General features: G+C 44.0%; 1 protein-coding gene across 2 annotated transcripts; it reads left to right on the top strand.

Annotated features, from left to right (window-relative positions):
• The first annotated feature begins 45,668 nt into the window (after positions 1–45,668).
• BLM (BLM RecQ like helicase) lies at positions 45,669–108,736 on the top strand. Of its 2 annotated transcripts, XM_068991387.1 has the most exons (21): positions 45,669–45,766; positions 46,986–47,686; positions 49,688–49,847; positions 52,348–52,466; positions 55,853–55,985; positions 56,907–57,610; positions 59,536–59,727; positions 61,161–61,279; positions 62,211–62,324; positions 65,128–65,226; positions 65,443–65,591; positions 74,063–74,169; positions 75,677–75,837; positions 84,495–84,690; positions 88,059–88,249; positions 92,502–92,649; positions 98,641–98,840; positions 99,300–99,492; positions 102,179–102,301; positions 104,286–104,487; positions 108,440–108,736. In XM_068991387.1, exons 1-21 carry the CDS (start codon positions 45,669–45,671, stop codon positions 108,615–108,617), a joined length of 4,287 nt encoding a protein of 1,428 aa, XP_068847488.1. In that variant the 3' UTR covers positions 108,618–108,736. The 2 variants fall into 2 exon arrangements, with proteins under 2 accessions (XP_068847488.1, XP_068847489.1); XM_068991388.1 differs by lacking the exons at positions 98,641–98,840; positions 99,300–99,492.
• The last annotated feature ends 35,443 nt before the right edge of the window (positions 108,737–144,179 follow it).

Raw genomic sequence — 144,179 nt, 5'->3', positions numbered from 1 at the left:
TATGCTCTTAATTCATTACATTCTGCAAAGCCAAAGACTTCTTTTCAGCAGCGTTTCAGTGACATTTTTTGTTGGTAAACTTTGATGTGTATCCCAAGCTTCTGTGGCAACATGGTTTATCAGGGGTGGTTGCTTTCTTAAGTTGGGTTCCTAAAAGCACATGTTGAAACAGGAGGGAGGTACAAATGATTTATTAAGGAAGTGTTGCCGTCCAAAATCTTGGCTTTCTCTGCCCACCGAAGCTGGATGAAAAATACGGAGACAGAGTTTAGAGGAAATAGAAAGGTGGCTTTTATTCTCAGCTGGCGGAGAGGGGAACGCGGTAGGCCCATGCCTGAAGAACTGTGCCCCCCGCCATGAGAGGTTTAGGGGCTTACATAAGGCAAGGGCTCGCAGTCAGGAGAAACAAAGGTGATAGGATCTTGATTTCTTCCTCTTGCATTGTTTCAGCGACAGTCATAAACTGGTGTCAGTTTACTCAATTACAGCAACCCGGGAACTGAGTCTGGCAGTTCAGGGGCCCTGCCACCTTCCTTCTGATATGCAATTACACAGGGAAGGGTGTTGTAAGGATAAACACCAGAGAGGGGGTGTATTTAGCAAAGAGTCAAGGGAAAAGAGATGTGAAGTGTGGCTCCTGCAGAGTTAGGAGGCAGAAAAGCAAACTTAGTTACAGACATGCAGAGTTAGAAGCGGTTAAAGTAAAAAAAAAAAAAAAAAAAAAAAAAAACTAGGAATGTTCAGGCCTGCTCACTGTTCTCTTATATTCTTTATTCTCAGGAAAGGGAAAGAGAAAAACTCATTCCTCTTTTTCCCTTTTCACTGCAACAGAAGTGCTCCAGGGAAAACAGGAAAGGAATGGGGGAAAAGAGGTATAGAAAGAGAAGAAGCCAGGAAGAGTATGATGTTGGCCAAGCCCCAGCTTCAGCCTGATCCAGGGGGCAGTTCTGAAGGGTAAATTATACCTCACGTAGTTCATCCTTCTTAAACAAGACATCTGTACGTTCATACTCCTGAACCAACCAGTAGCATGGACCCAGTAGGGAGAAGAACACAAACTCTCAGGGAATTCCTGTTCTGTTTGTATGATGGTGTTCAAAGTAGCCCCCATAGCCCAAGGGAGATCCTCTGAATGAAGTCGCAGTTATAAGCCATTAGAAACCCAAGGCACAGAAGCTGGAGGATGACAAAATAGAAAGGGTGAAAGGAATTGATATTATGGTTTATAATAAGAAATATATATTTGATCTTTGACCCTGTTCCTGGCGTAGGACTCCGAAAATCCTTGGGAGTTCCTATGTGATAAAGACATCAGAAAGGTGTCCTTTCAAGTTGTGTTAATGAAGTGACTTGGGAAGCTGTTGGGTCATCTAAGGATGAGCTGGTTGCCAGGGGAACAAACTATGTGATTAGAGGTTTTGAACTTTGAGTTCCACCCCCCTGACCTCCAGAGAGGGGAGAGAGGCTGGAGATTGAGTTCAATCACCAATGGTCAATGATTTAATCAATCATGCCCAGGTAATGAAGGTTCCATAAAAACCCCCAAAGGACAGGATTTGGAGAGTTTCTGGGCTGATGAACATGTGGAAATTCAGGGACAGGTGCTCAGAGAGGGCATGCAAGCTCTGCACCCTGCCCACACACTTTGCTGTGTGTATCTCTTCTATCTGACTGTTTCTGAGTTATATCCTTTTATAAAATACTGGTAATCTACCAAATAAAATATTTCTCTGGGTTCTAAGCTGCTCTGGCAAATTAATGAAATCCACGAAGGGGGTCATATAAACCTCTGATCTTGAGTGATTGGTTGGAAACCCAGATGAAAACCTGGAATTATGATTGGCATCTGGGGTGGGAGAGAGTCTTGTAAGATTTAGGCTTAAACTGTGGTTATCTATTTTTAGGTAGGTAGTATCAGAATTGAGTTGAATTGTAGGACACACAGTTGATGTGGAAGAATTGCTTGATATATGGGGGGAGAAAACACACATCAGAATTAGAATCAGAGAGACCCAAGGGTATGTAGGTGAAGCAACAACAGCATTTGCTACAATAGGACAGTTATGAACGAAAGGCCCTTACAAAATTTCCAAAAAAAAGCTTTGCACAACTTCAGTAGAAAGTCAGTTAATACATGATTTATTTTCAGTGTGTGCCTCTGGGAGCATAGTGGGAAGTTTCATGGGCCAACCCATTAATATATCAAGATGAGAAAGTCTTGCCTCTTTGATAACCACTCATGTTATACTCCCAAGAACTAAGAGCAAGATCTAGGCCATCTGACTCAGGTTTCTGTGTATATATTGGCCAACATAGTTTTTAAGATACTATTTTGTCATTTTACCCCCTTGATGAATCTACAGTGAGAGCTGACAGTTAAATTCTTGCTGTTTCTCAAAGACTTCCAGTTTGACCAATGAAGTGTGTGTTCCATTATATTAAATAATAGTAGTATTTAAAATCTGAGTGTGGTAACTTTTCACAGCTCTTTGATAATGGAAGTATATTATATTTTGCACTTGGTGATATCTCATGAATATGTATTTATGTGATCAGCATTTGTTCATCTGGATGAAACCAAACAGAATGATTCTGTAGTGGATTGTCCCCTCCAATTATATCCTTAAAAGTGGCTGACATGAAAGTACTACCACTCACGAAACATGTTGGAACACACTGATAACGTTTATCAGACTTCCTTTACCATACCCCACCGCTTAATTCACGTGAGCCATCCCCACCGATCTTGCCACTAAAGTGAAGATTCTTGGGCGCCATCAAGTGGCCATCTGGGGAATGAAGGTGAGCTGGTTGAAGACCATTTGGCCTCCACAGATGTCCCTGTAAACTTGGAGCCTGGTTGCAGAGCAGAGCAGCATTCAAGAAAGTTAAAGCTTCAGAGGAGCCAGCTGAAAAGTGAAGGAAATAAAGTCATGGCCCAAGAAGAAAGAAAATGGTTGCAGTAGCCATGGCATTTTGACTTGGAGCACCTCATAAGACTTCTTTAGAAGACAGTTAGAAGGCACGGAAAGTCATTAATCTAAAGACACTTGGAGACTTTTCTTCACTTTGTTGCTTTCCAGTTGGCCACAAATATGAGCAAAGTCAGCTGGAACAAATAAAAACATTGGCAGATTTATATGAAGGGTGTGTGATTTGAGGAAAGCAGTCAGTTCATCACCTGTGCAGACGTCACACATCTAAGGGGAACATCGATAGGGGAATGAGCACTGAAACCAATGAATAGATCCATCTGTGTAAAAGTCGACAGTACGATGTCCTTCCATCTTTCTCCTCTGCCCTCCTCAGCCCAGATCACCGTCACAAGAAGGTGGCTGCAGTTCCAAAAGAAAATGACTCTTTGGGGTCTATAAGGGGAAATGAAGAAACTTTTCTCAGAAGTTTCCCCAGGAGATTCCTCCCCATATCTCACTGGCAGAACTGTATCCATATTGGCTCAATCCCCGTTCGGGGGAATGGTACGCAATTAATCAAGATTTGCCGCTGGACTAGGAATAGTGGTAGTTTCTAGGGGAGGAGGGATGTGTATAGAGATATCTGCAAGAAATCAAGATTTTGTTAACAATAAAGAGGGGAGAAGGGTTGTATAAAGGCAAACAGGTATGTTTTCAAAAACAGTAAGACAAATACGAGGTTTTGAATATGTTGGAGTTGGAAGTGATATTGCTGGATTTAGTTGCTGGGACAATGTGTAAGGGCAAAATGACCAGCCAAGATGAGTGAAATGTAATACTAACATACTTGGACAGTAGATAGGAATTGTATTTTGGTTTTCAGAAGGAGTGCTGTACCTGAAGAGGAGCAGACCTCTCCCCATTTAGAGGTAGTCATGGACAGATGTGAGAGTTGGCTCATAAAGAGGTGGAACACCAAAGAATTGATGCTTTCAAACTGTGGTGCTGGAGAAGACTCTTGAGAGTCCCTTGGACTGCAAGGAGATCAAACCAGTCAATCTTAAAGGAAATCAATCCTGAATATTCATTGGAAGGACTGATGCTGAAGCTGAAGCTCCAGTACTTTGGCCAACTGATGGAAGGAGTTGACTCATTGGAAAAGATCCTGATGCTGGGAAAGTTTGAAGGCAAAAGAAGAGGGTGGTAAAGAATGAGACGGTTAGATAGCAACCCCAACTCAATGGACATGAATTTGAGCAAACTCCAGGAGATAGTGGAGGGTTGAGGAAACTGGTGGGGTACTGTCCCTGGGGTCACAAAGGGTCTGACATGACTTAGTGACTGAACAATGAACAGCAACAAAGACAAAAACAGGTGACTGCAATGAGACCTATGTCCTAGTCAGTGTCTATGGTTCTGGACAGAACTCAGGCTAGAGGCACATCTGGTGCCACCGACTGTACAGAGGATTATAACAGCAATGGGAAATTGTCTCCATTAGTCTTTGTACAACAAATGCAAATATTGCTTTTTAATGGCAGAAAAGAGTGAATTGCTTACTATAGAATCAAGGGTACCTAATGCATAGGCTGAAAGGACTTGTTTAAGGGAAGAAAATCCATTTAGATGTTAAGACCTAGGTAATTATTTAATGTGGTTAGCTTGAGTTATACGCAGTAGAGGTTTTATATTTGAAGTATAATTTAATATTTACTGTCAGCAAAAGCCAGACATGTCCAAGAAGGTATGCATTTGTGAGACTGTGGTGAGCCCGGGTCCCTTGAGGATGGCTACTTCCCTAGAAGGAAATGAACGTCTCTCTTTTTTTACTGATTTGTCATGTCCAATTAATGGGCTTGGGACAGGCATAATTGTAATTTATTTTAGAGTCTTTGTGGCCCTTGACAGCACAAGACGAAAGAGAATAAGAAATCTCATTTGGGCCTTTTAGTGAGGAGGAGGCCAACAGAAGGCTGTTAACATATTGGATGAGAACAGTTTCCAGGAAACGTTACATTATTTAAATCACTTTTAAGAACTAATACAGGAGTTTCAGGCTGAAACTGCAGATCAAACATTCACGTCTAGATTCATTCCCTCTAAAACTCCTGCTAAAATCATAGCAATTTTTTAAAACTACAATATATCCACAAAGATGAGAGAACGTCTTTGGAGAACTGCTGTCTTCTCTAAGACAGAAGTAACAACATTTTGGAACTTAGGCAGCAGAAGAGGAATGGTGACTTTTAGCAGATCCAGGAAAAGACAGGTCCTGGACTAGTAGTGGGCAAAAGTGAAAACCAACCCAGTTAATACGGAATTCTGAAAAGGCACAACCACTGAGAGAACCAGGTATCTCTGGAATTGGGAGTAAAGAAGTGTATAAGTTAATGAGGATTGGGCAAAAGCAGTTTGAAAGATCCCTAGATGCCCCTACCCCACTGCATACATTTGGGCTGGATTCCCCATTACTTCACTCCTTATGACCATATTTTCTTTTAATTCCTTGAACACATTTTGTTTTAGGTTTTTGAACGTATTTATAATGATTTCCTTAAAGTCTTTGCTAAATTCACCATCTGGGCCAGCTTGTGGTCAGTTTCTATTGACTCTTTTTTGTTGTTTTTTACTATGGTTCACATTTCCTTGTTTTTGTTTTTGACATATGTAGAAATTTTAGACGATTTAGTGGACACTGTGGACATTTTAGAGGCTCTAGATTCTGTTATCTGCTTGACTTCTAGTATCTATTTTACCCTTAACTTAGTAGCAGTCTCTCTCTGGAAAGCCTCAGGTCGTCTTCTCCTATACATGTGCATTCTGGGAGCCAAGTATTCACAGGGGACCCCTGCACACACATAGACTTTTGCCTCCCCCACTCCATAGCAACATCTTTGTCAGGGCCATGACCTGTAGACTGTAGCTGTTTCAACAACCCTGAGCTCTGATCTCTGTCTCTTCAACTCAGCAAGGCACTCCTACTTTGCTAGGACTTCAGCTTGCTGTGCTATGGTTGAAAACTGTTTTCCAGCAGAGAACAAAAATGATTTGGGGGCACATCTAATGAGTTTCCCTTCTCTCAAGGATCAGTGGCAGGTACTGGCTGTTGTCCAAGGCAAATGAGAATGGTTGCCCATATTTTTTTGTCCAGTATTATGGTTGTTTATGGGAGGGAGGCTAATCTGGTACCAAAGATTATAGCATAGCTGGAACCCTTCCTTACCTGATATACTTTAAAAAATGAATTTCTTTATTTGGCTGCACTGGGTCTTCGTTGTGGCAAGCAACTTTACCTGTGACGTGTGGACACTTAGCTGTGGCATGTGGGATCTAGTTGCTCAACCAGGGATCAAATCCAAGCCCCCTGCATTGGGAACACGGGTTCTTAGTCACCATACCACCAGGAAAGTCCCTTACTTGATACATTTTTATTTCTTTCTTTTATCATCCTTCCCCTCCACTTCATCAATTTAAGCCAGTTCTGTGTTTATTGGCTCAGAGGAAAGATAAAGTGATAATGAAAGTAGAAAACACTAGTCCACAAATATAGTTCAAAAAAACTAAGCCTATTGAGAAGGTAGGGTTCTCTAAGGAGATCAGACAAAAGCCCCTTAAGCCTTAAGCAGGGAGAAAGAGAAATGAGAGATTGATTTCTAATAGCAATGATGAACTGCGTTCAAGAAAACAAAGTCCTGGGCTTCCCTGACAGCTCAGTGGTAAAGAATCTGCCTGCCAATGCAGGAGACACGGGTTCAATCCCTGGTCCGGGAAGATCCCACATGCCGTACAGCAGCTAACCCCGTGTGCCACAACTACTGAGCCTGTGCTCTAGAGCCCTCGTGCCACAACAACTGAAGCCGGTGTGCCCAAAGTCCGTGCTGTGCGACAAGAGAAGCCTGAGCACTACACCGAGAGTAGACCCCTCTCGCTGCACCAGGAGAAAGCCCAAGAGCAGCAACGAGCACCCAGCACAGCCAAAAAGGGAGATAAGCAAAAGGTTTGCAAAAATAGTCGAGAGCACCATCGTATCTCTTTATGGAGAGCTTTACATCCCTGATCTCATTTAAGCTCCCTTCATTTAATGAAAGTCCTTTACCTCATACTCCCTCTGATGCTTCTTCTGACATACAGATGTACCTGCTTGAGGAAAAAGTGCTAATAAAAGTGTACATTTACATTTATTATGCTAAGGGCTTTATGTCACTTAATCTTCATGCTAAAGCTATGAGATATATACTATTACCTTCATTTTGCAAATATGAAAACTGTATTTCAGAGTTAGACAATGAATGTGATTTTTAGACTCACATCCACTAGAAGCTTTACTTTATATTACTTGCAATCTGTGGAGGAAAACTAGGTCCAAGAGTCTAGTAGGAATGTCTGTGATAGGATTCACAAAGTGAGTTTACTTACAATTTAAGTAAACAAATTCCCTTGTATCTGCTACAACAAACATTCAAAGATGAACTGAATAATTTTCTTGGCTAAATATTGTATGCTGGGAAGACATCAAACAAAAACTTTGTAGTTAGCATTGTTCTTTCTCTTCCTTTATCTTTCTGTACTTTAGTTTGGATATTTTCAATTGGCCTGTCTTCAGGTTTACTAATCTCTTGCCTCTGCTGCGTCTGGTCTGTTGCTCAGCACATCTGAATGCTTCCTTTCAGATATTGTTAATCCTAGAGTGTTCATTTGGTTTTTAGATATTTACATATTCTCTGTTGAAAGTTCATAGCTTGCCACCATTTGTTCTTTGATCCTCTTATTTTCTTTAACATATTTCAATGGTTATTTCATTGTTAAAATTTATTTTATTGAAGTATAGTTGCTTTACAATGTGTTAATTTCTGCCATATGGCAAAATGATTCAGTTTTATGTATATACATTCTTTTTCACATTCTCTTCCATCATGGTTTATCACAGGACATTGAATATACTTCCCTGTGCTATGCAGTAGGACCTTGCTGTTTATTCATTGTATAAATAATCATTTGCATCTGCTAATCCCAAACTCCCAATCCCTCTCTCTCCTATCCTCCTCTACCCCTTGACAACCACACATCTGTTCTCTATGTCTGTGAGTCTGTTTCTATTTCATAAAAGTTTATTTGTGTCATATTTGAGGTACAACAAAGGTCTGTCTAGTCAAAGCTATGGTTTTTCCAGTGGTCATGTATGGATGTGAGTGTTGGACTGTGAAGAAAGCTGAGCACCGAAGAATTGATGCTTTTGAACTGTGGTGTTGGAGAAGACTCTTGAGAGTCCCTTGGACTGCAAGGAGATCCAACCAGTCCATTCTAAAGGAGATCAGCCCTGGGTGTTCATTGCAAGGACTGATGCTGAAGCTGAAACTCCAAAACTTTGGCCACCTCATGTGAAGAGTTGACTCATTGGAAAAGATTCTGATGCTGGGAGGGATTGGGGGCAGGAGGAGAAGGGGACGACAGAGGATGAGATGGCTGGATGGCATCACTGTCTCAATGGACAAGAGTTTGGGTGAACTCCTGGAGATGGTGATGGACAGGGAGGCCTGGTGTGCTGCGATTCATGGGGTCGCAAAGAGTCGGACAAGACTGACCGACTGAACTCAACTGAAGTGAAACATAGGTGATATTATATGGCATTTTCCTTTCTTTCTGACTTCACTCAGTATGATAACTTCCTAGTCTATCCACGTTGTGGCAAATTGCATCATTTCATTCTTCTTTATGGTTGAGCAGTGTTCCAGTGTATATAGAGGCCACATCCTTGTTCATCTGTCAAAGTGTTTGGTTGCCTCCATGTCCTAGCTATTCTACATAGTGCTGTCATGAACATTGGGCTGCATATATGTTTTTGAATTATATTAATAGTTTTTTTCTGAATATGTGCCTAAGACTGTGATTGCAGGATCATGTGACAACTCTATTTTCAGTTTTGGGAGGAGCCTCTGTATTTTCTGTAGTGAAAATATGGCTGCACCAGTTTATATTCCCTTAAATGGTTATTTTAAAATCCTTGATATCCAGATCAGATATGGGTCTACGTCTATTGCCTCATTTTTCCTCTTGATTGTCAGTCACATTGTCCAGTTGTATTAGTTTCCCACTACTAGTTAATAAATTACTACAAATTTAGAAGTCTAAGATAACAGTGATTTATTATCTTATAGTTCTGGGGGTCAGAAATCCAAAATCAGTCTCACTGGGCTAGAGTCAAGGTGTCAGCAGAGTGGGTCCCCTCTGGAAACTGTAGGGAAGAATCCCTTTCTTTGTCTTTTTCAACTCTGATGGCCACCTGCATCCTTAGGCTTGTGGCCCCTTGTCCACATAACTCCAAACTCTCATATCCATCCTTTCACCTACTACTGACTCTGACCTTGTGATTTTTTATTGGGCGCACTTGGATAAGCCAGGATACTGTCTCCATCTCAAGATCCTGAGTCACATCAACAGAGTCCCTACAGGTTCTAAGAATTAGGACAGACACATCTTTGGGAGGATATTGCTCAGTCTACCATACTGGCTTTTTCTATGACTTGTAGTTTTTTTATCATATGCCAAATATTGTATATGAACGAATCACAGACACTGAAGTTAACCATATTCCCCACTAGTGTGCGTGTGTGTGCTCAGTTGTGTCGGACCCTTTGTGACCCCATGGACAGAGGAGCCTGGCAGGGGTTCTTCAGGCAAGAATACTGGAGTGGGTTGCCATTTCCTACGCCAGGGGATCTTTCCAACCCAGGGGTCAAACCCACGTCTTTTGTATCTCCTGCATTGGCAGGCAGATTCTTTACCAACTGGGCCAGCTGAGAAGCCCATTTTCCCCTGGAGGGTTGACTTCTCCTCTGCTAGACAATATATCTTAAAGGAATGGAGGCCTCAGTGAAATCAGGAACTGAGCTGAGTTGGGGTGAGCTGCAGCTTTCGTTGGATTCAGTCCACCTCTGATTTTAGTTATCTTGAGTGTGAGATCTAGCTTGTGTTTTTGCAGGCTCTTCTTCCCAGTGAGACTCCACCCTCCAATTACCAAACGACTGCGGACCTTATGCTACCTTTCCAGCCCAGGCCCCCAGCCAGGCCCTACCCCAGCCCCACCATCATCACCCCTAGTCTACCCTGTCACTCAGCAAATGTCCCGTAGGAAAAAGAGCCTCGCATCTAGATTCTAGTCTATAATAGGAGCCTGAGTGGCCTAATCGTTCAGTGTAAACCAAACCCAACCTTCAGCACAGCAGTGACTCAGGGAAAAAATGACCAACAATCTCAGCTCATCTAGAACGAGATCTTCCTTCTCTGCTCCTACTGCTCTCTGAAGTCTTTTCTGACTTTTTTTTTTTTTTTAATGTATTTTGGCTGTGCTGGGTCTTTGCTGCTGCTTGGGCTTTCCTCTAGTTGCGAGGAGCTGGGGCTATTTGCTAGTTGCAGTGCATGACTTCTCACTGCAGTGGTTTGTCTTGGTGTGGAGCCCAGGCTCTAGGGCGTGTGGGCTTCAGTAGTTGCCACATGTGAGCTCAACAGTTTCTGCACTTGGGCTCTAGAGCACAGGGTCAGTAGCTGTGGTTCACAGGCTCAGTTACTCTGAGGCATGTGGGATCTCCCCGATCGAACCTGTGTCTCCTGCACTGGCAGGTGGATTCTTTATACTGAGTCACCAGAGAAACCTTCTGATGTCTTTTGAATTGTGACTTTTGTAATTTATCCTTTTTTTTTTCTTTGCATTTGTTGCCACACAAATGAAGACCTACTGATACTGACTACATCCTACACAGAAGCAGAAGTTCTTTATGGATAACATTGAATATTCTGGGAAGAACTTTGTAGTTACCACTGGGTATCTCAGAAAGCTTCTTGCATCTCCTTAGCAAACATAACAAAAGACAGACTATGCATAGCTTTAAATTTAATTAAGATCTTTTCCCATCTACTTGGTCTCTTGACTGTGTTCTGTTTACTTTGCTCCCAAGTGGTTAGAACTGTAAATATACTTATCTTACATACTTTGAAATTTTAATGTATTTGATATAATAGGATTTGTTCTTACTAAGGCTTTTACAATACAATTGCAACCTATAGTTTTTATTTTAAATTATGTAATTAATACTATTAAAAGGTAACAATCCCAAATGTACAAGTGTAAAAAGATATGAAAGGTTATATAGTGAAGTTATGGAAGCTGCTATTTTATGCCTAACATGTGTAGCTGAGGCCACACATGGCCCCTAGCACTGGCTGCTTGTAAAATGCCCCTAGGTGGAGAGGGGTTGCTGTTTTCTTAGACTCTGCATTTGTCTGTTTAATGTCTACTAATCACAAGGCCAAACGAACAGCCAAAGTTGTCTAGCTCTCCTCTGGGATCTAAATCAAGGCCAGGTACCAGACATTTAGGGACAGCTCCAAAGCCGTAAAGTTCAAAAGAATTCTTTAAACTAGCTGATCCTAAACTATTGGGCTGGAAGTTTCTTAGAACTTCTTTGCTAACCCAATATTTTCCCTGATACACCTGCCCTTTCCTGGAGAAACCCTGGTAAAGGCTTTGACCGGGGCATCCCCTTGTTCCTTTCTGACTCCTGACCAGACCTGGTGCTTCCCCATATGGCCCCATGGGATGTTTCTTGGGAAACATAAGTAATAAATGCTTCTTCGAATGGCATGACTTCTTTCCATGCCATCACTCAGTCACTTCCAAAAATTAAAATTCTGCAGTTATAGTCGAGACAAGAACTGCCATTGCCGAACACCAGCCTTGTGCATATATGTGTGTCTGTGTGTGTGTTAAAGCACATGTGATATAAACTTTACTACTCTGACCATTTCTAAATATACAGTTCCGTGGCATCAACTGCATCTGCATTGTTCTGCACCCACCACTACTGTGCAGCTGAAGAACTTATCATCACCCCAAACAGAAACACTGCCTATTAAACTAACTCCTTACAACACCCCCTTACCCCCAAATTCTAGTAACCATTATTCTACTTTCTCTCTCTGAATTCTAAGTACTACATATAAGTGGAAATCATAGAATATTTGTCCTTTTGTGACTGACATTTCACTTAGCATAATGGTTTTGAAGTTCATTCATCAGTTCAGTTCAGTCGCTCAGTCGTGTCCGACTCTTTGCGACCCCATGGACTGCAGCATGCTAGGCTTCCCTGTCCATCACCAACTCCCGGAGCTTATTTAAACTCATGTCCATCAAGTCAATGATGCCATCCAACCATCTCATCTTCTGTCATCCCCTTCTCTGCCTGCATTCAATCTTTCCCAGCATCAGGGTCTTTTCCAATCAGTCACTTCTTCACATCAGGTGGCCAAAGTATTGGAACTTCAGCTTTTAGCATCAGTATTTTCAATAAATATTCAGGACTGATTTCCTTTAGGATTGACTGATTCAATCTCCTTTCAGTCCAAGAGACTCCCAAGAGTCTTCTCCAACGCCATAATTCAAAAGCATCAATTTTTTCGTGCTCAGCTTTCTTTATAGTCCAACTCTCACATCCATAGATGACTACTGGAAAAACCATAGCTTTGACTAGATGGACCTTTGCTGGCAAAGTAATGTCTCTGCTTTTTAATATGCTGTCTAGGTTGGTCATAACTTTTCTTCCAAGGAGCAGGCATTTTTAAATTTCATGGCTACAATCACCATCTGCAGTGATTTTGGAGCCCCCCCCAAAATAAAATCTGTCACTGTTCCCATTGTTTCCTCTTCTATTTGCCATGAAGTGATGGGACCAGATGCCATGATCTTAATTTTCTTAATGCTGAGTTTTAAGCCAACTTTTTTCACTCTCCTCTTTCACTTTCATTAAGAGGCTCTTTAGTTCTTCTTTGCTTTCTGCCATAGGGTGGTGTCAGCTGCATATCTGAGGTTATTGATATTTCTCCTGGCAATCTGGATTCCAGCTTGTGCTTCTTCCAGCCCAGCATTTCTCAAGATGTACTCTGCATGTAAGTTAAATAAGCAGGGTGACAATATACAGCCTTAACATACTCCTTTTCCTATTTGGAACCAGTCTGTTGTTCCATGTCCAGTTCTGTTGCTTCTTGACCTGCATACAGATTTCTCAGGAGGCAGGTCAGGTGGTCTGATATTTCCATCTCTTGAAGAATTTTCCACAGTTTGTTATGATCCACACAGTCAAAGGCTTTGGCATAGTCAATAAAGCAGCAGTAGATGTTTTTCTGGAATTCTCTGGCTTTTTCAATGATCCAACGGATACTGGCAATTTGATCTCTGGTTTCTCTGCCTTTTCTAAATCCAGCTTGACCATCTGGAAGTTCATGGTTCACATACTGTTGAAGCCTGGCTTGGAGATTTTGAGCATTACTTTGCTAGCATGTGAGATGAGTGCAATTGTGCAGTAGTTTGAGCATTCTTTGGCATTGCCTTTCTTTGGGATTGGAATGAAAACAAATTTTTTCCAGTCCTGTGGCCACTGCTGAGTTTTCCAAATTTGCTGGCATATTGAGTGAAGCACTTTCATAGCATCATCTTTTATGATTTGAAATAGCTCCACTGGCATTCCATCATCTCCACTAGCTTTGTTCATAGTGATGCTTCCTGAAGCCCACTTGACTTCACATTCCAGGATGTCTGGCTCTGGATGAATGAGCACACCATCGTGGTTATCTGGGTCATGAAGATCTTTATTGTATAGTTCTTCTGTGTATTCTTCCCACCTCTTCTCAATATCTTCTGCTTCTGTTAGGTCCATTCCATTTCTGTCCTTTATTGTGTCCATCTTTGCGTGAAATGTTCCCTTGTTATCTCTAATTTTCTTGAAGAGAACTTTAGTCTTTCCCATTCTATTGTTTTCCTCTATTTCTTTGCATTGATCACTAAGGAAGGATTTCTTATCTCTCCTTGCTATTCTTTGGAACTCTGCATTCAAATGGGTATATCTTTCCTTTTCTGTGAGAGTTGGACTACAAACAAAGCTGAGTGCTGAAGAATTGATGCTTTTGAACTGTGGTGTTGGAGAAGACTCTTGAGAGTCCCTTGGACTGCAAGGAGATACAACCAGTCCATTCTGAAGGAGATCAGTCCTGGGTGTTCATTGGAAGGACTGATGCTAAAGCTGAAACTCCAGTACTTTGGCCACCTCATGCAAAGAACTGACTCATTGGAAAAGACTCTGATGCTGGGAGGGATTGGGGGCAGGAGGAGAAGGGGACGACAGAGGATGAGATGGCTGAATGGCATCACCTACTCGATGGACGTGAGTTTGGGTGAACTCTGGGAGTTGGTGATGGACAGGGAGGCCTGAAGTGCTGCCATTCATGGGGTTGCAAAGAGTTGGACACGACTGAGTGGCTGAACTGAACTGAACTGAACTGAACTGCATTTTGGACTCCTGTTGAGTATGATGGCTACTCCATTTCTTCTAAGGGATTCTTGCCGACAGTAGTAGATATAAGGGTCATCTGAGTTAAATTCACCCGTTCCAGTGGAAGTCAAGAGATACCTGGAGTAACAGGCAAATTTGGCCTCAGAGTACAAAACGAAGCAGGTCAAAGGCTAACAGAGTTTTGTCAGGAGAATGCACTAGTCCTAGCAAACATCTTCACCCATCTTGCCTTTTGAGATGGCAGAGTAGAAGGACATGCGCTCATCTCCTGGGAGAACACCAAAATTACAACTCACTGCTGAACAACCATCAACAGGAGAATGTTGGATCACACCAAAAGAGATACCCCATGTCCAAGGGCAGAGGAGAAGCCCAAGTAAGACAGTAGGAGGGGCAAAATTGCATTTAGAATCAAACCCCATACCCACCAGAGATGATTGGAGGGCTCTAACAAACCTGGTGAGCACCAGGACACAGAGACCCCACAGAAACTGAGCCAGAACTGTGTTTGAGTGTCTCCTGTGGAGGTACGGGTCAGCAGTGGACTGCTACAGAGGCAGGGGCTCTGGGTGCAGTAGACCTGGGTATGGCATAAGCCCTCTTGGAGGAGGTTGCCGTTAACCCCACCATAGAGCTCCCAGAACTTACACAGGACTGGGGAAACAGACTCTTGGAGGGCACAAACAAAAGCTTGTGCACACCAAGACCCAGGAGAAGGGAGCAGTGCCCCCACAAGAGACTAACCCAGACTTGCCTGTGAGTGTTCAGGAGTCTCCAGCGGAGGCATGGGTTGGCGGTGGCCTGCTGTGGGGTCGAGGGCACTGAGTGTGGCATTGCATGGACCTTTTGAAGGAGGTTGCCATTATCTTCATTGCCTCCACCATAGTTTGGCCTCAAGTCAAACAACAGGGAGGGAACACAGCTCCATCCATCAACAGCAAATTGGATTAAAGATTTACTGAGCATGGCCCCACCCATCAGAACAAGACCTAGTTTCCCTCTCAGTCAGTCTCTACCATCAGGAAGCTTCCATAAGCCTCTTATCCTTATCCATCTGAGGGCAGACAGAATGAAAACCACAATCACAGAAAACTAACCAACCTAATCACATGAAACACAGCCTTGTCTAACTCAATGAAATTATGAGCCATGCTGTGTAGGGCTACCCAAGACAAACGGGTCATGGTGGAGAGTTCTGACAAAATGTGGTCCACTGGAGGAGGGAATGGCAAACCACTTCAGTATTCTTGCTTTGAGAACTCCATTAACAGTATGAAAAGTTCATTCATGTTGTGGCATATATCAGAAATTCATTCCTTCTTAAGATCGAATAATATTCCTTTGCATGTACAGACCACATTTGTTTATCCATTCATCTGCCAATGGACACTTGGGTTCTTTCCACATTTTGACTATTGTGAATAATGCTGCTATGAGCTTTGGTGTACAAGTATCATTCTCTACATAAGAGCCAGAAAGAATTTTCTAAAATGTAAATTTATTCAGTCCCTTCCTTCATAAAAACCTTCTATGGTAATGGTGAATTAAACCACGAGATACCATAGAATAACTACAGATAGCTAAAATGAAAAAGATTGACAATTCCCAGTGTTTGCAAGGATGCAGAAAGTAAGAAACTCATATGGTGTTGGTGGGAGTGTAAAATGGTACAATCACTTTGAAAACAAGTCCGTTTTCACCAAAGTTACTCCATGACTCAGAAATTCCATTCCTAGATACTTACCAAGAAAAATTAATGCATTTATTCACAAAAAATTTATACAAAGGCATCCATAGCAGCTTTATAATAGGCAAAGGGAAAAAATTAAAACGCCCATCAGCAGATGAATGGATAAACAAACTGTACTGTGTTCATACAACTGCAGACTGTTGTTAAAGAATAATTTTAAAAATCTAGTTTAATCAAGGCTCTCACATAGATATAAAATGAATGTATCAAAGGTTTTATTAATATTTAAGTCATTAATTATTGAGACCCAGGAAGATATTAATAAAGTTGAAAGAAAAGTTCAAAGTACTGCAGGCAGGCACATAATAAATAAGGAATAATGAAATGTTTTACAAATAGATGCAAAACCTGGCAGAACTGATCAAACCCACAGTGCAGTAATAAAATACATTGCACTGAACACAATTTGCATTTCTGTACACAGTATTAGATCTTTAAAAACTCCAAGTTATTTCCACGACAAAGAAAGGTATGGAACACTCATCAAGTCAGATATCCCCAAAGGGTGTGCTAGCAGCACCATGGTTTCACTGGATACTCAATTTCTAAACCATTTCAGAGCTCATGTTTTTAGACCATTTCAAAATTTTCCCGTTTTCCTCTACAGAAATAAAAGAGAATGAACTACTGGTACACAGACAGGTGAAGCTTGAAGGTACTGTGCTCAGAAAAAAAGGCAGAAATTCACTCCACAATGGAAGTGCCACAAGAGAATCTTTGGGGTGCTGGAAATGGTATATGACTTGAGTGGTGGAGATACATTTATTTACATATATGTATACATAGCTCTCTCTCTCTCTCTCTCTATATATATATATATATATATGTATATATGTATATATAATCATTGATTTTACTTAAGAGTAGTGCACAAACGTCTCCCTATCTCACTTGCTATTTGTTTTCAGCGTGAAGTCCAAACTGAGGTGTGTCATCTGTTTCCTGTAATGTGTAATTTCTATTTTCCCCTTTTCTGATAGTTTCTTAAAGCCACCTTACATAGCTTTCCATCTCCCGGCCTTTGCCTACAGATCATACATGCTATTTATCACTCAGCTATCAGCACACCTTTTGAAACCCTCACCTAGCCTGACAAATCTGTCCTCCCAGGTACCTCTGTAACATAGGTCAGCATTGTTACCGCTTGTGTTGTCGTCATAAAGTGTACAAGTGTCTGCCTCCTCGAAAGATGTCTAAATGAATGTATGCTCCTTAAGGACACTCTCCAGGGTCTGGCACGATGCCTGGCACTGGACAAGAGCGTAAAGTTGAAAGACAGTGAAGAAAAAGGCGAAAGGAGAATTCAGGCAGTGTGTGGTTTAGGCGATTTCAGCTGAGCGTCAACCTTTATTGAATTCTGAGAGACGATCCTACTCGTGGAACCCTTTGAATTTAAAAGTTACCGCTTTATTCTTTTGGTAAATTATTCACTCTTTGTTCTTTATCCCTATCCTGCTTCCTGTTTGATCATTTTGGTATTAAAAGTCTGCTTGGCTGACTCTGCTTTTGCTTTTTTCCTAGAGTAATTCAACAGCGATGTGTTCTGATTGTCCCATTCGGCTTTGTTTCTGAACATTTAAAAAACAGATTTAGATAGCTAATGGGAAGCTGCTGTATAGCATAGTCAGCTCAACTCTGTTCTCTGTGATGACCTAGAGGGGTGCCATGGGGGTGGTGATGAAGGAGGGAGATCAAGACAGAGGGGATATTATGTATACATACAGCTGATTCACTTTTGTTGTACAGCAAAAACACAACATTGTAAAGCAATTATACTCTAATTTTAGAAAATGGGAAAAAAAAAACCTAGCAGACTTTACTCACAAAATAGGACTGAAACAGATTTTTCAGTTTTTTTAAAGGAGAAATAAATTCATTTCTTTAGCAAGTAAAGAAAATCTGGCATCAGAGGGCCCACAGTCCCCTGATGGAAAAAATCACTTGGAACCTCAGCACGGGTTTTCACTCAGCTACTGCACATGTCCCTGCATGCATCTGAGTTTGACACCCTTTTGTCCATCAGTGACAATTTCCAGTTGCTCACTTAGAACATACTGTGTGGGGTAGAGGCCAGAGTTACCAAGCAGGTGGAGAGGACAGGAGTCAAAGTCTCAGAGACAGAACCAAAAACACCGGAGAGCAGAGCCTTGGCGGGGCCTATGGGAACTCAAAAATCTCAGGCTCCCCTTAAACGCAGGGGTTTTCAATTCAGCCACAGTCGGGTTCCAGGAGCCTTTCTCATTGACGGCCTTTTGCAACACACTCTGTAACTCACTAAAAAAGGACTCTGCCAAGGCCGGAAGCCCGGGGGATTAACTGTAGTCATCTGACCTCGAATTCCGGGCTTTGATTGGGCTTTGCGAATACGTGCCCCTCTCGGCCCTGTACGCGCATCCCGCCCCAGCAGCCCATGGGGCGGGGGACAAGTGCCACCGAGGGACAGTATTGGTCGGCTTCTTCGGGACGCAGCCAATCGGAATCTGTCGGCTTCCGGCGCGAAATGAGCTGGCGCGCGGTCCCCGGGCTGTGGCAGCGACGCGGGTAGTTTAGATCCTGGTTCCGCCCGCTTCCAGAGGGTAGGAGAGGTGAGTTCCCGCACACGCCGACTTACGGGTTGTCCGCCTGGCCCAGCTCCGTTCCTGGCTATCCGGCCCAGGGATGGAGAGGGAGGCCTCTCCGGTTCCTCCCGTTGTCTCCCTCGGTTCAGCTAGGCCAGAGTCCGGAGTCCTCCAGTCCCGCGAGCGGCTTGAGAGGAGATTCTGATTCGGATACAGAGACCCGGGGGCGGGGGCTAACTTTACCCAGCTGTCCCAGGGCGTCGGGGGGCAGAGCCGGCCTAGCAGCCACTATGTTCTTGTTCGTGTGCTCCAGTGCCTGCCCTGATGCCTGGCACAGAACAGTCACTGCCTAGATTCCTGGCACTACCTCATTTCTCTACCGAGGGAAAACCAAATCACTGTACTTTTCTAAATGGCCTTCCACAAGCATGAGCCAGGCAGTGGTGTTTTGAGTGTCTGTACCACGTGCCCGGCACCTCTTTATCTTAACTGTAGCTTACCCCCAGCAAAGGGAGATGGTTAAGGGCACAGACTGTATCAGGTTTCCTGAGTTCAGATGCTGGCCTCTGCACATACTAGGTCTGTGACTCTCCAACTCTTAAAGTACCTCAGTTTCCTTCTTATATGAAGAAGATAACCTATTTTACATCTTGGAGGTTCTGTTAGTATTGAACCGACTTAATGCTGTATATGACAGTAAATGCTTCACAGAGTACTTACTACTTAGTAAGGATTCTTTTATCACCACCCAGAGAACTAGATAGGATTGTTCTCACTTTAGCCATTGAGACTAGAGCACAAACAAATGTCTTTGTGAAAGGGCATTTGGTGATTAAATGCTAGAGATAGGATTTGAATTAAATTGAACTACCAGACCCCAAAACACCTTGTACAACCGGGAGGGTCCTCCTGTACCCCTTAGTTGCCCTTAGGTTACTTGCGACTTTGGACGTCTAGTGGCCTGAAATGGAGCAGGTACCTGACAGCTTGGGCTTCCCTGGTGGTAAAGAATCTTCCTGCCAATGCAGGAGACATGGGTTTGATCCTGAGGTTGGGATGCCCTGGAGAAGGAAATGGCAACCCACTCCAGTATTCTTGGTTGGGAAATCCCATGGATGGAGGGACTTAGCTTGGTGGGCTACAGTCCATGGGTTTGCAAAAGAGTCAGCCCCAAGTTGTGGAGCAAAACAACAGCCTGACAGCTCCTGGTGCCACCAACGTGGATAAATAGCACTCCTGTGCCCCTGTCAAGAGTAAGGAGCAATTTATGTAACTGATTCGCTTTCTCATACAGCAGAAACAAACTCAACATTGTAAAGTAATTAGACTTCAATTAAAAAAAAAAAGTTAAGGGACATAGTGAGAGAGACTAGGTGAGAAAGCTGAAATTGGAGAAGGAAGAGGCAGAGTATTCTGTGTGAAATAATAAATAGAATTAAATTGAAACAACATTTAGTTAGCCAGGCTGCTGTCAAAAAGTAACTTATAGTCTAGTAGGAGGAGAGGAAATTTCTGAATCTTGAATCATTTTCAGCGTCAGTCCCCATGATAACCACCTTATGCATAATATTTCTCATCCTCCCAGCAACCGGGAGCTATTGCCTTCATTTTACTGATGAGGAAACCCAGGATTTAAAAATTGGAAAAAGACTGTAGTATTAGATGTGCAGTAAAAGAACAGTGTGCAGGGAAATTATACACATCCACTTTAGGATAGTCACAGTCTCTGGAGAGGAAGATAGGGGAAGTGAGTAGGATTTTAAATATATCTGAATCGTTTTATGCCTTTAAAAGAGAAATAGGATAGAGTTTGGACTCTCCTGGTGGCTCTGTGGTAAAGAATTCACCTGCCAATATAGGAAATGCAGGTTTGATCCCTGGTTCTGGAATATTCCCTTGGAGATACCCACTCCAGTATTTCCTGGGAAATCTCATGGACAGAGGAGCTTGGCGGGCTACAGTCCACGGCTTCTAAACAACAACAGGACAGAACTTAAATTCTTAAATTTGGTTGGTGGGTACATGGGAATTGTTCTATTTTCTGTAAATTAAAAAAAATTTTAAGGAAATATATAAAATTAAATATAAACACTATATTAAATATAGTTAAATAAAGTAGTACTAGTTGGAGGAGGAAATGGCAACCCACTCCAATACTCTTGCCTGGAAAATCCCATGGATGGAGGAGCCTGGTAGGCTACAGTCCATGGGGTTGAAAAGAGTTGGACACGACTGAGCAACTTCACTTTCACTTTCCTGCAAGGAAAAAGTGCAGTCTTAACCACTGGACCAGCAGGGAATAGTCCTGTTTGTCTTTCTCTGCAAGCAATAATTTATTATTTTTCTTGCATATGTTAGTAATGCCCTAATTTACTTCTAAGGTTAGGAGAGAGACCTTTGATGTAGATAGTGGGTATTTTGGAGAAGGCAATGGCAACCCACTCCAGTATGCTTGCCTGGAGAATCCCAGGGATGGAGGAGCCTGGTGGGCTGCCGTCTATGGGATCACACAGAGTCAAACACGCGACTTAGTAGTAGCACTAGTTAACTATATATATATATATTTTTTCTTCTTGATGCCTATCGTGATTTATTTATTTTGATTATTATTTTCTTGGATGTTCAATAGTATAAATAGGCTACATCTTGATATCTACTATTCTGAAATAATTATTCTTGATATTTTATGATATATGTATCATTTTGTTTGTTTTTTTTCTTTTTTTTAATTTGTTTTTTATTATTATTTTATTTTATTTTATTTTACTTTACAATACTGTATTGGTTTTGCCATACATTGACATGAATCCACCACGGGTGTACATGCATTCCCAAACATGAACCCCCCTCCCACCTCCCTCCCCATAACATCTCTCTGGGTCATCACCGTGCACCAGCCCCAAGCATGCTATATCCTGAGTCAGACATAGACTGGCAATTCAATTCTTACATGATAGTATACACGTTACAATGCCATTCTCCCAAATCATCCCACCCTCTCCCTCTCCCTCTGAGTCCAAAAGTCCGTTATACACATCTGTGTCTTTTTTGCTGTCTTGCATACAGGGTCGTCATTGCCATCTTTCTAAATTCCATATATATGTGTTAGTATACTGTATTGGTGTTTTTCTTTCTGGCTTACTTCACTCTGTATAATCGGCTCCAGTTTCATCCATCTCATCAGAACTGATTCAAATGTATTCTTTTTAACGGCTGAGTAATACTCCATTGTGTATATGTTCCACAGCTTTCTTATTCATTCATCTGCTGATGGACATCTAGGTTGTTTCCATGTCCTTCTGCTGATGGACATCTAGGCTATTATAAACAGTGCTGCGATGAACATTGGGGTACATGTGTCTCTTTCAATTCTGGTTTCCTCGGTGTGTATGCCCAGCAGTGGGATTGCTGGATCATAAGGTAGTTCTATTTGCAATTTTTTAAGGATTCTCCACACTGTTCTCCAAAGTGGCTGTACTAGTTTGCATTCCCACCAACAGTGTAGGAGGGTTCCCTAACTATATATTTTAATATGTAGTATTTTTCTTTGAAGCAGAGTTGATTTACAGTATTCTATTTGTTTCAGGTATACAGCATAGCATTTCAGTATTTTTGCAGATTCAGTTCAGTTCAGTCGCGTCCGACTCTTTGCGACCCCATGAATCGCAGCACACCAGGCCTCCCTGTCCATCACCAACTCCCGGAGTTCACTCAGACTCGTGTCCATCGAGTCAGTGATGCCATCCAGCCATCTCATCCTCTGTCATCCCCTTCTCCTGCCCCCAATCCCTCCCAGCATCAGAGTCTTTTCCAATGAGTCAACTCTTCGTATGAGGTGGCCAAAGTACTGGAGTTTCAGCTTTAGCATCATTCCTTCCAAAGAAATCCCAGGGCTGATCTCCTTCAGAATGGACTGGTTGGATCTCCTTGCAGTCCAAGGGACTCTCAAGAGTCTTCTCCAACACCACAGTTCAAAAGCATCAGTTCTTAAATGTTATTGCCGGATAATGGTTGAAGTCCACCCATATTGCTGCACATGGTGGAATTTCATTTTTTTTATGGCTGAGTATTATTTATTTCTGTGTGTGTGTGTGTGTGTGTGTGTGTATCACATCTTTATTCATTCATCTGCTGATGCTTTACTTTGATGTTCTGGCTGTTGTAAATAGTGCTGCTATAAACATTGGGATGCGTGTATCTTTTTGAATTAGTATTTTCATTTTCTCTAGATACATGCCCAGAAGTGGAATTGCTGGATCATATGGTAGTTCAGTTTTTGAGAAACCTCCATATTGCTTTGCTTGATGGCTGCACCATTCCCATCAATAATATACAAGGGTTCTCTTTTCTCCACTTTCTCGCCTATATTTATTGTCTGTAGGCTTTTTGATGACAGCCATTCTGACTGATATCTTGAGTCAGATATCACTGATATTGTGAGGTGTTATCTCATTGTTTTGACTTGCATTTTCTCTCATAATTAGCAGTATTGAGCATCTTTTCATGTACTTGTTAGCCATCTGTATGTCTTTGAAAAATGTCTGTTTAAGTCTTCTGCCCATTTTTTGATTGGGTTTTTTGTTTACTCAGCACCACTTGTTGAGACTCTTCTCCATTATATATTGTTGCCTTTTTATTATAAATTAATTGATCACAGGTGTGTGGGTTTATTTCTGGGCCCTCTATCCTGGTGCGTTGATCTGTGTGTCTGTTCTTATGCCAGTACTGTGCTGTTTTTATTTCTGTGGCTTTGTAGTATAGTCGGAAGTCTGGGAGAGCAATACCTTCAGCTTTGTTCTTTTTTCTCACAACTGCTTTGGCAGTTTGGGGTCTTTTATGATTCTGTATGAGTTTTAGAATTATTTGTTCTAATTCTGTGAAAAATTTCATGGGATTGCATTACAGCTGAATGTTACTTGGGTTGTATTTTGTATTTATTCCGTTTGAGGGAAGAAAGGATAGAAAAAGAGGTCCATGGATAACTGCTGAGTATTTTGAGGAGCAGAATGCCAAAGCCATTGTGGGTCTCCGTTGCCTCTAGCTTGGTACGTGAGGCCCTTGAACAGTCTCCTCTAACCCTTGTTGGTCCACACCAGTCTTGGCACGGACAGTGCACTGACTACTCTTCACAGCTTCCACCCTGTCTGAGAGGTTCCAGTTGTCCTTCAAGATCCAATTCAGTATTCTTTGGAAAGCTGCTCCATGATTTTCCTGAATTTTACCTTCATCTGGGAAGTCATAAGACTTTTAAGAAAAGACTTTATTGCAGGGCTTATGCCATTCCATTATAATTATTTATTGGCATGTCTATTTCCTACTTGTCTAGAAGCTCATTGAGGGTAATTATGTCTTGCCTATCTCTGTCCTCTAGTGCCTCCTACAATCCCTGGCACAGAGTGAAAATACAAGTTGAAATCAGCTAGTGGAAGTTCTTGGCATTATGACATAGGGACTTTGTTCTTAAAAAATAGCAAGGAACTATTGAGTTTACTTTATCTAAAAAGTCCTATATCTTAATGAACCATGTTCTCAATATCAAGAAGAAACTTTGCAGTCATAATCCGTCTTTCACTCACTTCAGCTGTTTTTATTTTCTCATGAAATTTAAATTTTAAAATTTCTAAATAACCTTAGTGTATTCATAATTTATTCCACGTAGCTTCTCAGTCTTTGTGGTTGTCATTTATCTTGTAAATTATCACCGTATTCCATTCTTCTTGTTTTAATAGGTGTGAAATGTTGCCTCATGGTATTAATTATTAGAAAAGTTGATCAGGGCTCCTCCCTATAGCTGCTGCATCGGTATCGGTGGGAGCCCCAGCTCGAGCTTGGTAATAAAAATTCTCTTGCTTTTGCATCAAAAAAAAAGAAAAGTTGAACATTTTTCCATAAGATTATTTTGTATGTGTATATTTTGTTTAACTGTATTTATACTCCCTGATCATTTGTTCTTTGGAGCTTTGTGTGTTTTTAATATTAATACTTTATTTGTTATTTGTTGCTGTTTTTTCAAAAAACAATTTGTGTGTGAAAGTAGATACATTTTTTAAGTACACTGTGTGTGTATATATACATATAAAGAATATAGAGTTTAACTTTTTATTAAAATTATGTAAATGTAAAGAATAATTATAAAACTGTAATTACATGAAGAAATGTAATATTTTCCCTCATCATAATGTCCTCCCTACACTGGAGATAACTATTTCCCTGTTTTTTATAATAATAATTTTATTAACTTACCCATGTATGCACCTATAAGTAATGTAGTTAATTCAGTTTTGCCTGGTTTTGAACTCAGTAAATGGCTTGATGGTTTATGTTTCTACTTTGTCTTTCTTCTTTGATTCAATGTTATGTTTGTGAGATTCTTCCATATTGTAGATACAGGTTTTCCTTTTCTTCTTTAATTTTTTGGCCATGCCATGTGGCATGGGTGATATTAGTTCCCCCAGGGATAACTAATAGGAACCTTTCTTTGGAAGGAATGATGCTGAAGCTGAAACTCCAATACTTTGGCCACCTCATGTGAAGAGTTGACTCATTGGAAAAGACTCTGATGCTGGGAGGGATTGAGGGCAGGAGGAGAAGGGGACGACAGAAGATGAGATGGCTGGATGGCATCACTGACTCGATGGACATGAGTCTGAGTGAACTCTGGGAGCTGGTGATGGACAGGGAGGCCTGGCGTGCTGCGATTCATGGGGTCACAAAGAGTCGGACACGACTGAGCGACTGAACTGAACCCCAAAATGTCAGCGTCTCAGAATGAAAGCAAGTGTTAGTGCCCCACATAGGCAAAAGGACCTTATTGGCTTAAGGGATCGCACCTGTGTCCTCTGCATTGAAAACATCGAGTCTTTATCATTGGCCCACCAGGGAAGGCGCAGATAGAGGTTTTCTAATTTTTTAAATAATTTAATGATTTATAATAAAAGCTTATTTTGTTGCCATAGAATATTCTGTTGTCTGATTGTGCCTCAGTTTACCCACCCTGCTTTCGATGGCATTTGGGCTGGTTTCCGATTTTGGCTGTTAATGTTGCTCTGAATGTTCTTGTATATACTCCCTGCTGCACACGGTCTTTAGTTTGTGTATGACTAAAAGTAGAAGCACTGGGTCTAAGGGTATGTATAGGTTTTACTTTTCGATCTGAAGCCAAATGGTCTTCAAAAGTGGTTGCACTCCTACCAGTGTGTTAAGACTTTTCATTGCCCCACATCCTTTCTAATATTTGATACTGTGATTTTGTTTTTGCCTGTCAGGTAGGTGTATGTATTTTCTTAAGGTTTTGGTTCCCTGGATTATTAATGAAGCTGAGCACCTTGTATTTATGGACTGTGTCCTCGTTTTTAAAGTGACTCTTCAAGTATTCTGTCTTTTCTGTGGAGTTGTCTTTTTCTTGTTTTATAGGAGTTATTTTTACATTCCACATAGTTGTTTTTGTTATACATATTGCTGATATCTTCTCATCTGTGGCTCTTAAAAGTGGATTTAATATAATTTTAGTCAATTATTTTTAAACATTTTTATTATGAAAAATTTTTTGAATTTTTATTTTATATTGGAGTATAGTTGATTAACAGTGTTGTGATAGTTTTAGTTGTTCAGTGAAGTGATTCAGTTATACGTAGACATGTATCTATTCTTTCTCAAATTCTTTCCCCATTTAGGTTGTTACATAACATTGAGCAGAGTTCCCTGTGTTATACAGTTTGTCCTTGATGGTTATGCATTTTAAATATAGCAGTGTATACACTCCCAAACTCTTAAGTTCCTCTCCTCCACCCTACTGTGAAATAATATATATTTCATGGGAAAAAGTGCAGAAAACATCCATATAAACTGTGTTGTTGTTTAGTCGCTAAGGCGTGTCCAGCTCTTTTTTTGTGACCCCACGGACTGTAGCCCACCAGGCACTATCTATGGGATTTCCCAGGCAAAAATACTGGAGTAGGTTGCCATTTCCTTCTCTAGGGGATCTTAACAACCCAGGGATAGAACTTGCATCTCGTGCCATTAGCACCCGTGTTCTTTACTGCTGAGCCACCAGGGAAGCCCATAAGCTTTGTAGGAATGAGTTAACATAGTAGGCCTGAGAATTATCCTTAGAAAGACCTGCACACAAGACTGGCCCTTGACTGGTGTCTAGGAACTCAGCTTTTGGAACCTTTTTTAAGCTAATAAAGTCCTTTTGCCTATGTGGGGCACTAACACTTGCTTTCATTCTCAGAAGCTGACATTTTGGGGTTAAAGGGTTCCTATGTGACCAGCCCGAGATAAAGACCCTAACCATTGCATCTCTGGTGAGTTCCCTAGGACAGAAGCATTGCGCACGTGTAGCTACGCTTTCCTTGAGAGAGAGCATGCTGTCTAGGAGGGAGAGTGTATGTAAAGCCAGTATGGATTCCTACAGACTGGCGTGTTTTTCCCCTTGCTGATCTGATGGTGTGTCTTTACCGCCTGTTGTAATGAAACTTAGCTGTGTGTTGGGACTGTATGCCTGGGGGTCCTTCTTCACTGAACATGAGGGAGCAGCCTCTGGGGACTCCACCGACAGCATGTTAATGATATGTATCAAAGGAAACACCTCTATACCCATGTCCCAAGTTAGAACATTGCTAGCACCTTCAAAAGCCTCCTCTCTGCCCGTCTCATCCTCATCCCCAAAGAGAACAGTCATCCTAACTTGTGTGCTACTCAGGACCTTGCTTGTGCTTGCGTTCAGTCGTGTCCAACTCTTTGCAACTCCCTCCACTGTAGCCCACCAGGCTCCTCTGTCCGTGGGGTTTCCCAGAAAAGAGGACTGGAGTGAGCTGCCATTTCCTCCTCCAGGGGATCTTCCCAACCCAGGGATCTAACCTGAGTCTCCTGCATCGCAGGTGGATTCTTGACCACTGCGCCACCTGGGAAGCCCAACCAGGATGTTATTTTTCTTTATTTTCAGGTGTCAGGTCCTGAAAGTGCAAGTCGCTCAGTCATGTCTGACTCTGCAATCCTATGGACTGTAGCCTGCCAGGCTCCTCTGTCCATGGAATTCTCCAGGCCAGAATGCTGGAGTGGGTTGGCATTCCCTTCTCCAGGAGATCTTCTCATCCCAGGGATCAAACTCAGGTCTCACATATCGCAGGCAGATTCTTTACTGTCTGAGCCACCAAGCAAGTTATTTTAAACTAGTTGGCACACAGAATATTCTTAATTAAAATGACAGTTCAGTTTTTCTTATCTTTATCTTTTTTGTTAGTGCTTTTTATATCTTGTTTGATAAATCTCTTGGTGGGTGATTATAAAATTATTCTGTATTCTTTCCCAGAAACTTTATTGTTTTGCCCTTTACATTTAGAGCTGCAGTTCACTTGAAAATGATTTATGTGTGTGGAGTGAAGTAGTGTTTAAATTTCATTTCTTCTCATGTAGATCCAGTGCCCCGGCCCCATTTACTGAAAGATTCCTTCCCTAGTGTTCTGCAGTGCCACTTTTGTCTTAAATTAACTTTCTGTATATTGCCTTGCTTGTGGATTCTTTAGTCTCTTTAGACCAAAGAGAGACTAATCTATTTGCCTATCCTTGCATCAGTATCTCACTGTTTTTAAAGTAGGTTTTTAGTAAGTCCTCATATGTCTGCTGGCGCTAGTCTTCTGACCCTGTAGGTCTTCCAGAGTGTCTTGGCTATTTTTGGAATTTTGCATCACCATATAAACTATACATTCATCTGTTAGATTCCTTCAAGGGGAAAAAATAGAACTTTGATTAGAGTTTCATGAAGTTGTATATCAGTTTGGGGAGAGTGGGCATCTTGATAGTGTTGTTGTCTTCCAGTCATGACTATGATTCAAATATTTGTTTACTCCTTGTGGGCTTCCCGGCTAGCTCAAATGGTAAAGAATCTGCCTACAGTGCAGGAGACCTGGGTTCGACCCCTGGGTCAGGAAGAGTCCCTGGTGAAGGGCATGGCAACTCACTCCAGTATTCTTGCCTGGAGAATTTTATGGGTTCTCAAAGAGTCCTTTGATTACTCCTTAATTTCTCTTAATAATTATTTATAATTTTCTGAACAGAATCATAGACATAGTTTGGTAGATTTATTTTTTGGACTTAAAAATTTTTATGCCATTGTAAATGGTAAGCTTTCTGAAATTTTGTTTATTGGTGATATATAAAAATAGAATCAATTTTTGTGTGCTGACCTCACATCCAACAGTCTGCTTAAACTCACTGCATTTGTTTTCTGCTGTAATGAATAACCACAAATTCAGTGGCTTGAAACAACACAGATTTATTATCTTACAGTCTGTAGTCCCAGAGTTGAATGGGTCTCTTTGGGTATTGGTGTTCCCTGTGTTCCTTTCTGGAACCTCTAGGGAAGAATCTGTTTCCTTCCCCTTTACGTCTTCTTGAGGCTTTCCCCCTCTGTTAATCTGAAGATCTTCTAGTTGTTCTGTATACACAGTTGTGGCGCTTGTGAATGTTAATGCTCTTGCTCCTTTCCAGTCCTCCTGTACTGCTTATTTACTATTCTTGCTGTTCTGCTTTGGCTTCAACTTCCAGTGCACATCATACGGAAGTAGTGAGAGTGGGCATCCCTGTAGTGTTCTGATCTAAAAGGAAAAGCTTTCTAAATTTCATCCCCCTGGATGGAGGCTTGTTTATTTTTTAATTGTATATCCCCTCTGTAGGGTTAGGGAAGTTCCCTTTTATTCCTTCTTTGATAAGATCTCATTGTGAATGGATATTTATTTGATTTTACCATATGCTTATTCTGCAGCTCTTGAGAAGAATCATAAGATTCTTCTGCTTTAATAATTTGATTTTTTGATGTTGCCAACCATGCATTCCTGAAACAGTGTGACTTGGTCATAGTATATTTTATACATGACTGGATTTGGTTTGCTAACATATTGTTTGGGATTTTTTGCAGCTACATTCATGCATGAGAATTGACTTGTAATTTTTCTTGTTAACTGCCCTTGCAGAATTCTGTACCAAAATTATGCTAGTTTCATAGAGTTCGGAGGTTCAGTCTTTCTGTACTTTTGAATCATTCATAAAATTTGGAATTTTAAATAAAGTATTTAAAAATTAGAGTATTTTATTGTCATAAATGCTCAGAAGAATTCACCAGCTCTTGGGTGTTGATAGTATCTTTATGGGTAGATTTTTAATCACAGATATTTCTTTAAAATAACTGTAAGGCTGTAGGCTTTCTGTCTTTTTGAGTGAGTTTCGGTAACTATGTTTGTAAAGAAATTTGTCCCTTTCATCTAAATTTTAAATTTCTCTGGCTCAAAGTTGTTCATAACAACCTATTATTATATTTTAATGTCTATATTATATGTGATTGAGTTTCTTCTTTTAGTCCTGATAGTGAGTTATGCATGCCTTTTCTCTTGTTTTTGATAAGTCTTTTTACAGAACAAACCTTGTTTACTGGCTCTATTATTTGTTCATTATTTTGGCTCTTTATAATTTTCTTCTATGTTCATTAGACTTATTTTGTTTTTCACTTGTGAAAATGAAAAACATATGAGATAGAATAGTTAAGGCTCTGCATTTCCCTGTAATTGCATCTTTAGTTGCATAGCACAAGTTTTTTATATGTAAACTTTCATTATTGTTCAGTTCAAACATATATACTAATGCCTACTCTGTTATCTTATTTGATGCATGCTTTTTTAATAAGTATATTCCTTTATTTCCAAACATAAGGATTTCCTGGATCTCTTTCCTCCTTTCTCTTTCTCTTTGTTTTACTTTGAAAAATTAAAGTAATTTTTATGGGAAAATTGTAGGATTAGTCCAGTAATAATGTACCTACTCAAGTGTGCATTTTACATTCATAAAAATAGTTCATGTTATCAACCTTAAAAATAAAATAGCTATTTTACTGGCAAAATGAACTTATTCAGGAATGGCAGAGGAATTGCAATTTAGGACATGCAAACTATAGCAAACTGCAGGTAAGCCTAGAAAACATAGGAGAACAACCTTACTTTATATGGAAAAAGAAGTTGGAAAGGGATGCCCTGAACCCAAGACCATTGGAGGAAAGCAAGAGGTCAGAGGGGCTGAGTTGCAGATCTCATTGACTGTCCTGTTGCTTAACAAGGAGAAAATCGGGTGATAAAGTAAGCTTCCTGCCCAGGAACGTAAAGCAAGCTGTGAAGGAAGGTACATGTGAGGAGAGCAACCCTTTCAAGACTTTGCAACTCTGTTTTCAGTGAAATTTCTTCCTTTTTTAATTTTTGCAATGTTTGGTCACAAAGAAAACATTAGTATTTCCCCAAACTGTTCTTATTCATCTGGAAGATTAAAACCTTTCTGTTAATGTACTGTTGGATACAAGGGAAATACAAATGGAAATAAAGGATTCTTGAAAATTAATGAAAACAACAAATCAGATTCTGTAAGACACATATAATGAAGTGATGAAGGGGGAATTTATAGTTTTAAAGCCGTTATAAATAAAGGAAAGAAAATAGACGAACTAAATTGCAAGCTTGGAAAGTTAGAAAAAGGACAATAAAGTAAACCAAATGAAAGCACAAGAGGCAAAAATATAATAAAGACAGAGGCAGAAATTAATGAGATAGAGAACTGCAAAACACAATTAATCAATCAAAATCTTGTATTTTGAAAAATTTAGCAAACTAGTAAACTACCGCCTAACTTAAGAGAATAGGCGGGGGGATTGGGCTTCCCTCGTGGTCCAGTGGTTAAGAATCTGCCTGCCAATGCAGGAGACACGGGTTTGATCCCTAGTCTGCGAAGATCCTACATGCCACAGAGCAACTAATCAGTGCGCCACAGCTACCTAGCCCACGCCCTGAACTACTACTGCATGCCTGGAGCCCATGCTCCACAAGAGAAGCCGCTGCAGTGAGAAGCCCACGCGCCGCAAGGAAGACAGCCTCTGTTCACCCCACCTGGAGAAAGCCCACCTGCTGCAACAAAGACCCAGTGCAGCCAAAATAAATAAATCAAGATTAAAAAATTAAAGAAAATAGGGGGAAATCACAAATACAGAATGACCAATGGGGAAAAACTCACTGATAGAAAAGAAATTTTTTAAATTATGAGATTAATTTGCATACCTCTAAACATATTCCATTATTTATTTGAAATGAGTTCAGTTCAGTTCAGTTGCTCTGTCGTGTCCAACTCTTTGCAACCCCATGGACTGCAGCACACCAGGCCTCCCTGTCCATCACCAACTCCCGGAGTTTACTCAAACTCACGTCCATTGAGTCAGTGATGCCATCCAACCATCTCGTTCTCTGTCATCCCCTTATTCTCCCGCCTTCAGTATTTCCCAGCATCAAGGTCTCTTCTGATGAGTCAGCTCTGCACATCAGTTGGCCAAAGTATTGGAGTTTCAACTTCAACATCAGTCCTTCCAATGAACACTCAGGACTGATCTCCTTTAGGATGGACTGGTTGGATCTCCTTGCAGTCCAAGAGACTCTTAAGAGTCTTCTCCAACACCACAATTCAAAAGCATCAATTCTTCGGCGCTCAGCTTTCTTTATAGTCCAGCTCTCACATCCATACATGACCACTGGAAAAACCATGGCTTTGACTAGATGGACCTTTGTGGCAAAGTAACGTCTCTGCTTTTTAATATGCTGTCTACGTTGGTCATAACTTTTTTTCCAAGCAGTAAACATCTTTTAATTTCATAGCTTCAGTCACCATCTGAAATGGGTAGAGAAATAGATTCTGACAAAATGGATCCTCATAAAGATTACAAGTTAAATAGCTCAATTTCCATAGGATAAAGTTTTGAAAGAACCACTTATTGAAAACAAAAAGCATTAGGTCCAAATGGTTTCATCGGGAAAATTCTGCTAAACTTCAAAAGTCTAGGTAACCACAGTGCTAATAAATTGTTTCAGACCAATGAAGGGAAACTTCAAAAAAATCTTGTTAGGTGCTTCGTATTACAGTCATTCAGTCATCTGTCTCTTGTGTTCGTGCTCAGTTGTGTCCGACAGTTTGCAACCCCTTGCAGGCCCAAGGACTGTAGGCTGCCAGGCTTCTCTGTCCATGGGATTTCCCAGGACAGAATACTGCCATTTCCTCCTCCAGGGGATCTTCCCCACCCAGGGATCGAATCCTCGTCTCCTGCATTGCAGGCAGGTTCTTTTATCACTGAGCCAGCAGGGAAGCCCCAAGTAATCTGTCTCTATTGTTATTATTATTATTACTTTTCACTCAGTCGTGTCTGACTCTTTGTGACCCCATGACTGTAGCCTACCAGGCTCCTCACTCCATGGGATTCTCCAGGTAAGAGTACTGGAGTGGGTTGCCATTTTCCTTCTCCAGGGGATCTTCCCAACCCAGGGATCGAACCCGGGTCTCCCGTATTCCAGCCAGACGCTTTAACCTCTGAGCCACCAGGGAAGCCCTGTCTCTAGTTGTTATCAAACAGCTAGAGTGAAGTAAAATTCAGTCTTCTAGATGCTCCTTGAGTTTGCCTTTTTTGAAGCTGTTTTGTTGACCTATAATAAACTGCACGTATTTGAGTTATGATTTGATCAGCTTTGATATATATATCATCAGCACAGTTGGGTTCGAGAACATACTCATCTCTGCCAAAAGTCTCTGCATGCCCCTGTGCCATGCCTTACTCCTGCTCCCTTTCCCCCAGTTCAGAATCTATAATATATATAATCCATATATGAAACAATTTGAGCATCAGCATAAATAATGACAGTATAGATTACAACCCACTGAATAAATGAAGAATCTTTACCGATAGAAAACAAATAGGGGAGACAGGAAAGTTCTTGATAGTAGAATGCCAGCTACTAAATGGTAATGCCAACTGCTAAAGAATGGGATTAGAAAAACCTTCATTATATAATCATATTATTTCTTCAGGTATGAATCATCAATGGACATGAAGACAGTTTTTTTTTTCCTAGATATCCTTTTATTGCTGATTTCTGGCTTAATTACAATTGGTTGGAAGCATGTCATTATTATGTTAGTCCTTTGAGATTTTTTGAGCCTTGCCTTGTGACCCCGTACAGGGTTGGCTTTTGTAAATGTCTGTTCTTGAAAAGTGTACACTGTGTAGTTGTCGAGTTTGTGTTATTCAAATTTCTGGATTGTTACTGATTGTTTAGTTACTTGTTCTGTCATTTATAAAGAGCTAATTTTAAGTCTATAATTGCAGGCTTTTTTCTGTTTCTTCTTGTCATGCTATCAGTTTTGCTGCATGTATCTTTGCAGTTATTTTATGAGCCATACCAATTTAAAGTAGTGAGTCTTCCTGCTGAATTGAATTCTTTATCATTATATTCTTTATGTCTACTGAAGCTTTATGTCTTAAAATCTGTTTTCTTTGATATGAATATAGCCATCAGCTTTTTTGGGTCAGTTTTTGTATATTTTTTCCATCTTCTTACTTTCAACCTTTCTGTACACCTAATTTTTTACATGTGACTCTAATAGTCTGCAAATATTAGGTACCATTTAAAGAATTCAGATTGTAATCTTTTAGTCAAGACAGTCTATTTACATTTACTATAATTTATAAATTTTTGGATTTAAATCTACTACCTTATTTTTTCTTTGTATTATTTTTTTCCTCTTTTATGTGGATTTCTTACAGGTAAATTTTTTTGTTTGTTTTTAATCACTTTCCCCTTCTAGATTTTAAGTTACATACTCTGCTTTTGTTCTTTGGTAGTTACCCTAGAAAGTGCAAATGCATATTTATATAACTTATTATGATAAGTTTTAAGCTTATCAACGCTTATTATACTCCTCGCAGACAATACAAGGGCCTTGGAACACATTCACTGTCTTTGCCTCTCTCATTTATGGGTCATCTGTTGTTGGGTGTTTTAACTATTTTTTTTTAACCCCGCTGGACATTGTTATTTTGTACAGTCAAGGATTGCATAGCTTTAACCGAATGTTCGCCACTTTCTTTGTCCTTCAGTCTAGCTGTCATCCATCCAGGCTCACTTTTCTGCTACATGAAAGTACATCCTTCAGAATTTCATCTAATGAGAGTCTGCTGGTGGTAAACTCTTGGTTTTTGATTATCTGAAAATATCTTTATTTTGCCTTGATTATTTTTTAAAGTTTTTTTTTTTAATGTGGGCCATTTTTTTAAAAAGTCTTTTTTGAATTTGTTACAATATTGTTTCTGTTGTCTGTGTTCTAGTTTTTTGACCACAAGGCACGTGGGATCTCAGCTTCTTGATGGGGGAGCAAACCCGTACCCCCTACATTGGAAGGCGAAGTTTTACCCACTGGACCACCAGGGAAGTCCCCTGGCTTGACTTTTTAAATAACAACTTTGTCAAATGTAACTCCCATACCATAAAGTTCTCCCATTTTAAGTGCAGAATTCAGAGGCTTTTAGTATATTCAGCTGTGCAGCAGTTGTCACACTGAATCTTAGAACAGCTTTGTCAGCCCAAAGAAAAACACCACACCCCTAGCCATCAAACCACAGTCTCACCAGCACCCCTGCCCCAGTCAGTCACTAATTACTCTACAGGCTTGCTTATTTTCAACATGTCATAGAAATGGGGTCATACCATCTGTTGTTCCTTGCGACTGGCTTCTTTCTCTTAGCATAGTATTTCAAGGCTCATCATCATTGTAGCGTTTATCAGCACTACATTCCTTTGTATGACCAAGTAATATTCCATTATACGGTTACCCACATTTCCTTTATCCATTCATTCATCAGTTGATGGGCATTTGGGTTGTTTCTAGTTTGGGGCTATTATAAATAATGCCCCAATAATCATTCAGATACAAGTATTTGTTTGAATACCTGTTTTCAGCTTTTTTTGAGTGTATGTCTAGCAGTGGAGTTGCTGGATCATACGATAACTCAGTGTTTAACTTTTTGAGGAACTGCCAGACTGTTTTCTAAAGTAGCTGCACCATTTTACATTCCTGCCAGCAGTGGATAAGGGTTTCACTTCACATCCTCACCAAAACTCTGTTTCTTTAATTACAAAAAGTGAAAGTGAAGTTGCTCAGTTGTGCTCCTCTGTCTATGGGATTTTCCAGGCAAGAGTACTGGAGTGGGTTGCCAAATGGAGTGGGTTCCATTTCCTTCTTTCATTATAGCCAGTTTGAAAAATAACAGCCTAATTGTGATGTAATTTACGAGTCAGTCTCAATTTTTGAAGGATATTTTTGCTGGGAAAAGAGTCCTAGCTTACTTTCAGCAGATTGAAAGATATTAATCCACTGTGATTGTCATTTTTTAAAATGGAAGTATAGATTTATAATGTGTTCTATTCCACTATCTTATGATTTCCAATTTTACTGAAGAGAAATCTATCCAAAACTCTATCCAAGCATGGTATGATTAGGGGAAGTCCCTGGCAGTCCAGTGGTCAGGGCTCTACACTTTGAATGCCAGGGCCCAGGTTCAGTCCCTGGCTGCAGAACTAAGACCCCACAAGCTGCTTGGTATAGCCAAAAAAGAAAAGGGGGAAAACACCCCACATATGCAATTGACATATTTTGGTATGGATTTATTTTTATCTGTCTTGCTCAGAATATGTTTCCTTTCTTGAATCTGAAGATTTGTGTCATTCATTCTGGGAATGTTCCAGCTGTTATGTTTTCAAATATTCTGCCCCAGTTTCTCCTCTTTCTGGAGCTAGATTTATGTTAGACTTTCTTACTCTTACCTTCCGTGCGTTCTCATATTTTCCATCTCTTTTCTTTATCATTCTGTGTATGCATCTATTAAGTCAGAAACTATGAAGGATCTTAAATTTTACCCTGTTTTTCAGCTCACAAGTTAGCCAGACACATACAGAGATGCTTACACATGTACTGATGACACAGGACACCTGGGTAAGGGATACAGATGGTTTATTATAGCAATACCTTGCATCCATTCCCTACACCCTAATTCCCACAAGGTGATGTGATAAGAGCTACATGATACCTGTGCATACAGTTGCATGCATTCCAGGAAAGGAACCCCAAAATTCAGAGACTATGAGCACTTGAGGGTTTCTGGCTTATCTTCCAGAGAGATTACTTTTTTACCTTGAGATGTAGGTAAATCTCCCCTGGCTGAGAGAGGAAGGGACCTTGAAGTTTATTATCCTGAATGGAGGGAAACATCTCCAGGGAGAGAAAAGAAAGGGCTTTATCTTTGCTACTGTGAGATGTCTCTGGGGAGTGTGTGACCCCAGACTGCTCTAGAGGAATACAGCCACCAAGGCCATTTGCTGCTTAACATGTCCTTTGCTCAGAAGGCTTGGACCATGCAGGAGTGTGAGAAATCCGTGGAGACAGATCCTGGACATTTTCTTCTGATTTTCCCCCCAGGTTACTAATTTCCTCTTCAGCTCTGTGTTGTCTGCTGAAACAATGTACTGGTTCAAAATTGGGAAAGAAGTACATCAAGGCTGTATATTGTCACCTTGCTTATTTAGCTTATATACAGAGTGCATTATGTGAAGTGCTGGCTAGATGACTCACAAGCTAGAATCAAGATTGCTGGGAGAAATATCACAGATATCTAGATATGTAGATATATGTACATATATATGTATATATATATGTAGATATATATTTGTGAGAAATATCACAAATATCTAGATATGTAGATGATACCACTCTAATGACAGAAAGCAAAGAGGAACTAAAGAGCCTCTTAATGAGGGTGAAAAGGAAAGTGAAAAAGCTGGCTTGAAATATCTATACTTCTGAATTGTGGTGCTGGAGAAGATTCTTGAGAGTCCCTTGGAATGCAATGAGATCAAACCAGTCAATCCTAAAGGAAATCAACCCTGAATATTCATTGGAAAGACTGATGCTGAAGCTCCAATACTTTGGCCACCTGATGCTAAGAGCTGACTCATTGCAGAAGACCCTGATGCTGGGAAGGATAGAAAGCAAAAGAAGGGTGTAGCAGAGGATGAAATAGTTAGATAGCATCACTGACTCAGTGGACATGAATTTGAGCAAATGCTAGGAGATAGTGGAGGACAGAGGAGCCTGGTGTACTGTAGTCCATGGGGTTGCAGAGTCGGACACGACTGAGCAACTGAACAGTTTACTGTTCTACAAAGTCTATCTGTTGAATTCTGAATTTTGGTTATTGTAGCTTTCATTCCTAAAAGTTCTGTTGACAAGGTCAATCTAAAGGTTGTGTTTACTGCAGATATGTTCAAGCTTGTCTTTTATTTTTGAAAATGGAAGTTTAATAGCTTTATACTGCTATGTCTGATTCTGTTTATTTCTGTTACAGTTAATTCTCATTCCTGGTGCCTTGTTTCCATTTTGTGCTTGACTATTTCTGTTTGCTACACATTGTTTCGTGGTAACTATTTAAAGCATAAGGTAAAGGGCTTGTCCTCCAGAGACATTTCTGCATTTGTTTCTGCCAGGTGCCTTGGGGTTAGGATTGCTTTAATCTAAATTCATGACTTGAATTTTTTTTTAAACATGTGATTGATTAAAACTGGGTTGAAAAGATTTTCTTGGGCTTGTGGTTTCAGGGTCTTTCCCACTCAGCACCTCACTAATTGGTAACTTTATTTGTAGATACCTGGGGATAGAGGTGGGGTTTAATTTTAGTTTACCTTTGCCCAAATGATAGAGCCCTTTGGGGTGACGGTTTTATGGGGAAACAGTTCCCACCATGGTTTTGCCTTGACTTTGATTCTCTCCATCTTTTCCCTCCAAGGCTAGCAAAACTGATGTTCAAATTCTCAGAATTAGATAGCTGTCCTCAGGACAAAAACAACTGTCAGTATTCTCCTTACCTCTCTGGGTTCTCACTTTTGACTTGATCATTTTATCTTCTTGTCAGAGATTTACTGTATATAATCATTTCTTCTTTTTTTTAACTTTATAAAAAATTATATTTTATACTGAAGCATAGTTGAATAACAGTGTTATGTTAGTTTCACCAGTACCTCAAAGTGATTCAGTTATACATACTTACACATGTATCCTTTTTCAGATTCTTTTCCCTTTTAGGTTATTACAGAGTATTGAGCAGAGTTCCCTGTGCTATACAGTAGACCCTTGTTGGTTATCAGTTTTAAATAAAGCTGTGTGTCCGTGTCAATCCCGAACTCACAGTCTATTCCCCCCACACTGTATTTAATAATTTCTTATTTTATCCAGCACTAATCTAGTAGGATCAATTGTCAATAAGCCTTTTCTGTAAGGGGCCAAATAGTAACTATTTTAGGCTTTGCAGGCTAGACATTCCCTGTTATAACTTCCCAACCATGCAGTATGTGAATAAACAGGCATTGTTGTGTTTCAATAAAATTTTATTTAAGAAACATAGGCTGCAGGCTGGTTTTGGCCTGTAAGTCATAGTTTTTTCAACTCCTGATCTAGAATATATTGTGTGCTCATTATGTTAATAACATTTGTTAAATATTGCTTACTTTCCTTATTTTGTTATTTCAAAGTTTAAATTAGTTACACTTAATATGATTATAATATTTCTAGTGCTAGTTCCCATCCCAGTGTTATTTTGCATTCTTGCCTCATGCTTTTGTCAAATGAAGTGTTTTTGTTGAGTTTTGTGAAATATTCTTATGGCAGTTTAATTGGAATTTTATTAAACTCACTAATATAGAAAGAAATATCTTTGCTATATTTAAACCTTTCTTTTAAGAATATGAACTATATTTCTTGATCCAAATCTTTCTTTATTCTTCCCAGTAATATTTGGTCATTTTCTTTATATCATGAAGATGTATGTCTTTTGTTAGGTCAATTGGTAGCTTAATGTTTTTCATGCTATTGTTAATTGAACACTTGTTAAAAATTATATTTCTAGTTAGTTATTACTATTACATGAGAATACATTTGACTTTTGTGGATTTATATTTATCTTTTATTTGCCCACTTTCCTGAAGTTTTAATTGTCTATTGTTAATGACTGATTTTCTTTGGATTGAGTTAGTATATAATCAAATTGTCTACATGTAATGATATTCTCATCCCTTCTAGTATATTTCTCCTTTTGCATATTTTTGCATTGGCAAGAATGTCCAGCATGAGAGTGAAAATAAGAGAACAGTCTCATTTTTGCCCCTATTTTTAATAGATTCACCTCTGTTATAAAATATAAGATATTGTATTGGATCTTGATTTTAAGTACTTCTAATTTTATGTTTTAGTGTACCTGTTAGAAATGATTTAACAGACACCATTTCAAATATACATTGATAATACATACTGTGTGAACCCATATATACGAATCAAGAAATTCAAGAACAGGCAAAACTAATCTATGGCGATAAAGTCAGATAGTGGTTATATATGGTGTATATTAACTGGGAAAGAGCATGGGAAAGCATACTAATGTGCTAGAAATGTTCTATACCTCTTCTTAAAAGCATTACTGCTGAAGGCTGTGGCATAGGAAAATTATGTCCTTGCTGCCGTGCTTCAGAATATAATTGATTAGAGGATGCCACCCTGTGAGGAATAACCAAAGAGCAGTGTAGCTTGAAAGTAGGAAAGGACACATTAAGGTTAAGATGGTAAAGAATCTGCCTGCAATGCAGGAGACCTGAATTTGATCCCTGGGTTGAGAAGATCCCCTGGAGAAGGAAATGGCAACCCACTCCAGTGTTCTTGCCCAGAGAACCCTGTGGACAGAGGAACCTGGCGGAGCTGCAGTCCGTGGGGTTGCAAAGAGTCCGACACAACTGAGCAACTAACACTACTACTGACTACATACTGACTGTGAATCCACAATATATCACTACAGTTACAAAATATTTAGTCAAACATATGTACTATTAAGATGGTTAAATATATATATCAAATCATGCAGTGGAATAATGTTAGAAATCTTTATTATAGACTACTGTGGCTAGTTTTGATCCAAAAATCAATAAAGTATGGGAAATTTGCAGAAGGATGAGACAGGAACAGTAAAATCTGAGAAGGAATGTTAGGTCATGTAATGATGCCGTGGACCCTTTGTCCTGCTTTGTCTTAAGGCTGAAGGTCGTAAAGTATTCTCCACTGGGACTTCCTTGGTGGCCTGGTGCTTAAGACTTCACCTTCCAATGTAGGGAGCATAGGTTCAGTCCCTGGTCAAGGAGCTTAAGATCCCACATGCCTTATAGCCAAAAAATCAAAACATAAAATACAGAAGCAATATTGTAAGAAATTCAATAAAGACTTTTTAAATGGTTCACATTAAAAAAATCTTTTAAAAATAAAAAAATACATACCTTCTCCACTAAAAAAAAAAATCAGGGTGGGGAATTCCTTGGTGGTCCAGTGGTTAAGACTGTCTGCTTCCACTGATGGGGGTGAGGATTCAATCCCTGGTTGGGGAACGAAGATCCTGTATGTTGTGCAGCATGGCACACACACACACACACACACACACACACACACACACACACAAGATCCTGTATGTTGTGCAGCATGGCACACACACACACACACACACACACACACACACACACACACATCAAGGCTCTTTGGAGAGATGCCTGATTCTGAGTCTGGGGCAAAAAACTGCCACAAGAGAAGTCTGGGACATCTTTTTATTCCAGATAGTAAAGAAGCTCTCAAAGCCTAACTTTATGTCAAAAGGACTGAAGAGCCAGTCCTGGTATCTGAGTGATCCCCTGGGCCCAGCAAAGAAACCAAGTTTCCAGAGTCTTGAAGGCAAAGGGTAACACCCCAAAATATGGACACATTTTCCACTCTACCTTCATTGGGTGAGCAGCTGCCAAGAACAAAGGCCGCATCTCCTGATAACCTGGCTAACAAATGCAGTATTGCCTCACAAATTGACTGCTTCTCTGAGGTACTGACTGGTGTATTTGGGGAGAAACTTCAAAAACAAGTTGAGGAGCGTCTGTCCTTCTGTGAGACTGGAGAAATTCCACAAAAGAATCTGGGTGTTGTGACGGAGGCAATGGTTCAGGCAGAGGAAGCGGCTACAGAGATTACTAGGAAGCTAGAGAAACAGGAGAAGAAATGCTTGAAGAAGGAAAAGAAAAGGCTGGCTGCAATTGCCTTAGTATCTTCAGAAAATAGTCGTGCCCCAGAGGAGTATGAGGAGACAAGTGAAAGACCCAAAAAGAAGAAAAAACAAAAGCCCCAGGAGGCTTCCTTGGTGGCTCAGATGTTAAAGAAACTGCTTGCAGTGCAGGAGACCTGGGTTCGATCCCTGGGTTGGGAAGATCCCCTGGAGAAGGGAACGGCTACCCACTCTAATATTCTTGCCTGGAGAATTCCATGGACAGAGGAGCTGGCAGGCTGCAGTCCATGGGATCACACAGAATCAGACACAACTTAGCGACTATCACTAACGCTAACAGGAGGCTCAGGAGGCTCCTCTGGAAAATGGAATGGAAGACCTGTCTTGTCTCTTTTTCCAAACCCAAGGGAAAAAAAATCTTTTTCCAGGGAGTAGCTGGTCAGTAGTGATCTTGAAAAGAGGTGGCACTGGAAGTCTTCCCAAGAGGAAGAAATCTTTCCCCCAAAAGGAACCAGTTAGTGACCCCAAGAGTCAGGAAATAAGAGGGTCCCCAAGAAAAAGAGGAAATTGTCCTCCAAGGAGGAGCCTCTCAGCAGTGGACCTGAAGAGGCTACTGCCAGCAAGAGCAGCGGCTCCAAGAAAAGAAAAATCCAGGGAAATTAGAATAGACATCTCCCTCGTGGGGCATAATGTGTGGAGGTATTTCCCAGCCCATCCTCTAGAGCCCAATAAAAATCAAAACTAAAGAAGCACAAAGGACTGAAGAGTCAAACTGGAAAGGCTTCCTCTGACCAGTTTTGAAATAGTTTGAGAATCAGGAAGGGTGATAATGAGAAATCTATATGCAGGTCAGGAGGCAACAGTTAGAACTGGACATGGAACAACACTGGTTCCAGATAGGAAAAGGAGTACGTCAAGGCTGTATATCGTCCCCCTGCTTATTTAACTTCTATGCAGAGTACATTATGAGAAACACTGGGCTGGAAGAAGCACAAGCTGGAATCAAGATTGCCGGGAGAATTATCAACCTCAGAAATGCAGATGACACCACCCTTATGGCAGAAAGTGAAGAGGAGCTAAAAAGCCTCTTGATGAAAGTGAAAGAGGAGAGTGAAAAAGTTGGCTTAAAGCTCAACATTCAGAAAACTAAGATCACGGCATCTGGTCCCATCACTTCATGGGAAATAGATGGGGAAACAGTGGAAACAGTGTCAGACTTTATTTTTTTGGACTCCAAAATCACTGCAGATGGTGATTGAAGCCATGAAATTAAAAGACGCTTACTCCTTGGAAGAAAAGTTATGACCAACCTAGATGGCATATTCAAAAGCAGAGACATTACTTTGCCGACTAAGGTCTGTCTAGTCAAGGCTATGGTTTTTCCTGTGGTCATGTATGGATGTGAGAGTTGGACTGTGAAGAAGGCTGAGCGCCGAAGAATCGATGCCTTTGAACTGTGGTGTTGGAGAAGACTCCTGAGAGTCCCTTGGACTGCAAGGAGATCCAACCAGTCCATTCTAAAGGAGATCAGTCCTGGGTGTTCTTTGGAAGGACTGATGCTAAAGCTGAAACTCCAGTACTTTGGCCACCTCATGAGAAGAGTTGACTCATTGGAAAAGAGTCTGATGCTGGGAGGGATTGGGGGCAGGAGAAGGGGACGACTGAGGATGAGATGGCTGGATGGCATCACCGACTCGATGGACACGAGTCTGAGTGAACTCCGGGAGTTGGTGATGGACAGGGAGGCCTGGCGTGCTGCGATTCATGGCAAAGAGTTGGACACGACTGAGCAACTGAACTGAACTGAACTGAAGGGTGATAACTATATTGAATTGAAACATACCTAATGTTTAATCCATGAATTTATAATGATACTGAGGAAAAAACTTGACCAATAGAGGTTACCAGAGAATTAACTCATTATTTTGAAAACTAATAAAGGGGAAAAAATCCAACATTTATCCTGTCTTTCCTGTGTGATCTATGCTGCTGGGTAAAAAAACAGTAGATCAGAGTACATTTCTCTTGGTAGAAATAGTCCAGCTAATGAACGAAGAAGGAATGACAGAATTAAAACATCACTATTTTGAGAGGTTGGCTTCTGGAATGGCGAAGTGAGGACCGTGGGATGTGTGTGCAGGTGAAACAATATTGGATGAGCTGACAATTTTTGATAAATGTTGATAATGAGTAATAAGAGTTCATTATACCTTTCTGTCTACTTTCTGGCATTTATTTTGTAACAACTTTATTAAGATATAATTCACATAGTTATTCAGTGTTTATTAATTGGGCTTCCCAGGTGGTGTGAATGGTAAAGAACTCTCCTGCCAATGCAGGAGACATCAGAGACATGAGTTTGATCCCATGGGGAAGATCCCCTGGAGGAGGGCATGGCAACTCACTCCAGTATCTTGCCTGGAGAATCCCATGAACAGAGGAGCTACAAGCCATAGGGTCTAAAGAGTTGGACATGACTGAAGCGACTTGTTGTTTAGTCGCCAAGTCGTGTCTGACTCTGTGACTCTGTGGACTGCAACACACCAGGCTTGGACACAACTGAAACTTCTTAGCATAATTAGTTATTTTACTGAAGGCATTTTAAAGAGGAAGAAAAGGCAAACATCATTTTTTCTTCCAGGGAAGGTGGAGCAAAATCGATACTGTAATCATCTTCATCAAGCTCAACACATGAAGATTTCTTCCACTGAACTTGCTTCCAAGTTTTTCCTTTTTTCACTATTATCTAAAGTACTGAACTGAACTGAAAGTACTTGTTAAACATAGTTTATTTTAATAATTAGTGAGTGGACTCTGATATATGTAAAAGTTCATATTTCCATGAATATCACTTGGTATTTTTAGCCCTTCCTCCTAAGCTATATGGCATAAAATAAAAGAAGATCTTTGATAAAGATAAAATGAGAAAGAAGGGTTATAGCTCTTCACTCAAATAAGAATTGATTACTACCCATATATGCTGCTATTCCTTCCTCATTTGGCCCCAGTAATTTTTTTAAAATAAATTTGTTTATATTTAATTGGAAGATAATTGCTTTACAATATGGTGTTGGTTTCTGCCGTACATCAACATGAATCAGCCATAGGTATGTATACATGTGTCCCCTCCCTCTTGAATTTCCCTCCCACCTCTCACCCCAGGCCTCAGTCATTTTTTAAAATTTTTATTTATTTGGCTTCACTGGGTCTTAGTTGTCGCATGGGGGATCTAGTTCCCTGAGCAGGTTTTGAACCCAGGCCCCCTGCATTGGGAGCTCGGAGTCTTAGCCACTGGGTCACCAGGAATGTCTCCAGCCCCCTTAATTTTAAGACGGCTTAACCTACACATTGATGGTTAATGCTTGTGGGGGTGGTGCTCAGTTATGTCCAACTCTTTGTGACCCCGTGGACTGTGGCTTGTCAGGTTCCTCTGTCCATGGGATTTCCCAGGCAAGAATACTGAAGCAGGTTGCCATTTCTTCCTCCGGTAGATCTTCCCAACCTAGGGATCGAACCCTCATCTAAATCTCCTGCATTGACAGTTGGGTTCTTTACCACTAGCACCACCTAGGAAGCCTCTAAGCTACATATTATGCCAGGAATTAGCTCAGCAGTGTCTCAATTTATATGCTTGGTAAAAGTATTCTTTCAGGTTGAGACTAGATGATTCCAAAGCACAGCATCTTGCTGGTCAACCGTTGCTCTCATTGACAGTGCTCATCTTTCTTTTCCCATTTCCCCCTCAGGCAGAGAACTGTTATTCCTTTGTTCTTTGGATTTTCAGTGTGCTTTGATCATTTTCTCACACTTCTCTCCCCATTTGCCTTCCCTCTATTCTTCAGACCTAGGCCAGGTCCCCTTTTTCTGCAAGCCTTTTGCTAATACACCCTTCCCTAATAATATCTTTTGTGCTTTTTTTAGCATTGGGGGAAAACCAGGTCATTTTGCTATTTAAGTGAGCCTTCAGTTAAAGATTATGTATTTCAAATGTCACCTGTTTTAAATGTCAAAACAGTTTTTTGACCAAAAAAAGTCTCATTACTCTGGGCACAGTTGGAACAGTAAATATTGTGATTAATGCAAAGCGTGTAATTCCACTGATATTTTTCTCCTTCATTTTTTAGGATCATGGCTGCTGTTCCTCAAAATAATCTACAGGAACAACTGGAACGTCATTCGGCAAGAAGGCTTAACAATAAATTGAGTCTTTCAAAACCGAAATCTTCGTAAGTACTTTAGTTTGCTTTCATACAGGCACCAACACTCAAGTGAAAAGAAACATCTCTTACAACTCTTTCATTGTAGAGATGAGATAATGAAGCTGAGAGGGTCAGTGGTTTTCCCACTTGCAAAATAATAATAGAGCATGTTTTAGCAACTCCAGGTAAGGAATTGTTCAGCACCTTTGCACAGTTTCTAGCACATGATATTTGCTCAATAAATATTCATTGAGTGAACAAGGAGTCTTGTAAATATGAGCAAATTGGTATTTTTTACTTTTTTTATTTTTTTTGGCAGTGCTGGGTCTTCATTGCTGTGTGGGTTTTTCTCTATTACGATGCATGGGGGCTGCTCTCTGGTTGCAGTACACGGGCTTCTCATTGTGGTGACTGCTCTTGTTGTGGTTCCTGGGCTCTAGAGTACAGAACCAGTAGTTGTGACAGCCGAGCTTAGCTCCTCCCTGGCCTGTGGGATCATCCCAGACCAGGGGTCGAACCTGTGTCTCCTGCATTAGTAGGTGGCTTCTTTACCACTAAGCCAGCGGGGAAGACCCAAATCGGTATTTTTAGCATCTTAATATAATTTTATGTTCTTTTCAAAAACCATTTGTGAGGAAACTCTAGCTCTCCAGTTCTGTTCTTTCTTTCAAGCTGTATTCCAAAGTCCTAACAAGACCTAATGACGTATAGCCCTCATTGTACCCTTAGCAGGTTCTGGGCACATTCTTTGTGCTTGACTTTAAAGTGACCATTGACCTTCATGTCAGTAAATCCAGCAGATGTCCAGGGGCCCTTGCCCCTTTCACTTGGCTTTCAGATTTCAGCATAGCTGGAAGTTTTTAATTCTTTTCCCCATAAAACTTTTATCAGAGTCGCAACGGGTAGTCACGTTTGTGTCTCTTCTCTTCTTTGCTTCTGCTTTCCCCCTCTCTGGAGAGGTTGTTAATTAAGGACTATGAGCCTGAGAGGCAAAGTAATGGGAATGGCCTGGATAGTCTCAAAGCTGAGTGAGGAACTCCTGAATAGCAAGGATCAGAGCATACAAAGCATAATGTAAGTTTCCTTACATATTTAAAGTCAGAGAGGCATATAGATTCTTTGCTCATTTGGGATACAATGAAGGTAAGTCATTATATAAATTAGTAAAAAAAAAAATCAGATATTGTATACTTTCTGGGTTTGTTAAAATTAATCCATCTAATTCAGTTTTTCGATTCTTTTTCAGAGGTTTCACTTTTAAAAAGAAAGTGCCTTCAGCCAACGATGTCTCTGTAACTAGTGTGTCAGTGGCAAAAACACCTGTGTTGAGTGATAAAGATGTTAATATCACTGAGGCCTTCTCCTTCAGTGAACCTTTACCCCATACCACCAATCAGCAGATGAGGATCAATGACTTCGAAAGCGCTCCATCTGGACCGCAAACTAGGAGAGTTGGTTCAAAACCATTATTGCCAAGTTTGTCGCAGGCTCCCCAGGAAGTTTCATGTACAGCCCAGAACACACCGGTTATAAAGCAGTCCCACAATGCTACTTTCAAGAAATTAGAATTTAGTTCCTCATCAGATTCTCTTATTCCCTTCAATGACTGGGATGATATGGATGACTTTGATACTTCTGGAAATTCTAAAGCATTTGTGACACCACGCAAAAACCACTTTGTAAGAGTAAGCACTGCTCAGAAATCAAAAAAGTCTAAGAGGAACTTAGTAAAAGCGCAGCTTAATAAAACAAATATAGGGAAGACTGATTTGGCTCCCTCCTCCTCTGAGAGCAAGCAGGAACATTTGACTGAGAAACAGGAGGATGACTCAGAATCGTTAAGTAGTGATGTGATTTGCATTGATGATGACCCTGATTTCGAAGAGCTGATAAATGAAGATACTCAGGAAAACCACTCGTTAAAAACTCATTTGGGAGCGGAAAGAGGTAAAAATTATTTCATTTCCATAGGTTGATTGTATTAGTTTATTCAAAGCTAGACATTGGAAAGAGTAGCAAATATGATTTAACTTTTGTCATTGGGATATATAGAGGTGCTTATTGAACCATCTGTTGGCCACGTTCTTGCATACTAAGGGAATGAAAGATTTTATTCTGCTGCTGCTGCTAAGTCGCTTTAGTCGTTTCCGACTCTTAGCGACCCCATGGACTGCAGCCCACCAGGCTCCCCTGTCCCGGGGATTCTCCAGGCAAGAACTGGAGTGGGTTGCCATTTCCTTCTCCAATGTATGAAAGTGAAAGTGAAGTCGCTCAGTTGTGTGCGACTCTTAGCGACCCCATGGACCGCAGCCTACCAGGCTCCTCCATCCATGGGATTTTCCAGGCAAGAGTACTGGAGTGGGGTGCCATTGCCTTCTCCGTTATTCTGCTAATACAGTTTTTATATTAGCAAGGATAGTTCTGTGATTTTAAATACGAAGAAATATGTGGAGAATATAATGCTTAATGGAGAAATTACTGTGATATCACATGTGGAATCTAAAAAATAATAAATATACAAAACAGAAGCAGGGACATAGAAAACAAATTTATGGTTACCAAAGGGGAGAGGGAAGTAGGGGGGACAAATTAGGAATATGAAATTAATAGATACAAACTACTATACATAAAATAGATAAGCAATAGGGATTTATTGTATAGCACAGGGAGTTATACCCATTATCTGGTAATGTCCTGTAATAAAATCTGCAAAAAACTGAATCACTTGGCTGTACACCTGAAACTAACCCAATATTGTAAATCAACTATGCTTCAATAAAAAGAAGAGACGATTCCATAGAAGTTCAGGTGGCTTCTTGATGGTGTGCTGAGTAGTTGGTAGTAGAATTGGGATGTAAAACTAAGCCTTTGTGTTATGATTCTTTTATGATTTGCACTGCCTAACATTGATGAGCGATACAAGATAATCATGCTATTCAAGTATTATAAATTACATTCAAATAGTTTTCTGTTTAGGTCTCATAGTTATTAGATGTGTAGAACTTAATAGCTGAGATCAGCCATATGTGGAGGTACCCACCGTATGAAATAATTGTAAATATGAGACTAATATTTTTAAACACCTGAATCCCATCAAGGTTACTGCAGGGTAAGGGGGGACTGAGAAGTGACTGATTATAAGCAAGACTATAGTCTAATCAAATGTGTTACTATTTATGAAGAGAAAATTTGGCAAAAGGTAAACTAGAGAGCAACGATTTGGCACTGTTTTCCCACATAGTTGAGAGAGAGACATTTATTCTGGGAGACTTAAATAACTAAGATGCCTTTGGGATAAGGTAGACATAGTTTATCGGCATCAACAATGGTACTTGTATAACCCTCAGGCTTACTTACTGTACTTTACTCTTATTTAAATATGAATGAAAAATAGAGAAATGAAAGGACTGATACTAAATATGAGTTTCATAACTTAACTGGAGACAGTCATGAAAATCCTTAAGCAAATCATCAGCCTCAATCCAGCTTTTGCTGGACTTAATCCAGTTGATTCAGTCATCTTCCGGAAAGAAACGAGCCAACATTAACATGTGAAAGGAGGGAACTCATACAGCACAGAGTGCTGCTAGTGCTTTATCTTATCCAAAGCACTGCTCTTAAGTGCCCACCCTGTGCTTTCTGGCTTGTTAATATTAAAATAACCTACCCTTACCAACTCTTTTACTTTATTTTTTAAACTTTTTATTTTGTATTGGGGTAGAGCCAATTAACAGTGTTGTGATGGTTTTAGAGGAACAGTGAAGGGACTCAGCGATACACATCCATGTACCCTTTCCCCCCACCAACTCCCCTCCCATCCAGGCTGCCACACCACATTGAGCGGAGTTCCCTGTGCCGCACAGTCGGCTCTTGTTGGTTGGGGGATTTGGGGTGGCATGTACACACTGCTGTGTTTAAAGTGGATAACCATCAATTGTTTTACTTTAGGTAATTGTGAAAAGAAGAAAAACTTGGAAGAAACAGAATTACATTCAGTTGAGAAATCTTCATGTGTTGAGCTCATCGAAGATGATTATGACATAGATTTTGTCCCACCTTCTCCAGAAGGAATGACTTCTACCTCTTCGTCCTCTTTAAAATGCTCTAGGTAAAATAGTTTTATTAATTAATAAACACTGTTTCTGAGATAGCTAAAATAATTTTAGCTGTGTAATGTCACCTCAGAATTGACTAATTTCATGCTCCTGCAGTTTGTTTTGTATTCAAATGAACACATCAAGAAATTCTGATTTATATACATTTTATTTAATTGTTGGCATTCTAAAACTACATAGTCCAATTATCATTAATTACATGGCACCTCCAAATGGTTTTATGTAGTTGGTCTCGATATGTGGAATGTAGCCCTAAAGATACTGATTTCCTAGACCTAAAATGACCCCAAACTAACACCTTTGCAAAGTGACTTTTACTAAGTAAAGTCAAGTCTTTTCTTCTTCTTTAAAAAATTTTTCTTAATCCAAATATTAATAGAATTGACCATTGGTATTTGTTAGTCACTGAATTTTGATAAATTTGTGACATGATTGTGATTAATTGGTGCTGTTACGGGAAAATAGAGAATCCACATAGTTCATTAACAGCTTAAAATACTAATAGTCGTTGTTACCGCCATACTCCAGCCTAAATCCACTCAGTTGAGAGGTCTGATATACTATGCTGCTAACCATATTTTGATGAGAAACAAATCCCTCTAGTACATCACCTGAAGGAAGGAAGGCAGACAGGAAGGAGGTGTTTATCTACATAAGCTGGTTTCTCTGGGTTTTTGTTTCAACAGGTGGGTTGAGACATTTACAGAGGTGGGAGAGGGTGAAGCGTGATTTCTATTTGACAACAAAACAGAAAAACTCCAAAAGTTCCCCTTTTTCATCTCCCCCATAAAAATACAGACAGAGTTGTGGGGAAAAAACTCAGCAAGAGTTCACATAGCATTATTCAACAGCATTCTTATTTCTCAAATGGGCTAAGATCCAGTGTAGGGTTATTTCAAGTGTGTATTGCACAGATAACATTGTAGCCACTCTAACAGGATATTGACTGATAGTCTTATAGTCCAACAAACCAAACATTTTCTCTATCCGCATTGTTTTATTATTTTTATTTTTTTTAATTGCAGTATAGTTGATTTGCGATATTGTATTAGTTTCAGGTGTACAGCATAGTGATTTAGGGTTTGTACTTTTCTTTTTCTGTTTATACTCCATTATAGATTGTTACAAGATATTGAATATAATGCTCTGAGCCATACACTAAATCCTTGTACCTTGTCTATTTTGTATATGAAAGTGAAAGTGTTAGTTGCTCAGCCATGTCCAATTCTTTGAGACCCCACGTACTGTAACTTGCCAGGCTTCTCTGTCCATGGAATTTTCCAGGCAAGAATAGGGGAGTAGATAGCCATTCTCTTCAGGGGATCTTCCCAACCCAGGGATGGAATCGAGGTCTCCTGAGCTGCAGGCAGCTTTTGTATGAGCCGCCAGGGAAGCCCAGTTTGTATTTGCACCGCATACTCCTCCCCTCTCCCTGTCCACATCGTTTTGTTCCTTCTCCATACGTTTGTATGATGTTTACATTGTCGTAATCAACATGTTGCTATTATTTTTCAATCTGCTTTTCTTTTGACATTATTTTTAAAACGTTTTCCATATTGTCACATAGTCATTATTTTTATTCCTCTTAATGGCTACATAATTTATTGAGTTGTCATACCACAATTTAGTATACTTTACCTGGATCTTCAGCAGTTGGAACTGCAACCTTGTATACATATTTGTATATATTATAGAACTAAAAGAGGATTTTCACAAATGCTTTATGTGCAGTACACACTTTGTTATACACATTTTGTTATATTTTATTACATTTTAAAGTGCTGATTGTGACTTCCGAACTTACTTCAGAGATGTAATGGTTAGAAAATATATAACAAAAAGGAGAACATGTTTTTGTATCTCCTGTATTCCTAAACCTCTTTAGCTGGCCCTCAAAATCCTCTCTCTGCAGACCCCAAATTATCTTTACAGCTTTATCTCCAGTTATGTTCTTATGGTAACCCTAAGCTCTATTGCCTAATGAATCTCTATCCTTCATAAGCGTTAGCTTTCTTTGGATTGCCATAGAATCCTCTCTTTAACACTTATTTAATACTAATTTATTTTATTACTTTAAAGTATTTTTTATATCCAGCCAGAATTACCATGTTTATGTGTGTTAATATCAGGGCCAAAAGATGGCAAACTTTGAGGGCCAGCTAGGGCTTCCCAGGTGGATCAGTTGGTAAAGGATTCACCTGCAGTGCAGGAGACGAGGGTTCAATCCCTGGACCGAGAAGGAATGGCACCTGCTCCAGTATTTTTGCCGGGGAAGTTCCCTGGACAGAGGAGCCTGGTGGGCTGCAGTCCATGGAGTCACGAAAGAGTCGGACACGACTTAGCGACTGAACCGCCACCTATGCTTGAGATGCAGAGACATGTTTCTCTTTTCTGTTACATAGTGTCTAACCAGGTGTGGGAGGTACTAGAGGGAGAAGGACGCATTTGGTCTGGTCTGTACTCTGATCAGTTTAATGTGTTTTTAATTTGTAGTATGTTGAAGGATCTTGACACCTCTGACAAAAAGGATGGTCTTAGCACATCAGACTTGTCAAAACCCAAGGAAATGGCCACACAGCAGCCTAATCGAGAAACCAGCACAAGCTGTGAAGGTACAAAAGTATTTTAGACCTACCACATGTTGTAGCTGCTTACTTTTGAAAACAAAGTAAGGTTGTATTCTTAGCCTGTGACTGTATAGCATAAGATGATGAATCTGTAGTTTCTTTTGATCTAGTAGTGAATTATCCGTAATAACCAACTACCAGCATTTGTTCAAATAACTCCGAAACTCAGAAACTTGTTTTCTCACCAAATGACTCTCTAACAAGTAGTGTTTTTAGAGTAGAAGAGGAATTTTTTTCTCATACTGCACCAAAATTTTGCCTTCCTGTAGCTTTAATCTTTGTGAGATAAATGTGAAGTACCTAGAGCTAAATATTAGATCTTTTATCTCTTTTTTTATAGATACTGATTTCTAGACCATCCTCCAAGTTCTCTGGGTTTGGTATTCACTTAGTTTAATACTTTTTGTTTGCTTGATTTATTTCTAATTCATTTTTAAATTTTCTATTGAATATCTAGTATAAATAATCCAATAGCACCTAAAGGCTTTGAAAAACTGCTGTGTCTCCTTCCCACTCCTGATTTCTGTTTCCCAAAGGCTTTTTCAGACTAGAAATTTGTTTCCTTCTAGTCTGAACGGAGGAGCCTGGTAGGCTGCAGTCCACGGGGTCGCTAGGAGTTGGACGCGACTGAGCGACTTCATTTTCACTTTTCACTTTCATGCATTGGAGAAGGAAATGGCAACCCACTCCAGTGTTCTTGTCTGGAAAATCCCAGGGATGGGGGAGCCTGGTGGGCTGCCATCTGTGGGGTCACCTCTTGCCTTTTTTGCTTTCTGAGAGATGTCCTTGGTTTTTAAATTAACTCTTGCATGGAATTTTTCATTTTTATCAGATTAATTTCCAACAGCTGTAACCTATGAGTATTTCTGTAATGTTTTCTATTCTTATTTGATGGGTACTGTACTTAGGGGGTGTGTGAATGTGTGTTTGAGAGTTGCTGTACTTACGGTGTGTGTGTGTGTGTGTTTGCACACATACATGTATAGTGATCTCTTGGTATGGTTCCTGATTCCTCTGAATTTTTGTTTCTTTTCATCTCTGAATTTATTGTTAAAGATGCTCCTGAAATACCAGATGTAGGCACTCTTCTAGGTGCCTTACAGTATTAATTAATTAATTTAATCCTCACAGTGATCCTTTAAGATAGTGTCTGTTATCCCATTTTACAAATGAGGAAACCAAGGCACAAGGTACCAGAGAGCTAAATAATTACTCACAGCTGTAGAGCAGCAGAGCTGGGACTTGAGCCCAGCAGTCCTGAGGCCCTTGACTCTGCACTGGCAGCCGCTGCACTGTGCTGCTCCTGTGTCGTCAGGTTTCACTGGGGAAATGGTTGGCTAAGACGAGAGCGAGCACAGGGTCCTACACAGTGTCCTTAGCGGCCTTCCTCTCAGCTGACAGCAGTCTGTTCATCACCACCTCATGTTCATTTTGTTACAAATCTGCCTTCAGACTGTGTTTCTCTCCTTTGTCCCTGGGGATGTGAAAGACTCGCTCAGTTGACTCCAGAATTTGAAAGTCTGAGGCAGCAAGAGGAAAAAGGGGGACCACTGGCTCTAGGCAATGCTGACCTTGTATGCAAGTCTCCCTCTTCCACTCCTGGCTGGTGACTTTGCCAAAGTAGTTCAGCCTCTTTGGACCTCAGTTTTTGTTCCTTCTGTTAAATGAGAATAGTATCTGCCTTGCCTGGTTGTTGTCAGGATTCAAGGTAAAGTAACCCTTGCACTGCAGGCCTTCAGTAAATGGGGGCTTTTGTTATCTGCCAGTCTACTGACCCTTTCAAAAACAGAACTACGTTGAGATGGCTGTTGTATTTTTATGAACTCTTGCGAACTCTGTGATTGTTTCCTCTTTTTCTTAGAGCTCACAAAGCAGCCATTTGATAACATGTTCTAGAATTTTGCCTTGAATTAACTTTAAGAACACCAGCCTGTAGCTTTTGGCATCCCTTTAGAATTTTTTTGAAAATTAGAACAATGTTTGACTGTCTTCACTCTCCCTTCAACTCTTCTATTAACTAGATGCCTCATGTTTTAGTGACACTTTTTTTTGCAGGTTTCCTTTGTACTCTGAGGTGTAATCTGTCTAGACAAAGAGACTTGAGCTCCTTTCCAATAACTGTATCTCTGAGCCTGTCTTGGTTTTCATTTCCTTTGGACTGCTGTTTATCCTCCTCTTTCCAATCCAATGCCCGTTCTCCTTCCAGAGAAGACAGATGTCGAACAGGAGCCCAGTGACTGCACTTGTACCACTTCATCCTTCAGGACCCTGTTTACGTCAGTCGCTAGTGAAAGTCCTCACTGCCAAGGCGTTTCCACATGGACATGCGGGTCCCCTCATCAGGGTCGTGTCCACACCCCGTGCTCATCTGTCCTCGCTTCCTCTCCTTAGACCCTTCAGCTGGCTCCCTCACTCAGTAATTTCCCAGCAACCGCCTCCGCTTCTCTGTCTCTGAGAATACTGTTGCCTCTGTAGCTGCCTAAACTGTTTATTTCACCTGAACACCTTAGGCCCCAGGGGATGGTAGGCATGTTTCTTGCTACCCATTGCTCCCCTAACCCATTTTTTTTTCCTTTGCTTCATCTAAAGCCACCCCTCCTCTGACATCTATTTCTTGGTTATACAGCTGAAATGTCAAAGTGTGGAGCAGGCTGGCTGGATTCACATGTCTGTATGGGTGTTAGCAGGAATTTCTCTCTCTCACACCTGCCTCTCACATCTCCCCATCTCAATCTTCCGTTTCCCTCCATCTCTGCTTTCTGCTTTCCCTTCCGTTGGCCTTATTTTCAAGCTTGTATTTTCCCTCAGGGTGGCAGAGTTGGCCACCTGCAGCCAGTCCAGCTTGTTGAAGAGAGAGGTCCTCTTTTCCAGTCAGTCAAAAAACTCTCAGATCTAATTCTCACTGAACTGTCTCACGTCACATGCCCACTGAGGAGGTAGGGGTGGGTGGAGGGTGGGAGTGGTCTCCAAAAGGAAAGTGTAAGTGCCATGCTGTTAGGAAGCTCTGGTTGGCAGGCAGATGAGAGCAACACGTGGCATTCTTACCTGTCCAAACTGTATGACGTACTCTGTGTGGGCATGGTGAGATTTACATCTGAAAAAAATAGTTAAAAAAAAATCATAAAACTTTTCTATCTTACTGCAACCTTGGTTACCTTATAATAAGAATTAGCAGGAAATGAAATGATAACAATTTTGAGCTCTCATGATACAGATTAGAGCCAGTCTGATTTCAGAGGCAGATAACAGGAGAATATTATTGTTCAGAATCCTGTTTTTAAGCTACTTCAGGTGTTACATGCAAGGCTTTCAAGATTTTAAGTCTTTTTTTGTTGTTGGTGAAAAATATTCATAGCATAATTACTTTACAGTTAGACAGACAAGTTTGCAGCAGCAGCTTATCCATGTGATGGACCGAATCTGTAAATTAGTTGATGCTGTTCCTGATGATGAGCTGAGAGCTTTGGACTGTGGGGACGAGCTGCTCCAGCAGCGGGACATAAGGTATCTTGACTTCTCTCATTCTGGATCTGATTGCGTTTCCACCGACATTGTAAGTGTCAAACATACAGGGCAAGATTTCCAGGCATTCTGCCCCACAAATTGTGTAGCATACTTATCACTGTCATTTTTTTTCTTTTAATTCTATGTTTGGAATATAGTTGATTTACAATGTATGTTAGTTTCAGGTATACCAAAAAAATGACTTAGTTTTACGTATACATATATCTATTCTTTTTCAGATTCTTTTCCCAAACATATTATTACAGGGCTTCCCAGGTGGCCCTAGTGGTAAAGAACCTGCTTGCCAATGCAGGAGATGTAAGAGACATGGGTTCAATCCCTGGGTCGGGAAGATCCCCTGCAGGAAGAAATGGCAGCCCACTCCAGTATTCTTGCCTGGAAAATGCCATGGACAGAGGAGCCTACTGGACTACAGTCCATGGGTTCTCAAAAAGTCAGACATGCCTGAGCAACTGAGCACACACATGTTTTACAGAGTATTGAGTAGAGTTCCCTGTGCTCTGCATTATGTCTTAAATTAATTTAGTTTTTCAAACTGTTCCTTTAGCATTTGTATTCAGAGTTTTAAGGTTGGAAATATTTTGCCATTTTGGCATGAAAACTAAATATAAACTTGTGTGTACCCTACCATTGCCAGCCTGTTGTTTAGTTGCTAAGTAATGTTTGAATCTTTGCAACCCCATGGACTGTAGCCCACCAGGCTCCTCTGTCCATGGGATTCTCCAGGCAAGAATACTGGAGGAAGTTACCACTTCCTCCTCCAGGGGATCTTCCCCACCCAGGGGTTGCAGTTGTATCTCTTGCATTGGCAGGCGGATTCTTTATCACTGAGCTACCAGGAAAGCCCACAGCATTGCCAACTACTCGTCGTTAACTTGGCATCCTGTGTTCTCTCTTCAGAAGGAAACTCCTAGCTGAAGCGGCTTTTGATCCCAGTGATACCAGTGTTCTTAGCTCCAAGTGGGGATGTAGGCCTGATCCTCTAGAGAGCCCTGTGGGGGACTCGGCCTCTGCTTCCTTACCTTACGCGTTTCCGAAGGGTGATTCCTGTCCTGCAGGGAATGCTGTGAAGGAATTCACTCTTCCACACCTCCCCTCAAATTCCATGTCCACCCGGGAACGTTTACTGACTCCTCCCCTAGGAAAGACGGGAGTCTCAGCCACCACGAAGAGTCCCTTTGAAAGACCGCTATTCAGTTCCCATTTACAGAAGTCCTTTGTAAGTAGCAACTGGGCTGAAACACCGAGGGCAGAGAAAAGAAATGAAAGCCCTAATTTCCCAAGAAATGTTCTCACAAGCACGGCTGTGAAAGATCAGAATAAATATACCACCTCCATAAATGACTTGGAAAGAGAGCTCCAGGCTGCTTGCGAGATTGACAATTTTGACATAGATGACTTTGACGATGATGATGATGACTGGGAGAATCTGATGCAAAATTTAGCAGCCAGCAAATCTTCCACAGCTGCCTACCCACCCATTAAGGAAGGTCGACCAGTTAAATCAGTGTCAGAAAGACCCTCTTCCGCCAAGACAGACTGCCTTCCAGGGGCATCTACCACTCAAAATAAAAACTTCTCAGAGTCAATTCCGAATTACCCTGGTAAGTTTACAATAAATGGAATGCTTATATTTTCTCTGACAACAAAACTGTCCAAAATAGGAATTGTACAAGAGAAACCATAGCAAATCATCATTGCCTGAGAATGACATTGTTTCTATGCAGATTTCTGCTGATAATATGAATTACAAATCACAATTTCAGAAGCAAGTTGCTCTTTTGTCTGGGTACCAGCTGTAGTTTTATAAAATGTGTAATTATAACCTATTGTAGTAAAGCTCTAAAAGTCATTACAAATGTGCTTTGCCTTTAACATTTTTTAGTCCCTAAAACAATAAAGCTCATGAGGGCCAAGTTTTTAACAATTTGGGGGATGGATAAAAAGCAAAGCTAAATTTATGTGTTAAAAATGTCATTGTGTGTATTTTTAGAATCCTGGATTGATAAGAAATGATGTTTATAAAGCAGTGGGACAGGTTTTATGTCAAAATACTAAAATTTACAGCAACCTAAGAAGCCAGAAATTTCTTAAGTCAGTCAAATTATTTTTTTGGTCTAGGATCATTTTAATCGACTCAGCAAATATTTCCTGAGTGGCCACCATGTGCTATGCTCAGGTCCTAGTGATAGATGGATAACGAAGAGTTCCTATCTGCTTGGAGCTCACAGTTTAGTGGGAGAACATTTTGGAATAGTGAAATTAGCCATTGTAAAGGCTGCAGAGAAAAGCCAAAATTAATTTTGAAACCTTACATTAACCTTATAAAGTTATCAAAAGGTGGGTTTTTTTAAGTTTATATGTGTATGGTTTTGTAAAGTGCATTCCTCCCTATTTTTGCCATTGATGACTTAATCCCACAGAGGTTGTTCTTACAGCTATGCTGTTGACCTTTAAAATAACCATTAATGGACTTATTTCTGTCATGTTTAAGTGTGTCATGCTTGGTGTTCGCAGTTATCTTTGAGACGGTTGAGGGCTGGGGTGAGAGGAACTGCCAGAGCTGGAGTGAGCACTTTTCGTCCTCTGTGGGCACCCACCCAGAGTTGCGACAGTGAGGGGGCAGAAGAGGGGGCAGAGGCGAGTGACATGATGGAGGGAGATTCATAGGGAGCTAGGATGACTCTGAGCTTTCAGACCCGGTGGCTGAGAAAGCTGTGACACCGTGAACAGAAAGAGAAGTCAGGAGGCAGAGGCAGATTTGGAGCAGAGCTGAGGAGGGCTATTTTAAGGCTTGCTGAGCTTCAAGTGTTGGGAAGTCATTCAGGCGGAAGTATCTTGCAGACAGTTGGAGGTGTGTGCAGCCCTGGGACTCAGGAGGGCGTCAGTCTAGTCTTGAGAAAGAGATCTGGGCATTCTGTGCACATCAGCGATGTTTAAGGTCAAAGGACTAGGAAAATTCCAAAAAGAATGTCTACTGAGCCTAGTCCCAAGTGTCAGAGACTCCCAAATTTCAGGGACAGGTGGAGGAAATGGAGCCAGGAAAAGGAAGTTAAAGTGAGTAGAAAACCCAGGACTGTCTTCTTTTTTTTTTAAAATATGTATGTATGTATTTGACTGTTCCGGGTCTTAGTACCACATGCAAACTCTTAGTTGAGGCATGTGGGATCTAGTTCCCTGACCAGGTATAGAACCCCGAGCCCCTGCATTGGGAGCACAGGGTCTTAGCCACTGGAACACCAGGGAAGTCCCCCCATGATTGTCTTGAAGTTCAAAAGAGAAGGAGGATAGAATATATAGGAGGGGTAGGTGCTGTAAAAAAAAAATCAAGGAAAGATTTGAACTTGTCCCTTAGGAAGTCTCTGGTGGCCTTGACACTGGGCAGCAAGGAAACCCTGATCAACAGGTAAAGAAGGGTGTGCTGTAGCAAATCGTACACCAGCGATTCTGCAGGGCAACGGGTTAAAATGCTAAAGCTTACTGGTTACAATAATGCCCTGATTTCTCTTAACATTGATTATTTTCTTAGACAAGATGGAGCAGAATTTAGCATCCAGAAATCCGAAACATGAGCGTTTCCAGAGTCTTAATTTTCCTCATACAAAAGAAATGATGAAGATTTTTCATAAGAAATTTGGCCTGCATAATTTTAGAACTAATCAGCTAGAGGCGATCAATGCTGCACTGCTTGGTGAAGACTGTTTTATTTTAATGCCCACTGGTATGTATTTTTAGATATGAATTGGCAGGAATCCATTGGCAGATGTTAAATGAAAGCCCTTTAATAGAAATAAAAAGAACACCTACACCATATTTCTATCATTTAGGGGCCTCTAACCCTCCCATGCCACAGTTGGGAAAGTATATTACTTCATATCCTCTGTTCTGGTTGTTGACATGATAACATTTATTGCCCTTTAAGATCCTCACCTCAAAGCTCATTGTGTGGAACTGATCGAGGATTTTCCTTTGGGAATTTTTCTTTTTTTCTAGTCTAAATTAGCCTGGAACAGGAACAAAAAAATTACTGTCAGAGACCACAACCACTTCTGGCGGTTTATTTGGCACAACCTCGTGTGGCCTGGTGGTTGAAATCATTGGCTCTGGAGTGATGCCCTGGGCTCAAAGCACAGCTCTGCCACTTATTAACGGCATGGCCGTGAGCAAGGCTCCCCCAAACCCAGGCTCCTCGTTTGTGCAGTGGGAATAATACCAAAGCACCCACTTCACAGAGTGTCATGAGGATTAAGAGAAAAGCCTGGAACGTAGTTCTTTCTTGTTTTCAGTTTTGAAGAGATTCAAGACTTTTCATTGTGTTGTTAAAGTGTATAACAGCTATTGAGTGATTTACAGTCATCCAAGTAAGAATATTAAATCAGCCATTAGGATAAGAAGCAGGGGAACATTGTAAATCACCTATGCTTCAATTAAAGAAAAGAAAGCAAGTCGCAATGTGGGACGTTGGGGTTTCATTACTTACGTCTAGTCTTCCCTCTGCCTTTTACTTGCCCTTGTTGTGACCTCCAGCAATCAGTTGTCGCCATTGTCATTAAATAGCGTTGACTGGGCATCTGAATTTTCTCAAACTGATCTTACATTTTAGATAGTGTTGGTTTGTTTAGTCAGCAGCTTTCCATACTTTATTAACTTGCCGTTCAGTGTGTGTCTTCTGTTTTGACTCCAGTTTGGCACTGCAAAACTAAAGCTGGAGAGGGAGGGCCCTGGCATTCTCCTTGCCCAGCAATCTGAGGCACTGGCAGTTTAGTGGTGGAATTCTCACCCTCCTCATCCAGCAGTTTCATTCAAGTCTTTCCAAGACCCTCTAGGGTTTCGAGGGGGCATTTTTCAGGGTATCCTTCTCAAGTAGACTTTTAAAGTATTTCTGATGCATTTAAGTTTCCTGTCCTGATTCTTGCTTTTGCTATCATGTATACCTATATAAGATTGTCCTAAAGATAATTTTTATGCATTTAAGTTGCCCACATACTTTGGCTCATTCAAATATGGTGTATTTTGGCACCGTGGAGAATATCACTTGGTGTCTTATTAATTAATTACTTAAAATTTTATATGTCATTTGCGTTGTACATTTTGCTTTCATGCTCTCAACATAGAACTTGACGGATTTTTTTTTTTTTTGGTCATTTCCTTTAGGAGGTGGTAAAAGCCTGTGTTACCAGCTCCCTGCTTGTGTTTCTCCTGGGGTCACTATTGTCATTTCTCCCTTGAGATCACTTATAGTAGATCAAGTCCAAAAGCTGACTTCCTTGGATGTAAGTTAAAACACTACCAATTATAATAAAAACACTAAGAATAGCATAACTTAAAAAGTTATATTTTAGTACTCTGGGTAACCTTTTTTATTAAATAGTTCATGAACTATCAGACTAAAGCACAGCAGTTATATTAGGTTGTTACATTTAAGTACAAGTCTTTGGAAATTCTGGTACAGATGACTTTCTAGAGTTCAATCTGGTTTTACTCTGGAAGAACACATTTTAGTATGAACCTTTAACCTGTATTGCTGATGTATATTTGTTTTTTCTAATATGGAAGAATTTCTTTTTATACTACTGTCAGATCAGCTTAGTTCTCACTCCCTTAATATCTTAAAATGCACACACATGTGCATGCCCACACACGTATGTCCTTTTTCCTCCTGGCTGAGGTTAAGAAAAGTTTATGAATGCAGTCTATTAAATCCTACATACTGCGATCAAACAGAACTCTTCTCGGGGTTATGAACCATCACCCCTCAACAAGACCGCTGCTTTGATTTTTCTTCCCAAAGATGTCTCAGTACAGAGATGGTAGCCATTGTTCAGCCGTTCATGAGGTTGTGGTCCTTTCAGTGTCGTTGTGCATTAACACCTGAAAGATGCATTTACTTGAAAAAATAATATGGCCATACATTAGAACTGGAATCTCTTAGATGATGAATTCACATTTGTCTTCCTTACAAATCTGAAGAGCTAAGAAAGTAAAGAAACAGGGGAAAAGAAAAGGAAATAAACAGTGGGAAGACTACTTGACTTACGGTTAACAAGGGTTTTAAAAAAATAAGTACTGATTATTATGTTGAGATTCTCTTCTCTGACAGGTTTGATATGTGACTTATAAAATATTTATAAAACCTAAAGATAAATGTAAGCTTGAGTCAGATTAATGTGTAAAATTTAAATTGTTTACTACTTTTATGCTTAGATCCCAGCTACATATCTGACAGGTGATAAGACGGACTCAGAAGCTACAAGTATTTACCTCCAGTTATCAAAAAAAGACCCAATTATAAAACTTCTGTATGTTACTCCAGAGAAGGTTTGTATTTCTATCATTATTTTAAAATATGATATTACAACTATTTTAGAAAAACAACCCGTTCTCCTTACCAAGTAAGGAAATACCGAGTCTTTCCCTCCCATGTTTCTCTGCTTTACTTCTCACATAGGATATTACACGCTAGTCATCAAAGGTACAGAGGTCTTTGCTTCCATCAAGTGGTCCTCTGGGACACCAGCTAGGGGTCCTACAGTTTACCTCAATTCTGACACTACCTACCCAGAGACAGTGTCAGACCCCATAGGTTAAGGGCTCAGTCCCTCGAGATCACCACCCTGCTCCAGGCGCCAAGCCACAGGTTACCCACAACTTCCGTCTGCCTTAGCTGCAAATCTGAGGTTCCTGCGACCTCCTCCTGCTTGAATTCAGTGACTTGCAAGAGCAGCTCAGAGAACTCAGGGCCTTCAGATAAACAGCTAGATGAAGAGGTATGTGAGGCAGGTCCTAAGCACAGGAGCTTCTGTCCCTGTGGAGTTGGGGTGTGTCAGCCCCCAAGCACGTGGATGTGTCTGCCAACCTAGAACTTCTCTGAACCCTGTACTTTTGGAGTTTTATGGGGGCTTCCTCGCATAGGTATGATCAATTATAGTCTCCATTTCTACACTGACTCCCTTCTCTGGAGGATGGGAGTAGGACTCCCAGGCTTTTAGTCCTGGCGTAGGCTTTCTAGTGACCAGTTCCCACCCAGGAGCCCAACCAGAGTTGCCGCAGTAGGACCAAAGGGGCTCCCAGTGCTCTTGTTGTTTAGTCGCTAAGTCGTGTCCAACTCCTTGTGACCCCATGCACTGTAGCCCGCCAGGCTCCTCTGTCCATAGCATTTCCCAGGCAAGAGTGCTGGAGTGGGCTGCCGTTCCCTCCTCCAGGGCATCTTCCTGACCAGAATCGAACCCCTGTCTCCTGAACTGTAGACGGATTCTTTACTGCTGAGCCACCAGGGGGGCCCCAGTGCTCTAACCACTTAATTTACAAGGGTTTCAGGAACCCTATTCCAGGAACTGGGAGCAGGGAGCAGTATATTTTTTTCTGTTACCTCATTAAAGCCCACTAAAATACATACGTTTTTAAATTTTCGACGTAATTTCTGATGCGTTTAGTGTAAGAAGTCCTCTATAACTTTCATTGAGAAACCCACATGGTAACATTTCATTGTAACTGCTCTATCATTCTTCCTCTGTTTTTCCCTTAAATATTTCAGAGTAAGTTGCAGACATGATATCCTTTCAACCCTAAATACTTCATTGCATGTCCTAAAAACAAGGACTTCTCAGTACAATTAACAAAATTGGAAAATATTAATTGCTACAATACTGCTACTTTATGAAACTTTATTCTAATTTCACTAGTTATCCCAATAATATCCTTTATAGCAAAAGAACTTCCTAGATTATCCATTTTCTTCATGTCTCTTTAAACAATTTCTGTCTTTCATGATCTTGAAAAGATCTTGGTTGAGTGATCTTGAAAAGATCTTGGTTGAGTGAAAACCAGTTGTTTCGTGGACTGTCACACAATTTGATTTTATATTTCCTCTTGATTAGATTTGCATTGTTCATTTGGGGGGGAATATCACAGAAGTGGTGATATGTTCTCAGTGCAGCCTATCAGGAGGCATTTGATGTCAATTCATTCTATTATTGGTATTGTTAACTTCGATCATTTGGTTAATATGCTGTCTGCCAGATTTCTCCACTGTAAAATTACATTTTTTGTTGTTAATTTTTCATTACAAAAATAAATGTAATTTTTTTGCAATTGTAGATCTCTTATTGTGGGATATTCTGAAACTGTGTAAATACCCTGTGTCTGATGAGACTTTGACTTGAGCTTTATTGTCCCCACCAGTTGTTATTGTAGTGGGTGCCAGGTGATGAGTCTTCTAATTTAATTGGTTTTCTCCTGTGAGGACAAGCTTTCCATTTTACCCACATATTTACTTATATCGATATGAAATCATGAATTCTTAAGTTAATGAGTGGGTTATAATCAGTCACCATTGTGTGTTTCGATGTTGTAATTGTTCTAGGTTTGGCCGGTGGAAAAGCTCCATCACTCTGGCTCCTGTGTCCTTCCAACATGTCTGTCAAGACATGGGTGCCAGATATGGTCACTGCTCCTGGGATGTCATTGTTTCTAGACCCAGTAATGGACTGAGCTATGAAATATACGTACAAACAGGCTTGTGTGTACAAGCACATGTATATACCATGTGCTACCAGGCCTCCCGGGTAGCACAGTGATAAAGAATCCACCTGCCAGTGCAGAAGACATGAGACGCAGGTTCGATCCCTGGGTCCCAAAGATCTCCTGAATGAGGAAATGGCAACCCACTCCAGTATTCTTGCCTGGAAGATCCCATGGACAGAGGAGCCTGGTGGTCTACAGTCCATGGGGTCACAGAGTTGGACTCGACTGAGCATGCACACATGTGTGTATATATTGTACATATGTTTGCATATTATTCCCCCAAACAGCATGCACACGTGTAACACATGTCTGTAACCCTGTCACCAGGATAAACATGTGGTGGCTCCCAGATACACTGAGGCAGGAAAACTGTTTCAGAAGCACTGACCTAATACATAACTGTTTGCTAAATGTGGGTGAGCATTCTAGAGTGTCTCATCTGCTATTTTCTATTACTTTTTCTAATTCAGTTCTTAGGTTGAAATCAGAACCAATTTTATGTGGAACTTAAGTCACAGTGGAACTTAAAGACAACCAGATCCTTACGGTGATGTGTTTAAATGGTTTTAAATGTCTGACTAACATACTTCCCATCTAGGTCTGTGCGAGTAACAGGCTGATCTCTACTCTGGAGAATCTGTACGAGAGGGGGCTCTTGGCACGTTTTGTCATTGATGAAGCGCACTGTGTGAGTCAGGTAAGTACCGTTCTCTACGTCTTGACATACCAGTAAATACATACCGCCAACAGTATCTAGATCTTGAGTGCTGAGAGAAAAAATATTGATTGAATTATTCTATTTCACTGAAGAAGAATGTGGTTCTTAATATGTGTATTAAATGTATGCTTTATATAAAGAAGATCCGAGTAGTCTGAAAAGCAGTACTGGTTTGTTTGTTTTTTTCCCAACTAGTGGGGACATGATTTTCGTCCAGATTACAAAAGAATGAATATTCTTCGCCAGAAGTTCCCTTCTGTTCCAGTGATGGCTCTCACTGCCACGGCCAACCCCCGGGTGCAGAAGGACATACTCACTCAGCTGAAGATTCTCAGGCCTCAGGTGTAAGTTGTCAAAAGTTATTCATTTTAAAACCTGGGGCCGTGGTTCCCCGATTGCTGCACAATAGGATCACCCCAGTGCCCGGGGTGTATGCCTGCTAAGTCACGTCGGTCGTCTCCAACGCTTTGCGACCCTGTGGATTGTAGCCTGCCAAGCTCCTCTGTCTGTGGGACTCCCCAGGCAAAGTGGGCAGCCGTTTCCATCTCCAGGGTGTATTTCCATCTCCAGTGCCAATTACATCAGGATTTGAGGAGCTGGGGCCAATATGTATTGTTGTTGTATTTTAAAAATTTTTTTAAATTCCCAGGTGGTTCCAATGTGCAGCAGAATTTGGGAACCAAGACCCTGGGGCTTTTATTCAATCACTGAAATTAAAACTCTTATCCCAGTACCAATTTTGGAAGTAGGGATAAAGCGCGTGCCATACCTGTTAAACCTTAGCATGGTCTCAGTAATAAATTAGCTTTTATTTATCCAGTTTTGGCTCCTGTGTATTCTAGAACAGGGGACCCCAACCGGGGACCACAGACTGCTGCTACTGGACTGTGGCCTGTTAGGGACTAACAGGCTGCACAGCAAGAGGTGAACCGTGGGCAAGTGAGCAAAGCTTCATCTGTATTTACAGCCACTCCCCATCGCTCCCTTTACCTTCTGGGCTCCACCCTTTAGACCAGCGGCAGCACAGTAAATGTAATGCACTTAAATCCCGAAACCATCTGCGCCCCCCAGCTCCTGTGGAAAAATCGTCTTCCAGGAAACCAGTCCCTGGTGCCAGAAATGTTGGGTGGGGACTGCTGTTGTAGAGCGTATATAATGAACGGGACAGACGATACTGCTTTGTCCTTTTCCTCTGAAGTCCCAACTATATTCAGGATATCGAAAACGGTCCAGAAAGTATATGTGGTGGCTTTTTTTTTTACTTTGTTTTCATCTCAACAGCAAAGTGCTTCTGCTTGGCACCATTTGACCGTGGCAATGGCACCCCACTCCAGTACTCTTGCCTGGAAAATCCCATGGATGGAGGAGCCTGGTGGGCTGCAGTCCATGGGGTCACTAAGAGTCAGACACGACTGAGCGACTTCACTTTCACTTTTCACTTTCATGCATTGGAGAAGGAAATGGCAACCTACTCCAGTGCTCTTGCCTGGAGAATCCCAGGGACGGGGGAGCCTAGTGGGCTGCCGTTTATGGGGTCACACAGAGTCGGACACGACTGAAGCGACTTAGCAGCAGTAGCAGCAGCATTCAATGACAAAAACTTCTATAAGAAAATATCCCCAGTATAGGTTGCACTGAGTTGTTTTGTACCTCTGTATGACTTTGTAAAGACAAGTACATTCTCTGACAGGTTCCATTTACTCAGCAAACATTTACTTAAACAGCTGTTGTCTACCAAGGTTAAAATATTTTTTCCTTCTGATTTGTTAGTGGGTGCTTTGAGATTGAGGAATATCTGAGGGAATAATGGCTGCTAATGTATTAGGGTGAATTTTTAAAGCTTGGCTCACTTGGAAATAAAGAAAATATAAATAATATGATCAGTAAAGACAACAGCAGCATTTTGGTGGATTATGAGAAGAACTCTTTAAGTGCCATATGTGGGGACAGATGTGAAGGTGGTATTAGTCACTCAGTCATGTCCAACTCCTTGTGATTCCAGGGACTGTAGCTGGCCAGGCTCCTCTGTCCTTGAAATTCTCCAGGTAAGAATACTGGAGTGGGTAGCATTCCCTTCTCCAGGGGATATTCCCGACCCAAGGATTGAACCTAGGTCTCCTGCATAGCAGGCAGATTCTTCACTGTCTGAGCCACGAGGGAAGCCCTAGTGTGAAGGGGTTTGAGATTAAGATAGCTTCAGAGACCTTTTGCAGATTAAACTGGCATTCATAAGCCCAAGAATTTTAGAGTCTTCAGAATTTTGTGCAGATAATCACAAAAACTGGAATGCAGTATTTTAATTTCACTTGCAGAGGAGTGTTTATAAAATTTGGGAGAGAAAAAGATCATTTCTTCCATAACTGATTTATATTACAACATTTTATATTTAAGATGTCTTATAAGTTTAGGTTCTAGTGAAGAACTCACATGCTGGAAATTTGTTTCTGCAAGTCTTCCACTGGTTTATAAAATCCTTTTTAAAAAAGAGTGTTTTTTAGCATTTTTCCAGCAATAGATATCAGATATAATCTACTATTCTTTTAAATCAGTAATATTAATTGCCAAATATCCATAATTAAGAGAAGTGATGCAAATTCAGTTTACCTTTTGAATAGCTTTTTGGAAGTCTCGAATCTGTGTTTTTTGAGTAAGCATTGCACATACAGGCTCAGAGGGAGACAATCTAATATGTTCTCCCAAGGATGTGTTGGGGAGATCTTCTTGGAAAAGTCATGGATTGTACATTCCCTGAGTCTAGCATGTGGTGCCCTCTGTATACTTGGCACTTGGTAAGAATGAATAAATGAAACGTATGGAAGAATTTTGGTAAATGTGGGTAAAATATGAAAATTTGGGCTGGTCTGTTGACTCCTTTAATATATTTGGTGCTTCTATATTTGGGAGAATTTAAATCCCTGAGTTGGAAGTAAAAGATTTTAACCAACACTTTGTTACTTTTTTATTTTTGGATCTTCTTTTCTGTCCATAGACCCCTTGTTTGGATTAAATTTCCCCACTGCTGTGGTGCCATGGCCCTGGTGAAGACAGGTGCCCCTAGGGTTGAAGCCACGGTCCCTGCTCTTTTCTCCTACCGCCAGTCTGTGATAACATTCTTCATCTTTGGGAAATATGAGGATGGAAATAAAATTGATTGGCTTTATCCCTTTTCTTCGGGGCCTTATAATATGAACCGAGAAAGAAAAATAAGAGATAGACGTTTATGCAGTTAATGTAACAAAGAATACTGTTTCTCTTTCAATTTCCCCATAGAATTTTACCCTAAGGTAATGTATTTTTATGCATGAGGTCTTATTGCTTACTCTGTCATATTTACTTGAAAGAAAAACATATATATAAATTAATTTGTTTTTTTAAATTTCCTATAGTAAAATTTTCTTCCTAACTGAACAAATGAATTATATATATAACATTAGTAGTATGTGACTGATCAGAACAGCTTAAATACATTTTTGAAAATAATTCTTATGGATAAATTTTGATGGGGAATGTGTAACTTAATGAGCTAGGACTTTTTTCTCAGTACATTTATCTGTGGATCAATCAAGTCAGTTCATATTTCTTACTTTTAGAGGTATATTTTATAGCATTGAGAAATGTTGCTCATATAAGCATTTAGATAGGAATGGAAAGCATTTTATTCTAGCATTAATGCTCAGTTATTTGAATTCCTCCTGATATATATGCCAAAATTATATAATGATCTGTCGTCAAAAATTATTTGTAATGATCTCTCAGCTGACATCTCAATTAAGTCCTCCAAATTTTGTGAAAAGGGAAGAATTTGGAACCATCTGACTGGCAAAACAAGTCAGATCATTATTTATTCACTTTACTTTTTCTGGGAAATGAACCTTTAAAAATATGCTTTACCCAACTTTTCTAATGGCTCTTAGATATCGTTGTTACTCTTTTCATTCGAATGATTCCTTTATCCAGGAGTTGGGGAAATCAAAATACTATTAGCTTCAGTACATCTTTTCTAGTATACTTTTGACATATGTTTTTATTCTGTGATATGCTTTTAAATAATAGTTTTGTCAGAACTTTATGGCTGCCAATTAGCTCTTTCAAAAAATGAGACATGACTACCATGAAACCTAATTGGCAAAGCCAGTTTTCATTGCAAAAACAGTTGGCCAAACTAGACTTATTTTCTTACATTAAAAAAAAAAATTCTGACTTTGTTTTTCAAGTCAGATAAACTACTTAGTACATATGCCCATGACGGTGCCTCAGTTCCAAAAGCAGCGAGAGCCGAGCACAAACTGACCCCATTTCCTAACATCACTTAGGATGGCTAGAGCTTGACACCCTGGACCTAATAGTACTTACCATTTCAGTGTCTACACCGGTATTCCCTCAGTGAAGATATTTTGGGATCCAAAGCTTTAAAAAAAAAAAATATTGAGACACATTTGACACACCACCAAATTTACCCATTTAAAGGTTAGAATTGACTGGTTTGTTTGTACTTTCACAGGTTGTGTACCCCTCCCCCAAATCTAAGTTTAGAACGTTTTTATCACCCCAAAAAGAAACCTAGTGTCACCACCCATTCTCTCCTTCCTGTTTCTGCCCTGCTTCTTCCACTTAACATGCTTTCAGGGTTCATCTGTGTTGTAACATATATCAGAATTTCATTCCTTTAAAAAAAAAGTTATTAACTGCGCCGGCTCTTAGTTGCAGTATACAGGATCTAGTTCCCCAACCAGGGATCGAACCCAGGCCCCCTGCGTTGGGAGCACAGAGCTTTAGTCAGTAAACCACCTGAAATTCCTTCATTCCTTTTTATGGTATAATAATCTTTGTTGAATAGGCATTTCACATTTATTTATCCACTTATCAGTTGATGTGAACTCTAATTAGAATATCTGTTAATTCCAAACATCCCATTTCCAACAAGCCAAGTAAGATTTGTTATATGTAATGAACTCTTTAAGAGATTTAACTTTTTCATTATAACAAATTGTGTGAATACAGTGGACCCTTGAGCAACATGGATTTGAACATAGGCATAGTAACCTTCCCATACGTGTTTTTGTGTGTACCTGTGTTTTCATTTCTCATGGCTATATCCCCAGGAGTGGAATTGTTGAGTCATATTATAACTATTTTTAACCTTTTGAGAGCTTTCACCAAAGTGGCTGCACCATTTTTCATTCCCACAAGTGAGATAGTGGATTCCGATTCCACCAGTATGTGCTTTTGTCTCCCATTTTTTGACCTCAAACTTTTTTGTTTAATGCATAAAACACCGTTCTGAAATTAAATGTAATGTGTAAAATGTAGGGGAAGTCAGTAAGGCCATTCTTAGGTATAATCATTTTCAGCATTCCTATTGGTAGGGAGACTCATGTAGCATTCCCAGCTTAAGCCCAAATCATATCAAGTTTTTAAATTATCTACATCATTTGTATTCCTGGGCAATTCTTTTTATGCCTAAATTTTATCAAGACTGCAGTTTCCTTTGTTGTGGCAGTGATTATAAATAATTAATTGAGAACAATCAGAACAGTCTATGGGTGTATCAAGTCTCTCATCTACCGTCTTGCCGCAGTCTGCCACACATTCTTCTGCCGTCGCAAGCACTGAAAGATCTCTGGGTGTTTTGTACATATACGTGATGTCTTAAGAGGGATGGATTCACAGTATTGTTTAGCGGTCGTCTCACAAGACGCTGTGCATGACGCGTTTCATGACAGTAGGAACGAAAGAAGCCAGTTTCATAAAGTGAGCGTCAGCGTCTTTCCCGCCACTTTCCGGTCAGTGTATCTGAAATCAGATCATCCCAATGAAGGCCAGAATACTTTTTTCCTGATGTTGTTCTCCACTCTTAACAGAAATGTGTAAAGCACTGAGAGACAGGAAGCCCTACCCGGGGCCTCTGGTACTTAGATTAGTGAAAGTTGCTCCTACACCCATACTGCATTTCAGTCGTTTTGTTGGGAGGTTTTTACATCTGGGCCAGTGCGCATGGTAAAGTTTAGAATGGCTGAAAGGTAAAGTTTGTTTTTCAAAAGTGAGAGACAATTGTAAAGGGGAAAAAATGGGGCAGGAGTATCTGAGCAGAAAGGGCTTCCCTAGTCGCTCAGCGGTAAAGACTCTGCCTGCCTTGCAGATTTGGGTTCTATCCCTGGGTCGGGAAGATCCCCTGGACAAGGAAATGGTAACCCACTCCAGTATTCTTGCCTGGAGAATCCCATGGACAGAGGAGCCTGGTGGGCTACAGTCCATGGATTCGCAAAAAGAGTCAGACACAGCTTAGCAACTAAACAGCGATGAGCAGAAAGTCCTGACTACCAGCATTCTCAGATCCATCTTTTCTTCTTTGTCTTTAGTATTTGTTTATAAATTTGGCTCTGTCAGGTCTTGTTTCATGCAGGATCTTTTGTTGTGGTGTGCTAGGGCTCAGTACTTGCAGCTCAAGGGCTTAGTTGCCCCACAGCATGTGGGATCTTAGTTCTCCCACCAGGGATTGAACCCATGTCCCCTGCATTGGAAGGCAAATTCTTAACCACTGGACCACCAGGGAAGTCCCTCAGGTCCATCTTTTAAGGAAAAAAATCATACATGTGAAAACAGGATCTGGAAATTGATTCCTGTAAGATTATCTTTGCTCATGTACCTTTAGAAAGTCTTTGTGAACCCCTAGGGGTATACACACCCCAAATTTAGACCACTGATTTGGAAGAAGTTGAGCAGTGGTTTAGAACTCTGAAAAGAGGTCTAAGATGGGAGTGAAGTTGGAACTCGCAGGTTTGATATTTGGATGCTGTTTAAAGCAGTGAGAGTGCAGTCCCTGAAGAGGATAATACAGGGGAAGAAGAAAAGAGCCCAGCGTTTTGGGAGCTGATTCTCCTGTAAGTGGGGAGAACCCCCACAGGTGTGAGAGCTGATAGAGGTTTTGTTAAGGCTAGCGAACAGCAGACAGTGACAAGAAAAGGTAAGAGAATGAGGTCTGACAGAAGACCAGGGCAGGTACCAGACGCAGCTGATTTCCGCCCCCTGCTGTGTGGCCATCTTATCTGCATAGCGGTCCCCTCAGGAACATGGCTCCCTCACATGTGAAGCATTCTTTAGTCCTAAAATTAAGTGTTTATCTTGACATCAATGGCAACCAAACCTGGACCCATCTAGCTTGAACTTAAATACAAAGACAGAAAGGCAGTGGTTTTAGTCCCCGTCTTTCCTTCCTCTGATCCCTACCCCCTGTGTATAGACCACCTCCTTACCACAGGTTATTGCAGTTCACGATCTTCATTCCCTTTCGTCCACCCAGGCACTGAGATGTCTTCATTCTCTAACCTTAACTCCTTAGTTATGTTCTCTCTCCTTCCTGGGGCCATGTTGGAACCTGGCACAGATTCAGGGTCTCTCCAGGGCCAAGGACCCTAAAACAATTCCATCATCCTTCTCCAGTTTCTCAAAGCTCTGATAAAGCAATTTTGGTAGAATGGTAATGCCAAAAGCCAGCTGGTTGGGGGCACAAGAGAATTCTGAGAAACCTGCCTTTGGAGGGAGAGAACAAAGTGGGACGCCAGCTGCAGTGGAACGTACGGAGGGTCAAGGGAAGCTTTTGTTGTTTGCAGGATTGGAAGGTCCAGGTCCCTACAGAGATAAAAGGGAAGAGTTCACAGAGGAGACCAGAGCACAAGAAAGGAGATAGTGGAGAGGTAGAGCTCACAAAGGAGATAGGGGACGTGGGGGACCGAGAGCGAAAGGCCAGAGGACAAAGAGCACATCCGTCTCAGAGTCAGTCACGGCCCCTCTGAGCACAGAGCAAAGGGCAGTGATCAGGGTCTGCAGACTTCACTTCCTGGGGCCTTGCAGCCAGCTCTCCACTCTTGGTGTGCGTGCGTGCCTAGTCGCTTCAGTTGTGTCCGACTCTTTGCCACCCCATGGACTGTAACCTACCAGGCTCTTCTGTCCATGGGATTCTCCAGGCAGGAATACTGAAGTGGGTTGCCACGCCCTCCTCCATCCCTTGGCATCCCCTTCATTGGCTGGCAGGTTCTTTGCCACTAGCACCACCTGGGAAGCCCCCACTCTTCTGTGCACAGTTAGAATTTGGGGATGTTGGTAGCCTAAAGTTATATATAGTTTCTCTATGAATTTCTTCATCTTTTAAATAATATTTTAACATCTCTGCTTTTAATCTACCTTGTTTTTGGAACCTGGGCTCCTGTCTTTTCTGCATATTTTTTCTTTTGCCATCCTTCTGATTGTCATTGAGTCCCTTAGACATACCCTCCTTATCACCATTCTTAATCTTCAACCTAGCTTTCAGCTGTGTTTTATTATGTAAGTTGCCAGTAGTTATATTCACTTTAAGACAACTTGATGATTAGGTTTGCATTGTAGAAAACCAGTGCTTAATTTTTTTGTTTTATAATTTTGTTCATTTACTTATTTTGGCTGTGCTGGGTCTTTGTTGCTGCGAGAACTTTTCTCTAGTTTCGGGGAGTAGGGGCAACTCTCTAGTTGTGGTGTACGGGCTTTTCATTGCAATGGCTTCTCGTTGTGGAGCATGGGCTGGCCCTAGGGCGCCTGAGCTTCAGCAGTTGCACCTTCCAGAGTCTGGAGCGTAGGCTCAATAGCTGTGGTGCACGGGCTTGGTTGCTCCGAAGCATGTGAGATCTTCTGGACCAGGGATCAGACCCAAGGTACCTGCATTTGCAGGTACATTCTTTACCACTGAGCCACCAGGGAAGCCCAATCAGCGTTCAGTTTTTGAAGGTGGCTAAACCTATATTTTCTCATAATAGTGAAATTTGATGTTTCTGACTTCTTTTAGGTTTAGCATGAGCTTCAACAGACACAATCTAAAATACTACGTGTTACCCAAAAAACCTAAAAAAGTGGCATTTGATTGCTTAGAATGGATCAGAAAGCATCACCCACGTGAGTACAGCCTTATGATGAATTATGTCTAGAAGTGATAAGTAAATGTCTTTTTAGTACCACGGTTGAATATATAAAATCGTGCATTAAGCATTTCTTTTCTCATCATGGTAGCACTAACTTGCTGTTTATAGTGCAGAATATTGCAACTCTTTCAGTTCTGAAAATTAGAAAACCTCATTTGGTTTGCTAGCAATAACCCCTGATAAAAAGCATGTTAAATACCCTCCTACACACCTGTATCATTCGTGGTTTCAGTCTTTCTTCTGGCTGCTATCAGGTGAATTATGCAACTCTGTTCTAGTGCTTCTCAGTGTGTCTGCCTTTGAGTCCTGTTAACTAAAATGAGACCAAAATTCATGGTAGTTTTCCATGTAACCTCGTAGGTACTTTTCCATGGAGCATTTTTTGTTGTTGTTAAACATCTCTATTTTATTTTTTTAAATTAGTATACGAATTTGTTTCAGTAAATCAGACAATACAGAGATAGATCAAGGAAAAAGTCAGTAATTTCCTTTTCCATACCCCTACCGCCACCCCCCGCCACCCAGGGAGCTAATATAAATAGCCTTTGTGTGTATCTGTACCTTTGGCTCTTCCACAGAGAGATGTCTTTTTCTTCACTGCCTTTTATTTTCCAATTTTTAAAAATAACGTACATACAAACGGCAGTAAATATAATACAGTGAAGAGAATTTAGAAAGGAAGGGAAGAAAGAATCAAAAGACAGACCTTACCATAGGACAGGTTAAGTTACTGTTACCATTCTGGCTTATTTCCTTCCAGCAATTTCTGTGTGTATCTTTCTTTCCACTAGCCTACTGTATATACAGTGTTTTCTACCATATACCTCTTTCAAATCTTAAACATTTTTTCATGTCTTTTTAAAAACTTAGAAAACACTGAATGATTGCTTGTAATTTTCTTTCTTAATTATGTCCTATGTTGGCCCTTAAAATTTTTTTTTAATCTTAAAAACTATAGGGCCTTCCCTGGTGGTCCAGTGGTTAAGACTCTGGACTTCCACCTGCAGGGGGCCAGGGTTCAATCCCTATTTGGGGAACTAAGATCCTGCATGCTCCACAATGTGGCCAAAAATTATAAACAGAACTTCTTAAATAAGTCCTTGGGTCACTTTATTTCTTCAGTTTGTTTCCCAGAAGGAAACTGAGTCAAGAGGAAGGAGAATTTCTAAGGCTCTTGATACATATTACCATATGCTTTCTACAAAGTCTGTGTAGGAGTGCCTTCCTATTGTATAGCCAGTGAGAAACAGAGCCAGGGTGCCTCCAGGTCCATTTGGAGGAACAGGATTGCAAGTCAAATCTTGTCATTTCCAGCACATGTTATTCCTTGCTTGATTTATTCTACCTATATGATTCTCCTCTGCTGTCAGAAAACTGAAGGTCTGTTTACAGTTCAGACAATTCTAAGAACATCATGTAAGTTAGGTCGCTGTTTATGTTACATGCCCTCATTTCACAAGACTGTTTTGGTTTCTTGGCAGATGACTCAGGGATAATTTACTGCCTCTCCAGGAGAGAATGTGACACAATGGCTGAAACATTACAGAACGATGGCCTTGCTGCCCTGGCTTATCACGCTGGCCTCAGTGACTCCGCCAGAGATGAAGTACAGCACAAGTGGATTAATCAGGATGGCTGCCAGGTAACATCTGTTAACATAAAGGAAACAATATTTTACAGTATATAAGCCACCTTGGATGGAAAATTGTTTTTACCTTAAAGGTAGTAAACATCAAAATAAGGCGGATTTAAAAGGAGATCTTTGAGACATCTAAAGTTGCTTTTTCTTTCTTAAATTAAAAAAAAAATTTTTTTTATTGGGATGTAATTCACATACCATAAAATTCTCCCTCCCAAAGTTTACAAGTCAGTGGTTTTTAATATATTCACAAGGTTGTGCAACCATTACCACTGTCTAATTCCAGAACATTCCATCATCCCAGAAAGGAACCACATATCCACTAGCCATCACTCCCCACACCCCCCAACCTCCAGTTCACTAATCTATTAACTACTATTAATCTGTCTCTGTAGAGTTTCCTATCCTGGACATTTCATACAAATGGAATCAGATAGAATGCATTCTTCTGTGACAGATTTCTCTTACTTAGCATGTTTTCGAGATTGATCCACATTGTAGTGTGTATCAGTACTTGACTCCTTTTTGTGTCTGGATAATATTCCATTGTATGAGGTACCATATTTCTTATCTGTTCATCAGTTGGAAGACATCTGGTTTGTATCCACTGTTTAACTCTTACGAATAATGCTTCTGTGCAAGTTTTTATGTAAACATATGTTCAGTTCTGTTGGATAAATACCTAGGAGTGGAGGGACTTCCCTGGTGGTACAATGGATAAGAATCCACCTGCCAGTGCAGGTGACACGGGTTCCATCCCTGGTCTGGGAAGATTACACATGCCTCGGAGCAACTAAGCCCACGCACCACAACTACCGAGCCTGTGCTCCAGACCCCTCAAACTGCAACTGCTGACGCCCTCGAGCCTAAACCTGTGCCCCACAACCACAGTGAGGAGCCCAAGCCCCACCACGAAGGGTAGCCCCTGCTCGCCACAACTAGAGAAAACCCGAGCACTGCAACAAAGGCCTAGCACAGCCAAAAGTAAATAATCAATTAATTTATAAATAAATACCTAGAAGTAGAATTGTTTAGTCATATGCAAACTCACTGTTTAAGGAAGTGCCTGTTTTCCAAAGCAATTTTAAAGTTAGACATTCCAGCAATGTATGAAGTTCCAATGTCTCTACCTCACCAGCACTAATTATTGTCCTTTTTTTAAGCTGTATCCATCCTGGTGGCTGTAAAGTGGTATCTCATTGTGGTTTTACTTGCATCCCCTAATAGCTAGTGATGCCGAGCATCTCCTTCCCATATGACAGATTTGTCGCCCAAGTGGATCAAGGAAGAAGCCGAAAACACTCTAGGCATCCCATACTGTCACTTGGGTAGATCCCTCTACATACAAGGATGAATCTGAGAGTGACTAAACTGTTTTTTTTGGAGCCCATGAAATTTTCAGCTCATAAAAAAAAGAAATCATTACCCTGAAGTTCAGAAAGAAAGTAACTTTTGAAATTATTTTCTGAGGGAAAATAAAAGGAAGTCTTAGAGGATATCAACTTAATATCCTTACAAAAATTTAAGAAGACTTGTATGAACTAGAAACAGTTTGCCATAAGAAGATGATATGAAAAGGCTGACATGAAGGGAAAAATAAAAATTCCATGTAGGCAAACAAGAAAATGCAAGAAAAAACAAAACAAATAGGATTATATATCAAGACACACATGGTTCAATTCAGTGCAGACATATGAATCGATGTAGTGAATAACTTGAGAATGTAAAGGGCAAAAGAAACATGAAAATTGAAGGAATAAAAAAAACAAAAAAAAGTGGGTTTTTTTTTGCCAAACAGAAAAGTATTTGGCAACAGGGAGTAATGTTCAGCCTGAAAATAATAAGTGTACCCAAGAATGAAATCGGGAGAGTTGAGATCGATAGAATAGTCAAATGTATTGTAAATAAATACATAATAAATATATAAGAAATTAAGAGTCATTTCAGAATCACTGGGGGAAAACTTAGGTAATTCAGAATGTTTGTTTGATTTACAAAATTGTAAGAAATTGTGGGCCTTAGGAAGCATCACTACGAACAAAGCTAGTGGAGGTGATGGAATTCCAGTTGAGCTATTTCAAATTCTAAAGATGATGCTGTGAAAGTGCTGCACTCAATATGTCAGCAAATTTGGAAAACTCAGCAATGGCCACAGGACTGGAAGGCAATGCCAAAGAATGCTCAAACTACTGCACAATTACACTCATCTCACACGCTAGTAAAGTAATGCTCAAAACTCTCCAAGCCAGGCTTCAGCAGTATGTGAACCATGAACTTCCAGATGTTCAAGCTGATTTTACCAGAGATCAAATTGCCAACATCCGCTGGATATGGAAAAAGCAAGAGAGTTCCAGAAAACCATCTTATTTCTGCTTGATTGACTATGACAAAGCCTTTGACTGTGTGGATCACAATAAACTGGAAAATTCTGAAAGAGATGGGAATACCAGACCACCTGACCTGCCTCTTGAGAAACCTATGTGCAGATCAGGAAGCAACAATTAGAACTGGACATGGAACAACAGACTGGTTCCAAATAGGAAAAGGAGTACGTCAAGACTGTATATTGTCACCGGCTTATTTAACTTCTATGCAGAGTACATCATGAGAAACGCTGGGCTGGAAGAAGCACAAGCTGGAATCCAGATTGTTGGGAGAAATATCAATAACCTCAGATATGCAGATGACACCACCCTTATGGAAGAAAGTAAAGAGGAACTAAAAAGCCTCTTGATGAAAGTGAAAGAGGAGAGTGAAAAAGTTGGCTTAAAGCTCAACATTCAGAAAACTAAGATCATGGCATCTGATCCCAACACTTCATGGGAAATAGATGGGGAAACAGTGTCAGACTGTATTTTTTTGGGCTCCAAAATCACTGCAGGTGGTGATTGCAGCCATGAAACACTTCATGGGAAATAGATGGGGAAACAGTGTCAGACTGTATTTTTTGGGGCTCCAAAATCACTGCAGGTGGTGATTGCAGCCATGAAAAGACGCTTACTCCTTGGAGGAAAGTTATGACCAACCTAGATAGCATATTCAAAAGCAGAGACATTACTTTGCCAACCAAGGTCTGTCTAGTCAAGGCTATGGTTTTTCCAGTGGTCATGTATGGATGTGAGAGTTGGACTATAAATAAAGCTGCGTGCCGAAGAATTGATGCTTTTGAACTGTGGTGTTGGAGAAGACTCTTGAGAGTCCCCTGGACTGCAGGGAGATCCAACCAGTCCATCCTAAAGGTGATCAGTCCTGGGTGTTCATTGGAAGGACTGATGCTGAAGCTGAGACTCCAATACTTTGGCCGCCTCATGCAAAGAGCTGACTCATTTGGAAAGACCTGATGCTGGGAAAGATTGAAGGCAGGAGGAAAAGGGGACGACAGAGGATGAGATGGTTGAATGGCATCACCGACTCGATGGACATGAGTTTGAGTAGACTCCGGGAGTTGGTGATGGGCAGGGAGGCCTGGCATGCTGCGGTTCATGGGGTCGCAGAGTCGGACACAACTGAGCAACTGAACTGAACTGAAGAAATTGTATTCGTTGAGATAAAGAAATAGGTTACTCTATAAAGAATGAGAAACAGATTTGCCTGAGGCAGTGTCATTAAATTAAAAGAAACTGGAACTGAGGAGTTTCGTGCTCAGCTTATTATTTATGTTGAAAACAATAGAACGGCTTTTTCAGATATTTAGAAGTTCAGAAAATACTGGTTTGTCTTCACTGACATAACTATAGATGGCATTCTTTCCAAATTAATATTTAACTAATCAAAATTGCACTGTTTCTTTTCCTTTGATGAACTTTTTTGAAAGTTTGCCTGGATGAACATTCAAGTGAAAATAACCAAAAGAATTTGGCAAGAAAATTGTAACGCATGAACACTGCCTTTGCAATACATTATAGATCAATGAAACAGAAATCCAAAAATAGACTAGAAACATGTAAAAACAGTATATGATAAGGAAGGCATTTAAAATTAATTGGGGAGCTTCCCTGTTGGCTCAGTGGTTAAGAATCCGCCTGCCAGTGCAGAAGACATGGGTGGTCTGGGGAGATCGCACATGCCGTGGAGCAACTAAGCCAACGTATCACAGCTACTGAGCTCATGTGCTGCAATGCTGTAGCCTGCATGCCCTAGAGCCCGTGCTCTGCAACGAGAGATGTCACCGCAGTGAGAAGCCTGCGCACCACAGCTGGAGAGTAGCTCTCCTCTCCACAGCTAAAGAAAAGCCCACACAGCAGCACGGACCCAGGACAGTCGAAAGGAAGTAAATTAATTAAAATCTAAAATTAACTGGGAAGCCCCTGGAGAAGGAAATGGCAGCCCACTCCAGTATTCTCACCTGGAGAATTCCATGGACAGAGGCCTGGCAGGCTATACGGACATGGGGTCACAAAGAGTCAGACACAACCGGGCACCCAGCACAATCGGAAAGGGAAGTTTATTCAGCTTGTGGCACTGGCTACCTGATGGGGAGAATTATCCTGAGTCCTCATATCAAAATTAATTACAGGTAGGGACTTCCCTTACTGTCCATGTTGAGACTTCACGCTTCCAAAGCAGGGAGCATGGGTTCAATCCCTGGTCCAAGAACAAAGATTCCATGTACCACGTGACCAAAAAAAAAAAATTACAGGCAAATACAAGTACTGATATTTTTAAATGTGGAAGAGAATCTAAGCTTAAAAACAAACCCTACAGGAAGTAACTGCTCTAAATGATTGAAAACCTAAACAACTAAACAGTTCTGTATCTATAAACAAAACCAAAAGGCAATAGCAAACAGGGAACTATATCTTCAAAAATAAAACATAATGAAGACCTTGTAAAAATGTGATAAGAGAAGCATGAGTCTCAAATAGTCAGTTACCCGAGGCTGTCGGGAAACTATCAGAAAGAAATACAAATCGGAAAGGGCTAAATACAAGTTTATTTTAAGTGCAACTTTACTAATAATTGAATTAACATTTAAAACAGAGATTTTTACTTTCTGTATTAGCAAACTTTTATTAACTGACGGGAACAGTGTTGTGAGAGGCAATTTCCTATAGTAATCCTGAGACCCTTTCTGGAAAACAATATGATGGACTGTACTCAAATCTGAAACAGGTGTGGAATTTACTTTAGTGTTATTTTTAATAATAAATGTTCTGAGACCGTGATTGCTTATATTGCAGTACATTCCTGCCATTAAAAATGGTTTATGAAGAATTTTTTAATGGTATGAAAATGTTGGAATGTTAACGATAGATGAATGCAGGAAAAAATATAATTCAAAACTGTGTAATCTCAACCATAAAAAATCAGATAGAAAACTGATAAGAAAAAAGTCAATTTGTTTAATTTCTTTAGTTCTTTATATATATGTACGTGCTCAATTGCTCAGTCATGTCCGACTTTTTGTGACCCCATGGACTGTGGCCCACCAGGCTCCTTTGTCCGTGGAATTCTCCAGCCAAGAATACTGGATTGGCTTGTCATTTCCTACTCCAGGGGGATTCTTTACCACTACACTACCTGGGAAGCCCCTTTATATTCTACAATATACATTTTTATATTTAAACACTTTGATCAATTAATTCAATTTTTTTAACTAATTGTTTCTGCTTCAGAGCAGCTAATCCTCATAGTCAAGGTGTAATAACCAACTGGGCAGGCTTGATCTTAATAGATTTGTGAAACAGAATAAAACTTGGTTGTTTTTCTTCACAAAGAAATGATGGTTCCCTGAAATTTTGAAAGCCACACAGATATAAAGAAGGAATTATCAGTTCAACAAAGCCAGTGTTCCCAGTTACCAGAAGTAGAGAGGCTCAGGAAGAGGGGGTGTCATTGTCACCTCAGGAGCCTGCGCGCTCCCTGGAAGGGCTGTGCCGAGCAGACCCGGGGAGGTGCACCCAGGCTTCCTGGAGACCTGTGGGCTGGCACAGCTCGCTCCACAGCCTCTCTACCTGCTCTCCCACCTCTCGAGGCTGCAGTAGACCTTCCCTTTCCAGGGAGACTCACCTTTGATCACAGTGCCGTAAATTTCAGTGGGTGGATAACCTGAAGAACAGCCGTCGGTGCTCCCGGTGTGGGTGAGCGCCCTGTCGGCCATCCGTGTGCTCCGGGCTGTGCTGTTCCCGGGTCTGGTACTCACAGTGACTGAAATCATGTCATGAGCCTCAGTCTGGCTGCCACATCGTCCAGCTGTTTTTTGAAATACCTTCTTGAAGTAGCAATTCATCTTTTTAGGTCCTAAAAAAAGGCTTGCAGCTTTATTTGTGAAATGTAATTTTGCCTGGAGATCCAGTGTCTTCAGCTGGGTTATAGGTCCTAAATTTGCCACTGAAACAGATAGGCTTGAAGATGATTTTTTACTAAAAACTGATTTATCAGGCTCCTGAAATTTAAGTGCCACTTTGCTTCCACTGAGTAACTTGCATAGGCCAAGATCCACAGTCTCTAGTCTTTTTTTCTTTTTTAGTATAAAAAACTCTCAGACTTTTTGCCCATCTGAGTTCCAATGAAAAAATTCACAAATTTTGACCCTGAAACCAGCTGACGAATAAAAGGAACCGGTATGTGATCAGCTGGAAAAACGGTCAGTAAGCCCTGGAGCAGGTGAGAACACCACTGTTCCTGAGCCATTGGAAAAGCTAGCAGCAGTGGCCCCGACAGCCTAGCCCTGGGAACTCCCAGAGCTTCAGAGCAGCACGGTTACCAGGGCATCATGGATATCATGGCCGTGTGAGCACTGCTCTTGCACATCCACATCAAAAAAATGAGAGCGCAAATAGTGGCAACACATCGAGAGGCACCTGCCGTTGACCCTGGCTCCCGTGGTGGTGACGCTTAGTCACGCAAGCAGGGGCCCGCCACACCAAGCTCCTCCCTGCCTTCTTGGGTCTGAACAGGGTTGCAAATTAACAACACGAAAATCTCTAATTCAGTTCAGTTTGTCGCTTAGTCGTGTCCAACTCTTTACGACACCATGAATTGCAGCACGCCAGGCCTCCCTGTCCATCACCAACTCCCGGAGTCTACTCAAACTCATGTTCATCAAGTCAGTGATGTCATCCAGCCATCTCATCCTCTGTCGTCCCCTTCTCCTGCCCCCAATCCGTCCCAGCATCAGAGTCTTTTCCAGTGAGTCAACTCTTCACATGAGGTGGCCAAAGTATTGGAGTTTCAGCTTTAGCATCAGTTCTTCCAAAGAACACCCAGGACTGATCTCCTTTAGGATGGGCTGGTTGGATCTCCTTGCAGTCCAGGGGACTCTCAAGAGTCTTCTCCAATATCACAGTTCAAAAGCATCAATTCTTCAGCACTCAGCTTTCTTCACAGTCCAACTCTCACATCCATACATGACCACTGGAAAAACCACAGCCTTGACTAGACAGACCTTTGTTGGCAAAGTAATGTCTCTGCTTTTTAATTTGCTATCTAGGTTGGTCATAACTTTCCTTCCAAGGAGTAAGTGTCTTTTAATTTCAAGACTGCAGTCACCATCTGCAGTGATTTTGGAGCCCAAAAAAATAAAGTCTGATACTGTTTCCACTGTTTCCCCATCTATTTCCCATGAAGTGATGGGACCAGATGCCATGATGTTAATTTTCTGAATGTTGAGCTTTAAGCCAACTTTTTCACTCTCCTCTTTCACTTTCATCAAGAGGCTTTTTAGCTCCTCTTCACTTTCTTCCATAAGGGTAGTATCATCTGCATATCTGAGGTTATTGATATTTCTCCCAACAATCTGGATTCCAGCTTGTGCTTCTTCCAGCCCAGTGTTTCTCATGATGTACTCTGCATAGAAGTTAAATAAGCAGGTGACAATATACAGTCTTGACGTACTCCTTTTCCTATTTGGAACCAATCTGTTGTTCCATGTCCAGTTCTAACTGTTGCTTCCTGACCTGCATATAGGTTTCTCAAGAGGCAGGTCAGGTGGTCTGGTATTCCCATCTCTTTCAGAATTTTCCACAGTTTATTGTGATCCACACACAAAGGCTTTGTCATAGTCAATCAAGCAGAAATAGATGGTTTTCTGGAACTCTCCTGCTTTTTCGATGATCCAGCAGATGTTGGCAGTTTGATTTCTGGTTCCTCTGCCTTTTCTAAAACCAGCTTGAACATCTGGAAGTTCACGGTTCACATATTGCTGAAGCCTGGCTTGGAGAATTTTGAGCATTACTTTACTAGCGTGTGAGATGAGTGCAGCTGTGTGGTAGTTTGAGCATTCTTTGGCATTGCCTTTCTTTGGGATTGGAATGAAAACTGACCTTTTCCTAATTAGTCATGCTCAATAATGAAACCAAGTTATTAGAATCTTGTATAGAGTACATTTCAAAGTAAAAGAGAGGAAGACTTCTTGGTGGTCCAGTGCGAGGGACCATGGGTTTGATCCCTGATCTGGGAAGATTATATGGGCAACTAAGCCCGTGCGCACCTGCTGAGCCCATGTGCCGTAACTACTGAGCCTGCACTCTAGAGCCCAGGAGCGGCAACTAGAAAAAGCCCAAGCATAGCCATGAAGACCCAGGGCAGCCGAAAATAAGTAACAAAACTACTTTTTAAAAAATTAAGTAAAATAGAGGATGAAGCTTTTCAAAGCATCTATTATTAAAATGTTCATTCAGATGCATTAAGAGCCTCACTGGCTTTTGCTCTTACGTCAGGTTATCTGTGCGACAATTGCCTTTGGAATGGGCATCGACAAACCAGACGTACGCTTTGTGATCCATGCCTCCCTCCCGAAGTCTGTGGAGGGTTACTACCAGGAGTCTGGCCGAGCGGGAAGAGACGGGGAGATCTCTCACTGCATCCTCTTCTACACCTACCATGACGTGACCCGGCTGAAGAGGCTTATCCTGAGTAAGCTGAGCTCCCTGGGGGACCTGTGCTGTCCCACTCAGTCCCATGACTGTCGTCCACCCCTGCAGTCACGGTGCTTTTGGTCCAGTGTTCCTTAAATTAGAGATGCTTACCTAGATATGGAAGTTTTATTTTAGGTCATCTTTATGATAAAGATGTTGTTCAACATGTTGAAGACTGGAAAATTTCCAAACCAGGTCTTGAATACAGTCCAATCCTAAGAAATAACTCCAGTTACTAATTTCCTTTGTATCCTTCCAGGCCCATTTTCTGCCTGGATCCTTGTATATAACATATATTTCAGACATGCAGAAAAGTAAAATGGAAAAACTAATGAGCTATCATGTACCCCCATCCAGGTTAGGAAATAAACCCCCTATAGATAGAGCCCTCTCATATCCCATCTCTTGACTGCCACATTGGAGTTAAACAGTATCTTTTTATTTTTAATGATTTTTTAAAAATTATTTTAAAATTGCTTTACATTTTAGGCAATATCTTATATTTGATACTTACGTTCCCAAATGCAGGTATTTCACAGAGTAAATGCTATTGTATTATGTGTGCTCCCCGCGGCCCCCACCACTGCCCCAAAGTATTGTTGAGTCATTCAGGTGCACAACACAGGGATTTAAAGGTTATATTCTATTTATAGTGAAAGAAAGTGAAGTTGCTCAGTCATGTCCAACTCTTTGTGACCCCATGGACTGTGGCCTACCAGGCTCCTCCATCCGTGGGATTTTCCAGGCAAGGGTACTGGAGTGGGTTGCCGTTTCCTTCTCCAGGGGATCTTCCCGACTCAGGAATCAAACCCTGGTCTCCCGTATTGCAGGCAGATGCCTTACCCTCTGAGCCACTAGGAAAGCCCACTCTATTTATAGTTATTATATAAATGTGCTTTATTGACCAGATTTTTTTCTAGTCAACACCAGGGTATACCTGTGATTTCAACTAGTACACATAGCTTGACTATATAGAATTCTATGGAATCATTCCTTGTTTATTGAACCAGTCCCCTTTTAATAGATAAGTAAACTTGCCTGTTTTGAGACCACTTTTGAAGGTACTCTGGCAAAGATACTGAGTGTGTGAAATGACGCTTACCAAGTTCTGTGCCAGATAATGTTGACCTGTTTTGCTCATAACCGGTAGCAAGGGCAGGGTCCTAACCATTAGACTGCCAGGGAATTCCCAACCACTGGCTTTAGAGATAGAGTTAGTCCCAAGAGAAAAGTGAACTTCAGGAAGGTTTTGTAATTTGCTCGCAACGGCAGCAGCAGCGGTAGCAGAGAGAGTAGTCATGGTGATGATAATGTTTTCTTAGCACTTACTTACTGTATGCCACTGTCTTGAATGCTTTACATACATCACTTAATGTTCACAAGATCCCTAAGAGACACTACTCTTACTCTCCTCATTTTACAGAAGAGTTTCCTCGAAATACAGAGCCAGATAGGTGGCAGAGCCCTGGTGGAATCCAGGTTCATCTGAATCCAAGAGTCACCTCCCTTGCACTATACCAAGATCATTCTCAGTGAAAAAATGAAACTTTTAAACTTAGTGTGTCCAAAAAAGTGAAACTTTTAAACTTAGTGTGTTTTTGAAAAGAACCTATATTAAGTTAGGTCCAAATAATTTAGTAAGTATTTAAACCCTAAATACTTAGAAGTCATCTGAAAAAAATAATACTCATAAAGCAGAAAAAAATTTTTTTAATTTCCTTTTTAACAAACCACAGTTGCTTATGAATGAAAATTATGAACGTGTTGTTCTCAAACCTTGGAATCAGAATAGATGCTACCACCCTCATTTCCTGTTTCAGGTTGATTTTTTTGGAGGTAAAGATTCATTTGAAAAGACCCTGATGCTGGGAAAGATTTAGGGCAGGAGGAGAAGGGGATGACAGAGGATGAGATGGTTGGATGGCATCACCAACTCAATGGACATGGGTTTGGGTGAACTCCGGGAGTTGGTGATGGACAGGGAGGCCTGATGTACTGCGGTTCATGGGGTCATAGAGTCGTACACAACTGAGCGACTGAACTGAACTGGACTGAATTGTGTTCATTAGCAACTGCCAAAGTTTTAACTTCACAATGTCATTTAGAGGGACTTCTTGGTGGTCCAGTAGTTAAGACTCTATGCTTCCAGTGCAGGCGGTAAGAGTTTGATCCCTGGTCAGGGAACTAAGATGCCACATGCTGCCTGGCATGGCCAGGAAAACAGAAAATTAAATAAAAAACAATAACAAGATCATCAGAAGAAAAGTAGCACATCATGAGAGCTTCCCTGGTGGCTTAGTGGTCAAGAACCCACATACCAATGTAGGAGAGGCAGGTTCAGTCTCTGGATCAGAAAGATCCTCTGGAGAAGGAAATGGCAACCCACTCCAGTATTCTTGTCTGGGAAATCCATGGACAGAGGAGCCTGACGGACTACAGTCTGTAGGGTCACAAGAGTTGGACACAACTTAGTGACTAAACAACAAGCTCATTGTGAACTAGCCCAAACTCGTTGTGTATGTGGAGTTCAACAGATGTTAGTTGTTGCTGTATTTCCCTTGAGTTTAAAATATCGACCAGCAGCCATGTGTACTCGTTGCAGCACCCACCCTGGCCCAGGAGGTCCTTCGCACACAGTTTCAGAACCAATGGCTTCACCACTTTGATCTCAAATACTCCAGGAGATGCACAGCCCACTGCCACAGCCCCAGACTCTGCTCACTCTGGATGCTAGGTCTAGTTGATGCTTGTCTTGATAACCGTAGTAAATACAGTTCAGACAGTTACCACTGGGAATAGTGAAGAGACGCAAAATGTTCTCAGCTACTCCTGACAACCTGTGTTTATTCCTGTACAACTAAATTCTTGGTTGTTGTTGTTTGGTCCCTCAGTTGTGTTTGACTCTTTGCAACCCCCTGGACTGCAGCATGCCAGGGTTCCCTGTCCTTCACCATCTCCCAGAGTTTGCTCAAACTCATGTCCAGTGAGTCGGTGATGCCATCCAACCATCTCGTCCTCTGTCATCCCCTTCTCCTCCAGCTTTCAGTGTTTCCCTGCATCAGGGTCTTTTCTAATGAGTTGGCTTTTCGCATCAGGTGGCCAAAGTATTGGAGCTTCAGCTTCAGCATCAGTCCTTCCAATGAATATTCAGGGTTGATTTCCTTTAGGATTGACTGGTTTGATCTTGCTGTCCAAGGAACTTTCAGGAGTCTTCTCTTGAGATAAATCTTGGAGATGAACATAAACATTCAGTTAATTATAATGTAAATATTTAGAATTATAGGAATCTGTTTTAAATACTTCTGTGATATATTCAATTTTTCTACTTTAATAAGTATGTTTTACTATGTTCTTCATCTCTTTTAGTGGAAAAAGATGGAAACCGTCATACACGAGAGACCCACTTCAATAATTTATATAGCATGGTTCATTACTGTGAAAATATAACAGAATGTAGGAGAATACAGCTTTTGGCTTACTTTGGCGAAAATGAATTTAATCCTCATTTTTGTAAGAAATACCCAGATGTTTCATGTGATAACTGCTGTAAAACAAAGGTAAAATAAGCAGGTTTTAAATTCTTTGTAATAAGGAAATTGCCAAGATTTTTTTTTTCTTCTCTTAATTTAGAAAAGTTAGATACAGGTTAGACGGCAGTAAAGTCGGCCCTAAGGAGTTTAACAAGGGAACAGTGGATTCCTCCTCATGTTATTTGGAAATAGAAATGTTTTGATAATAATTCTGTGACATACCCTTAGAGTTCAAAGCCTGTTTAAAAAATATATACTGTACCTGTTTCAGTGATTATAGGATATTTTAGAAATGTCGTTAATCTATAAATTTCCAGAGAGATCCAATATGGGCAGCTAGAATAATTTCCATTCAATTGTAATTACATTTAAGCATCCAATTCTCAAAAGGGTTATAACTAGTATAGTTATGTGTTTGAATTCAGATCAATTAGACTACTCTGTAAATTGGTTTTAAAAAACTATAAAGAATAATAGCAATACCTTCGAGATGAGTTTGCTATCATCTCTCATAAAAACAACCTTGGGAGGTGGTTAAATTCAATCCTTGTCTTCTCTACTTCACAGTTTATGGAGCATTTTCTTGTTTTATGTATTACTTGAAATGTCTGTGTAAGGTGCTAGGGATTCGCAGACAGGAGAGACAGACATGTTTGTATTCATATCGTTGTGATACTGTGTTAAAAGTCCAGTTACAGATAGGCAGCACTAGCCGAGCAGAGGGCAACTTACTCTGTCTCTCTGGATTCCCGGCCATCTCCACCCACCACGCCCCACTCTGTAGATGTTGCTAATCTGTTCACTCACTCAACAAATATTTGTTGAGTGCCTGCTCTGTGATAGACACTGTTCTAGGAGTTTGGGATATATCACCAAACAACATATGAAGATCCCTGACTCTTGTGGAGCTCACTTTCAAGCAGAGGAGGGCTGAATAAAGACAATATACGTTATAAGTACATGTGAAGAGGGAAATTGTTGCTGTTCAGTCGCTCAGTCATGTCCGACTCTTTGAGACCCCATGAACTGCAGCCCAGTTACCCTGTCCTTCACCATCTCCTGAAGTTTGCTCAAATTCATGTCCATTGAGTTGATGGTGCCATCCAACCATCTCATCCTCTGTCGCCCTCTTCTCCCCATGCCCTCCTTCTTTCCCGGTATCAGGGTCTTTTGAAGAGGGAAGAGCTTGGTGAAAAGTACAGCAGTATTAGGAGTCAGGAATGATAATGGGATTCAGGCGGCAGTGGCCCTAGGAAGTCCTATTACAAGGATGAGAGGGGAGTTTAGCTGAGCAGCTCTCAAATATGGGTATTCTTGGCAGGAGCCAAGACGAAAGGCCCTGGGGTGGGGATGTGCCTGTGTGTTTGAGAGATAGCAAGGGAATTCACAAGCCTGCCCGGGGCTAAGAGTTAGTCAGGGGAAAGGTAACAGCCAGCCATAGCATTATCTGGAGGGCGGAGAGACTGGCCAAGTGGAGCAACCCTCAGCAGAGGGGACCTATTGGCAGGGAAGATCAGGAGTTTGGCCTGGGGCACAGTGAGTTAGCCGCTCTTGTCTTAGATTCAGGAATTCTGAAAGGAGGCTGGTGATACCATAACTAGGAGTGGTTGGCCTGGGGGTTGAATTGAAAGTCATGAAAGCAGATGCAATCTTCAGTGGTTTCTGTTTACATGGAAGAGAAGAAAATTACAGCCCTGGTACTTCAAGAGCCAGAGGAGAAGAGGAAGAATTAGGAAAGGAGACCAGAAAAGAGAACAAGTGAGGCAGGAAGAGAGCAAGGCAACTAAGTGTGGAAGAGCTTCCGGGAAAAGGGAGTGCTACCTGGTCACGCACTGCTGCCAAGCCCCGTATCATAAGGACCAAGATGTCCCCATGAACGCAGCCCCACAGAAATACGGGACCTGGACATGACCAGTTTCAGTGGAGAGGGGCAGAGCTGGACGCAGTGTGCTTATGGAAAATTCTTTCAAGTTTTGTTTCAGGGATGAACAGAGAAACAATAGCTGCCAGGGGAGCTAGAGTCAAGAAAAGACAGGAGAAATGCTGTAGTTGTGTGCTGAAAGGAACGCACCTACAGAGAATGGAAACTGATGTGTGTGGAAGGAAGATGTGCTGCAGCAGGGTCCCTGGGTTGGCGAGGGAGGCTGGGAGCATGTCGAGGGCACCAAGGTGGGTTCAGACAGGAGCCTGGATAGTTCATCTGTAACGACAGATGTAGAGGAGGGAGTTTGCGAAAGCTTTCTTCCCGCCGATTCCGTTTCCTCAGCAAAGTAGGAAGCAAGGAGTGTGCAGGAAGCAAGAGTGTGAAATCAGACAGGGGCCACAGACTTACTTACAGGGCCAGAGAGCAGACATTCCAGGCCTTGTGGGCAGTCTCTGTCCCAGCTACTGAGCTCTGCCATTTTAGCCCGAAAGGGGACATAAAGCACAATAAATACAGCGATTTCCCGTGGTCGTATTTTGATAAAATTTGATTTACAAAAGCAGGTGTATAGCACATGGGCCATAGTTTGCTGACTCCCATTCTAAGAGAATGGAGGAAGGATAGACCACACACGTGTCATGATCACCAAAGGGTGCACTTGAGGTCTGTGGCCCTGTGTCGAAAGTGAAAGTCAGTTCAGTTCAGCAGCCGTGTCCGACTCTGCGACCCCATGGACTGCAGCACGCCTGGCTTCCCCGTCCATCACCAACTCCTGGAGCTTGCTCAGGCTCATGCCCTTCGAGTCGGTGAAGCCATGAAGTCAAAAGTGAAAACAGCACAGTTGTCCATGTGTTTCTCCAGCCAGGTGTAGCTACAGGCATGAAGTGGTGGAGAGTGGGATGTAATGTGTTTGTCAAACTAGGAGACATAAGGGCAAGGGAGTTGAAGGTGTTGTGTGAAAGATGGTGTTACAATTTTTAAAAAGAAGAGAGAGATTGGCTCTGGGATATCAACTGAATATCTTAGTACTTAAAGAACATCTAAGGGTGTGGATCAGTGGCTGGGCAGTCCCGGTGGATTGTTGGAGTCAGCATAGTAGCTGGCCAGAGTTTGAAAGATAAGAGGTGATGGTCAGAGAACAGAGCGTTGCTGGTATTAGTAAGACTAAGGTAGTAGGTGTGACCATCAGAGTGAGTGGCCGACATTTGTGGAGAATGGGATCACTAGAGCACAGGAGATCAAGTTGCCCAAGGCCAACATGTGGGAGAATCATTTCTGTGTACTAAGTCACCAAGAATTAAGGCAGGAGTCAGGTTGGAGAGAGTGATGGGGGCACTCTCTCGTGACAATGCCAGATAGAGCCTCAGAATCACTACCAGTTGTTAGTATAGGATGAAAAACCCGCCTGTCTTCAGGACTGTGGGGGTTGAGCAAGGATTAGCAGGTAGGGGGACTGCTTATACAGAAGCACGATGCCACTTCTGAGAATTGCAGGTGCTCGGCATTGCTGTGATGTGACGAGAGTAAAATATCACATAGTAATGGGGGCTTCAAGAGGAAGGCAGGGGGACTTTCCTGGTGGTCCAGTGGGCGAGTCCACCTGCCAGTGCAGGAACCTTGAGTTCAGTCCTGGTCCAAGAAAACCCCACATGCTGCACATCAGCCACGCCCGGGCTCCACAGCCACTGAACCCTTGTGCTGCAACCACCGAAGCCCACGCTCTGCGGCAAGAGCAGCCACCGCAGTGAGAGGCCAGCACGCTGCAGTGAAGAGGAGCCCCCCCTCACCAAGTGCAGCTAGGGAAAACCCACAGTGAAGACCCGGCCAAGCCAAAAAAGAAGATAAATAAAGTGCAAAGAGCAAAGGGAAAAAGTGGTTGGCAGAGTTTGGAGATGACTGAGGACTATGAGAAAGGAAACTGACTGGAAGTAACAAAAAGGATTGACTGTGGCACCAGAGACCCAAAGGACATCAGAACTCATACATTCGCATGGTTAGACAATGGTTTCATTCCAGAGGTCACCATACAGTAAGTGGCAGAGAAAGCATGAAGGATTTGGAGAAAAAAAGACTGTTTCTACCCGCAGAGTGCTGTCCGATAGCTGTCTGTGAACTAATGGAATAGATACCGTAGACTGCCAGTTGTTCTAGACGCACGATTAATGTGAAAACGCAGAAAAGAAGGACACTTGCACCTTGCTTAGTTTTGGGTCTTGGTTTTAGTATGGAAATGGCATGTTGTGGGACTATTTCAGTTAGTATTAAACCCTAGCAATCTAGGTATTATCTTAATTATAAAGATAACAATAAAAGGTAATAAATAAATGTAAAAAGGTAATCTCTTTTTATTCATAGGACTTTAAGACAAAAGATGTGACTGATGATGTGAAAAATATTGTAAGATTTGTTCAAGAACACAGTTCATCTCAGGGAACAAGAAATATAAAGCATATAGGTCCTTCTGGGAGGTTTACTATGAACATGCTGGTCGACATTTTCTTGGGTAAGTCAGCTGTTTTATCGTTTGAATTACATCAATTAAAATTGAACATTAAAGAAGTCATTACAGCTACATAGAAACACCTCTATTGTCGTTTTCTTAATGAATTTAAGGGCTTTAAAATAAAAGCCTTTTAGAGTAATGAAAGAAAAGCCATTTTATGCATTATAACAGTCATTTTTATAGAATTTATATAAGTCACTAAAATGAGTTTTCACAAATGAAAAAAAAAATAAGAGAGCTCATGCAGTTTCATCTGAGTGAGTGGGCTTCTAGTTTGGGACGGCAGCTTGAGCATTAAGTATCTGTCTTCTTTTTTCTTCCTTGAGGCCCTTTTAAAATAGTAGCGAGGAAATAGAAGGAGGATTCAATCCATAACAGCATAGAGAACCAGAAAGAGACCATCATCAGATTAGGAGTTTTAAAAATCTTTTACAAAATGGATGGAAGCATATTGATAAATGGAATGAAATTCGATAAATCACAGAGCAAATAAATGTAGGAGAAAGCAACGGCCAAGGGACTGTCAACTAGGCGGAATGCCATTGTCACCAGGCCCCAGACCTGGAGGCTTAGAGGCCTACGGGTAGACGTGAAAGCAGGGGAGCTCCAGATAGGAGGGGACAGTTGGGAGGAAGTCTGCTCACAGGAGAACTGCATGGAATGCCCTCTGTAACCAATTCTAGAACAGAGATAGACAGACTGCCTGAGAAGCAGAAAGACAGCCAAGCTGGGGCTACCCAGCACATTTACCCTAAAACAAACCTGATGACTGGACATCCCATTTCAAGGGAGGAATTTGGGGGGAAATAGGTGTTGATACAAAATAATAAGAAATCCACTTTAAAAGTCTGATCTGGTCCCTGAAGAGTAAATATAAATAGACAGTCAAGAAAAGGCCAGAGGCCTCCCTGGGGGTCCAGAGGCTACGATTTTGTGCTCCCAGTGCAGGGAATCCGGGTTTGATCCCTGGTCGGGGAGCTAGAGCCCACATGCCCTAACTGAGAGCTTACATGCCGCAAAGAAAAAAGAGAGAAAGGCCAAAGAAGTAACATATTTGATCCTGGGGATAGAGATAATTTAGAAAATAGGCAGTACTCCTGGGGAGACAGGAAGGGGAACTCTTCATTAGTATCTTCACAAAGATAAATAATAATAGAATGTTATGATGTCTTGGATGGTAAAGAATCCACCTGCAGTGCGGGAGACCTGGGTTCGATCCCTGGATTGGGAAGATCCCGTGGAGGAGAGCATGGCAACCCACCCCGGTATTCTTGCCTGGAGAATTCCATGGACAGAGGAACCTGGTGGGCTGCGGTCCATGGGGTCACAGTCGGACATGACTGAACAACTTTCATTTGTATGGAAAAGAAACAAAGATGGAGAAAAAGCTGTTAAAAATTATAAATGATTGACAAAGTAAATTTAGTAGAAAGGCTGGAAGACAACATCAAGAAAATTTTCTGAAGACCTCAGCAAAAATGTATGGAAAATGTGAGAGCGAAAATACAGATCAATTCTTAGGAAATGTGAAATCTGACAGAATTTTGAAATAGGAAATAAACCAACGGTAAAAGGAAATTTCTCAGAAAAGGAGAAAAGCCTTAATTGCCCACTGGGGGAGTTCCCTAGTGGTTAGGATTTGGCACTTTCACTTCCATGGCCTGGGTTCAATCCCTGGTCAGGGAACTGAGGTCCCGCAAGCTGTGTGGTGTGCCAACATTTAAATTAAGAAAAAAAAAAAAAAAAGCCTGCTTAATGCAAAATAAATGCTTTATAAGATGAGATTTAAGAATACCAAGAGTAAAAAAATAAAGATAATTTTAAAAAAGAATACCAAGAGTAAAGAGATGTTAGGGAGGAAAAGCCTTTTCTCCATTCTCTTACAGTTAGGGGAGGCAGACTAGCAAGAGAAAGGACAGATTTAATCAGATATGTAATGGGAGTTCATGGAAAATGTGACTCAAAGGGGCCATTAGAATCTGAGGCTTAGCTACCATTTTAATAGGGGAAGGAGAGGCAGGAAGGGTTAGGAGGAAACAGATGATTTGGGGAGTAGTGGGGGAGGGGACATAAACAGACCCTTAGGAGAAAGATGGGGGGGTGGGGGGACGTGATCATTTTTGTAACAGGGTCTGGGTGTTGCATGGAAAGTTCTCACCTCCGATGATGAGAGTCAGTCTTCTCTGGTTGCTCTGGGGCTGGGGCGGGGGGTAGGATTTAAGACAATTGAGTTCTTTGGGGAGTGTCTGCTTTTTGGCAGATAGATTTCAGGAACTCAGATACCTTCTGCTCAGAATAGTTTTGATGCCATTGTGGCATATTCTGAACCCCTTCAGAGATACTCCCAAAAGCTTTGGAAAGAAGAAAACAACCAAAACCAAAAGGACATCATATTAATACCAGCAACCCTGGAGACTTGCAGGCAAAGAAGATGATGTGATCTATACCATAAACAGGAACAGACCCATGGGTCCAGGGAGAAGAAATCCCAGAGTCACAGTAAGCAGTCTTTACTGGCGTGCTCTGTCAGTGAGTTGTGTCCAACTCTTTGCGACCCTGTGGACTGTAGCCCCCGCCAGGCTCCTTTGTCCATGGGATTCTCCAGGCAAGGATACTGGAGTGGGTTGCCATGCCCTTCTCCAAGGGCTCATCCTGAAGCAGTCTGTACAAATTGTTAACAGAAAGTCGGAAAAATAAGTCCCAAGCAATATAGAGAAAGAACAAGAAATGAATTTGTTTTTGTTTTTGATGACGGAAAAAGGCCACAAATGTTACTTCTCAACAAAAGGAGAAAGGCACTTAGAAACCCCGGGGAAAAGATTACAAGAGAGCGGAGGTCAACTAGAAATGAAGGAAGTGGCCGTACCGTTTTGCGTAATTGATAAAATGTACAAAATAATCTGTCTGGATACAGTGAACATCCTCCTTAGTTGCACAAGAGTCAGGAGTTCTAAGTGGGAAAGGAAGCTTGTCCTAATCTAAACACTGCTGATAAGCGGCAGTCAACTTATAGACTTCAACGTGGTTAGAGAACAGGACAGGATATAGTTGTTAATCCTGGTGATGTAAGAATGAAAGTGCAGTAAGCAAAAATAGGGATTTCCCTGGTGGTACAATGGGTAAGAATCCGCCTGCCATGGCAGTGCAGGGGACTTGAATTTGATCCCCGATCCAAGAAGATTCCACATGCTGTGGAGCAACTAAGCTCAAGTGCCACAACTAAACCTGTGCTCTAGAGCCCTCAAGCTGCAACTATTGATCCCATGTGCGCTAGAGCCTGTTCGGGCCTGTTAGGGTGTGGGTTCAGCCCTAGAGCCTGTGCTTCACAAGAGAAGTCACTGCAGTGAGAAGGCCATACACCGCAACAAAGAGTAGCTCCCGCTCGCCGCAACTAGAGACGCCTTCGCACGGCAGTGAAGACCCAGCAAAACCAATAAACAGATAAAAACAAAAGGGGAGTATATGGATGGCTTGGAATGACAGCAGAAGTGTGGGTTACATGAGTGGCAACCACCAGAAGAGCTGAAAACAAGCCATTTAAAAGTGATTGCCTTGGGATTTCCCTGGGAGTTCAGTGGTTAAGACTCCACGCTTCCATTGCAGGGGCCGGGGTTCGACCAGGGACCAGGGAGCTAAGATCCTACATGCTGCATGGCATAGCCAAAAAAAAAATTAAATTTTTAAAAAAGCGATTGACTTGGAAAAGAGTGAGACTAGGGAGGGGAAGGGTAGAATAGAGGAATGTTGCTTTTAATTACAAACCCTCCTGTACTGTATTTTTTCCTATGTACATGTATTACTTTAAAATCTATAAAGCAATTAAACAATGAGTAGCCTCCACTGGAGAAGGGAGATGGTTTGCTCAGTTTCTAAGCTGTTTCTTCTGGATCCACACAATTCTCAGGACAGAGCAGCTTTTAATGCTGGACCCCCTTTCTGGATTCTTGCCTTCTAGTTTGGGAGCACAAAGGGTTGTAGGTTAAGCAGTTTATTATAAGAATGATACATAATCATTCTACATTATGACATGTAGAAAACTGAAAAATACAAACTCCAGAAAACAAAACTACTAATATTTCAATGTGTTTGCTCACAATCACATATTTATCATATTGAATGTATAGTTCCTATCATTTTTATTTAATCATATAAGCATTTTTAAATTATTTTACTCTCCTGAAGTAGTTTTTAATTTTATCATATTGATGAAATATGTTTAAATAGTTTTATTTTAGGACATATTGGGTTGGTGAAAAGTCTGTTAGGGGTTTTCCGTAACATCTTACAGAAAACCCCAAGTGAGTTTTTTGGCCACCTCAGTATCTTTCTAGTGTACACAATGGTGTGATAAATAGCCTTTTAAGTACACCTTCACCTGCGTCTCTGTTTGTAGCTTCCATGTAGGGTCCTAGAAAGATTGCTGAGTTAGACATTTTTCTGACACATGCTTCAGTTTCTCATCAGCTCTTGTATGTTTTTAAGAAAACTGTTTATGTTTCATCCAGCTTTCTTAGTTACCCTCAGCACTAGTACTGGGTCCACGTCACCCCGTCCTTTACCAGAGCAGTAGTCCTTTATGTCCAGATCACTTGAAGAAGTAAAACTTGGATCATTCAGCATCTGTGACCAGAAGCCATCTGAAATTCACAGTAACATAATTATTTGGAGCTGTTACAATAGAGCTAAAGCCTTACAAAATATAGCTGTTAATTCTGATTATAATCAATGTCACCTTCTTAAGTGGTGGTGGTTTAGTTGCTAAGTCTTGTCTGACTCCTGCCATCCCATGGAACTATAACCCATCAGGCTTCTCTGTCCATAGCATTTTCCAGGCAAGAATACTGGAGTGGGTTGCCATTTCCTTCTCCAACCTTCATAAATAGATTGTTATTAAAGAAAAAATAACTGTGCTTATGATTTTTAAAAAAGACACTTGTCATTACAGCAGCTGGGATGTGAAACCAAGTATCCAGCCTGGTGTGGAGCTCTCAGTCAGCCCCCTGGGGGAGGAGGGAAGTACATGGCCTCATGGAATGCTATGCTCTTGTTTTGGAGTTTATCTAGGTTTCATCTGTGAGGATGACAGAATGTGTAGACTTAAATGCTTTGATTATAACAGAGTAGCACTTTCATCGCAGGATCAGAGATAATATTTATAAAGTTGATTGTCAAAAAATTTTTTTGGAACTAGATCAACAATGCGTAGTCATCCTAATACAGCGACAGTGATGTGAAGCTAAAGTTAAAGTTGACATAAACTTTGTCTTTGATTTGTTTGGTGTCATATAATTTTATAAGCTGTATATGCAACATCCTAAAATGACCAATTTAATTTTGTTGCTGTGTTTGGTCAATACCTGTTATATAAAGAGAAGTACATGAAATTATTTTAGAATTCTACTCAAATATTCTTACTTTATGGAAATGAGTGTCTGTTTGTGCCATAGGTTTTCCTGAAGAAGAGCTGTCTATCCCTTTATCCAGACCTGTCCATAAATGACTTTTAAATATGTATAAATACATTTGGCAGCACTGGGTCTTAGCTGTGGCATGCAGGCTCTTCATTGTGGCTCATGGGCTTCGTTGCCCCATGCCATGTGGAATCTTAGTTCCCCAAGCAGGGATTGAACCCATGTCCCCTGCACTGGAAGGCAGCTTCTTAACCACTGGACCACCGGGGAAGTCCCCATAAATGACTTTTTTTAGCGTCTTTTGTTACAGTTATGGTGAAAGGGAAAGTCGCTCAATCATGTCTGTCTCTTAGGGACCCCACGGACTGTAGCCCACCAGGCTCCTCTGTCCATGGAATTCTCCAGGCAAGAATACTGGAGTAGGTTGCCGTTGCCTTCCGTAGGAGATCTTCGCAAGCCAGGGATCAAACTCAGGTCTCCTGCCTTGCAGGCAGATTCTTTTCCATCTGAGCCTCCAGGGAAGCCCTCAGTTATGATATACCTATATTTACTAGTCTAACTTCTTGTACCTTCTTGCCAGGGAGTAAGAGTGCAAAAATTCAGTCAGGAATATTTGGAAAAGGATCTACTTATTCAAGACACAACGCCGAAAGACTTTTTAAAAAACTGATACTTGACAGGATTTTGGATGAAGACTTATATATCAATGCCAATGATCAACCAATTGCCTATGTGATGCTTGGAAGTAAAGCACAAACCGTACTAAATGGGCATTTAAAGGTATGATTTTTTAAATGTTGATTTTATTATCTCCCAAAGAGTAGATAGAAATATTTTACTGTGAGTTAAAGTGTCTTTTCCTAAGCTGATGAGCTGATGGACATTGAACTTATATGTACTGCCCTGTATGAACATATTTTGTTCTTCTTAGTTTAGAAGGAGATCTTAAACTTGAGCCCAAGTAATGTCATACCTGTCAAAATGAATCATATGGGCTATCAGATCATTAGATTATCATATATTCATTAAATAAACATTTATTACAAAGCTTTTCTATGCTCTCACTGGAAATATGAAGATGGAGAATGGACAGCCCCTGTTCCCAAGAGACTTACTATCTACTTGACATAGAAATACCCACCCTCCCCCCAAGAAATGTAATTAAGCATTAAATAAAGCCTCTGTTTGGCTACAAGTATGCACACACCCACTGCTGCGCTCTGTTTTTCTCTCACAAAGGTAGACTTTATGGAAACGGAAAATTCCAGCAGTGTGAAAAAACAAAAGGCGTTAGTGGCAAAGGTGTCTCAGAGGGAAGAGGTGGTTAAGAAATGTCTTGGAGAACTTAAAGAAGTCTGCAAATCTCTGGGGAAAGTTTTTGGCGTCCACTACTTTAATATTTTTAATACCGTCACTCTCAAGAAGCTCGCAGGTTGGTATGTCTGTGTCTCCTGCTGTACAGCATAAATGAATGGGCCAAAAGTTAATCTTGATAAAGAACTCATCAAGAGCATAAGTATATATCAGTCTTTTTTATTTTTGAATTGAAAGCTCAAACAATTTAAACTCATTCTTGAAATAAAATATATTCTTGAAGATAAACACAGTACTTTGTTCTGCAGACATATGGTGTTAATATAATTTAAACTTGTACTTTGGTTTAATGCTGCATGTTAAGATATGGATAATTGTAATTGCTAATACCAGGTGTCTCTTACTGACTTTATGTGCATTACTTGCCTGCCTTATGTTTAACGAATTATGCACACGGTTTTGTTTTGTTTTCGTAAAGACCTTAGCTTCACATTCCTAAAACATAAGTTCCTTATGAAAAGAGATTTTGTTTTATGCTTCTCCGAATCCAGACCTAGCACATGGCTGTGTCTTAAGTATTTTGTGATAAGTACTTGCTGACCTGAATTATCCCCATGGCTTCAGATAGCTCCACCCAAAGTTCTTATAGTAAAGTCCCTGGAAAATAAGTTGGCCAGTAGTTGACTGATGAGTGTACATTTCCTTCCATGCTTATCCTTTATAAAAACCCATAATCACCGCCTTCCCTCTCCCATTCCCACTCTGGCCACCATAGGTCATTATAGTATCTCATCAACTCTAAGATGACACGTTGTTATTTTATGGACTATTGAGAAAAAAAAAAATTCTGCTAATTAATGACACAGTACTTTTATTAAAGCCTGACTCTTCTGAATCTTTTTTTTTTTTGACTCAGCTGTTCATGTCATTGTTTTTCCCTCATGTCGTCAGGGACATTAGTGATACAGCCTTTCCAGCACGTTCCACTATATCCCCCCAATTTTATCAAAATCCCCATCACCCCTTCCAATGTGATGGTGGTGTTTTCTTAATGATACCAGAAAGTTGTCCACGGCCTTGCACACGTCTCTTAGCAACACAAGTCATGTAAAGCACTTGGTTGTTGCCTACAAGAAACTATGAAATTGTCATCTCCTCCAGAACAAATCATTTGCTTTGTTAATGCCACATTTATTCCCCATTACTCCGTGTCTGAGCTTTTTTGCATTCACAGTCATTTTCTTTTTTTAATTATTATTAGGATTTTTCTTTTTGACTGCACTGGGTCTTTGTTGTGGCTCAACCCCGCAGCATGTGGGATCTTAGTTCCCTGACCAGGGATCGAACCCGTGTCCCCTGCCTGGAAAGGTGGATTCTTAACCCCTGGATCACCAGGGAAGTCCCCACATCATTTTCTCAGTGCTCATCCCAGTCTAGTCTTTTTGAAGACATTTCACGTGCAGTTAAACTCAACATGTGGGGAACCAGCACTGCAGTGGTGGTGGTGACTGATGCTGTGACTGTGTTCTCACATGCATAGGCAGTGACAGCTGCTGGACAGCTGCCATCTGGCCATCTGCACTGGTAAGATGCAGCTTGACCTCAGGAATGCCAAAGTGCAGAAAAAAAAAAAAAGTGTGTATCTTAGAATCAATAAAATGTTGTATTTCATTCCTAGGTTCTCAGTGAAGTTTCTTAACTGGACTCCTTAACTCCAGATATAAACATGATACTCATTTTAATCTTCTAAGTACTCTTTAAAGCTCCAGCAGTTCTTCAGATAAAGTACAAGCTCTATCAGGGATTTGCATTTCTTTTTTTTTTTTTTTGCCACACCCCGAGGCATATAGGACCTTAGTTTCATGACCAAGGATCAAACACCTCCTGCAGTGGAAAAACAGGGTCTTAACCGCTGGACCACCAGGAAACCTCCAGGGATTGGCATTTCTCCTTGTGTCCCTAACTTTATCTTCTGCTAACCCCCGGTCTGTCCCACAGGTCTGTTCTTTTTCTTGTAAATGTAGAAATGATGCGAGAATCACGGATTTGAAATCCACCCTTTGTTCAACTCAAATGTGTGGGGATTACTCACTTGCTCCCCGTAGCCAGTGCATCACTAAATCCTACAGACCTAGCCTCCAAACCAGGTCCAAATCTGCTGCTTCTCTCCATCTAGTTCATAGCATCCTCACTTGCGCCTGAGCAGCTTCCTCGAGGCTCGTTTCTCCTCTTTCCCTTACAGTCCATTTTGCATACAGCAGCCAGAGTGGTATTTACAAGACAGACTTGTCTAGCTGTAAGACTCATGTGCCTTCTGGGCTCAGAGGACTCTTAACAGCCTACTTGCCTCGCCCACGTGCAGAAAGGCTGGAGGAAGGACAGGTTTGGGTTGAGGGGGCAGTGAGAATTCATTTGAGGCTTTACTGAGCACAAATGTGGGCCTTCTCTGCAAACAAAGGATCCCCATAACTGCAACTAGACTCGTCTTTGTAATGCGAACCGTGGGTGAGAGCAAAGACCGGATACCCCCTGACTCTGCTCGCCCCAACGTCCTCGACCCCCTCCTATTCTCTGCCCTGACCACGCACCTTTGCTGCTGGAATGCGACGGTGGGCTCCTGCCCTCTGGGCCTGTCTGCTGCCTCCGTTGGCACTAGCTGCCTTTGTAGAAAATTGGCCCATGTACCCAGCGCTCTGCAGTCAGTTGGCACTTAACACACAGGCGCTGAATGGGTGAATGAGCATAAATCCAGTGGGTTTTCTCTGGGTGGTAATTTAAATTTCTAATTTTATGCCCATGTACAGAATCTTTATCTTCTGATCCTGAGGTTTTGCTTCAAATTGATGGTGTTACCGAAGACAAACTGGAAAAATATGGTGCTGAAGTGATTCCAATATTACAGAAATACTCTGAGTGGACATTGCCAGGTTCAGTATACAGCCAAATATGTGTTTTTCCAAAAGCCTCTTTTAATGTTAAGCAGTGCCTCTCACTGGATTAGAATTGTGTGGTTTCTGGGTTGTGTCAGTGCTTCCTACACCTCGTCACACTGACATCCAAGTGTTCGGAGCAGACCCCGGTGGGGTGCCAGGCACTTCATAGAGAACACTGGTGCTTAGGTCCCCTGGGGGTGCCAGTTAGCAGACCTGCTAATAGGACCCAATGGGAGGCCTGTGGGCCCAGCATTTGTTGATTCTGTTAAAGCAAGCGCCTGAGGACCCTGGAGCCCCTGGGTGCCGATTGCAGATTGGTCAGCATCCTCCTCTGTGATCCTTGGCAGGCCACGAATAACCTTTTCTTGTTTCACTTTCCTTATCTGAGGAAGGAACGTGTTATCCGACAAGCATGTCTAAAGATTAAGTTGAAATGTTTTGGAAAATGAACATGTAAGCTGGAACGCTAGAGCCTCTACTGTCACTAGCGTTGAAAGGCGCTGCCCGAGCGAGTGCATCCTTAATGGACGTTCCCAGACGTTGCGTGAGGCCTGTCGTGTAGCACCTCTAATTACAGAACTCATCACTTGTACTTCTCACCTCAAGCGATAGAAAGTGTGGATGCAGGGGAAATCGAGAACCAAGACTGTTGTGGGCGATAGGTGTAGGGTGCCTGGCTCCAGGGTATTGTGATGCATCCGAGCCAAGTGAACTGTTCTGTGACTCCAGTCCTTCCCAGGGCTGAGGGAAATGGAGGTGGGGTAAGAAATGAGCAAGTCGCATTCTGTCTCTCCACAGTCATTTTTATCCCTTGGCACGAAGCAGAAGAGTCAGGTTCTCGTTAATTCTTCAGTATGGTCATTATTCCATAAAAGCCTTACTTCAGACACATTGAATTCTTGGTGGGAACTTAACGCTTGGTTAGTACAGCACGTTGTTTGGAAGGGTATTTTACCCATGTCAGACAGGGCCGCTCGGCAGAAATCGCCGGTGACGACCACTCCCACTAACTGAGGGAGAGATGCTGAGCCAAGAGCTTTGCCCATTTTGAGTCACTCAGTCCTTATACACCTGTTTTATTTTTGACCATGCCATGCAGCTTATGGGCTCTTAGTTCCCTAAGCAGGGACTGAACCCAGACCCATGGGCAGTGAAAGGGCAGAGTCGTAACCACTGGACCGCCAGGGTCTTCCCCACACCCATTTTGGAGGTGGAAATGGGCAAGGTTTTTCATTTTCCTGAAGTCCTACGCTGGAACGACTGCACTCTTCACCCTTCCTACCACGCAGTGAGGCAGGGTACCTTCAGAAGTACCTTCAGAAATGAAGACCCAGTCACTGCTGGTGGGAATATTTCAGGCTTTGGGAGTGCCTTGGATTGCAAATACCTACGGAAATTACCATCTTCTTTGTAGATGTGTGCTTTGTACAGGCCCATTTCCTGCACAGTATGTGAACTATTAACAGCTATTATGCAAAGGAAAGTAAAATACAGTCTAGAATTTTCTGACACTCACTACTAAGTAGCTATCACTCTAAAGATGAGGTGCGAACATAGTCATGTTTCCCTTACATTGGGCTTGTCTTTTTCAGCATATGTAAACTAAAAAATTGTCTTTTAGTTCGCACTTTCTACTCTTCAGAGAGCTTAACAGGATTAATGGCACAAACAATAGCAGGGACTTGGGCTGCAGAGAGTGAGCTAATAAACCTGACGTCTCTAGTTAAGTTAGAGAGCATCACACATTTTCTTAATGAATTCCGACCCCCCGTTCTTTAAAACTGAATTGCCATTGATGACTGTGGGCTTTGTGGAATAAAAGAAGAGCACGGTTCTTGTGGGGTGGTTGAACCCAAGTGGCGGGATGCTCCGGGAGAACAGCAGGGCCTCAGCTGAACTGCGCCCTGGGCGCTGTGAGTCTGCACGTAGACTCGTCAGCACGGCAGCACCAGTAACCGTCTGCGCTGTCCGTTTGTAGCTGAGGACACCTCCCCACGGAGAAGCCCCTCCAGCAGCAGAGGCACCGGAAAAAACACTCCTGAGGAGTCGGATGAGGAAGCACCCGTATCTTCTCACTACTTTGCAAACAAAACCAGAAACGAAAGAAAGAGGAAAAGGATGTCAGCCTCCCAAAGAGCCAAGAGGAGAAGAACTGGTTTCAGTGGTTCCAGGACGAAAGGGTAAGTTCTGCCACGTTGTCTGCAGTGTTGGGTGGAGGGGAGAAGCGAGCGGGGCTGCCCTGCTTTGCTTTGAAGTGTTCATTAAAATAAGCCGTTGTTCAATGTTGCCTGGTCCAACTCGTGGATCAGGATTAAGCTCTGATCCAAAACAAAAATTTTTTTTGTTTCAGATTTTTATATCTGCTCCTAGGTTGACTATCACTGAAGTTTTCTAGTTTGTAAAAAAGCTTCTCCAATTTTGACCTTACCTTCAAAGGGGGAAATTTTTTTTTTTTACACTTGCACTGAAGAGTCTTTTCCACCTAAAATACTGTAAACCATATTGTTGTTGTTTAGTTGCTAAGCTGTGTCCGACTGTGTGCAACACCATGGACTGTAAGCCCACCAGGCTCCTCTGTCCATGAAAATCTCCCGGCAAGAATACTGGAGGTAGGTTGCCATTTCCTTCTCCAGGGGATTTTTGCGACCCAGGGATCAACCTGCATCTCCTGCTTGGCAGGCAGATTCTTTACCACTGAGCCACCAGGGAAGCCCGTAAGTCATACACTAGCTGAATAAACAAAAGGGTTTTGTTTCCTCATGACTCTTATGATCCCGCCACTACTTGCTACACCACTTTTATTGCTGCAGCATCTGCAGGGCATCCACCTGGAGGCCCCGCACAACCCCTGTCATTCGGTAACAGCCGGGAGGCCAGCCTCCCGAGCTTAGCAGGGTAGCAGAGAAGAGGCGATGACTGGAACCCCCCAGAGGTCAGTCCAGCCCTGCCATCTCCCTGTTCGCACGTCTGCCTGGCCCCCGGGCTGGGATGCCCCAGTGTTGGGGTGCTGTCTGCTCACCAAGGCAGAACAAAGCATTGCCGTCAGGTCCAGGGTGATGATCTGAACAGCGTTTGTATTTATTCATCATTTCCCTGCTCTTTTCCATCTTCAAGAACGTCCTCTGCCCTCACCTTCTAGGTCAGGTCTGGTGGGATGGCGACCCTCCCATCGGTGTTAACAGAAACCTAGGAAGAGGGAACTCAGTAAGCTTGTGCAGGCTATCATGTTTTCCTCGTGTAGTTTTTCTACCTCTTTTCCTTCCAGGTTAATAAAGACCAAAAATTGAGTGGAGAAGAGAAAAGAAGGCAGTGTTAACAAGCTGTCATTTTCTCCTTAAGTCTGCAAACAAACATGTTGTATGTGCTAATCCTTCTGTCGGGGGACAGAAATTAAAGACATTAGTAAATATTAGTTTAACTTTGTGGGTTTTATTTATCTATTTTAATTATATTTAAACTTTAAACTTCACCCATTTATCCTACACCCCACCCCATCCATGCCTCTTGCAGCCACCACACCAGTCTGTCCTCTGCACCTATGAATTTGGTTTAAACATTCGTATATATTTAGGTTCCATCTATGAGAGAGCTCATAGAGTATTTGATTTATTTCGTTTAGCCTCACGCCCTTGAGGTCCACACGTATTGTCGTAACTAGCAGGATTTCATTCATTTTTATGGCTAAGTAATTTCTGTGGGTTTTGATGTGCAGGTGACCCACCAATGCCCTTCCGTGGGGACGTTTTCTTAGTTTCTTCACTTATTTCCCCATTTTGGGAAACACTCATTTGCACAGGCACTCACACAGAGTAGAAGACCTCACAAGGCCTCTCCCACTCCCTGGGACTTATGCTGGGGACAATGGGGTTTCCTGAAGCTTCCCCTGGGGAAAGCGTGTGCACCCCTGGCCTGTTCCCTTCTCACAGGTGGGGCCGGACACTGGCTCACCCAGGCCTGCCCAGAGCACTTTCACTGCTGCACATGGTCCTCGGAGATTCCATCATGACCTCCTCTTGCTGCCCTTTAGAACAAAGCAGACCATTGTCTCCCTTAGTGTTGTCACAACTGTTGTTTTTCAGAGGGAAGCACTTTGCCCTGTGGCCTGGAACCTAAGCTAGTAAGGGCCTTCCCAAGTGGCTCAGTAGTAAAGAACCTGCCTCCAGTGCAAGAAAAGCAGGTTGGATCCCTGGGTCGGGAAGATCCCTTGGAGAAGGGATCTCACTTCAGCATTCTTGCCTGGAGAATCCCATGGACAGAGAAGCCTGGTGGGCTGCAATCTGTGGGGTGTCCCAAATACGCCTTAGTGACTGAACACAGCAGCACAGAGAAACTCACACTTGTCCCAAAGCCAGCACAGTTTTGATCCTGGGTTTTTTTGTTTTTTTTTTTTTGATGCTGGTTTTTAATTACCCTGTGTGTTTACGGCAGGATTCTCTGCTCGTCCCTGCTGGTGAAAAGCAGCAGTTGTGTAATAGTGCTTTACCCTGTAGCAGCCTCGCTGTCTCCGTGCCCAGTTCTCCACATTTCCACTGACCCACTCTGCAAGGTGGTGGCTCCCCACGTGTCCGGGCCGCTCACCTGGCTGGGGCCCCGAGCGGCCACGGGATCAGCGTGGCTCCCTGCCAGCGCCCTCACCTCCCCACCCTGCCTGCAGAGTTTCACATCTTCCAAACAACACACAATGCACTGGTTGTGTTCTGGGCCCTGAGTGGCAGTGAAATGGATGGCTCTGGTGAAAATGGAGGCTGCTGTTGGCAGATTCATTCTGTAAATCAATATCAACAGCAGGTTTTCTCTCGGGGCTTAATTTCTCAGCAGGAAATCAGCATAGGGAGATTTAAGGCTGCTTCTCTGCTAGTTTTCGCAGATCTTTACCAGTTCTGCAGTAAAACTGCCCTCGAGCAAGAGTTTTAAAATGCTGAAAAACCACTTTTCACTCAGCCCCACCAAAATATCATCAGCAGACTGATGGCCCTGACACCGGGCCCTCTAAGGCCACTTGAGTGCCCTGATGACCGGAAATTAACACTGGGCAGGAATTCAGCCTGGCTGCAAGACGACGGGAAATACTGGTTTAGGGACAGGCTTCTATGGCAAATGCTGCCTGCTGTTAGCCTTGTAAACACACTGGCCCTGTGATATTTTTTTTTTAACAGTTTATTCGGTGGGGAGAGAAAAGCTGTTATCTTCAGATCAGTGGGGGAAGTGAGGTCTGGAAGGCCTCTGTAGTAGACTGTGGCAGGGTCTCCTCAACCTGTTTTAAAGGTAGCGAGTGGAAGGTGAGAGCGGGCAAACCTTGGAGTGTAGACAAGCGAGCGAGCCGCTGGCAACAGGGTCTGATGAAGACATGGCAGCCCCAAACTGCTCCCGCCCAGGAACCACGTCTGCAGCCTGCCCAAGACTGGCGGGCCTGACCTGGCCAGGAGAAGGCTCCCTCTGCTCCACGCCACCTCCACCCACCCACAAAGCTCCCTTCCTCCGGGCTGTGGGAGTGCAGTCATTCCACCATGCCTGTTGTCCAGGCACTGGGGCCTTAAGACGAGGTGCTGTCACTTTTTTGTATGGTTGGAGTAGGTGGGGAATGAGAGTCTCAGCTCAGATGTCTGGAGGGACAGGTGGAAAGACGAGAGGAAAGAGAAGGCAGCTGGGGTTGGGCTCAAGTCAGAGAGGCCTTGACATTTTAGGAACACACGTCTAGGACAAGTTTGTGTAAAGGGCAGCAGTCCTTTATTCCTTGAATTACAAAGGAAACTTACCTCACCCCAGGGCCATCATAGGCCAGAAATGGAGACACATGTCATACCAAGGGAAAGCATGGGTTATAAAGTGCATGCAGGTTAAAGGGCTTCCTTGGGGGCCCAGTGGTGAAGAACCTGCCTGACAAGCAGGAGAAACGTGTTTGATCCCTGGGTCAGGAGGATCCCCTGGAGAAGGAAATGGCATCTCACTCCAGTGTTATTCCCTGGAGAATCCCATGGACAGAGGAGCCTGGCGGGCTACAGTCCATAGGGTCGCAAAGAGCTGGGACATGACTGAGCAACTAAACCACAATAATGCAGGTTAGGAGAAAAATGACTGTTGACTTTTGGTTTTATTTGACATTTTAATTTTCTTTTCTTTGTCACATTTTAGAGGGTCCAACACTTGCCGAAGGATACCTTCTAAAACTAAACCCTCCAACATAATCGGACCCAGTTCCACTTTGCCTGGTTCTCAAGCAGCATCAGGAGTCAGTAGGAAATTGGGGATTATGGCTCCACCAAAGCCTATAAATAGACCGTTTCTGAAGCCTTCATATGCATTTTCATAACAACCAAATTTCGATGTACATAGATCTCATTTCTTGTTTGTCAGCATCTGACCATCTGTGAATATAAAGCTGTTAGTTTCGTTATACCATTTGTAAATTTTTACCCGTATCTATTAATGTTTAAATAAATGCTCGGGGTGACAGTTCTGGTTTTTTTCAATAAACATTTTCTGATTTTCTTTTGAAACACATGCACAATTTGCTGCCACTGCAAATGCTGTGGCCGTTGTTTCCCAGAATGTCTGAACCAGCAGCTGAATCATCTCAGTGAGAGAAATCTCAAGCACGACATGAAACACAGAAGCCAGAGGGAAAGATTCAAACGGGACAGCGTGAAACTGTGGAAGACAACATAAACAACATTAATACACAGATGACAGAGGAAAAGGGGAGAAAATGCACCACACAGGGTCAGATCCATAATATATAAAGAGTACCTATAAATCATTAAAAAAGAGACGAGCTAGTAGAAAAATGAGCAAAGGATGTGAATAAGCTGTTCTCAGAAGAGGAAATGCAAACAGCCCACAAATATGTGAAAAATGCTCAATCACCTCTGTTTAAAATATCAGTTAGAACAACAAGTTGCCGTTCATTTGCCTATGAAATTGTCAGCCCTAGATGATAAATCTGGGGTCTGCAAGAGAAGGGTCAGAAGTTCTCTGTGAAAACATGTATTAATACTGGTGTCTTCCTTTAGCATCAAAGAAGCCTTACTTGTCAAGACCCTCCCTGAACTGGCTGATCAGCCAGAAAGTCTTACAGTGGAATTTTGGCACCTCTTCTTGCAGTTCCAGCCCCTCATTTTTGGAGACTTCTTTTCTCAGCTATCATGTAATCTTGGTGACACCTGTTGGGTACCCCACTTCTTGACCTCTGTCAGGAGGATAGAGCTGGGGAGCCCTTGCCCTGGGCCAAACTTGTTAAAGAAGGAGTTGGCTGGGAGTCTGTGGCCTTGGCCTGGAGACGATGCTGAGGCCAACCCTGCACCCACCCCGAGGGGTCGCCCTCGGAGCTGCATGCCTACCCCCTACCACTGAGGCCTTGGGCCTTCATTTAATGGAGGAGACTAGGAGGCAGAAGTCTGCTGAGGGGGCCATGTGCTGTTAGCTCCAGATGCCTTCCAGAGCTGACCTTTTCAGAAAGCACTTTTCCGGCAAGTCCCGACTCAGGTGGCCGGAAGAGCCTCCTCGGGGTGAGAGGAGGAAGTGGAGAACAAAGTAGCCAGTGGTCTGGACTGCAGGGTTCCTGTTGCTGGCCTGAGGCCTCCCTGGAGAGCTAGCCGTGCACGTGGGCATCTAGCAGTAGGTGGCCCCTTCCACCTGCAGCAGCTCTGGCTTTGGGGACGGGATGAGGGGGCAGCCTCCATGCAGAGTGTGCCACACACTGGGCTGCTTCCCAGCTCTGACCTCACTCATTCAGTCCTCTACTGGGCACCTCTGTCCGGACTCTGAGCTAATTGTCCTCTCCGCAGTGCCCACTGTGCCTTCAGGGGCTCCCAGGGCAGTGGAGGGGAGGGGGCAGGTGAAGGTGCTGCCTGGGGGCCCTGGGGTGAAATGCAGAGGCTTTGAGCAGGGCAGCACCACCCATGCCTGTCACCGAGCTCAGAGGAAGAACTCCTTGCAGGAACCTGGGGCCTGGAGACAGGGTTGCCCGGGGTCAAGGGGCAGAGGCAGGTCCCACACCCACCTTGCCACCTCGTTCAAAATGCTGGGTTGGCACAGGTTCTGGTCAATTTCTCAGTCCCCAGGAGCAGCCGCAGGAAATGCAGGCAGCCTCCTTAAATTCTTCCTGGACCTCCCAGACAACACAGCTGTGTTCATACAGGGCACCCTCAGAGAACAGAAGTACACAGGCTTTCTCTGAACCAAAACTGGGACCTCTGGCAGAAAGCAAAGCCGCTTCAGGCCAGGTGTTGGGAGGGGTCCTCCATGAGTACCAAAGACCACCACCTGGGGGGAGGGGAGGGGACAAGTCCACAAGGGAGTTGCAGCCTAGGACCCTTCACTGGCCCCCCGTCCCCAGGGACAGGTTGGCCTGAGGATGGGGCAGTGCTGGGGCCGCACCATCACCCTGCGGGAAGGCATAGCAAAGACTGGAATCTGACTGTCCAGCTGCATACGCGCCTTTCCTGGCCCCTCCCCATGAGGACCCCCTCCAGAAAGTGACAGGTCCCTGCTTCCCTTCCTTCCCTTCAGTGAGCCCCCTTCCTCACTGAAAGAGAACAAACATGGAGAGCCCAGTTTATGCTGAGGGCTGCTCAGGCATTTTCACATAACAATGGCCTCCTTTAATCCCTCAGCTCCGATACTGTGACCACCTGATGTGAAAACAGCCTGATGCTGAGAAAGAGTGAGGGCAAGAGGAAAAGGGGACAGCAGAGGACGAGATGGTTGGATGGCATCACCAACCCAATGGACATGAGTTTGAGCAAACTCCAGGAGATGGTGAAGGACAGGGAAGCCTGGTGTGCTGCAGTTCATGGGGTCACAGAGTTGGACAGGACTTACCAACTAAACAACAACATTCCCTCCACCAGCCTGGGAGGCGAGCACACAGAATCAGCCTTTATGCAGAAATTGGAATTCAGAGAGGTTATGTAATTGCCCAAATGCACACAGCTCAGAAATGCTAGTAAGTAGGGTAACATACGTCTCGGTTTGCCTTAGGAGTCCCAGTTGGTATCTGCTGCCCTGGTATAATAATTAAGACAACTCCCTTTCAATTCTTGAAAGTGCTCTAGTTTTGATGCTAAATTATAAGGAATCCAGGTCTGTGCTCTTTCCCTGGACAATCCAGCCTCCTCTCCAAGCCCGTTTTCCCTCCCAAACCCCCAAGGACCACCCTAGGGCTCAAGACTTCAGAACCTTGGGGCAGGCTCGAGGCACAGAAGCAGCGGAGCTTATCAGCCAGCACAGCTGAACTGTGGGTTTTCTCCAGAAGAGGAAGCAGAGGCTGTGGTCCAGGCCCCCTTGCTCTGCTCAAGACACTGCCTCTCTTTCCTACAGCCTGGAGCTGCTCGGAGCCCCCAGGGCCCACCCTGTGCTGACAAGCTTGCTGGGTCCCCAACCCGGCTCTCCTCTGAGCAGCAGTCTGGGTTGGTGGTGGGGTGAATCTCAGTGAACTCTGGGGCTCCCGCCCTGGTGGAGGCCTCTGAGCAGGGGGCCATTGCCCCTGGGCCTTCAGCGGAGACCCCAAGAGGTATCACTTTTCCCTCAGGAGAGCAGTCACATCCCCCGCATGGCTGCACAGACAGGACTTGGAGAAGCAGGCTGGTGGGACATGCTCGGGGACCCCAGCCTCAACCAGCCCCTGCTAGGTTCCCCAGGCCATGGACCCAGCCCCAACTGGCTAGGCATCAAGGGCTCGGCTTCTACAGCTGTGCCAGGCATCACCAGAGCAGCTCAGACCAGCACCCTTGGCCTTTAGAAAGCTCCTGCTTTTCCAAAAGCACTTACTCTCCTGTCCTCTCCACCCCCAGCACAGCTTTCCTCAGCCAGGCCTATGTTCCCTGTCGGCAAGAGAGAAAGGAAGGAGGGAACAAAATCCCACGGAGGCTGGAGTGGGCCACGGGCCTCTGTTCTGGACAGAGGACAGAGGACAGGACGAGAGGCTGGGCAGAAGCCGGATATTGAGTCTGCAGACCCTCGGGCAGAGAGGCATTTCCCAAGCAGGGAGGAGGGTCTGAGGCTCGTCCTTGCTGCTCAGAGGTGTGGATGATGGGGTTTTGGTGTCATCACAGCTCAGCTGCTGGGTGCCCCATCCCACAGAGGCTGTGGTGACCGTCAGTGACTAGGGTGGCCCCTCAGCCTACTCCGGATATGGAAGCCCCCACAGTGGGCCTCCGTCTGTCCCCCTGGGTCCCCCACACACGGCCAGGGACTGGGCTGCTGGCAGGAGCCTCAAGCCCCCACGGAGGTCGGGGTCCCTGGCCCAGCTCTGGGTGGGAGCAGAGCACGCGGGTCCCCTCTGAGGGGCAGGAATGAGTCACACACCTCTGGGCAGGCGGTGGGCGTCGGGACCTGGTGGTCTTCACTGCTCTCGGGAGGAGAGGTCTGGAACCCTAGCCTGGAAGGAGGCATGTCTGAGAACGAGCCCTGTGGCTGGAGTCCCGCTCACACCCAGCACCCTTCCCCAGCCAGGGCCCCAGGCATCTTGTGACCCGAGGGACAGGGAACCCCATCAACCTCAAGGCGGAAGTGTGAACGTCTGTGGCGGCCGTGGTTTGACAGTTACAGCCGAGAGCGGGCCGCCCTTCCCAGCCCCAAGGGCCGCCACCTGCAGCTGCTCACGCTCCGCCACGGGGGACCGCGGCGGGTTGGGGGAGGTGGCGGTGGGGGACCACCATCCACTCATCACCGCTGGTCCCGGCTCCCAGCCCCGCGGCCCCGCTCGTTTCACACACGCTGAGTGACCTTTGCAAGCCCGCTGGCCTTCCTGAGCCTCAGCGTCTCATCTGCATGGGAATCGTTAACAGCCGCCCTGTGCCCCAAGGTGGTGATAGTATCCTCTGGTCAGAGGCCCCACAAATGTTTGCATCCCTGGAGGACAGGGTAAACACAGTTTCTGATTCAGAAGATCTGGGCTGAGGCCAAAGGGTCTGAATTTCTAACATGTTCCCTGGTGATGCTGAGGCCATCAGTCTCCCCGGGGCCCACATTTTGAGAACCGCTGGCCTCGGGCTGAGGGAAGAGCCCCGGGAGTCAGCCCTCAGGGTGAATACAAACTTCGGCTGCTGGGAATGTAGCTTTGGGCTGTAGGCAAGGCAACCTCTTTCTTATTTATTTATTGAGGCTGTGCTGGGTCTTCACCACTGCCCCTGAGCTTTCTCTGGTTGCAGTGAGCGGGGCTGCTCTCCGCTCGTGGTGCACGGGCTTCTCTTGTTTCCAAGCACAGACTCCAGGTGCGCAAGCTCAGTAGTCGCAGCATGTAGGCTTAGTTGCTCTGCGGCATGTGGCATCTCCCCGGACCAGGGATTGAACCTGTGTCTCCTACATTGGCAAGCGAACTCTTATCCACAGTACCACCAGGGAAGTCCAGGGCAACACGTTCAGCCTTGATTTCCCCTGCAATGTCAGCTGAGCCCGTCGGGTGGGCCGGAATGCATGGGTGGGAAAGCATTTGCAGGAAGTGGTCTGGCCTCATGAAAAAGCTCCTCCAGCACCCAAGTCTGCCTTCACCAAGGAAGCAGGGACAGGAACATGGTTTCCCACAGGCACTTTGCAGAGAGTGCTGGAGGTAAAGGGAAACTTAAAAGCAGTAGAAAGGAGTGTAGGCTGATGCTCCGCAGGCTTTGCCAGCCTGTGAGGTCAAATGGGGTCACATCACCACCCAAATTTGCCGGGGGAAGTGGAGTTCTGTCTCCCTGCCAAGCCAGGCAAATACCACTTCATGATACAGGGCTGGGGGCACCAACGTGCTACAGAGGGTTTCCAGAACACTACCATTTCAGCATCCACTTAGAGCCTGCTCTCCTTGCCTTGACCCCACAACATCCAAAGGCACGTCTCAGGAGAGGATAGGGCCAATCCCCCCGCCCCCCAGCCCCCACCCCACTGGCTGTGTTTCTCCATTCGCTATGAAATGTGGCTCAGATGGTAAAGAATCTGCCTGCAATCTGGGAGACCTGAGTTCAACCCCTGTGTCAGGAAGATCCCCTGGAGAAGGGAATGGCAACCCACTCCAGTATTCATACCTGGGAAATCCCATGGACAGAGGAGCCTGATGGGCTACAGCCCATGGGGATCCCAAAGAGTCGGACACGACTGAAGGTCTAACATTTTCACTTTCATAAAGGCACAAGGACTGTCAGGTGGTTCTGGAGTCAGCGTGCTTGAGGTCAGAGGCCAACTGAAACAATTTACTGTGTGACCTTGAGTAAGTTCCTTAACTCCTTTGTGCCTCAGAGTGATCGTAAGAGCATACCCCCTGTGAGATTCACTCTTACGCGTGTTTAACGAGATGATGCATGGTGAGCAGATAGTGCCATGCCTGGCGCTCACTGGACATGGACTGTTGTTGCTGTGGCCGGGACCCACCCTACGCTTGGGTTCTCTGTTGCATGTGTCTGTGCAGAAGTTGGCTGGGGAATGCACTGGACTCAGCTCTCACTCAGCGGGCTCAGCCATTCTCAACCTGATTCTTCTTTTTTTTCTTGGCTGTGCTGGGTCTTTGTTGCTGCTCAAGGGCACACTCTAGTTGCAGAGTTCAGGCTTCTCATTGAAGTGGCATCTCTTGTTGTGGAACCGGGGCGGTAGGGCTCAGGCTCAGTAGCTGGGGTGCACTGGATTTGTTACTCTGAGCCATGAGGGATCTTCCTGGACCAGAGATGCAACCCATGTCCCCTGCGCTGGCAGGTGGATTCTTCCCCACTGGACCACCAGGGAAGCCCCCCTCAACCTGTTCTTTCTTTGAAATTGCTCTCTCAGTAGAAGAAGGCTCCTTCAGGTGTGGATGCATCCAGTCCTCTAACCATCATAAGCAGCCAGATTCTGGGTTCTGGAGATTGGCGGACAGCACCTCCTAACATGAGAGGTCTCCATGCAGACTCTAGGAGCCCTTGGAAGATCCAGGGATGGATAGCAGAGGGTGTATAAACCCCTAAAGTGTGTGTACTATTTCTGTATATCTGTGCAGATTTCTGGGAGAGGGGTCAGGACCTTCATCAGATGGTCAGAGAGGCCAGCACACCTGGAAGGTCCAGAGACCCTGCCTCAGAGGCTGAAAAAGTCCTCAGCAGACTCCCTGGACAGTATAGCCCCTCCGAGGAACACACAGGGAGTCCCTGAAACCAAGAGCCAGGAGGAATATGGGAGCAGCTCAGCTCTGCATCTCCTTCCCTGAGAACCAAGCCTTCTTCAAAGTGAGGAGAGGACTCGCCACTATAAAATGATGAGAGCGGGACTTCCCTGGTGGTTTGGTGCTTAAGACTCGGCACTTCCAATGCAGGGGGCGTGGGTTTGATCCCTGGTCAGAGAACTAAGATCCAACGTGCTGTCATAGTTTCATCGCTAAGTCATGTCCAACTCTTTGTGACCCCATGGACTGCAGCCCGCCAGGCTCCACTATCCATGGAATTCTCCATGCAAGAATACTGGAGTGGGTTGCTATTTCCTCCTCCAGGGGATCTTTCTGACCCAGTGGTGAACCTGTGTCTCCTACTTGGCAGGCAGAGTCTTTACCACTGAGCCACCTATGAAGCCCTAGGATGCTGCTTTTATATAGGATACTCCTATTTTACAGATGAGAACACTGAGGCTCAGGGGCTCAGTCGCTTGCCACTGGCACACAGCATGCTGTGACGCAGCCAAAAAATTAAAAATGAGAGCAAATTAGGAAGTGTGAAACCCCAGGCAAGAATGTCTGATGACAACTGGGCATAATGACCAGCTGCCTGCGATGCCAAGGAGGAGACAAGCCTTGGAGAACAGGGAGTGGAGCTGCCCTGTCACAAACCCAGTGGATGGCAAGCTAGGCAGGGTGGCTAGGACAGCTGGGAGGGTCGGGCATGGAGAAGTGCTTGGAGTCCGTGGTGCAGTCAGACTATAACCGCCCAAGGAATTGCAGAGTGGGGTGTGCACAGTCTCTGGGGTGTCTCAGCCACATGAGCCCTCAGCTTCCCTGAGCCTCACTCCCTCATCTGAAAAATGGGACTTTGGGGACGCTGATAGACACCTGGCCTGTCTCCTCCTGGACTTGCTGTAGAGCCAGGGAGCCCATGCACATGGTGATGTGGTCAAGGCTGGCTGCAGCAGCAGCTGAGTGTGCATTCCGAGCTGGCACCTCCTCCCCGGGCGCCCTGTGTCTGATGGAGTCACGGTGGTCCTGCCTTGGGGCACTTCCCTGTACTTGCCTTAGCGCGGCGAGCCCCGTGCAAGCCCCGGCCGCCCTCCTGATTCACACACTCCCCGGGGCACCCTCGGGGGCCACTGTCAGCACCCCCAGTTGTGGTAAGAGCTGTGCAAACAGAGAGCTGAGGCTGAACAGTAGAGGGGACTCCAGGTCAGGCTGGAGTGGGAGAGGACAGGGTGGGGGGAGTGTTGAGCAAGGAAAGAGCAGAGACATCCCAGAGAGAAACTCAGTTGCAGGTTCATTATGGTGAATGGTGAGATTCCTTTTCAACTCCTCACAAAAATACTCCAGTGAAGCATTTCTTGTTTCCCTGTGGAATGGATCTGTTCTGAGCTCAGGAGAGCACCTTTACAGGAATCTACCCTCCTCGCCACCTAGGAGAGAGTCCTGCTTGTCCCTGAGGCAGGCGGTGGAGCCATCAAACCAGGCAGGGTTGGGTCCAGACTCTCCCCAGGCTGCCCGATGTCATCGGGCTGGCCAGAGTCCCAGGGAGCGTGCGAATGTCCCAGGGAGTGTGTGAGTCATGAGGGAGGCCGGGGCTTGCACTGCGCTCACTGCGCTCTGGGAAGTACAGGGAAGTGCTCCAAGGCAGGACCACCGTGACCCCGTCAGACACAGGGCGCCCGGGGAGGAGGTGCCAGCTCGGAATGCACACTCAGCTGCTGCTGCAGCCAGCCTTGACCACGTCGCCATGTGCATGGGCTCCCTGGCTCTACAGCAAGCCTGGGAGGAAAAAGGCCGGCGGCTGATAACACCCAGGACACCCGGCGAGGCTGACCTAAATGCCTGAGGGTCCTGGCCCATCCTTTTTTTTTTTTTTTTTCCGGCCAAGACACTCAGCAGGCAGGAACCTTCTCTGACCAGGAATTGAACATGTGCCCCCTCCAGTAGAAGCACAGAGTCTTAACCACTGGACTGCCAGGCAAGTCCCTGGCCCATCCTCTTGATGGATGGTCAAGCTGTGTTGCCTGGTCATGGCCCAACTGCGCGGGCAGCCCCTTCCGTGGGCAAGCAGGCGTCCCTCCCAGAAAGGCCTGACCGACCCCTCTCCAGCCCTCATCCCAGGTTCCCCACCTGTTCTGAGGCTGCTTTCTCACCAGGACGGCTCAACCTGCCGCCCGGCCCATGGTCCTGGCCAGATCTGGGGCTCATGCGGAGAGCATGGCTTTGGGGCAGAGGGTGATGGGGTGAGGCAGGCAGGAGGGGAAGAGGGGTCACTCTACCTGGACTGGCAGTGTGCCTCCTGGCCTGGCTGCCCTCCCCAGCGATGCCCCCAGGGAAGGGCCACACCCATATCCTCTCTCCAAGGCCCTGAGATGGGAAGGGAGCTGCTCTTGCTACAGGCAGAGACCTTCCTGCCTCAGAGGTGGGCTACCCTGATCCCGAAGCCCCACATCTGGGATTGGCACTTCTATGTCTTCAAACCTGTCTGTTCAGTCCTTCAAACCTGTTGCTGACATGCTGGGTGACCTTGGGCAAGTCACTTCCCCTCTCTGGGCCTCAGTGGGCTCATTAGAATGAATGATCCAATATGCCCATCTGTTAGGACATACCAAAACTGTGATATATTTATAGATCTGTGATTTTACATAATCAGAACCACATTATTTTAACTTGACAGAAATGCAAATGACCCTGGTAGATGACTCAGCAGTCCTCAACCTTGGCCTGTCCACCCATTTCTTTTGGAGTGGAGAGGGAGAGGTCCCACCCGGACACACAGAATCTGAGGCTCTGGACCTCTGGGTGAGCAAGGCCTAGAGATTTGCATTAAGAGGCCACCCAGGGACCTCCCTGGTGGTCTGGTGGCTAAGACTCTTCGCACCCAACACAGGGGACCCATCCCTGGTCAGGGAACTAGATCCTGCATGATGCAATTAAGACCTGAGGCAGCCAGAAAAATAAATAAAATAACAGTGTTAGTCACTCAGTTGTGTCCAACTCTTTGCAACCCCATGGACTGTAGCCTGCCAGGCTCCTCTGTCCTTGGGATTGCCCAGGCAAGAGTACTGGAGTGGGTTGCCATTCCCTCCTCCAGGGGATTTTCCCGACCCAGGGATCAAACCCAGGTCTCATGCATTGCAGGTGGATTCTTTGCCATCTGAAGTTTCCCTGGTGGATCAGATGGTAAAGAATAAAATAAAAATATTGTTTTAAAAATTGCTTTCAAAGAGACTGCCTAGGAGAGGAGTTCAGGCTTTAGATGGCAGAGTGAGAGGAGAACACAGACTCTCCCTACCCCAGTACCTGACAATGTGAACAAGAATGACAGATTATGAGAGATGAATCAACATGCTAAGAAAACAATCTCCAGCAGAGGACTCCAGGGCCCCCCGATCTCATGGATCCCAGGCTACCTGGGACGCGGGAGTAGGACACTAAGGCCTGGCTGGGCAGAGGGGGTCTGGGGTGCAGAGTATGTGAAGGGCAGGTAACAGAAGACCCGTGCCTTGAGCAAGGGGGGCCTCTTCCCCAACCCCTGCACACTTGGGGCTCCCCCCAAAACTGAGAATAACACAGCCCTCGAAACCATCCTTCCAGGGGAAGGCAGCCTGGTTCCCAGGCGAGAAGTGGACCATTTGCAGGAGATGCTCGAATTAACTGAGCAAGATGAAAAGAACTTGCAAGTCCACCCTGCCAACCACCAGGAAAGGGAAGGAAATCACATGAGGGCACGGCTGGAAGGCGACGGGGCCGAGGATCCAAGGCAGCTTCCTTGAAACTAATAGCTTCAGGAGAGAGAAACGTCAATAAGATGAGTGGAGTGGGAAAAGAGCACAGAAGTTCGTTCTCCAAGTCTGTGAGTCTCTTTTTGTTTTGTAATGAAGCTCATTTGTATCACTTCTTTTTGAATTCCACCTTTAAGGCATGTCATTATGGTGGGGGATGCTGGCGGAGAGGGGAGGAAGCGATAATTAGTGAGTTTGGGATGGACAGGTACACACTGCTATATTTTAAATGGATAACTAACAAGGACCTACTATTGAACTACAGGGAATTCTGCTCAATGTTGTGTGGCAGCCTGGATGGGAGAGGAGTTTGGGGGAGAATGGATACATGTACATGTGTGGCTGAGTCTCTTCGCTGTTCACCTAAAACCATCACACTGTTGTTAATCGGCGGCGCAGTGGTAAAGAATCTGCCTGCCAATGCAGGAGACAGAGTTTGATCCCTGGGTTGGGAAGATCTCCTGGAGAAGGGAATGGCAACCCACGCCAGTGTTCTTGCCTGGGAAATCCCATGGACAGAGGAGCCTGGCGGGCAACAGTCTGTGCATGCGTGCTAAGTCTCTTCAGTCTCGTCCAGCTCTGCGACCCCATGGACTGTAGCTGGCCAAGCTCCTCTGTCCATGGGGATTCTCCAGACAAGAATACTTGAGTGGGTTGCCGTGCCCTCCTCCAGGGGATCTTCCCCACTCAGGGATCGAACTCGTATCTTTCATGTCTTCTGCGTTGGCAGGGGAGTTCTTTGCTACTAGTACCATATGGGAAGCCCTGGGCTGCAGTGCATGGGGCTGAAAAGAGGCAGACACCGCTGAGCAACCAGGCACCCACACACGGCCCAGATGGAATCTACGCGACACATCTGCCCGTGTTCCAGAAGCTCCAGATACTTGGGCCCTTACCCTAAAATAACTTGCGACAGCCCATCCCATAAGTACAAATAATTCCCTTCCTTGGGTCAGAGTCCAGCCTTGTGGCTTTTGTCTTTACAAGCCTCCAACTCTTCCTCTTTCCTGAACACTCAGTTTTACCCAAGTCTATCTCTTCTGACTTAAGCTTCTTAAGACCCGAAATAAACTCTTTTCTTATTTGTAGCCTTCTTGTTTTTTTTTTTTTTTTTTTTGGTTGACAACCTCAGATTCTTCCACAGTAACGTTCAAGACCAGAAGACAAGAGAACTGAGTGTTCACAGTGGTATGGAAAGGGGAAACCAAGAATGTTACACCCGCTGGGGTTGTTTGGACTCATAGACACCATGGAAATAGTATCCTTGAGCTTTTTCTTGAAGGAAAAAAAAAAAAAACAAGAAAACACAGTCGTGAATCCAGCTAACCGTCAGAAGTGTTCATTTTGGGGAATTCCCTGGCAGTCCACTGGTTAGGACTCAGTGCTTCCCCCGCCATGGCCCGGGGTTCAATCCCTGGCTGGAGAACTGAGATCCTACCAGCCATGCAGAGCGATACCCCCACCCAAAAAAAGTGTCCATTTTTTCCAAAGGTAAAATCAAGGATTTCCCTTGTGGTCCAGTGGTTAAGAATCTGCCTTGCAATGCAGGGCACACTGGTTTGATCCCTGGTCGGGGAACTAAGATCCCCCATGCCAACTGGGCCCCCACACCACAGCTAGAGTCAGTGTCCCACAACTAAGACCCGAAACAACCAAATAAATGAATTTTTTTTTTTTAAAAAAGGTAAAATCATGACTCTCAGACAATATAAAATGAACACATGTCAAAATTTTTATTAAACTCCTTAAGTGATGAAGGAACAAGTAATATTTCCCAACTAGTTCAAAGGAAAATTGGAACAACACACACACATATATAGGCAGATAAATACTGAAATGAATTCACATGTACTGTTCAGTGGCCACAGACAGCAGTCAATGGCCTTCCACTGGACAAAACCAATTTGCATTTCTAGATGCAGGACGCCCACCAGTCTTTGGTTGTTTTTGTTGGTCCAAATTCAAAGTCTTTCACAGGTTTTACTGATTCAACCGGGAGATGACTCCAAACGCAAAATTCAGGGACACGATGTGCTCAAAAGAAAGAATGAAATCTATTTAAGTACAGAACTAAGCCAAAATACTAGGAGAATTATAGATGCAGAACAGAGTATAAGTGTTATAAACCTTGACAAAGTGAAAATATTAACATCAGAACCAGGAGCTGTGGGGAGTGGGAAAGGAGGAAGTGATCCCAAGACATATTGAGCCTGCTCAAAGTGGAGGGTTTATTCTTTTTCCCCAAGACTCCAATCTCTTAATGGGTTTCATGATTTTTTTCTTAATGTTTCATAAATTCATTATGAATGAATATCTCTGTGGAAAATAAAAGTTTATTTAAGATTCAGCAAGTTTTTCATTTTCTTTCCATTAAACTCAATAAAAATTAAATACTTTTTGTTTAAAATAGAGCAGGTGTGATACAATCCCACGTTTTAAAATTATTTCGGCTTCCCAGGTGGCTCAGTGGTGAAGAATCTGCCTGCAAGGCAGGAGACGTAGGGTTCGATCCCTGGAGGAGTAAATGGCAACCCACTCCAATATTCTTGTCTGGAGAATCCCATGGACAGAGAACCCTGGTGGGCTACAGTTTATGGGGTCACAAAGAGTCAGACTCGACTTAGCCACTAAATGACAACCACCGATTGACCTTTCTACCTGTATCTCATTATCTCCCCCAAGCTCTCTGTGTACAGTTGGCATTCACCAAATGTTAGCAGTGGATAATTGGCTGTATTAAGCCTCTGCTCCATGCCAGAAAGTTCTAGGATCTGGGAACACAGTACAGAACAGAAGAGATAAAGCTCCTGCGCTCAGGAGGTTGACATTCTAGCCAGAAGATTCCTGGCTTCCTTCTTTGTACTTTTCTAACTTGCTTGTTTTGTCTGAAAAGGAGCATGTATCATTCTTATAAAAACAACAGTCATTACCTTCACACACACCTCAGATGACTTTTCTGAACAGTCAGAGTTGAGAACCACTATCTTGTGAGCAATATGAGTCATTATCACTTTAGTGCAAATACGGTTTTTAGAAAGTCAGCATGAGGACCCAGAGTCTCTGCAGATCCCAACCTGGGGAACCTGACTCCTGGGAAGAGCTGAAGAGGGGAGGTGGTCCCGAGGTCTTCAGAGCCCCTCAGCTGAAAGAAACTCTGAGCTTGTCTCCTGAGCCCCTCAGCCAGAGGTTCCCATCCCTGCCCTGGGATCCTAAGCCTATGAGACAGACGCCCACTCTAGCAGGCACTGGAACCAGGCAGCTGGGGGCCCAGCCCAGTCTTGCTAAGTGTCTGGGACATGCCCGGCCAGGGTTCTCCTCCCTCAGCCCTGGGGACGCCTGAGCCCCATCTGACTCCACTGCCCTCACCTCCCACTCCCACCTCTTTTTTTTTTTTTTTTAAATTTTTGGCCACACTTTGAGGCAGGCAGGATCTTAGCTCCCCGACCAGGAATCGAATCCATGTCCCTGCATTCGAAGGGGGTTTCTTTTTTTTCTTAACTTTATTTCTATATTTTTGGCTGTGCTGGGTCTTCGTTGCTGCACAGGCTCTTCTCTTGCTGCAGGGAGCAGGGGTTACTTGCTAGCTGCGGTGCCTGGCGTTCTCCCTGCAGAGGTTTCTCTCGTGGCGCTCAGGCTCCAGGGCAGCTTCAGTAGTTGCGGCTCCTGGGCTCTAGAGCATAGGCTCAGTAGCTGGAGTGCAGGGGCTTAGTTGCTCCGAGGCATGTGGGATCATCCAGGACCAGGGATCGAACCTGTGTCCTCTTCACTGGCAGGCAGATTCTCTACCGCTGAGCCGCCAGGGAAGCCCGGAAGGTCGGTTCTTCATCGCTGGGCCTCCCAGGAAGTCCCCCACTCCCGCCTCTTGAGCGGAGCCCTGACCCTGCCCTTCTCCATTTGTCCCCTCACTCTGGCCACCCCAACCTAAGCCCACCCTCCCCACACCAGCCTGCCTTTGCACACACTTTTTCCCTCCACCAGAACCCTCTTCCTGCCTCCTTCCCTTGCCCCTAGATCCCCAGACCCCTTCCTCTGGAAGCCTCCCTGATATACCTCCCAACCCCTCAGGTCAGGCTTCTGCCCTCTGGCGGTGGGCTGAGCACCCTCTGGGACAGCCCAGTGCCAGCCGGGCCTGCTGTCCGGAAGGCAGGAAAGCGTGTGGGTTAGACTGGGCCCTGGCCTCTTACCATCAGGGCGACCTCAGCGAGGTCCCTTGTCCTCACTGACTGTTTCCTCATCTGAAAAACAAGGATATTGTCAAGTCTTCCTCATGGGGCCCTTGAAGGGAATAAAGAATATGTCATATTGCCTTATTTTAAGGTCTGTTGCAAGAATAGCAATGAGATATGCACGTAAAGGAGGAGGGGAAAGTGAAAGGGGGAAATAAAGCATCAAGTCGGAAAGGTTTAATTGGGAAAAAAAGTCTAACTTTCCAGAAGGGACAGAGAATCCCTCCAAAGCCCACTGCCAGCCTGCAGGTCCAGGGGTTGGACACTGTCAGGCTCACGGAAGATCACGGGCAGGGCTGGGCCCCCGCGCCTGCAGGCCCAGTGGGAGCTTCATTCTCAGACCCCCCATCTTTTCTAGCTCAGCCCTGCTCAGAGTCCCAGAAATGATCACCCTACACAGCGTCCACCAGCTCCCTCAGAAGTTCCCTGAAACTGTTGTCTCTATTCATGCAGCAAGCTGGCCGAGCAAACGTGGCTCCGGGACAAGCCCCCAGCCCCTATGGGTGAATTGAGGTCTCCCTGCTCCAGTGGTGCTGGGTGACTCTTGGAGCAGGTGGGGGGCGAGCGGGAGGGCTGGGGCTGTCACCCTGTGTCACCTGATGCACCTCCTCCCCGCTCCGTCAGGAAACGGTGGCGTGACCTCTTCCCCTTGTCTGCTGTGGAGGCGGCCCGAGGAGCTGGGCTCAGCACCCCTGACACCCACGCAGAGCATGTGACAGGCAAGGCTGCCATCTGAGCCCCTGCCCCGCCCTCGCCAACGGCTCCCCAACCTTCCCGACCCCCCCAGCCTCTGGTCTGTACCCCTGTAGTTCCCAGTGAGCAAAACTTAAGTCACATTCACCCCTGCTGGACTCCTACTCTGTGAACCAGGTGCTTATCTCACCTGCAAGGTGGGGAGATTGCCCCCATTCTACAGGCAGGGAGACTGAGGCAAAGAGCAGGCGCTGGGTTGCTCTAGGTCACCCAGCTGAGACTGGCAGGCCTACCCGGCTCTTCTTCCTCACTCTTCTGCCCCAGTCTCAGTGCTGGGCTGAGGCAGGGTCGTGAGACACAGGGAGCACTGAGTGAGGCTGCAGGGGGACGGGGGCCTCTGAGGGACATGGGAGCCCGGCTCTGGGGCTGACGGCAGCCTCTGAGGAAATGGGGGGCTCCCCAGGTGGCTCAGTGGTAAAGAACCCACCTGCCAGTGCAGGAGATGCAAGAGATGCAGGTTCTATCCCTGGGTCGGGAAGACCCCCTGGAGGAGGAGATGGCAACACACTCCAGTCTTCTTGCCTGGAGAATCTCACGGACAGAGGAGCCTAGCAGGCTACAGTCAACGGGGTCACAAAGAGCTGGACGCGACTGAGCCGCTGAGTGCACTGAGGGGATGGGTACAGAGAAGCTACCCTCCCTCCTTGTGCGCACACTGCGGAGACCCTCATTCCTTTTCTGGGCTTGCAATACTCCATAGAAATGGGTGCCTGTGTGTTCCATCATGTTCCACTCTTTGTGACCCCACGGACTGCATGTAGCCCACCAGGCTCCACTGTCTATAGAATTTTCATGCAAAATAGTGGAGTGGGTTGCCATTTCCTTCTCCAGGGGATCTTCCAGACCCAGGAGTCGAACCTATATCTCCGGCATTGGCCCGGGGATTCTTTACCACTGAGTCGCCAGGGAAGCCCAGAATCCCTGATCCCCTCCCCAACTCTTGGACATGGAGGAGGTTATTTCTAGTCTTACTAAGACAGGCAGTGCTGTGATGACATCCCTCTCCATGCCTCTGTGTGTGTGTGTGTGTGTGTGTGTGTGTGACAGATTCTCCCAGGGCTCCCTCCAGCCCCACAGATGGGATGGTGGGCCTCTCGCCAGGAGGATGCAGTTTCCAGGAGGGCCCCTTGCTTGGGACCGACCCAAGCTTACTCCAGAGCCAGCCAGTCCCCAGCAGGCAGCTCCCCAGAAAGACTGCCCAGGAACCATCGATAGCCTGTCCTTACACCAGAGTTTTGTTTGTTTGGCTGGTTGGGGTTTTTGGCCAAAGGGCAGTGCTGGGCTCCGGCCCTGGGTGCTCAATGGACAGAGCTGGTCTGGGCAGACTGTTATGCAAATCAGATGAGGAAGCCAAGCTTGGGGATCAGGGGCACTCTCCTGATGGGTTGCCTGCCAGGGAGGAAGGGGACCTTCGGGACCCCACCCCTACAGGAGTCCTGAGGGGTTCAAGGAAAGTGCAGTGCCACCCGGCCCCAGGGAAGCAGGCCCAGCCATCGCCCCAGCTTCTGCGTTCCTGGAGCTGCCCCAGAGAGCTCAGAAGCCAGTCTGGGCAGGTGCTGAGACTATGTGGCCGTTTCCTTGCCCTTTGCCAATTCTGGCTCCTCAGATGCCTACACAGCATCCCGGGGTGTTGCAGGAATATTTGATGGGGGCGCCCCTGTGCCCACAGCCCTGACCCTTCTGCACAGTGAATGGGTCTAGGTCATGGGCACTGGCACAGAGCCTGGGTACATCATACATGCCCAGTGCTCTGGCCCACCGGAAACCCTCCCAGTCCCACACTGACAGGGAGTGGGGCAAAGTCATGTCTGGCCGAGGGCCCCCAAGCAGGGCCCGCCCCAGGGAGGATAGGAAACAGGACTCCATCAGCTCTCTGGCCAGAGCTACTAGATGAAGAGGAGGGAGGAGGAAGAGAAATGAAGAAATCCTTTCCTGGAGCCTGAGGCCTGTGGGGCGAGGCTGGAAGAGCCCAGGCCAGCTTCCTTCAAATGGTGCATATATTACATGACGTTCCTAGATAGAGTCCAGTTTCTCTCACCTTCTTTGGTGCATTTCAGGAATTGTTTTTTAGCTAATTATGTTAAGGGTGCCTACGACTGGCGATTCTAACAAGCCTCGTTTCAGACACAGGCTTCAGGTGTCCCCACTCACCTCTGTTCTTGGTGAGTTTTGCCTGCGTCTGTGCTCAGGGCAAGCTCATTAAACAAATTAGGTGTGCCTGTTGTGTGCTCCCTGACTGTCGTTGAGGAATGGCAGTGTCAGAGATGCTATGGATCTTACCAGAGAAGAGTCATATTCAGCTCCTCTGCAGACTCGCCAATCAGGAGGTGACACAGAGCCAAGCAATATTCAGTTTCCATCCACATCGATGCCTGTCAATTGATCATTAGCATGTTTTCTGTTCTGAGCTTCCCTGGTGGCTCAGGGGTAAAGAATCCACCGCAATGCAGGAGACCTGGATTCAACCCCTGGGTTGGGAAGATTTGCCAGAGAAGGAAATGGCAAACCATTCTAGTGTTCTTGCCTGGAGAAGTCCATGGACAGAGGAGCCTGGCGGGCCACGGTCCATGGGGCCACAAAAAAGTCAGACACGACTTACTGACCAAACAACAACAAAGGTTTGTTTTACTCTAGCTGCCCCCAGGGCTTCCTTGGTGGCTCAGATGGTAAAGAATCTGCCTTCAACGCAGGAGACCCAGGGTGGTGGTGGCGGGGGCGGTGTTGAACCGTGAAGAAGGTTGAGCGCCAAAGAACTGATGCTTTTAAATTGTTGTGCTGGAAAAGACTCTTGAGAGTCCACTGAACTGCAAGGAGATCAAACCAGTCAATCCTAGAGGAAATCAGTCCTGAATATTCATTGGAAGGACTGACGCTGAAGCTCCAATACTTTGACCGTCTGATGCAGAGGGATTGTTCATTGGAAAAGACCCTGATGCTGGGAAAGATTGAAGGCAGGAGGAGAAAGGGACGACAGAGAATGAGATGGTTGGATGGCATCACTGACTCAATGGACATGAGTTTGAGCAAGCTCTGGGAGAGAGTGAAGGACAGGGAAGCCAGGTGTGCTGCAGTCCATGGGGGTAGCAAAGAGATATGATTTAGCAACTGAACGGCAACAAACTGCCTCCACTCTTCCTGAGTGGAGGCTGAAAAAACAGCCCAGTTCAGTTGCTTCCAATGGTTTGCTCGGGTGACGATCTGGGTCGGGCCACCTGCTACTCAATGCCTAGTGCTGAGACCAAGCCTCTGGGTCTGTGCCTGGGAAGCCTCTAGCTATTATCCTTTGAAAAGAGGTCAAATCATGACTGTCACACATATATAAAAATGAACATGTGTTAAAGAGTTTATTACACTCCTAAATCCATAGGAAAATTAAGAGATATAACCAGTTCAAAAGAGGTGAAGAACAGACACACTTGTTGATTGGGACTACTGAAATGTAGACACGAGGCAGAACCGGGGAGGGGCAGCCAGTCAATGCTCTGCAGGCGGGTTCTGAATCCACAGTATAGATCGAAATTGGTTTGGGTCGCCATCAGTTACCCAGGATTTGCAGAGCTGTAAAATAGCCTTTATAAAATGGAATCCGATAATCCTGGGGTGGGGGGGGGCGGTCTTGCAGAGTTGAGGTAATGCAGGGCTTCTCCACAGATAGTACAATGATTTGCCCACCTCCCTGAGCGCCCAAAGCCCTTCACCTGAACTGCTGAGGCCATGCCTCCCCCAGAACGCCCTCCCTGGCTTCAGACAGGGTGGGTATTATCCACTCTGCTTCCCTAGCCCCCCTGCAACTCCTTTTTTTAAAATATCTAATTTTATTTATGTATTTATTTTTGGCTCTGCTGGATCTTCGTTGCTGCGAGGGCTTTTTCTCCAGCTGTCTAGAGCGGGGGCTACTTTTCACTGCAGCTTGGGGACTTATGGGATCGCAGAGTATGGGCTCTAGGCACGTGGGCTCAGTAGCTGTGGTTCCCGGGTCCTGAGCACAGGCTCACTAGTTGTGGCCCACAGGCATGTGGGATCTTCCTGGACCAGGGATGGGACCCGTGTCTCTTGCATTGGCAGGAGGACTCTTTACTACTGAGCCGCCAGGGAAGCCCCGTACCTGCAACTTCTGATCACACTATCTCTTCCGTCAGACCATGAGATTCTCAGAAGAGAAGTTGCATCTTCTCCATCTCTCATTGTGCCTATGAGAACTCAAGATACATTTGTTGAATGAATAAGTAAAATGAATGAGAGAACAAAGCAAAAAGACAGCGTCCTAAAATCAGGGTGGGCTTCCCTGGTGGCTTAGTGGTAAAGAATCCACTTGCCAGCGTAGGAGACCCGGGTTTGATCCCTGAGTCAGGAAGATCCCCTGGAGAATGGCAACCCATTCCAGTATTCTTGCCTGGGAAATCCCATGGACAGAGGAACCTGGCAGGCCACAGTCCATGAGGGTCACTAAGGAGTCAGATACAACTGAGCAACTAAACAACAACAAAAACCAGGTGGTCCACAGGATGCCCCCTACCCCTTTAAGAAAGTAAAAGACTCCTGATGCAGCAGGCGAAAGTCACCAGTGCCTCAGGAACATGTGTAAGTCTCCATCTTGATCTAACTAAGGGCATCTCAGAAGTAAGAAGACTCAGAAGCAAGACTCCAAGAGCGAACAAGCTTCAAAATGCTGGGTTACACATTAACAGGTTCTTTGCTTTTTCCTTTTTCGTCACAACATGTCTGAGAGCCTCTGATATATCAGAGTGCCAGAGAATGCAGTGTTCCAGCATTTTTCATGCTTATCAGATAGTGAAGCAAATTTTTTAGACGGGGCAAAGGTGAGGGTTCTGGAGAATTCACAGTGAGAAACACCAATTTAATTCAACTGGCTTGATGTACTGAACGAGATATAAATCATTATCACCTGGGTCAGAATTCTGGCTCCACCATTAGTGTTCTTGTGGCCTTGGACAAGTTAATGCCTCTACACTCTGCCGTTTTCATCTGTACAATGGGACTAAACTCACCTCAAAGTTGCAGCAGGGGGGCGGGTTAAATGATTTACTGCAAGGAAAACACTTAGCATAGAGCCTGGACAGGGTGTACTCAATACATGTGAACTGTGTCCTTATTATTTATAAAACCATGAAGGGCCATTTATTGATTGTGCCTTTGCATCGCCTCACTCGAGCCTCGCGACAAGCCTGAGGCCAGATGAAAAAGATGAGGCAGATGAGGATAAAAGACTTGAGGGGTGAAATCCCTGGCCCAGGGCCTTGTAGCCCCAAGCCACCAGTGCTCCTGGACCAGGCACAAGACCTTAAGAACAAGCTTAGGCAAGGACTTGGCATGAAATAGTTGCTTAAGAAAGACTGGTTTCTCCTCTCCTGCCTTCTTCCCTCCTTCCCTACCAGCCAAGAGTCATGCCAGACCCCAGTGTCTAGGTCGCCCCTGGCCAGGGTTGTGGTGGAGTGGACAGTGCTCAGGCCTAAGGCTCCGTAGGACTCAGGCTAAGCCTAGTCTTCCTCTCCACCCCCAACTGAGATGCTCCCTTCACTTTCTCTTCCTCATCCTGCCTGCACCCCACCCCTTGACACACCCCTGAAGTTATTTGGAGACTTGAGAACCCCCAGGGGTCCCTCCATGCTCTTCCCCATCTTGGTGACACAGCTTCACTCTCAACACACACAAAGGGCTTAAAATCATTTTTGACTCAATGAATGAGTGAAACCTGTGTGTTGCAGCTTGAGCTGGCTGACGGGACCACTGGGGGCTGCCTACAGGCTAAACATAGACCAAGGGACTTTCCTGATGGTCCACAGGCTAAGACTCTCTGTGCCCAATGCAGGGGGCCTGGGTTCGATCCCAGGTCTGGGAACTAGATCCGCCTGCCAAAACGTGAAAGATCCCTCGAGCTGCAACTAAGACCTGGCCCAGCCAAATAAATAAATAATTTTTTAAGAAATAAATAAAAATTTTTTTTTAAATAAATAAACACAAACCCACACAGAGGCCCCGCCCTGGGCCTGGCCTCAAGAACACTGTCCTGGCTGAATACATGCTCAGAGAAATGACTCAGCATGAGTGCTCAGATGCAATTTTCCACGTTTTATGGACTAAAGGTATTTTCACAACAGCCGGCGTTGATGAATCAATAGCAGGCTGTAAATAGAGCAAGGAAAAAAAATGGCCCTGGTCTGAGACCCCACCCACACAAGGGCTTCCCAGGCTGTAAGCTTCTTCTCCATCCTGGCAAATAATAACACAAACTCCCCACCCCCACGCCCCTAAAAATTACATGGAGACTCATCCAGGCCACTTCCTTAACTAAGGAGGGAGGTGAGTAACAAAGTTGGTCCTACAGCCTCAGACACAGCTCAGTCCTTCGGGTGCCTCTGTTCTCCAATGAGTCTGGAAGCCAGTATCCTGGAACCAAGAATCCAAGGGCCCTGGGCTGAGCCAGGATGGGGGTGGGGAGGAAGATGACCCTTCCCCCACTCCTTGCCCCAGCAAAGAGAGTCCTGCTTGGGGGAAACGACACACGTGCTGAAAAACTTGTTCAGTCACTCAGTCGTGTCCAGCTCTTTGAGATACCATGGGCTACAGCACACCAGGCTTCCCTGTCCTTCACTGTCTCCTGAAATTTGCTCAGACTCAAGTCCATTGAGGCCATGATGCCATCCAACCATCTCATCTGCTGTTGTCCCCTTCTTCTCCTGCCCTCAATCTTTTCCCAGCCTCAGGGTCTTGGTAGCCAAAGCATGTGAAAAACAAAGAGGGTGGTGCTTCATCCTCCCCAAGGAATCCGATGGGAAGGCTGTAGCAGGTGGGGCGGCCCTGCCAGCTCACACCTCCTCCCCGCCCCCGCTCATTCATTCAGTCAGTCAATTATCAAGCACTTTCTAAAGACCCACCTCTCAGCTGCACCCCAGACCTTCCCATCTCAGCCAATGACATCAACAGCCACTGTGTCCAAAAAACAAGGAGTCGTCTTGGATCCCAAATTCTTCTTACCCGTCTGCAAATCCCATCCTCTTTATGTCTGTTACAGATCCAGTATCAGTCCATTCCTCAGCCTTGCTGCTCTCCTCTGGCTTGGACACTGCTGCAGCCACCAACTGGACTCCTGACCCCTTGGCCTTGGCCTAAAATCCATTCTCCACTCCTCCAAGTGACCTCGACACAGCATCATTCTGACTCCACCATTTCCTGTCCTCAAACCCTCTGAGGGGTCCTACTGAATATTTAATCTTTTAAAGGAAATTAAGGACACGAGCTTTGGCATCAGGCTATAAAGAGATGAAATGAACAGAGGAAGGGCCCAGAGGCAGGGTTGTGCATAAATGAGAACTTGCTATATGACAAGGAGGCATCACCAGTCAGAGGGGAAAAGACAGACTCTTTTATAAATGGTGTTGGGACAAGTGGTGATCCATATGGAAAAAGTAAAATTAGATCCCCAACTAACACCGCACACACACAACTCCAGGTGGATTCCAGGCTTACATGTGAAAAACAAAATGTTTAACACATTTAGGAGAAAATCTAGGAGAATATTTTTATGACCCAAGGATAAGGAAAGATTTCTTTTTTAAACAAACCTTTTGTTAATTACAATATGCATTTTGAAAGTGCACATTATGATTGTGCCGCTCCATAAAATTTCACAAAGTGAACCTGGCTTCGTACCCCGCACCCACGCCAAGAAATAGGATGCAACCAGCAACTCAGAAAAAGCCTCCCTGTGCTTCTTGACAGGGAAGAACATCTTAGGTGCAAAAAAGCATCAGCTGTGAAGGAAAATATAATGAGTCTGATGACATTAACACTCAAATCTTCAGTTCAACAAAAAATATCATAAACAAGATTAAAAGATACGCCACAATCTGGGAGGAGATATTTGCAATATACACGACCAGCAGGAGATTTGTTTCCAGAATATATAAAGGACTTCTGCAAATCAAGAAGACAACCAACCCAACAAAAAATTCAGCAGAAGTTGTCAACAAATACCTCCTAGGAAAAGAAACCTGTATGGCCAATAAGTGTTAGTCACTCAGTTGTGTCTGACTCTTTGCAACCCCACAGATTGTAGTCGGCCAGGCTCCTCTGTCCATGGAATTCTCCAGGCAAGAATACTGAAGTGGATGCCATTCCCTCCTCCAGAGAATCTTCCTGACCCAGGGATGGAACCCAGGTCTACCTGCATTGCAGGCAGATTCTTTACCATCTGAGACACCAGAGAAGCACAATAATCATATAAGAAAAAAGGTGCTACCTTGCCAGTATCAAAGAAATGTAGATTAAAACAACAGTGAGATATTGCCTTCAAATGAGCAAAAATTTAAAAAAAAAAAGCTGGTGCTACCCAAAGCAGACCCCATGGCTGGTGGAGGAACAGATAAGGCCACTTGACACTTGCATGATGTGGCATCTCGCCAGACTGAGGGCAAGCATATCCATGACCTAGCCGTTCCTCCCCAGAGTACAGACTCTACAGCAAGCTCTCATCTGAGTGTCCCGGGAGGGAGACTGGGAACATCATCAAAGGAGGAGACAGTCATGCAGTAGGAATGGCCCTGGGCAATAATTTTTATTTTTACTTTTATGTATTTATTAATTCATTTTGCCACACCATGCAGTTTGTGGGATCTTAGTTCCCGGACCGAAGACTGAAACCAGGCCCTCCATCGTGAGAGTGCAGACTCCTAATCTCTGGATTGCCGGGAATTCCCTGGCCTGGCAATTAAAATAAAAGAAGCAAAATAGAAGTGAGTGATCAGTTAGACACCGCAAACAGGACGTGTGCAAGGTGAGACATCAGAAGTGGGACCAAAACCAAAGCCTTTGGGAGGAGAGGTAGAGAGAGGCTACCTGAAGGAGCTGACCCTGGAGAAACGAGACACAGGCTGAGCCTCGCCCACTGGGGAGAATTTGCACACGAATTCGTCTCACTCATTCTACAAGGATGTGCATGCTAAGTCACTTCAGTTATGCTCGACTCTGTGTAACCCCAAGGACTGTAGCCCTCCAGGCTCCTCCGTCCATGGAATTCTCCAGGCAAGAATACTGGAGTGGGTAGCCGTTTCCTTCTCCAGGGGATCTTCCTGACTCAGGGATCGAACCCTCATCTCCTGCACTGGCAGGCAGATTCTGCACCACTGAGCCACCAGGGTTCCTATGCCACAACTAAAAAAGATCCTACATGCCACAATGAAGATCAAGGATCTTGAGTGCTGCCGCTAAGACCTGGCACAGCCAAACAAATAAATGAATGAATAAATACTGAGATAAAAAGAGAGAGAGAGGGAGAGAGAGAGGCAGAAGATTTACCACCTTTCATGACCTCGCCTTGGAGGCCGCATTGCATCGCTTCTGCTATTTTCTTCATCAAAGTATTTACAAAGGTCTATAGCTCAAGGAGAGGAGAAATGGACTCCACCTCCTGGGAGGAAGCAGCAAGGTTTTAGAAGACCATGTGGGACCAGAAATATTTCTGTGGCCATTTTTGATAGTAGGTAGAGGAAATTATTAGCATATAGAGCTGAGAGTCACAGCAGATCTTGAATGGGAGCCCGTTAGGCCATGAGCAAAGTGGAGAACAAGAGGCAGGGAGGCCAAGGTGGAGGCTACTGCACGGGTCCCGGCCTCTGTGAGGTGGGGCCATAAAGGCTGGGAGTAGGGTGGCGACGGGGGCAACAGAAAAGGCACAGAATTGCAGGTGAAGCTGTCAACTACAAGTTGGCACTTGCCATGGGCACTTTCTACTTCTGCAAGGATTAAAGCACGTGCTGCTGCAGCTGCTGGCCTTCAACACCCGCTGAAAGGAGTTCAGGATGGAGAGCAGAAATGAGGCACTCTGTGCTCAGCGGGGGGTGGGAGCGGGGGACTAGCCGAACAGGTCTTCAGATAGATGTTTTCAGGAGTCAATTTTATGAGTCCAATTCTTGTATCTGCTCATATCTAGAAGATCACTGAAATCCTTCATGGTGATGACTGTTCCTCGTGACTAGTGAAGGCTTCTGAAGACGAGCAGAAACCTAGTGGGAAAATATGCGCCTGATTGTATATAATCTCCCTTCACCAAAATCACACCTATATTGACCTTCCCTTCCTGCCTCTTCGGGGTAGTCTCTTGGAGCTCTCTGAGGTGCTGTCTCCTGGGCTGCAGTCCTCATTTTGCCCCAAATAAAACTTAACTCACACCTCTCATTTGTGCCTTTTTTTTTAAGTCACGAAATGCAGTTACCATCTCAGCTTGGTTGCCAACATGGCAAGCCATTCCCCTTTATGGAGTTTACCTTTATAACCTGCAAAATAAGCAAACACAAGGAAGAGGTCTCTTATTCATATCATGGACCCTTTGAGAATCTGATGAATGGAATGGATTCTCTCCTCAGGGAAAGAAAAACATGCAGGCACCTGTCTGTGAAATTGAGTGGAGTGTTTGCAGGGCTCAGAGTCAGCCCGCTCGGTGGATAAGGTGGGGCTGCTGGACCCAGAATGTGTGGACATAAATCCTGCCTCCACTCCTCACCAGGGAGAGAACCTGGGTGAGTGACCCAACCTCTCTGTGCCTCTGCTTCTCCGTTTGCAGCAGCTGGAAATGCATTTGACAGTAAATGACTGAGGACTCTAATGTTCAGTGCTTTTGGCAAAATGGAGCCTTCGTTTCTCTGATCTGGGAAAACCCGGATGTGTGGTGGTGGTTGTCATTTGGGGAGCTCAGACAGAAGGTTTCTGTCCCTTACCAAGTCTCAGCGGGGAGAAGGGATAAATTAGGACTGTCAGATTACCAGATACACACCACTATATATAAAATGAATAAACAGCAAGGATATACTGTATAGCACAGGGAACTATATTCACTCTCTTGTAATAACCTACGATAGAAAAGACTTTGAGGGATTTCCTGGTGGTCCGGTGGTTAAGGGGCTTCCCGGGTGGCACAGTGGTAAAGAATCTGCCCGCCAAAGCGGGAGACACTGGAGACTTGGGTTCGATTCCTGGGTCAGGGAGATCCCCTGGAGGAGGAAATGGCAACCCCCTCCAGTATTCTTGCCTGGAGAATCCCATGGAAAGAAGAGCCTGGTGGGCTACTGTCCATGGGGTCACAAAGAGTTGCATGCAACTGAGCAACTGGGCATGGATGCACGCCAGTGATTAAGACTCCAAAGCACGGGGCACAGGTTCCGTCCCTAGTCAAGGAACTAAGATCCCACATGCAGCACAGTAAGGCCAAAAAGAAAGAATCTGAAAAAAAATGTATATATAATTGAATCTCTTTGCTGTACATCTGAAACTAACACAATATTGTAAATCAACTCTGCGGAATGTGGGGTGTGCTCACTCATGTCCAACTCTTTGCAACCCCATGGACTGTAACCTACCGGGCTCCTCTCCCCATGGAATTCTCCAGGCAAGAATACTGGAGAGGGTTGCCATTCCCTCCTCCAGGGGATCTTCCTGACCCAGGGATCAAACCTGAGAGTCTTGCATCTCCTGCATTGGCAGGCGGATTCTTTATTATTAGCATCACCATCACCTGAGAAGCCCCATAAATCAACTATACCTCAATTTTAAAAAATCCCCCCCCCAAAAAAAAATCCCTTTGCCCTGAAGACCTGCCCTCGATCTCGTTGTCCAGAATGGAGCCACATGAGCCCCTACCTGAGTGAGGATGATGGATGGAGCATCAGCTCAGCGGTTCGTTCTCAGCTTGAAAGGACCTTTGGAGATGTGGGAGGACATTTCAAGTGCCCACCGTGATTGCACATCTGCATTTCATGGAGCATTTTACATGAAGAATTGTTCCCCACCCTGTACCCAAAATATTCCCCTTTGAAAAACTCAGAAGCTCCTCTGGTCTCTATTGCAAAGGCAGGGAAGAAGGGCAACTGGGGAATGCAGGTGGGTCACCCAGCTCAGGGCACTGGCCACCACTCACTTCTACCTTGTAGGCTGCCATGAGGCACACAGGTAAGTGCTCAGGTCAAGGTGCACATGTTGGGGTCCCCTGAGAGCTGAGAGGCCGCAGATGAAGCCCTGTGAGACCAGAGCTGCAGGGGCCAAGAGGCTGCAAAGCACCCACCACAGGACCAGGAGGCGCACACACGTGGGGACACAGAGCTTCTTGGCTCATGCTCTCTGATTTTCCTCGGAGCTCCTGGCTTCTCTTTGAAGCCTGCCTGGCCTTCGGGGGCCCACCCAGAGCCTCCCACCACATCCTTCTGTGTCATGCCACATCCCACCATCGGTCCCCAAAGAGACCCTGACTCAGCAGCAGACACAGTAGGGCAGGTAAAAGGAAGTGGGGGGAAACGTCACTGCTGCCTGTCACCACGTCCGTCCGCTGGCCCAGTTCCCGGCAGGCAGGGAGTCAGCAGGCCCCTGGTGGGTGTGGGCTGAAGCCACAGCCCCGCTGCCAGCGGGGCCAGGATTGGCAGGACACACGCGGCCTTCAGGACCGGATGGGGGTGGGGCAGGTGGGGAGGGGGGATGGAGAGGTCTGGGGAGGAGGCTGTGTTCCCTCTGTCTCCCGCCCTGCCCCCACACCCCAAGGGCCAGATCTCACCATTCCAGGGGACTGGACTTGGGGGTCACCACCCCATCCCGGGCGCGGGTCAGGAAGTCAGTCCAGTATGCACAGCTGGAGCCCTAACCCTTAGGGTTTGTGTACCTTTGTTTAAAGATAGTAGACTTTGTTGTCACTATTCTGATGATGATAAAAGTAAATCCAAATCGTGCTTGCTGTGGAAAAGTTTGATAGGCACAGAGAAGAAAGTAAAAAATTCTGCCTCCAGTCCATTGGCTACCTAAGACAACAGTTCTCAGCCTGGCGGTGTATCTCCTTCCAGCTTTGTTTCCGTGTGAGTGTAAGCTGCATTTTGCATTCTATTTTATAATTAGCTCCTTTTTAAAATTTAAACCTAGCCTACTTTTATTTTAAAACACTAGATCAGTGCCTAGCAGTCCAGTAGGTAAGGCTTTCTGCTCCAAGTGCAGGGACCCTGGGCTCCATCCCTGGTCAGGGAACTAAGATCTGGTGCAGCAGGGCCAAGAAAAACACAGGCCCTCTAAAGATCAGTCAATGCCAGCTCTTTCTCCTCCCACCCAGTGCCACCAGTGTCCCCTTCTCTGGCATCAACCCATGTGATGGTCCCCAGCAATGGCCCCTAGGAAGTCAGAGGTGGGCACTTCTTGCCAGAACCTATTTCCAAGCCAGAGATTTGCTGACTGAAAGGGAATTCCCTCCATTAGGAGGGGTCTCTGTAGCTCCCCCAGCCAGCACACAAAAGAGGCCATAGGACATCGGCATCAGGGACTGCTGTTTGGGAACTTCTGGCCTGTTCTTCATCCCTCTTGCCCTTTCTCCAATCGAGGAGAAATCAATCTTCTCAGACTTCCAGGTTGGCCACGGCATTTAAGTTCTGGTGACTACAGAGCCAGTAAAAGACAGGAAAGCCAGCTTTCTGCAGGAAGGTGTGGGTGGGTCACGGGCTGGTCTCTTTAGAGCTGGAGAAGTCCTCGGGTGATTCCAGCTGCCCTCCCTGAGTTGCCGTGTATGTGCAGGTCCTCATGCTGAGCATTTCATAGAATTAGTTCATCCCATTCTTGTGACATTTCAGCAGGGGAGGTATCATTATCCCCACTTAATGGATGAAGAAACTTAGGCTCAGCCAGATTAAGCCACAGGTCAGCTTCCTTATGGATGCATCAGGCCTCAGAGGCCAAGAGGACAGAGGTAAGCTGCCCAGAGTGGGAACTGGCCTAAAGCAAGTCTTGTCCCTCAGACATCTGTGTCAGAGAGTCCTGCTGAGATTGCCTTGGACACTGGCCACAGACTAAGGCTCAGATGAACCTGTCTGGCCCGCAGCTGTGTTCTAGGCACTGAGCCTCCTGGCCATCTGCACACTGCTGCCCCATTGACCAATGGAGCCCAGAATGCTCAAAGTTCATCAGATCAACCCAACCACCCTGGGATTTCACCCCCTGCGCTTATCAGCAAGAGGGGCTGTTAATATAATGGTCTGCTTCTGGTGGACATGTGGGCACAGGGACACACATATGTGCTTTGATTCCTGGACCAACTGTCCAGTTACAGACCAAGGCTTCTTGGCCAGGAGTGGGAAGACCAGAGCTCCAGACCCTTCCGCCATGAGTGCCCCACGTGACCTCAGCAAGGTCTCATTCCTTCAGAGCCTTGTTCTCCTTATCTGAGGAATCCTAACCCTGTGATGTTTGCAGACACATTTCTTTTGCCCCACACTCAAGAATGGCTCTTCTATCAGCAACAGATATTACATCTCGCCTCCTGGGTGAATTCTGATAGATTACCAGTGACTGCCTGGAGCACTGTGGAAACAAGGAGTCCACAGCTGTGTGGGGATGGATTAGCAATGTCTGCTATAGGCTAGGACAAAGAAGTGATGGGTGTTTTCCATAGCGTGATCCTCCAAGTGCCTGTCCCAAGTGAACACACAAGGAGTTCCCCAAACGTTCCCCACAGGTGAGGTGCCCCAATAACCTCATTTCTGTGAAGACTGAGTCCTTGGAGAAATTATGCAGCCGTTGCAAGGGGATTTTGAGTTGGTTCAGCGCTTCCATACCCACTTCCTGTCCCAGATAACCAGCTCCAATGCCTGCGCTGGGTTTATCTGTGAAGTCACTGCTGTCTTGAGCTCTCCGATTCTGAGGATTCCTGTCACAGAGAACAGCGTTTGCAGGCTTCCTACTTTCCTGGCAGTGACCCTGCTTCTAAATGCCCCCGTTTCCAAAACTTACACCCCTTGGTGACCCATCCTCGGCTGCCAGGCAAATTCAGACCTAGTTTATGTGGCTGAGATGGCAAGAAAGTGAAAAAGCGAGTGAAAGTGTTAGTCACTTCAGTCATGTCTGACTCTCTGCAACTCTGCGGATGGTAGCCCACCAGCCTCCTCTGTCCATGGGCTTCCCAAGTAATGTTAGTGGTAAAGAACCCACCTCCCAGTGCCACAGACTTAAGAGATGCATATTCTAGGGGTCGGGAAGATCCCCTGGAGGAAGAAACGGCAACCAGCCCCAGTACTGTTGCCTGAGAAATCCCATGGACAGAAGAGGCATAGCAGGGAGGCCCTGTGCTGGAGCTGAGTGAGCCAGAAGAGGACTGGAGTAGATGAGTTGAGGTCAGAATGGACGAGATGGATGGTGCTATGTGTGTACTATTTTTGAAGTGCAAGAAACCAAAATTTTTAACAGGAAAGGGTTAGATTCTAGTAGAAGTACAGGGGAATTCCTTGGTGGTCCAGTGGTTAAGTCTTGGGGCTTCCACTGCAGGGTACATGGGTTTGATCCCCAGTCAGGGAACTAAGATCCCACATTCCATGCAATCAAAAAGAAAAAAAAAAAAATCTCTAGTAGAAGCACAAACCCAGGTGAAAAGAAGGCTACCAACACCCAATCACGGTGAGCCCATCAAAGACCACACTGGGATCTATGTGAGCGGACCGGCATTTCAGGAGCTCCAACAACGCCTGGAGTGTCACCTGGAGCCATAGGGGCAGGCTTAGTTTCTACAGTCATTTTGATCTAGGAAAACAGAAACCAAACTACCAGGCAGGGTGAGAAGCAAATCAGGACTGGGCTTCCTGGGGCCCTAATACAGGGTGAAGGGTAATGGTGTTTGGGGTCTCAGGCCTGGATACAAGGTTGGCATGGAATGGTGCCCACCCCTGCACCTTGGGCCTGTGTATGCCTCCCAGGACCTTCACCAGGAGAGGGTCTCGGGCAGGCAATAGGAGTGCCCAGGTTTTCAGGGCTCAGGCATTTGTTATGTAAGCCTTGGGGTGAGTCAGCCCCAGCAGCCTGGTATGACCAGGGGGAATGTCCTGATTCTTGAGGGCCAAACCCCTTCCCTGGGCTGCCATTCAAAAGGGTGGCAGCCAGCGACCAATGGGACTCCACTGGGTCACCATCTTCGTCACTGAACTAGTACACCACTTCTGTTGCCCAGGAAGCCGGTGAAGCTCAGACATGCTCTGTCACCTGTGGGCTAAGGTTGAGCTGAGGTCTCCGCTCCAGGCCTACCTGACCGGCCCTGTTTCTCCCGGACTTGGGGGATACAGGCTGATGCTGCAACAGGGAACAAGGACAGGCCCAGGGCAGGAAATGAGCATGGATAGGAGAGGGGGAATGGGTGGGACAGGGACTGGGAGAGAAAGTGAGACGGGGAGGAGTCGAGGGGAAGTGGAAGGCCCTGAGGAGGCCCTGGGGAGGGATGGCTTCAGAGTCTGCTCTTTCGCCCTGAGCCTGGCCCAACCCCAGGCCAGCGCAGCCAGCCAAGGACTGTAGAAGAACATTCGGAACGCTCAGTCCTTTGCCAGAACCTGACAAACTGTCATTGTCATAGTCACCGGTCATGGACACAGAGCATTGTCTTCTAAATGGTGTTTTTGGCGTGTGTGTGTGTTTATTCACTTTGGTACTGAGAGGAAAGTAGCAGGCTCAGCACACTCTCACCCAGGACTCAGGGAGAGGGTCCCAGAGAGTCTAGGCTCCCACAGGGACTGCCACCCACACCCTCCCCTTCCACCTTCTGCCCCAGACCCTACATGTCCTACCTGGCCCGGCCCAGGAGCACCTAGCCGGGTGAGCAGTTATGGCCAGCATCTGATGGCAAAGAGGTTAGTAAGGTCCCTGCCCCAGCTCCCAGCCCTTGTGGTGATTACTGGGGCCAGCCTGACACAGGTTCAAATTCTGACTGTCCCATTTCCCGTACATGTGACCTTGAGCAAATTATTTAATCCCTCTTAGACTAAATGTTCTCATCTGTAAAATGGGTAGTGCTTATGTTATAAGGTTGTTTGGAAGATTACATAAGACTCAGCATGTAAAGCACTTAGCAGGGTGGCAGCTCACAGCAAGTACTCAGTAAGTGTTAGTCATTATGATTATTTTCATCATCATTACTGCCGGCATGACCACCTTACAATCTACTGTTGACACAGGATTTCACTGCCTGAGTTTGCATTTGTGTTTATGATGGCGTTGGCATCAAGCAGTCGTTTGGGATTGCTGCTGGCTAACAAGAAAAGAACAGAGGCGGATTTAATGCGTAAATGATGCATTGAAGCCAAGTGTAGGTCGAATGAAGTAACAGCCCACTATGCAAACAGAAGTATTGCAGTAATTCAAATAGAGAGAAGTACTGGGAGAACTGAGTCACCCCCAGCACACGGAGCATCCGCAGGTATGCCAAACTCGAAAGGAGACCTACTCTTATTGGCCAGTCCCAAATCACTGCAAGTGGCAATTTGATTTCAGCCAAGCAGCATCACCCTTCCCATCAAGCTCATGTTGTCAGTTTGAATTGGATTAGGTTTGTAGTTTGGTTTATTTACTTTTGCATTCTTTGCCTTTTAAAAAACTTTTTAATTGAAACATAGTTAATTTACGATGTTGTATTAGTTTCAGGTATACAGCAAAGTGATTCAGTTACATATATATATATATATATGTTCTTTTAAAAATTCTTTTCCATTATACATTATTCAATTATAAGTATATTTCCCTGTGCTATTCATTAGGTCCTTGTTGGTTATCTACTTTATATACGTGTGTGTGTGTGCTCAGTCACTCAGTCTTGTCCAGCTCTTTGCAACCCCATGGACTGTAGCCTGCCAGGCTCCTCAGTCTATGGAATTTTCCAGGCAAGAATACTGGAGTGGGTTGCCATTTCCTCCTCCAGGGGATCTTTCCGACCCAGGGATTTTATATATAGTAGTGTGTATATTTTAATCCTTTGCTTATTTTTATTATGTAAACTTCTCTAGAATGTACTGCTAAGTTAAAAAAAATTGTAATATGCTCCCTTTTGATTAAGAAAAAAAGAAAGTACAAGAATAGAGAGGGGACTTCTCTGGTGGTCCAGTGGTTAACACTTCACCTTCCAACACAGGGGATTTGGGTTCAATCCCTGGTCAGGGAGTTAAGATCCCACATGCCTCTTGGCCAAAAAACCAAAGCATAAAACAAGCAATACTGTAACACATTCAATAAAGACTTTAAAAATGGTCCCCATCAAAAAAATCTTAAAAGAATAGAGAGAGATAAATGCGTATGTGCATATAATTTATGTTCCTTTTTTTTTGGCAGAAAGAAATATTGGGGGGATAAATCAGATCTAATAAAAATTGGCGCCGAAGTGTGGAAGGGGGCTGAACAGAAGGCACAGAGGTAGAAGCAAGATTGCTTTGTGTGTATTTTTCCACATAGTTTTCACTTTGAATGGTGTTGGCCTGATGGTCGCATGAGAACTATAAGAAGGAGATAACTAATAAAACAAAAATAATGTATCTCCATGAGCACTGGGGAGGTTGCTCAGGTGTCTTTCCCATAAAGGGAATGTACAAGACTCAGATTAGAGACCCTTGTCCATGATAAAGAGCCTTATTGCTTCCCAGGGTAATGACCTTCTAAGAATGCTCTCTGGAAAATATTTCTTCTCCCTAAAAACAAGAAGGTCAGGAAGACCAGCCCTGCCCAGGACTCTGTGAGGAGAGAACGTAGCAACACAGTGATGCGGCAGGTGGTAGGACAGTCTAGCTACTTGTCCCCGACGTGGCCAGACAGCCAGCCTCCCCTTAGAGAGCACTGCCGACTCATGTGTCTGAAATGGGTTCTACAGGCTCCAGCCCCCAAGTGGGCATCGGGGTGTGGGGTGGCAGCTGCCAGAACCACTGCCTCGGAGGACCATCTGCTGATCTTCAACCTCAAAGGCAAGAGGTCAAAGGAGCCAGCATCTTGCAGAACGGTTACAAGGCATCTCATGGGCCACCCAGGGACCAGGCCACACCAAAGTCTGCTTTGCACACCACAGCAAGGCAAGGAGGCCTGCCGCTCTCCTCCGAGGAAAAAAATAAGCCAACGGCACCAAAGAAGGACCACAGGAAGGGCAGAGATTTCACACACGAATGCCTGGGTTTGGGCCAATGTGGAACAGTTAGAAGCCTCCAGGGCCAGCCTGCTGGAAGAGCGTGCCTGCCTCAGAGAGGAGGATGGAATTTACTCACAGCAGACACTGCTTCGGACCAGACGCTGCTTTGAGTGAGGACTTTACACTTATCACGTGATGGGCTGGGCAGTTTTCACCCCAGTTTACAAATGAAGGAATGGAGTCCTTGAGAGGTTAAGTAATTTGCCCAGGGACTGGGGGGTGGCACTCAAGCCAGTGTTAGGGCTGCATTTGAGCCCACGGCTGGGCTGGTATTAACACCCAGGTTGAGGGAAGAACAGCCCTGGTTCTGCAGCGCACATGTTATAGAAACATCATTATGACAGGGGGTGGGGACAGGACAAGAAGGGGTAGGGGAGGAATTCTCTCACGGTGCAGCGTATCCACCTACCAATGCAGGGGACATGGGTTTGATTCCTGATCCGGGAAAGCCTCACACGCCACGGGCGGCTAAAGCCTGTGTCCCACAGCTACTAGTTCGAGAACCTAGAGTCTGTGCTCCACAGTAAGAGAAGCTGCCGCAAGGAGAAGGCCGAGCACCGCAGCTAGAGAGTAGCCCCTGCTCACCTTAACTAGAGAGAGCCTGCAAGCAGCAATGAAGACCCGGCCCCCAATTTAAACAAAAAAAGTTGAGAATGGATTAATGTAAAACAAATTAATTTAAAAAATCACGGCTGGGAGAGTACAGGTATACAAGCCTCCTCCAAGAAAAAGTCAAAGGTGAACCACAGCTGAGCCACCCATGTGACGGTGCCTGGGGAATCAGCGTCTCCCTCTTCTAGAAGCAGAAAGCTGAGAGGCTGAAGTGTGTGTGCTCCCCAGGTTCAAATCCTGGATCCTCTTCTTCCTAACTGTGACTCCAAGCAGGCTCTCTGGGCCTCAGTTTCCTCATCTGTAAAATGGGAATAACAGGGCTTCCCTGGTGGCCCAGTGGTTGGGAGTCCACCTGTCAGTGCAGGGGACATGGGTTCGATCTCTGGTCAGGGAAGATTCCACGTGCCATGGGGCAACTAAGCCTGTGTGCCAAAAC

The sequence above is a fragment of the Capricornis sumatraensis genome, chromosome 19 (genome assembly GCF_032405125.1).
Source record: "Capricornis sumatraensis isolate serow.1 chromosome 19, serow.2, whole genome shotgun sequence".
Lineage (NCBI taxonomy): Eukaryota > Metazoa > Chordata > Mammalia > Artiodactyla > Bovidae > Capricornis > Capricornis sumatraensis.
Note: the sequence above shows the minus strand (reverse complement) of the source record. Positions and strands in the feature narration are given on the sequence as shown.

Coding starts and splice junctions, on each gene's coding strand:
- BLM (XM_068991387.1), top strand. CDS start 45,669: ATGGCTGCTGTTCCTCAAAATAATCTACAGGAACAACTGGAACGTCAT. Junction 49,848..52,347: donor TCCTCTTTAAAATGCTCTAG/GTAAAATAGTTT, acceptor TTTAATTTGTAG/TATGTTGAAGGATCTTGACA. Junction 65,592..74,062: donor AAGATTCTCAGGCCTCAGGT/GTAAGTTGTCAA, acceptor GACTTCTTTTAG/GTTTAGCATGAGCTTCAACA.